Source organism: Pongo pygmaeus, chromosome 16 (genome assembly GCF_028885625.2).
Source record: "Pongo pygmaeus isolate AG05252 chromosome 16, NHGRI_mPonPyg2-v2.0_pri, whole genome shotgun sequence".
NCBI lineage: Eukaryota > Metazoa > Chordata > Mammalia > Primates > Hominidae > Pongo > Pongo pygmaeus.
Window position 1 is genome coordinate 56524422 of NC_072389.2, and position 128722 is coordinate 56653143.

Here is a 128722-nt window from a genome sequence, read left to right on the forward strand (position 1 = left end):
TGCCTGTGTCTCTCCAGGTGACAATCAGGTGCCTGTGTGGGTGCCCACCAAATATCTGAAGATCTATCAAGAGCCACAGCATCTAGTGGACCTACCTGTACAGTGCAAATTGAAGGTTTGAGAAGCCTCCATTTGCTTTCTTTGTGCCTTCTATTAGAAGGGGCCTGTTTCTCATCATCAGTGGAAAGTTTAACCTCATGGAGATGAACGAACCGTGTGGGTGCAATCCCCATAAGATGGGGACAGATCAAGAAAACCGCACAGGAAGCTGAGAAACTGCTGGAGTGCAAGGGTTTTACCTACAGATACTTAACGGACCAATGCTTTCTGACTGAGTGCCTCTCTACCCTGATACAAGAGACCCTAATAGTTAGGCAGGAGTATCATTGCCCCCATTCAGCATGAAGAAGTTATAGAAGACGGACCTTCATCCTGAAACCCCTAGGATTAAGGGTCCTCTTGTAAAAGGGAAAGGGGAGATACGTGGGAAGCATTCAAACCAGAGCAACTCCATTTTGATAAGGGCTATTAAAAATGAAGTTGGATCACCAACTGGCAATTAAGGGCTGCACAGCCTGCAATTGCCTTGCTCAATTAATTTAAAAACAAAAAGAGGCCACCTTTTATGCTAGTAATAATGATAGCTGTGGTGGTTTTACAAAAAAGAGAAGGGGGAAATGTTGGGAAAAAGCTGAGTGTTGGGAAAACAGCTGAGGCAGGGCTTGCATGTCTGACATAATGTCCAGGGCTCAGTGCATAAAACCCCTCGTGGCCTGTGGAATGAGTCTAGACTTGCTGGCTCCTTGCTTCTAGCTTAAACTGGAAGAACATGCTCCGCATTATCTCAAGTAGGAGAATATGTTCCATATGCGTCAAAGGAAATGCTAAACTGTCACAGCTGTAGATCATGCACTTGCCCTTTTGACCCCCACATTCTCACCACCTGTTTCTTTGATCACCAATAAATAGTCTGGGCTTCCAGAGCTCAGGGACTTCACAGCCTCCATACTTGCGTTAGCCCACTTGACCCATTCTCTCTCTCAAACTGTCTTTTCTCATTCCTTTGATTGCGCCAGACTTCATTGCCCCCAAGGCCTGGTGTTGGGTCTGATCACCCCAACATTCTTTTTTTGGCACCAGTCACCACAGTCTCACTCTTAACCACCTTACTTGTCCCCCATCCAGACGGCACCAGCTTGGTCAGGCATCCACGTCTCCACATGCATACCCACCAGTTCTCCAATAACCACCTAAAAGGAAGGCCAGACCCATTCTACCACTTGGGTTCTTGGGAAAGATTTGCCCTCTCACCTGCAATGGGCCTGATCCAACTCTCCAGGAGAAGTTGTCTATAACAACTCTACTCCTCTCTCCTGCTGGATCGCCCCTTCTCTCCCTTGCTCTCCCTTTTTACCCCTGCCACAGAAAACCTGGCTTCCTTCCTCACCCAAATCCCCAGAGTTCTGGTCAACACCTCTTATTTGCATATAAATATTCTCTCTTCTACCTCTCCACACATCATAGCTCAAATCTGGGACAGATGCACATCTTTAGATGAGGGGGGCTAAAATAAAGGCCAGGAAGCACTCAATTAAATTTCTGTCTTCAGGCACTTGTTTGTCTGTTTTGTTTGTTTGTTCTTTTCCCCTGGAAGGTTGATTCCTATCTGACCCACAGTATGGTACCATCAGCCAGTATGGTACAAAGTGCTTATTCCACTTAGCACGTTGCATTTCAAAGCCAAGTGTGCCCTGACTACCAAGCATGTCCAAAGCCCATGGCGTAAGGAAGTCTCCTTGGACAGCAAAAAGGGAATCCTCCCCAAGAAAAATGAAGACCCTCCTACCATGAGTACCCCCTTAAGAAGATACCACCACCTCCTCCATTCTACTCTCACCCCACTCAGGGGTCCCCAGCTGTTTTCATTCTGCAGACCTGTTGCTTTGTACCTGTGCAGCAAGGCAATCAGATGAAAATCACTCAGAAGGAAATAAAAGGCAGGGACCCAAGCATAGGAGGATACATTGGCTGAAGTACAGGTGAGAAGTTGACCCCTGACCCAGGAGATCTTGAGAGAAGTGAGCCACAGCAGATTCAGAATATACCTCCAGATGGCCTCTAGAGGGGACAGGAGGTCACTCAAGTCTTGCTGAGGCTGATTCTAAAAGAAAGAGCTTTTGGCTGAACCTACCCAGCACATTCATCTGTGAGGTGGGTGGCATCAATAGAGAGCAGGGTTGGCAAGAGTGGAGCCGCCACCAGGTGTCCCACCTGGACACGACTTATCCAATGACAACTAGTGCACATAGTGATGAGCTCAAGATCTAAAAATCTAATCTAAAAATAGGACTTTAGGAATGAGCAAGAAAATTTATTAGTCCTTCCCTTTTTGCCTATCTTGTTCTTCCCAGCACCCCTGGACAAACCCAGTCAAAATAGTGGAAAATATATCCTTTAAGAAAAAACAACCGAGGCTCCTCAGTCAAGGGAGAAGAAAGCTAAACATTGCTATGGGGTTCACCCTATTGTCTCCCACAGGCATTGCTAACGCAATGCGAACCTTGATACCTGTGTTCCCTGGCATATCAGGCAGGTCTGTTTGGAATTGGCCCGGAAACAGAGCCCACTTGAATTTGGGGCTTCTTCACACCAGGCTGTCTCACATGCTACAAGGGCCACTTCCGAAGCTGTGTGGGCCTCATCAGCACTCCTGGGCAGCCACAGCTCAGACATACTGCTGTGCAGAAGGCGGCCTCTCCCATGCAGGCTTTGTCTCCTGGGCCCAAACACCTTTCCCCCTCACTCTGCCCTGGCCAGGTCTCCATCCTACCCTCAAATGCCCTCACCTTCCCTCATGCCCTCCAACCAGTTGTTCAGTTAAGACCCCCAAAGTAATTATTCAACTGAGTCCTGGTTTTCTTCAACAGTCTGGGGCTAACACTATAAAATGAAACAGAAGTACCACCTCCTTGGTGTCTGACCTGAAGCAGTCCCAGGTTGCCAGCCAATTTTATTGGCAACTAAAGTCTATGTGCATCTTAGAGCCGAGTTGAAGGTGGAATGTTCAAAAGCTCAATGCCTCAGTGGAAAAATCAATGGGTAAATAAATTTGATATGCATAAGCTAAAGAGTATTACTGGAGTAAAATATGAGACTAGAGAGCTGCTTTTGTCTAATACTTTCAAAGCACCATGAGTTTGACTAAGTTTCTTAAGGCACTGGAGTCTGTATTTTCCCCAGTCTAGATCTCCTACAGCAATCACAAATCTCTCAAGAGTAAGGACCATGTCTTACTCATCTTCCTATCCCTGGCCTGCTGGTGTTGGTAGCACTCAGCAGTTGTGCAGTGATTTTTGAATGAATGAAACCACTTACCCTTTGCCTCCTGTCCCCAGCCCCTACCATCCCTGGCCCTCCTCAGGTCCTGACAGCTGAGTTATCTGTGTGCTCAATCCTGCCATACTCCCAGCCCAATCTGGAGACAGGAATTCTTGTTCAAGCTGCCACCGCTCTGCCCACTGTCCAAAGCAACTCACCGCCCACCCCCCATAGTCCACCCCTGGGTTGGCCACTAGTGCTCCACAGCTGCTACTTGAGTCACATATTCTCCACCATCCCACACCCTTTGGGGGTTGCTGAAACCTGGAGTCTTGCACCTCAGGGTTCACCACCGCGTTCCTCCTTTATCTAAGGGAGTTTCCTCATTTCAGATAAGCAGTCTGGTAAGTGCTCCATCCTGTCACCCTTTGGCATGCTCCTGTGGCCCACTACAGAGAAACTGTCCTCTCAGCCTCCTCCTTTGTTCTTGTCCCCACTCACTCTCCCATCCTGGCTTTTTCCTGAAAATCAGAGCCCAGATCTGACCTTCTGGCCCCACAAGCCTGCTTCTTGTTAAACACAGACTGTTCTCAGGGCATGACAGCTGTGATCTGGGCTCTGCCTTGCTCCTCTGGTGAGACACCCTTCCCCCATATCCTACTGTCCATTACAGAATTGCATGGGGGATGGCTGTGCCCTTTGCCCTCCCAGCCGGCCCCACCCGTAGCGGCTAAACCAACGCCGATGAGAGAGCCCTGCCGTCTCCCAGCCTAACTTGCCAAGCTTCATTATGAGCAAAAGATCTGCAATGTGGCAGTGACCTCCCCACAACACAACTGCATTCTGACCTTCTTCTTGCAGTGCCAAGAGAAATGATGGTGAACTAAGTGCAGGGTGTGGGGTCGTTGTCAAATGCGGTCATTGCTACAGAACTAGGGTTTTTGGTTAGTTACATTCTTTGTGGAAGGACAGGGTGGTGGGTACAAGTCCCTGACAAGCAGACATGCTGAATTGTTTGAGACAATCCTACTCCCTGTTGTACTCTCTCTATGTATATATTTCAATGAAGGTAATTTACCTCATGCTTTCCTAAATACACAAATCTTTACATTTCAAATGACTTGTTAGACTGTACTCAAGATTCCAGAGACATTTTAAAATAATTCATTTTCAAATCATAAATTTGGGAAAAGGGGGCCTGGGATAAGCAAGTTGACTGGGCCACTGCTTACGCCATTCCCAGCACAATTCTGGGCATGGAGCAGCTCTCCTAGAGCCCCGGCCCCTGACTCCTGCTCCAGGCTTCACATTCCTAGAGCCACACTCTCATCCACAGGGACGTGAACTTGGCTCTGCTTGTCATCATTCTGGGTTTCTTCCCATGGGAGGCTTTTAAACCAACCTGTCTCACATTGGCTGGGTCCTTTGGGGCCTTCTGCAATGCTACAATGGCAGGTGTTTGCCTACAGCTTCCCACTGTGCCCGCTTTTCTCCCCACTCTCCAGCCAGCCAGGGTTCCTGGGCATCCTCTCCCCCACCCTTGCCAAATAATTTGAGGCAACCTTGTTAACCTTCCCTAGAGCTATTTGCATGTGAAGCCTGTTTGGAGTGAATCAAGGACTGAAAGCTCACCCCGTGAAGGGAATTTTTAATATTTAACCTTGAAGGGTGGGGAGATGAGAGGGGAATGAGATAGAGAGGGAGGGTCTGCGGAAGAGTCTTCTTCCAGCTCCCCAACATCCTACACAACATTCATGCTACCAGTCCCAGCAGAGGCTAGTGAGGGCCAAGCCTGAACAGCACCCCCAACTTCCCACCATATCTCTGTCCCCCACTAAATGCCAAGCCTACTACTGAGTGAGTGGAAGTGATATAGCAGGCCTGAAACTGAGGTTGAGTTGCAAAACCATCTTTTGAGTGTGGTCTCCCCTGGGGTCGCAGCCCCAGTGAGCCCTCACTCCCCTAACTCCTCAGAGTTTCTATTTAAGGTTCTGTTCAGTTTCCCAGGAACTACCTGGGACTGAGGCATTGTGTTTCCCTTTGCACAGTGCCTGGCATATAGTAAGCACTCAGTAAATGTTAGCTATTAATAATAAAAAGAAGAAACCCTGGATAGCATCCATGGGGTGCTTGCATAGATGCTGCTAGGAGCAGCCATGGTGGTGAACAGCAAAGTTCGCAGCACATGGTGGACCACTCATTTACTGTTTTTGAAATGGAGGAAGTTTTGGTTCTCTAAAGTGGAAAAAGAATGCCTTCTGACCACATGATAACAGTAAGAGCCCTTTTTTATTCCTAAGTCTTCAGAAGAGTGAAAAATGTCTTCCGTGAACTGGCTACACATCCTGTTCAATGTCTAAGATGGAGATTGACAACCCAAACCTCACCTGTTTTCTGCCTTGGCTGTGAAAATTCCAATTGGCCAGGTGATATAGGGAGCTTTCAGAGGACCTGGCACTTTGTATGGAAAGGGGTAAGTGTAGGGAGGTATGTCAAACCAATTAAGCAAGCACTATTTGCAAGATACATGCCTAAAGCCAGGGAAGAGAAAGATGAACAGTTGTGGGGCCACCCTCAGAATTAACCTAGAAGCCCAGGACCACTGCATTGCCTTCTTCCTTCCCTCCGAGTGTCACGTTGCTCTATACATGGGGGTTGAGATTTTGCCTCCTTTTCCCAAGACTCTGGACTTCCAACTGGTCCTCGAGTGCTGCCCTGGCTTTTAAGCAGCTTGGCTGGGGCCCGGTCATTGATCCTCTTGCCTGGGATCTTTGCCCTGAGGACCAGAGCCCAACGCCCAAGTACAGGTGAAGCCCCATTTCACATTGAGCATTATTATGGCCCTAAAGCATTGCCCCAACCTCCAGATTGGAGGCTTTGGGATAGACACTGGCTACCCTGGTTACCCCATCCCCTTGGATTCTGTCACTGAGGTCCCAGCATGCCACGTGATTGAGCCATCCTAAGTTTGGCAGAAAACTAGGTTTGAGGCAGATCATTAAAAACTTTGAAAGTAAAGGTATGGAACTGAGAGTGGGGGCACTGGCAGTTTTTGGGTGGGAATATGATCTGAAACATGCTTCAGGCAGTAGTGGCGGGCAGAGAGGATCGGGTGGGCAGAGCCTAAAGGCAGAGACACTGGTTGCAAGGGCCCAGATGACGTCCCTTAATATTGAAAGGAGAGGACCAACGTGAGAGGTGTTTCCAGAGAAATGGGCTTGTGGAGGTGTAGAGGAGGAGAAAGTACATTATTACAATGAAAAACTAGATGATTCCAAGCCCACTAGAGAGGGGAAATGTTCATACTAATAAAAAATGGGGAAGGAGACCAGCATTTGACAAGTGCTTATTGTATAATGAGCATTGGTAGCATTCACAGTACATGAGAAAAAAGGACTTCATTTCAAAGGCCACACAGAAAAGTGTACAGCTAGGATTCCAACCTAGGTGTATGACTCCAAAGTCTTGATAATTTCTCTAAAGAAGCCGCAGCAGGACCAACATAGAGAGGGAAGATGACAGCCTTGAACATGTTGAAATGTGGGCATTGAGGACTGGACATAAATGAGACTGGCTGAGATGACTCTGGGAGTCTGTTGCAGAGTCATTATCATGGAAACCCTATGAGTGGGTCAAATCTCCAACACAGAAGATAATCAGGGAAAAAAGCTCAGGCTAGAACCATGAGCAATACACTCGGCTTAGGCACTAATGAAGAAGCAGAAAAGCAGCCACGAGGGTCGAGGTAACTTTGAGAGGGTCATTTAACTGGAGTCCAAGGAAGAAAGTAGAAAAAAAGGAAAGAGAAGCCATCAGCTTAGAACACTTTACACTGACAAATAGGGTGGGAAAACAAGAAAAGGCTGGCTACTTTAGCAGTCCAACACACTGTGACCTTTCGTCAGTCAGTCAGTCAGTCAGTCAGATGCAAGGCAGAGAAGCTATTGAGACAGCAAGTTTGGACTCTTCTTTCAAGAAATTTGGCAGTAAAAGAAAGAGGAGAGACCCAATAAAGGTGGATGAAGGTGAAGGAACTCTCCTTTGGACCAGCCTAGCAATCAAATTTGACAGGCAGAGTCACTCGGCTCTCAACCCTGGTGATAGTCAAAGAGAGAAATCATCTCCAACTAGGGTTAATTATTGGCCCTGAACAGACTACACTTTAGTGGCAACCGTTTTATGTTTCTCCTTTCAGCCCCAACTCCTTGCTGGTAGTGAGTTTATAACCACCACCAGCCTGCAGAATAATTTATTTCAACACAGTGCTAGGCTTCTGGACATCATCCAGTCCAATTCTCCACTCCCCACTGCAATGGGATTGACCCAGCATGTGACGACAAGGTGCCTTGTGGATCCCAAATTTATGGAAAGCTTTCAGCATTTTCGCAAACTGGCAATCATCTCTGTCACAGGTTTAGTCTGTCCCTTGGCATATGCTTTTCAATGGTCTTGAGCCTTTGAATTGGGAAGGCAGCTGTCTGGGGAGAACAATGTCAAATAAACCTCAGGGGAAAAATTCCTTCACTTGCACGGGGGCCAAGGGAGTTGAAATCCTGCCCCTGCTTTCCTGCCAAGCTTTGTATCCATCCAGATGGGCCACATTTTCCTCAACTGCACAAAGGAGCACAGGGTAGTGGGGTCCTGCCTATACATTTACACCGGGGGAAGGTCGGGGTCCTTCTTCATGGGCAGAAAGTAGTTTTTTTTTTTTTTTTTTTTTTTTTCAAGAGATGCCATTTCCTTTGACTGGGGCCCTTTAGTGGACACAGGCCTGGTCCCCAAACACCAGGTGCTCTGATTCTCTGCTTGGCATTGAGGGGCATGTCTGGGAGAATATGGATTGAGTGCTCCACTGCCCATGGTGTCTTGGGTAGAAAAGGCCAGCCTCCAGAGGAAGCGACTAAATAAAGCAGGGGAAAGGACCAACACAATTGGCCAAGCTGTGCGAACAAGGAACAAGGCTTAAGAGTTCAGTGCCTCATGTATACATATGTAACTAACTGCACATTGGGCACATGTACCATAAAACCTAAAGTATAATAATAATAATAATAATAATTACAATAAAAGAAAAAAAAAAAAAAAGAGTTCAGTGCCTTATAACGGACTTTGGGGATTTGGGGGGAAAGGGTGGGAGGGGGTGAGGGACAAAATAAAACACATTGGGTACGGTGCACACTGCTTGGGTGATAGGTGTGCCAAAATATCAGAAATCACCACTAAAGAACTTGTTCATGTAACCAAACACCACCTGTTCCCCAAAAACGTATTAAAATATTAATAAGTAAAAGAGTTCAATGCCTGGTGAACAATATTGCCAACTGTAGAATTTGCACAATTGTAAACAAAATATTAGCAAGTGTGAGCTAAGAACTCCCTGGAATGAGCCAGCTGAGACCAGACTACAAGAGGTTAAATCATGTGAAAACTCTTATTTTTAAATGGAACTACATTTAGTCAAGAACCACTTGTGTAGGATATGTCTTCAAATCAAATATTGTTGCCATTTGCCAGAGAAAATGTGCTTTAATTCCTTGACGCCAGAGAATGCCTGATACATTGTATAATGAAACCAGAATAATTGAGCTACTTGTTCGTTACAAAGATCTCTAGCTGAATACTCAAAATTCTTCAGCAGCTGAGTGGGCTTGGAGCGAATTAACAACGTGGTTTTTTTTTTTTTTAATTAATTTGAGGTAGGACACAAAATTTACAATAGAATTTTTTGTGAAGCACTGCTGAAGGCTTTTTACTCCAAGAAGGATCACACATTATTCTTTGTTGACAATGCCAGGGTGATTCAGAAGGACAAGTAAAATGTTAGCCAAGGCAAAGCACAGGAGCGCAGACCAGCCCCACTCCAGCCCCTCTTCTCTCAGTTTCCTTAGGATCCTCTATTACCCGCTCCCCTCCATTCCTAGGCCCAGCCTATCATTCCTCTCTATGGAGTTACTGCCAGATTGCCTTGCCTCACTGTAACTGGAACATCTATTTTCCCCATGAATCTGTGAGTCCTGCAAAGTCAGAGACTATGCCTTGCTAACACCCTAGTCCTCAAAAGCACACAACAGAGTACTTGACACCCAGGAGGCTCTCAGGAGGCATTGCTGTTGAGTATAGAAAGCTAGAGTTAGGTAAGACACTGTGGAATATAATGGAAAATTCTATTGAATGGAATATGATGGAAAAACCAAGTCTAAGCTCAGAAAGACAGATGCGGGACAGCACTGAAGCACGGTCTCGGCATCTTCCCATTTCCTGGGGAGATAAAAGGACATTCAAGTTGAACTGGGTCCCTCGGGTCCAGTTCTGGATGGCTTCTGGGAGCTAGCCAAACCCTTCCGTTAGGAAGTCCTGGCAGCACAGAGGTCTGTGGAGGGCAGAGAAGAGTGAGAAAAGAGAGAAGTGACACAGTCAAATGTGGCCAGACCAGAAAAGGCGGGTAAAAGAATGTTTCTGGAAGCACACGAATGTGCTCAAGAACACAGACAGGTTGAGGATGACCATGACCAAGGACAGACTCTGGATTTCCAGAAGCTGCTTGATGATTCTTCCATAGATTCCAGAGAGGGGAGGCTAAAAGCTGGATGGCAGGGAGGCCAGAGAGGCTGGGGCCTGGGAAAAAGATCACATCTTTCTAGAACCATCATGAAGGGGAATAGGCGGGGACAGCAGCAAGGAGAGGCAGGCAAGTCAGTTGGTGGCCAGGGAAGGGGACGGACACGGGAGCTTTATTTTAGCAGTAACCCTCTGGGCAGGGGTTTTTGTAGAAGAGGGCTTGAGAGAAAGAATCCGAGGAGCAGAGGAAAAGTGTATTCTTCCCCTGAGACCTGAGAGAAAGAGAAAGAAATGGATGTCGATTTGACATGCTTTTGTGAGTGTCCCTCTCCCAAGTCAAGGTGGCACGTGGGGACATGACAGGGTTGGAGACCTTCACAATCACTTCTCTGCAGTGTGGGCCCATCTCTAAAAAGAACAGACAGGCAGTCATGTGGATCCATGGGCCTTTGTCAGAAGGCACTGGCACCTCTAAACTGGTGATCCCCAGCGCCAATCCATGGGGCCAGTGTACGTCCGCGGGAAACTCGCTAAAATTACCGACAATGAGGTACATTTTTCATAGTGCTAAATTCAGTTTAAAAGGTCGTTCCTTTATGCTGAGATTATATTCTCCTCACTTTTTTTGGTATTAAAATGCTTCATGTTTGCTGAACATTAAACAATGATGGTAGATCAGAGTTTGAGTTTTTTCTCTCAATGTCCTTAATTAGCAAAATTTAAAAATGATGTTCTTCGTGGGTCCTTCCTCCCACCACCATTTATTTTTCATATTCCTGTTTGTAACATAAATTATTGGGGAGCAATTGTTCTAAAACTAATGTTTACACACCTTTACAATTTTAAAAAGACAATTTTTAAAAAAATGAAGTATTTTTGAACACCCAAGGGGAGAAGTTTCTGGTTTGCTCTCCCAGATAGGATTTACAACCTCATGCCAGTGTACCAGTTGGATTGCGAACTGTTTTCTGTGAGGCCCTGGTTAAAAATGAGCAGGAGGCCAAGACTTTTTGACTTAACTGTTTCCAAAAGGGCCAAGTGACGACTTTTGTGTCCATCTCTCTCCAGAGACACCAATGAACGGGTTTGAGGTGGGAACAGGTTCGCGCAGCCCTAGGATCCCAGACCTTTAGACCTGGAAGAACTTGAGAATTTATCTTGCCCACATTATTCTGGTGGAACAGATTTACTCAAAGCCATGCCACCAACTAGTAGCAGAACTGAGACAGGCCCAGACTCCAAACAGCCCGGCCAGCCCTCTCTCTCATCTCCACATGCCCCCGTGCTTAGGTTTACACCAGCCTCCTCTTTAACAGATGAGCCTCAAGCCAAACGACAGCTGGGGGAGACAGAGTCCCATGGAGTAAAGCGCATTTTCTCCTTCGTCATAATGGCTGTTTGCCTCAAGTGTTCAATGCCTTCCTGATTGTGTGACTCACAGCTGTTTGCTGCAGCCTCTCATTCCCCTCCAAGAGGGGCTGCTCTTTCAATGACCCAGGGGTCAGTTCTAAGACCCAGGCCCCCATAAGCTACCTCAGCTTCCATGATTTCAATAAGGCTTTCCTGCAGACACCCCCAGTGCTCTGCTCTGGTCCCTCCCGTCTCCCTCCCTGCTCAATGCCTACCGCAGTAGGGGTATCTTGTTTCTAGTAAACTCTACCTGGTGTGGGTCCCAAATCTCCTATATTGGCAATAAAATTCTCATTGTAGTCTCCTTGTAGTCAAACCTGTTCATTGGTGTTTCTGGAGAGATTCACTGTAGGAATGACCAAAAAAAAAAAAAAAAAAAAATCCTAGGCCTGGTGGGGGCCTAACACAGTAACCTTACAATGTGACTGTAGGGGTATTATAAAGAGGGGCATTAGGAGAGGATTTAGGCTACTCTGAGGAATGGGGGAAGATGTAGGAAGGCTTCACAGAGAAAACATTGGAGCTGGGTGTTGAAGCAGGAGTTAGATGTGGGGAGAAGACCTTCCAAGTCTGGCTCCCTGCCCCTGGATATTGAATTAACCCCAGAGAGCAAAGCAGCAGCTGAAGGGGAGTACTGCATCAAGAGGCCAGGAAGACTCACCAGCTGGAATGCTGCCACTGTTCAGGTGGTATAAAAACCAAATGGTCCTTCCTTACTGATTTGGATATGCCACCAGCTGATATTTCAGAGTTATCTGTCCACTGACTATAAACTGAGATTTAGTTCCCTAATGTCATTTAAGTTACTCTGTGTCTGGTGCTTGTTTAATTAACTTATTTAGATTTTGTACAATAATTTAGTTTTATGGAGCCCATGCTACGAAAAATAAAGTGTGATAATCGAAGCTCATTAAAACAAAGAAATCCAGAAACATTCTACTGATCTTTGTGGAAAGAGCATTCAGATAGGAAATAGGAAGAGTTGGCTTCTAGCTCTAGATCAGCCAAGTGCCTCAGCCCTAAACCATCATCCACTTTACTTTCTCATCTGTAGAAATTTTCTAGGGAGGGAAAAAAGCAGACTAGATGGTTTCTAAGGACTCTTCTAGCTTGGCCATTTTTAGGATTAAATTCAAGGGATTCCTTTTGTGAACAGCAGTCCAAAACATTCCCTTCCATGCCCATCAATCATGTTTAGCATTTGCTTCTGAGGCTCCGAATTCCCTGGCTTTCTGAGGAACTCTTAGCATTGGTAGTTTGTTGACTTAAAAATAGCTCAACTGCTGCTGATCATCATCCCACATTAGCTACTGCTGAGGAGAAGCCAGCAGGGCTGAAGGAAGTTAGAAAAAGGAGCTGCATCTGGAGCAAAGAATCACCCCTGGGATAATGGGATCACTGCTTTTCCTTAAATGAGCAAAGCTCATTGCTAATATGAGCTTGCCCACATGGCTGGTGGGAAGTTGGGAGAGGAGTGGCTGGGACCAGGCACCCCATCTGCCACCCCCACGCTCCATGAAGTTTTGCTGGAACCGGTAAGGCCTTTTTCTGCCCCAGAGGGCTTCACAAAGAGGTGAGGGGACTTCCGCCAAGACAGAGGACCCTTCCTTCTGAGGTCCTGTGTACTCGTTTCCATTGTTGATGGGCATCTTCTGTCTGAAGGGCTACTGGGCTTCTTGCCACCACCAGAGCTTCCATCTGATCCATGGTTTACATGGTTTTCTGTTGAGCAAATAAATTCACACTCATCCCCACCTCCAACAAGACAAAGGCGATTCATTCATAGGAACTGCTGCCCAGCTGACAGATGTTTTGGCCTTCTGGTCCTGAAGTCAGACATGCTGCCAACCCCAAAGGTGAAAGGCTCTGTCACCCATTCTCATCCCCCTTGGCCAGTTGCTACCCAGGATCATCCAATAATTTTGACATTTGTCTTTCCTCCTCTACTCCTGCCTCCACAGCTCTTAGTGGCTCTTAGAGCTGTTTCCAACATGGCCTGTGGTCAGGACAGCTGGAGAATGGAAAAGATGGGCCATGTGATCAGGGCTGCTTTGCCACAACTGCTCAAATTCTGTGTTTGCAGACCTAACTGTGCCTTTGCAAATAAAAGGCCATGAGGAGTGTTTTCATGCAGTTCCACACACACAGAATGGGCACCCTCAATGAGAAGTTCCTTTACAGGAATTTAATGGCAGCTGAAAAAACAAGTGCCACCTTTCTGGCTTATCCTAGCTTCAATGCTCAGCAATCTTCTATTCACTTGTTCACAGCCCAGCAGGGGAGATAAGACCTTTGCTAAACACCCTCATTTTTAGAGTGTAGGGGAGCACCCAACCAAATGGTTGTTGAGTCCAGAAGAGGAAACATTGACCTCCCACTGGACACTCATTGAAGGTTCTACAGAGGAGGCGACATTTGAGCTGAGCCAAGAGGAGAGGTAGGATTTCACTGGGCAGAAATGGGGATGGGAGCACTTTCATTCATGCAGTTACATTTGTTCAAAAGCAAGAGAATGCACAGCCAATCTGAGCAACAGGAAGAGTGAAACGGCAACCAGTAGGCAGGACCAAACCATTGTCAGTGTGCTTCCACAGCGTGTCTATCAGCTCCCCTCAGAGTCCTGAGCCACCAGGAAGTACTGACCCCAGTTTGAGTAAAACTCTTATTTAGATGATTTTCTTCATAGAAATCCATTAAAAGGGTTTTGAGGAGGAAGTGACTCCTAAGGAACCTTTAAAAGAGAAGGCAAATCCATGATCTCAACTTCTTGTCTAGGCTCTGTGGAGTCTTTCAACATTTTTCTACACAATTTACTGGGTTCTATGCTCATGACCTAAGCTACAACTAACAAGAGGGCCGCACGCAGCCTATTAGCTTCTCATTGAGGGATAAGATTCTCAAGAAATCACTTTGGTGCATTTCAACTGCTTTCATAGGAGAGATCATCTCTGGGGCAGATAATAGGGTGTGATAGAGGTTTGAGTCACCTATAGGAGAATTGAGTGAAACTGACCCCTTGTTCCCCAATCACTTGTCAAGGCAGAGAGTTTCAAAAAGAAGACCACAAAGGGCCTGCTCCTCCCACCATGCCTGCCAGGCCTGGAGCTCCAGAACCCCCTGTGCCAGCAGCCTGAATGCAGCATGTGAACAGTACCAGCAGCAGCTCCTCCTCCAACCCTATACTGGGAACCAGCAGCTCCTGCTGCCTTTCCCTCGTACAGCGAACACGCTTGCCCCCAAATTACACCCCCATTCTATGCCTTTCTTATTGTATCAAATGCTTGAGGATCCCTATTCATGCAAACTATTTAGTTTAAAAATATATGGTAATGAGGACATTCCTCAAAGAAAACTGTAACCCACAGAGACATAAAACAGTGGTAGGCCCCAAACTGAATTTGGACACCAATATTATTGAAGGCCAGCAAAGTGTTTTTGGAGAAAACAGCAGGAAGGAAAAAGAGGTGAACAGAAGTGAATAGAGGCTAAGAAAGGGAACTACCTTTCCAGGGAAGACAATGGAACCAGTTCACAGAGTGGTGAACTGTCAGAAGGGAAGTCAGATCCAAAGGTGACTGCCACATTAAGCATTAAAGAGGTATTTCGCTGGGGCTTGGAATGATCACAGGAAAACTGGGTTTTTGAGGCAACCTACTGGGGGCAGATAGAAGCTGGAGAGACCAGCTGAAAGAACAGCTATATGAAGACATCCCCAGAAGGCAGGTTTCTCATACTGGACTTGGCTATGTTGCCTCCTCTCTCTGATACCCTGAGATTCTTTTTCTCCTCTATGGCTGTTCTTGCCCCTCAAAGGCAGACATTGAGCATAAAACTGAGATAGCACAAAGCTTCCTTTCCAAGTTAGATCAACTTAGCCTTTCTGGTCCTAACTTGACTAGAGGCAGGCTTCATCTCATTTTGGATGCAGGGGCTACACCTCCAAGACCAAGGCTCCTTCTGCCAAGGCAAGTACATAAAAAGTGAAGTAGAAAATAAATGCTGTTCACCTCCCAAGGGGTCTTAGGATTGGAGGCCAGAGCCCTGCATACCGACCCCTATTTGGGCTGACCCCCCGCATGCCTTCCTTCCCTACTTTTTCTGGCCATCCAAGACATGCTAGTGCTCTCTCTGGCCTGAGTCTTCTGCTCTTCATCCCTTGATTGACTAGACCTGATTTGTCTGTCAGCTTCTATTTTATCAAATATCACTGGTTGCTTTGTCTTTGCAAGGCTAGGGTTACTGCTGGCTAAATTCAGCCCATTGGGAATGATTAGAATCCTGGGAAAATACTGGTTAAGCTGGGATTTAAAAACAAAAGTCCAAAGCATGTGGTGCCACCAAAGATAAAACAAAACCTATTCTTCAAATTTGCACAAATATTATAAAAGTTAAGATTTTGGTAATTATTTCCCTGTCAGAGAAAAAATATTCACAAGATTCCTTCCATAACCTCCACAAAATGTAGAGCTGCAATTCTAAAATAGCAACAGTGGGGAAAAAAAGAACTGGGTACAATAAAGTGTAGGCTTCTTAATCTCCCCCTTTATCACCCAGTTACCCCTTCTTGATCATTTTTGGGGAGTTCTCATCAAGTACCTCACTGTCATGTTCTTGCCATCTAATGTCACCTTCAGTCTTTTTTTTCACCTCTACCTGCCCTCATAGTCTTCAAAGTGTGTGTCCATTCTGGCTCTGCTGACAGGCATGAGCTAGTCAATAATCTGGAACTATTGTAAATTCAATTGAGCAGTCCTGGGCATATTCACTTTTTGGGATTTTTCCATCTGCCATTCTCCTGTGAAGGAGCATTATTCCCCTGAGGGAATTCACTGACCAAGAGGCCTTGCCTAGTCCCAAAGGTGTGTCATTGGCTCCACCTGTGAATCACAGACTCACAGACTCATGGGGCTGAGAGTTGGTTTAACTGCCCTCAGAGGGCCCTTGTCAAATCCAAGTCTGAGTTCTCAACTTTTAGCTAATTCAAAACAGCAGCCTATTTTCATCAGGGCAATGGTAGGCAAGATGTTAAAGCAGGCAAAGCGTGATCCTTGGTGTCCTCTTACTAGAGAAGGTGGCCAGGGTTTCCTCGGCCTTTTACCCTTCTCTGGCTTTCCCCCCTCCCCACTGCCCTCACAGATCACAGCCTCAGACTGAAGGTGTCTGTCTGGCTCCATAACTAGCACCACCTCCAATCTCTGCCTGTGGAAAGTCCCCTGCGGTCTTTTGAGGTCCAGCTCAAATGCGACCTCCTCTGGCAGGCCTTCTTTGATGTCCAGCCCACATCTTTCTCTCTTCTGAAGTCCCACAACCCTTGAAATTGCCCTGGGTTGAAATTGTACTCGGCACTTTTTGCTAGTAGACAGTAAGCTCCTCAAGGGCGGGATCCATGTCTGATTCATCTCTGGGTCCCTTGTAGGGCTATGCCCCGTAAACCCTCAAGGAGGCTTGCAGGCATGGCTTGGGGAGGAGTAGGCTGTGAGGAGCTCAGGCTGGGAGTCTGCTTCTTCCTGAGGCTGGTAATTTCCCTTCCCTCTTGGTCTCCCAACCCTGAAGGACCTCTCTCTCTCTTTCACAGTCTTCAGCCAACTGTCACTGGGGGACAGAATCCTTTGGAAGGCTTCAGCTGTTAACGGTTTAGAATGTCGCTGTTCCCAGGAGCCTTGCACTGAATAGTGGAGATGGGGTGGGCAGGTGTGGAGGGGTGAAAGAGGTGAGGTTGAGAATCTTCACTCCCCAGTGACCTGCACTCTGATTAGAGAATTTAGGCAGGACAGGCTGGGACAGGGAGGCCTTTTGAGTGTGAGAGAGCTAGTTCTTGACACCCTTCCAATCATAGCCCCTTAGTACTCTGAACTGCTTTTCCTCTCCTTCTGCCTATGCCCTTTAAAAAAAAAAGATATATGTCCTGGCACATGCTAGTCCTTAAATAAGTAGTAATTAGTATTGTCATCACTATAAAGTCAAGATTGGAAACAACATAAACATGTGAAAATACACATAGCTCAGGCTAAACACACAAGTGCTTGGAGATGCCAAGTAGGAGATGTAGGTGGGTTTTTTTTTAGGCAGAGCTTCTGAAAGGCAGTGTCCATCTGGGTTTTGAGGCATCTGCCTTCTTAGTGGAAAAAACTGTCTGAGTAAATACAAGGAAGTGAAAACCAGCAGGTTGTGTGTACACAAGAATGGCTAATAACTGAAGAGATGGTCCCTCTAAGGGGCAGATAAGTAGAGCTGATTAGATGGCAGGAGGCAGTGAGAGGGCAGAGAGGAGCCGAGTTGAAGGAACACCTGACAACCAATTCACCTTTGGCTGCAATTGCACGTGTCCATGCATCAGTAAGAGGAAATGTCTTCTAGGAGACTGAAAATCCCAGGCTGAGGATGATACATGGGATCTCATCCAAAGCAGCAAGTATAAAGGAAGAGGCAAGGGGCAGGATGCAGCGGGGTGTTCAAATGCAGAGAGGAGGGTGGTAATAGTGGTGATAATAGTGATTTCAGCCTTTCCATGCTCACCAATTGCAGCAAAAAAGTTCAGAAAGATAAGACCAGGGAGAAAAATAGAGGATAAGGGAGGAGGAAGTCATTAGAAACAACTGTGCTCTCAGGGCAATTTGGTTTAAAATATTGACCTTGTATTTAGTATTTTGCTAGTGATTTCAAAAATTAACATTTTTATTGTTTTTCTGGGTTGGAAGGTATACTGAGGGCTTGACAAATGTTGAGTTGAAGTTCTGGGCTGGCCCCACTCCCTGGTGCTAAATTTGCACAAGTGATACCCCTTATCTTGGGGGTGTTGTGGAAACCATTGCTTCCATCCCACTCATCTCTTTTTAGCCCCTAGCTAGTCAGTAAATCTTGACAAATTAAGTCCTCTTTACATGGCTTGTGCTTCTCCCTACAGTGTCACTAAGCTAATACGTGCTGTAAAGTGTGGAAGGGAGCCAGCAATGCTTTCCAGAGATAAAACTCTCTCCCTATTTTTTTCCAACCCAAGCCCACTCCCATGTCAAGTTAACCATGGTTTTCAGTGGATGGTAAGATTAGGGAATTGTTTATTTCCTTTAAGCTTTCTTCATTTTCCAAATATTAATTCCATAGCTAACTTTGTTTTAATGAAAGAAAAGTAGGTTGCAGATTATTGGAGATTATTGAAGTTATTCTTAGAAAGTCTTCTGAGAGAATCCTCCTGAGCCATGAAATTCCCAGTGACTTGACCATGTCTCTGTGTCTCTTTCACGAGAAAATCTTTAGCCTAATATTCAAGGTTTTTAATTTATTTTTTTAAAAGATGCATGGCAAGAAACCCTACAAGGTGAGCTTTAAAAGTGCGTTTCTAAATAGAACATTTGCCATCCATCCCCCCAGTAATTGTGTCTCTTCCTTTTTTTTTTTTTTTTTTTGAGACAGGGTTTTACTCTTGTCACCCAGGCTGGAGTGCAGTGGCACCATCTTGGCTCACTGGAACCTCCGCCTCCCAGGTTCAAGCAATTCTCCTGCCTCAGCCTCCCGAGAAGCTGGGATTACAGGTGCCGGCCACCACGCCAGGCTAATTTTTGTATTTTTAGTAGAGACAGGGTTTCACCATATTGGCCAGGCTAGTCTCAAACTCCTGACCTCAAGTGATCCGCCCACCTCGGCCTCCCAAAGTGCTGGGATCACAGGCGTGATCCATCGCGCCCAGCCACGTCCCTTCCTTTCAATGTAGGATGTCACTCATGAGCATCAATTCTTCACTGCATTAAGGAATGTGTGATTTTGGAAAGTGCCTGAGTATAGAATTGTGAGGGTGTGGCCTATGTCTTAGGCCTTGGAGAAAGTCAGCTAGCAGAGAAGAATGGAGAAAGTGGTCATAACGTTATGATTGTTTCAAAACCAAATGCAGATAATACGACCTTGAGCTGTGAAGCACAAGGTGCCACAGAGACAGGGATGTGGGATGTTGGCGGTGATAGACAGGGACACAGGATGAAAAGGGCTTTGGGCCTGGTGAGACCCTGAGCAGAGGAGCCAGCTGGTACCATGAGATAATAAATTTGTGTGTGTGTTTTTGTTTGTTTGTTTTGAGACGGAGTCTCGCTCTGTCACCCAGGATGGAGGGCAATGGTGCAATCTCGGCTTACTGCAACCTCTGCCTCCTGGGTTCAAGCAATTCTCCTGCCTCAGCCTCCTGAGTAGCTGGAACTACAGGCATGCATCACCACGCTGGGCTAATTTTTGTATTTTTAGTAGAGACGGGGTTTCACTATGTTGGCCAGGCTGGTCTCGAACTCCTGACCTCAGGTGATCCGCCCACCTTGGTCTCCCAAAGTGTTGGGGTTACAAGCATGAGCCACTGCACGCCACCTTGTATTGCTTTAAATTAATAAGCTTTGGTAATTACATAGCAACAGAAAACTAATACAGTGAGTAAAGAGGGAAGTAAATGTTGAGGACCAAAAGGATGCTACATGTAGGGTGCTATGAGAAGCTGGGAAGCAATAAAGCACCCTGGCTGGCTGGAGTCATTCTGCCAGAGGTGTTGAAATATAGTCAAGCAAAGAAAACCTGCTCTCCTCCTTAGGAGAGCAGCACTTGAATCTCCCTGGCAGGGATTAAATCCAAAGTCTCCTTTATGAGAGGAGTGCTCAGGTGAGTGGTGCTGGCTATAGCTCCTTGACTTCTGCCCAAGAAAAGCTTGGTAGGGAGAGTGGAATCAAGACAGAGGTGAGGTGTACACACTTGGGTACACACAAGCACTGCCATTTTGTGTTGCATTCCCAGTTCTTTCAGAATATTGGAGAAATAAAAGCACAGCCAGTTTATTTTTCCTCCAAAAGAGCCAATATTTGGGTTTTCTTTCTTCTTTTTTACATTTTTGGAAGGGTGACAGCAGGTTTTTTTTTTTTTTTCGAAAAACTAGTGAATCATTTTAATGTTTAAATCATAAAGGATTCAGAGGGACTATTTCTTTAACGTTGGAAATAATTGGAAGTTATGTAATTTGCACAGGAAGAACAAATAGCTTAAAAAAACCCTTTATCTCCTTTTCTTGCACCATCTCAAGGGCCCTAAATCCTCACTGAAAACATTTTTAATGACCAAGTTATCTTTATGAAATTGCAAAGTTCTAGTAAATTGAATAATAGAATATTAAGTACCTATTCTGTGAAAAATCATGGCACTTATGCCATGATGATGTCTATAACACAGGAGCAAGTTACAGACATAGAAAGACAACTAACAATACAGGATAATTGTACATGGCACAAGGAGTCCAGACAATCAAAGGTGGAATTGCTAAGGAGGAGGGAAATTATCTAGAGTCCAGGCAACCAGACTTAAGCCCTTCTTGGAAGGAGGGATGACTGTCCATCAGTGGTGAGGAATGAGAAGAAGAGAACTGAAAAGGCACGGGTAAAGTTGGGAAGATCAGAAGGGTCTAGACATATTGATGTACCAATAATAAGTAAACCAGATAACAGTAAACCAGAGATAATAAGTAAACCAGGTGGTATTCACAACAGGAAGTAGGGGAGATGTTTGGAAAAGCAATCAATGGTGGAAGTTTTGATCAATGAGTCTAGACCTTTCCAATCTGCAATGGAAAGCCACTGGAGGCTTTTGGAGCCCACAAAAGCAAATGTGCCATGAAGATCCATGATTAGTAGTGTTTGGTTTTGTTTGGATTGGTGGCAGGGAGCCTGGTGAGAGTTTATGGCACTGATGAGGACCTAACCAGGGCAGTGGCAGTGGAAAGGAGAGGAGAAGGTGGCATTCAAACTACAATATACAGAAAAATCAAAAGGACATGATGCCACCCTAGAAAATCTATTGATGTCACAAGGCTTCAAAGGTTTTGGCTGAGACCTTGCTTCTTTGAGTGGGGGACAAGTGGTCTCAGGTAATCTTCTTTCTCTTTGCAGAAGAATATAATTTTAGTGTGCTTACTCTAACATTGTTACAGAATTAACTCATGACTAATTGAGAATGTCAGAGATTTAAAAAATTAGTCATGTCTGGCACAGAGCATGGTAGTGGTGTGAAAGAGCTGCCCGGAGCAAGTATGAGGCAACTTTTAAAGATGCTCTTTGGGTGCAGGTTGGTGCCAAAAGTGCTGCTTGAGCTGTGAGATTCCATGGGCTCCCATATATCATCATCTTTGGTTCCCAGCTAAGCTGTCAACTTCTGGGTTTGCCTCAATTTCCTTCTCATGGAAATAGGGCCTCAAAAGAGGAGCACCCTAAGAAATGTATGTGATTAGCCCTAATGCCAGTCTCATTTTCCCCCACCCAACCACTTGACATTGTTCTTGCCTCCTCTCTGCAGCAGTTGTGAAACTGAGCCATCAGCTGTGCCTGGAGATCAGTGAAGTGAAGGACTGGAGACACTAAAGGTAAGGGTTAACATTTATTGAGCATCTACAGTATACCAAGCCCTCTTCTAGAAACCAATGAACACAAAGTTCTTGGCACAGTGCCTGGCACAGTCAGGCTCCATCAAGTTTCATTTCCTTTCTCCCTGCTATTAAATGAGAAAGAGGGCATGAGGAGGTGGGAGTAAAGGAGCCAGAAAGGGAAGGTAGGAGACTGGCAAGAAGAAGCCCTGGCTGCTCTGGGATGCAACATGCAGTTTCCCCTAACCCTCCTGGAGTAGGAGGAGAAGCTGCCCCTCACTGACCACTCAGGAAGGAGAGAAGCCTCCCATGTCAACGCCCCCAGCTCTCGTCTGGATCAGAGCCAGCAATGAGGACAGGTGAGAGAGTAGAAGGAATGACTCTTCTCCCTTGGGCTGCCTCTGATCCCCACCAAGTCGGTCCTCTGTCCCCAACTTACCCTCCTGGTCAGAGGAAAATGTCCTGGGAAATAATCCCTGCCTTCCCTTGTTTTTTCTTCCTTTGTTTCATAATTAGTTTCTGCATCATTTTAGTTTTTTTAAAGAGGGGAATAAGCACTTGATTGAATTATACCCCAGGGAGGTATAGGTCTGAAGAACCTGGGATCTGGCTTCCCAGTGGGCGTCTTCCTCTCTTGTGAGCCCCCAGACTCTGCTGTCGGTGGTAAGGTCTCCTTTCCCCAAACTCCTCCCCAGTATGGCTCACATGTCACTTAGAAGACTGCTGGGGCTCTAGTGGTATGAAGAGGTACATATTCAGACCCCAAAGTCTTAGAGGCTGGTGCAGTAGGTAAACTAGATAAACAGAACCCACACTCAGGAGACCTGGATTCTAGTCTACAATTTGCCAGCTAATACCTTGAGAAAAATCACGTCACTTCTGAGTCTCGGTCTCCTCGTCTACCACACAGGAAACACAACACTGATCACACAGGCCTGCTGGATTGCTGTAAGGGTGGTAAGATAACTCATGCACAGGGTACCCTTGCTGGCACATGGCACCTACTTATGCTGGCTAAATGGCTGAACCCTGATTCTTCCCTCCCACCTTTACCTCCTTTCCCAGATCCAATCCTCTGGCGTTACATCAATGCAGAAAGAGAAGGTAAGTGCTTTCGAAGAGAAAAGGCAGCAGAGGTGGGCTGGGGGAGTGTTATGGACTGAGTGTTTGTGTTCCCCCAAAATTCTGATGTTGAAATTGAATCCCCAGTGTGATGGTATTATGTGGTGGGAACTTTTGAGGTGATTAGGTCATGAGGGTGGAGCCCACATGAATTGGATTGGTGCCTCTATAAGAAGAGGTACCAGACGGCTTTTTAACTCTCTTTCCGCTATGTGAGAATACAGCAAAAGTTGACAAAGACCCTCACCAGAACCTGTCTCTGCTGGCACCCTGATCTCAGATTTCTAGCCCCCAGAAGAACTATGAGAAATAAATGTTTGTTTGTTAAGCTACCCGGTCTATGGTAATTTGTTGTAGTGATTTGACCTAAGACAAAGATATGGTTAATCTGCTTTATGAAGGATTATCTCCTTGGCAGATGGCCCCCAACTCCCCCACTCTTTATTTTTAAATATCAGCTTCTATCTACTAAAAGTGCTATCTGAACACTCTCCATTGTCTTCACTTCCCTTTTGAGTTCCGGAGCCCCAAAACAGACTGTGTTCTCTAAATCTATGTTTAGTAGGCAAGAAGACTGTTACAAACAGGTAATCTAGGCATTTGTAGAGTTCACAAAACAAAAGGAGCATTTTATGTACTGTTTTTTAATATATAGTGCTTTGCTGTTGGTTCTGCTCAGAGGACAGAAACAATGATAGAAGTTTCTAGAAGGGCAAAGCTCCAGAATCAGGCTAGAAATTGCTCTCTGACAATGTGTTGTGGTTCTCAGATCCACAAGATGTCTTGGGAAAGAAGCTTTCAAGCTTGGATCCTAAATTTTTACTGAAAATCCCTTTATTCCACTCGCCCATGAGCTACTTGAGGGTGGGCACTATGTCTTAGTCATTTTTGTGTCTCCAGGATATAGCATATGGTGGGCACCCACTACGTCTTTGTTGAATGAGTATTGTTTTAAGTGTCTACCCAAATAAGGTAGACAACTTGGAGCCATAGACTCCTGGGACCTGCCACCACCAGGCCAGGGAATATAGGATTCCCAAATACAGGTTCTATTTTGGGATTCTGTCTGTGAAAGTCCTGGGGAAGCAGAAACCAAAAAAGATGAATTCCAAGTGTGTTGCTCAACTTCTAGTTCCAACCAAATGGAAGGCATGCATTGCACACTATCTCCCTCACTGATTACAACCAAACACTCTTAACAAAATACAAAAAAAACCAATTAACTGAGGTCTCTGAAAAGTCCTCTAAAAGCAGCTAGATTGCAAAAAGAAGTCAAAATTTGCTGAATGATCAATATGGTGATGGTGAATTTCCTGGAATTTGTTTTCTCCTGGCTTTGACCCAAGGGTGAGCTGAATCATGAGACCTCCCAGCAGTCATAGACAGCAACAACCCCAAGAAATGGCCCATCTTTCTGGACAGATAATCTGGAAAAGGGGCCTCTGCAAGACAAAAAGTGTGGGGAAAATCTTTGTCTTTTTTTCTCTCTCAGCTTGGACACGCAGTCAGATGCAGCCCCCAAACTGCACCACCATCACCTTGGCAGCAGCTTGAGCACTAAAATCTCAAGAGAAAACCTTTCCCTTTGGGTAGAGAAATTCAGAAAAGGGGTCCCTGTTATGTCAAGAGTATCAGGGGAGTCCTCACTTTTTTCCTCTTGCACTTTGCTCTAAGGTCTGGCCAAGTGGCATGAAACTTTGTGGCATCTTCAGCGGCTCCAGCTCTGAGAGAAATCCATCCTTCTAGCCAGAGGACCAGGAAGAGGAGCTGGTCCTTTTCCTGCAAGACAGAAATCTTGCAGAGGAAAGAGGGGGAGAAAGGGATTCCATGTAGGAGCCAACACAAGTCCTGAGCTCACCTCCAAGATGTGCATGTGTGGAACACAAACAGCATAACAAAGGCTTTGAAAACTGAACTGACGTTGAGACCACTGCCTACAGAAAATGAGACAGAGCTTGCTGTTGAACTTAACGGGGTTGATTGCCTGCTAAAACAAAGCAAAACTCAACATGCTTTTTGATTTTAACAGGACCCAGAGTCTCATAATATACTATATGAAATGTCCAGGAAACAATTTAAAACTACCCAAAATGATAAGGACCAGGAAAACATGACCAGTTCTCAAGGGAAAAGATAGACAATGTTGGAACTGGAAAAAAAAAAATTCCGCAGCATCTATTATAATCATCCTGCGTGACATAAAGGTGAATGCTCTTACAATGAATGGAAAAATAGAAATTCTCAGTCAAGCAATAGAAACTATATAAAAGAAGAACCAAATGGCAATATATTAGAACTGAGAAACACAATATCTGAAATAAATTCACTGGATGGGCCCATTAGCAGAATGCAAATGACACAGGTAATGTCAGTAGACTAGAAGGTAGATCAACAGAAATTATCCAATCTGAAAGACAGAAAAGTGTTTGAAAAATAATGAATAAAGCCTCGAGGATCTGTGGGACAATACCAAATGGTCTAATGTTCATGTCATTGGAATCCTTAAAGGCAAGGAGAAAGAGATTGTTATAGAAAAAAATATTTGAAAAAACAATGGCTGAAAACTTCCCAGATTTGATGACTGACATAAATTTAAGATTCAAGTAGCTCATTAAACCTCTAACAGGATAAATGTAAACAGAACTGAACGTCCCACAACTCCCTACCTTCCTACCCGCCAATGCCCTCCTCCTCACTTATCTGGACTCTGAAAGCATCTGAGCTTTTGACCCTGGGGTAAGGGAAGGAGCACGTGAATAGGAGTCAGACCTCTGGGGATTTTAACCCTGGCTCACTGACATGTGTGAGAGCTGGAGAAAACCAGTCTTTCTGCCTGGGCCTCAGTTCCTCACCTGAAAAAAATCTCAGCGTTGAACTAGACAGTCTTCTAAGTCCCTTCAGCTCTAACATACCACCCTTTATGAACTCTTATGTGAACTTTTTCTGTTCAAAAATAATATTATATATCAAACTCTAATGCTATGAAACAAAAAACTGCTTTTCTGCCAAGAGTCTTTTCAATCCTTATAATGGTGCAAGTGACTGAAATGAAGATGGTCACAGAACAGAACCAAAAATGGAGTTCACAGCAACCAGAATGGAAGTCGGCTTTCCCAGCAGCTTCCGGCGGAGCCCTGCAAGCACCATGGGAAGCCTGGAATTTATTGGAAAGGACAGGAAGCTCTGTAGAAAACTTTTCATTTTCAATAAATGCATTTCCAATTTCATCATGTTTTCCAGATGCTAAGGCACAGAATATAATGCCCCATTGCCTTGGACTCTGAGTTTGGCGTCCAGTCTGTCAGACTATGTTAACTCACCCATATGTGTAAACACATTAACAAGCACTGTTTGCATAGCATTTTACAGTTTACAGAGCAGCTCCACATGCATTACATCATTTCATCCTCCCAACCTCTGAGGTTGCAATCATCTGTTTCCTCAGAAAAAACAGTCTGAGAGAAGTGGAGGTTTTCCTCCAGACCATCCAGCCCTAGCTTCTCTGGCTTCCAAATTTGTCCTCTTTCCCATCACCAAGAACCAGAGTCCTGGGTAATGCCGGAGCCACGCTGTGAGCGCCAGCCTTTGGGCCAGGGGCCGATTATCCCACATTTGCAGAACAGGCTGGAGAAGATTCAGATCTTCTCAGCTCATTTCTCCAGATAGAAACATGTTGCTGAGAGCTGGCTCCAAGACCCTTCTCTCCCGCTTCCATTCCCTCCTTCGCCCTGAGGCAGATGGCTTGGCTTGGAGAGGCTCTCTGGTGTTAGACACAGCAAGTTTTTCTTTCCCACACCCCATATATGATGGCTCTTTTGAAAAATCCTTCCTCCCCTCCCTCCAGCTGCTTGTGAGGGTGCAGGGCTTTAACTCAAGCAGACTTGGGGATGGATGGGACTCCTTCAGGTTTCACCATTGACTGGCCTTGAAGAGCTTTGTGGCTTGGCCCCCACTTGCTCTCCTCTCTGCCAAGGCGTTGTGGTTCCCTCCCACTCTTGCACCTTCACTGGCCCCCACTCTGCCCTGGTGTGCTGGAGGTCACTCTTCCCTCCTTTCATGAGCCATTTTCAGCTCATTTTTTTGGCATATTGTCTCTTCATTTTCAAGAAAAAATACAAAGTAGTCTCTGTGAGTGTGATGATTCTGAGTCATTGCATGCTGTCATCATTCTAGAACAAAAAGATGTCAAAAGGTGGGTGGATTGATTTCATCTGCAAGGGAATAGGCCTTCTCTTCTCTGTTTTATTCTCTTCTTTGTTTTACCCTTGATGACTCATTCAACCTGAATCAAAGCTGAGTAGTCTTGGCCTTCAAATAGGAGGCTGGGGTGGTGGGGAGCAGAGTGGAGGCACCACCTAAACTGGGGCCATAGGCCTGAACCTTAGGAGCCATGTTCTTATGGCATGGAGCCTGCAGAAGGGGCTGAGAAAATAGAGAGGTAGCATGCGGAGCCCTTGCTCATGTTTGGACCTCGGTTTTCCCATCTATAAAAAACTTAAGGCCAGGCGCAGTGGCTGATGCCTGTAATCCCAGCACTTGGGAGGCTGAGGTGGGGGGATCACTTGAGGTCAGGAGTTCAAGACCAGCCTGGCCAACATGGTGAAATCCCATCTGTACTAAAATTACAAAAATTAGCTGGGCATGGTGGTGGGCACCTATGATCCCAGCTACTCAGGAGGCTGAGGCAGGAGAATCACTTAAACCTGGGAGGCGGAGGTTGCAGTGAGCTGAGATCATACCACTGCAGTCCAGCCTGGGCAACAGAGTGAGACTCTATCTCAAAACAAACAAAAAACCTCAAAAGGATCACACAAGAGCAGGCTGGGAAAGGGCTGGGGTGCGTGGTCTCAGTGTAAATATTTCCCTGACTCACTGTGCTTTCCTACCTAGGAATTGGAACCCTGATTCAAGAAAGGAGGTTCAACCCTCACCTAGCTTAGGAACCTGGAGAGACGGAGAGAACAGCCTTTGCTGTCAGACAGACTTAGTTTTGGATACTCCCTCTGCTCCTTCCTCGTTGTGTGACCCTAGAATAATTACCCAATGTCTCTGAGTCTCGGTTTTGAGAGGGTAAGTAATTATTCTAGGGTCACACAGCCAGGAAGGAGCAGAGGGAATATCCAAACCTAAGTCTTCCACGGCCTTGGATTCATGTAGTCTCCCCAATGGGTTTGCTGGCCTCACTCACCAGTGTGGCCTATGAGGCAGGACTCTGCAGGAGCCTAGAAGTAGTGAAGCAACACCCTGGGACAGCAGCTCTCAACATGGGGACTGGACCACAGCAGGAGGCCTATGAGAATAAAAGTATTGATTTTGGGAAAGAGGGACCTTTTGTCTTTATCATAGTGGAAGCCAGTATCTGTGGGGTCTCAGGCATGTTGGGCTATTTAGTGGTCCACAGACCCTCTGAGTTTCCTACATAGGTGGCCCGGGGGTCCATGAAGAGCTCTGTGCCATTCTGGGAGAGTGATGAGATTCATCTCTATAGTCCCTCCTTTCAATAAGAGTTTTAGTAACACACCCTGGAGAATCAGTTCTTTGGGACTCTCCCAAGAAAACCATGACCAAATCATGCTAAACAAATCACACACTGTTCTGCCTTAGAACTCTAACTTGCATCATTGTTTAGCCTGGAATGTCCTCTCTACCCACCAAAATCCTACCCATATCAGAGACCCAGCTGCAATTCTAACTCTTCTAGAAAGTCCTTCAAAATCTCCCTAGCCCACTGCAATTTTTCCTTGCTCAAAACACATGGTCATGCCACCATTTTCTTCCTGGAGAATGGCTGTTGCTTTTGTTTGTCAGCCTCTGTCTTTGTTTCTTCATAAATGTTGGTTTCCTCCATCTTCCTCATTTCCTACTTCCGACCCAGTCACCAAACCTGTTGGTTGTACCTCTTAAAGACGTCTCAAATTCCTCAACCTCTCTGCACCTCCCTGGGCTGTTTCCTGGTTCAAGCCACCATCCCTGGCAACAGCTCCTAATTGACCTCTCTGAATCTGATCCTGCTTGCTTTCATCCACTGTCTACCCTGAGGCCAGAGCACTCTAACATACAAATCTGCTGCTTCAAGCCCTTTATCTCACTGGCCTTGAGATAACACAGAAGCTCTCCAACAGGGCTTTCGAAGTCCTTCACTTATGGGCCCCTGCCTACCTTGCTGATTGTGTTTCTCAACACTCCCCACCTTCACCACCACCATCACCCAGGCCTGCCGCGGTCTGGTCAGAAGGTTATGCATGCTCCTGCACATTCTCTCCGTGGGGAGTACACTTTCGTCCCAACTGCCACACCCCTCATGGTGCATGCTTAGCTCACACATACTCAGTCTTCGGGTTTCCACTGTAATGATATCTCACCCACTCAGCCTTGGCCACCCTACCCCAGTCTACACCCAGAGTACCCCTTCCCCTCTCCATCACTGCAATCTTCATTTCATTTTGTAGTTGCTTGTTTACTTGCCTCTGTCCTTCACTAGACTACAAGCAATTTTAGAGCAAGAACCGTATCTGCACAGTTTACTGTTGTACACCCAGTTATATGGTTCTTGCTCTAAACCCAGTGCCAGGCTCAGTGTCTGCTGCTAGTAGAGGCTCAAGAAATAATTCTTGAATAAATGAATGAAAAGTAGGATGAACCTATACATCCAGGCCCTCAAGGGCAGTGACTATTCCTCATGCTTTCCTGGATCTCCCTTCAGTGCCTAATTCAGGGCCCTGCAGATTCTGGGTGCCAAGGAAAGGAAGTGATTGTTTGCTCTTAGCAAAAAGACCTCGTTATTTTAATAGCATGCTCCTCTATTTCTTCATGTTTCCCTCTCTTCAGATGGAAAGTTTTTGAACTACGTGCTGTCAGGAATGTGGCTGACAACACGGTGACCTGGATCTGCCTCCAGGGGTGCTGGCAGAACAGGGTTCTCATGCAGGGTTAGGAGATGCACGGAATTCAAGGCCTCCAAGTGACAGTTAGCAGAACCTGAATGGGCTGCTCATCGAGGAAAAAGCCCTGATGGAGTCCAGGAACTCAAGTCCCAGTTCTGGTTCCCTCGTCATTCAGCTGTGCCATCATGGGCACATCACTTAGCCTCACTGGAGTTCAGTTTCCTCAGTAGTAAAATGTGGTAAGGTAAGGCGAAGGACCAATAATTTATCTTCACTTACAACTCTGAGTTATTATTCTATAAAAAAATATTTTGGCTGGGCATGGTGGCTCATGTCTGTAATCCCAGCACTTTGGGAGTCTGAGACAGGAGGATTGCTTGAGCCAGGAGTTCAAGACCAGCCTGGGCAACATAGCGAGACCCTGTCTCTACAAAAAAGAAAAAAGAAAAAACATGTCACCGTATTTCCACGAGAGGTGAGGAAAAATTGGGCTGTTTTCAACCTAAAAGTCAGGACAATTAATTTATCTAAAATGAGTTAAGTGTTTTGTAATAATAATCTCATGTATTAGATAGGGCTTTAAACTTCTTAGTGAGTTTTTATATTCTTGGTTCTTTCAGTAGCTGTGGCAGAGGCACTGTATGGGTTGCCAATATCTGTTCTCCCAGCCTCCTCTATCAATTTTATTAGAAATGGCAATATGGCCAGGCATGGTGGCTCACCCTTGTAATCCCAACTCTTTGGAAGGCCAAAGTGGGTGCATTGCTTGAGCCCAGGAGTTGGAGAGCAGCCTGGGCACCATGGGGAGACCTCTGTCTCTTAAAAAAAAAAAAGAAGAAAAGAAAGAAAGAAGGAATGGCAATATGCGCAGTTAAAAACTATATTCCTCAGCCTCTCTTACAGCTAGATATGACCATGTGACTAAGTTCTAGCAAAAAGCTATAAGCAGAAGTGTCATGTGCAGCATTTAGGAAGCCTCCCTCAAGGAAGAGAATGCATGCTTTGCCCTCTTCATCCTTTGCTGGCTGAATGAGAATAAGATATCTGAAATCCAGGCAGCCATATGGGACTATGAGGTAAGGTGCCAAGAGTGCTGGTGTGGCAAGACAGAGGGAGCATGGGTCCCCGACACAAGGAGCCACCTTCCCAGTCTTGGGCTACCCTCCTTTTAGGATTCTTTTGGCATAAGAGAAAAATCACTTCTTTTTTTTTTTTTTTTTTTTGACAGAGTCTCGCTCTATCGCCCAGGCTGAAGTGCAATGGTGCATTCTCAGCTCACTGCAAGCTCTGCCTCCTGGGTTCACGCCATTCTCCTGTCTCAACCTCCCAAGTAGCTGGGACTACAGGCCTCCACCACCACGCCCGGCTAATTTTTTTTTTTTTTTTTGTATTTTTAGTACAGACAGTGTTTCACCATGTTAGCTAGGACGGTCTTGATCTCCTGACCTCGTGATCCGCCTGCCTCGGCCTCCCAAAGTGCTGGGATTACAGGCATGAGCCACCACGCCCGGCAAGAGAAAAATCAATTCTAACTTGCTAAATAACTATTATTTTTGTTTTCCTGCCCCAAACCTAATCCCAACTGAGAAAAAAATGATCTGCTTTATGCAAGCCCCTGTGCTAGATGCTGCAGGGGATGCAAAGGCATGTGGGCTTTAGATACACAGAGACTTGGGCAAGAACATTCACCCCCACACAGAATGCAAGAACGTTCTGTCTAGGGGTGAAAGAAGTGCCCAGAAGAGTTTGATATGGCAGAACCATGTGGGCATGAAGAGGACTCATGGGAGATGTGGTGAGGGAATATGATGGAAGGTTCTTGAATGCCAGGCTAATGAGGCTGGAGTTCATCCTGTGACAGAGCAGATAATCTTGTTCCAATGTACAAATTAAGAAGCCCAGACCTCAATAGGTTGAAGGACTTGTCCAAGGTCACCCAGCCAGGGAGTGGCAGAGCCCATCTCAATTCTCCTGACACTTGGTCCAGTGCTATCCTTCAATTCTGTGCTCTTTGAGAGAATCTGGGGCAGACGGAGTATAAAGATTTCACACTTTGACACAGCCAGGGAACAGGACTGTATCTCCCCACCCCATCACACCCCAACATGTTCAAGAGGGGGCTTTGGGTGTTGCTAGAAGTGTAGGATCTGGACCTATCCTTAACTCAGAGCACCCTCCCTGGGCCTCCCGTGTAGCTCCCCTCACAAGGCTGTCATAGCCGGGGTGCTATCCCACTGTGTAATAAGTACCAATGTGTCTAGTACAGTGCTGGGTGCTTTATGTACATGATCTAATTTACTGCCCTCAACAGTCTAAAAATTAAAAAAAAAAAATTTTTACAGGTGAAGATGAAGAAACTGAGGATCTAAGAAATGAAGCCACTTACTCAAAGCCACTCAGTTGATAGCAAAGTGGAGATGCAAAGCCATGTTTGTTCAGCTCCAAAGACAAGTTCCAACACCACATTCTAACATCTTCCTGATCCTTGCCAAAACATAGAACAGTCTCCTGTCCCTACTCAGACTCCCAAGACTTACCTGGTTTGATGGGCTGACCAGTGCCAGGAACCTCCTGTCAGGCTCCAGTTGGTCACGTTCTACCTGGAGCCAGGAGCCAGTTTCCCATCACATCACTCATGCCCCTCCCATGACCCCACATGGGTCAGGGATCTCCTGGAGAGGGGGCAGGCCCCTGCCTTCTGTGACCTCAATCTTCCTGGGACTCTTAGTCTTGGTTGGTCATGGGGCAGGGGTGTCAGAATTTTCCCAATCTAGTTTCTAGAGTTCACAGATTCCAGAGGGCTGTTTCCTGGGATCAAGGACACTTTGTTTTTTGTGTCCTGACTGTGGCTGTCATGGTTAGAATGCATTCATTATGAATCGAGCTGACATTCTTTCAGGAAACAACTGGTCATTAGAACAGAATCTTCTCTCATTACCAGCATTTGGAAAGTTGAGTTTCATTTTGTCGGTCATTCAATGTGCATCTTTCCAATAATGTGGTATGTCCAGCATTCCAGCATGAACCACATATTTCCCCAAGCTGACCATACAACTTTCTTCTGGAACTTTCACAGGAAACACCCTGAGATGTAGCCTGCAGAGCTGAAGGCGACAGACGAACCTCAGCCCCTCTGCATTCATTACGCAACTATGAGGGGACAAGCACTTTGCCCTCGGTTGTCATCAGCCCACACTATTCCTGTCTGGCACAGCCTCCCTTCCCATTGGCCAAACTCTCACCATTCCTTTTCAAGCTCCGCCTAAGTGTCTCACCCCTACACCCTTTCCCTTAATCAGGCTGAAGTTGGAATGTGTTCACCCAATTTTATTATAGCTAAATATATTCAGCTTAGCCTAAGCTTTAGCAGATTTTAATAGTTATTAATGGAATATTCATCTATTTCCCTATACACACTGTAATCAACATTCCCATTCTCAAATGCACTACTTAAAGTGTCTGAAGATCAGACACTTTAAGTAATTTAAATTTATGACAAAGTTTTCTGAAGATATAAGCAGATCCTGTTAGATACGGATGCACATACAATTCTTATGAACACTTTCATGCACTGTAGCATGATCAAAATATCTGACCAGAGCCTGTCACTGGACCTTGTAGACATTCTTACAAACAGCTCTTATCTAATCCTCATAACCCATCACCTGTCACCCATAAGGGACAATTAAACCACAGATCCACATGATTACTGAAGGCTTGCTTCTTCATTGGCTGCAGGAATCTCATGAAAATCATGTCTTCATATATAGCAAAACTTTGGGCTTATGCATCCTTCTAGGAAGAATAAGCAGTTAATGGGCATGAAAGGCCTTTGAACCCTATGTAGCCCTGCATGTGTGCAAGCTGCTCTTTTAAGTGGAAAGCAAAAGACAGTGGCAGAAGTCAGGCTGGGCTCCAGACCCAGCCCTACCTTAATAGTCAGGTGATCCCTATCAGGTCATTTGTATTCTCTGAACCTCAGGTTTCTTGTCTGCCAATGGAAATTATAATAATGCCTGCCCTACTGTGAAGTTCAGATGAACTCATGGATGTGAACACCTTTTGAGGGTCACAGAGCGACACTTGAATGCCAGCCATCATTTGTTCAAGTATATTAACTCTTAGTTTCTACAACACTAGGAGATAGATATCATCCCCTCCTTTCACAGATATGGAGACTCCAGTGAGTAGACCCTTGAGGATATGACCTTCCAACTCAAATCTCCCCATCCAATGCTCTTCCCCTCTGTGCTCAGGCACCATGCTCAGCTCCCATCCCTGCTCACAGCTGCATCATGTGCATACTGTGAGCATCACATTGTATAGTCTTACCTTAAGTCTGGGGTCCAATCAGTTGTCAAGAGCCACACACTGGAAAGAGGGAGATCAAGGAAAACCAGCCAAGCTCCTCCCAATACAAGGATGTTTGCCAAGTTCCAGGGAGCACCTTCTACCCCCAGCCCTGGGTGAAGTAAGCACTGGAGAGAACAGACAGGATACAATGGCATTGCCCTGAGAAGGCTTTTCATCTGGCTGAGGCAAGGACTTAGAGACACAGGTAAGCAACAGTCAAGTACAAAACAGCACATGGTTAGGTGCCAGGTGAGTGAGGAGGCCAGATGGACATTTCACGTGCTCCATGTGAAGACAGTGGCAATTTCTGAAGCTCCTTGTGGCCCCAAGAGGCCCAAAAGCTGCCTCAGTCTGGGAAGACACCAAATGTGTATCATCTCTCCTCTTTCCTTAACTCCACTTCTCAGGTCCTCCTCTCAGCCCTGTTCCTTCCTGTCCCCAAAGCTCTGCCTTATCCTCTTTCCCTCTAACCCCGTGCTGTCCAATGGAGATAGAATGTGAGCCATGTGAGTAATCTTAAATTGTGTAACACACATATTAAAAAGAGAAACAGGTGAAATTAATCTTAATAATATATTTAATTCAACCCAGTATATTCTAAATGAAATTATTTCATCATGTAATCAATATTTTTAAAATGATTGAGAATTGTACATTCTTCACATCAGCCTTCAAAATCTGGTGTGTGTTTTATCCTTAGAGCAAATCTCAATTCAGACCAGCCACACTCCAGTGCTCTACAGCCACCTGTGGCTCATGGCCTGTACTAGACAGTGCAGCTGGAACCCAATGGGTGGGTTCTCTCCACCCTGTACCTTCAACCCATTCCTGTCTCCCCACTCCAGCCCGCTTACTTCATCCAAGGCCTTGCTGTCTCTTGCCCACACCCAAGCTACAGCCTTTGAACTTCCCAACCACCCTGCACACTGCTGGCCAAGCCCCCCATAGAAGTCATCTGTGACCCACCAGTGCCTCTCCATTGCACACATAATTCAGGCCCTTCACAATCATCACTGATGGACCCTGTGAGCACCCCTCCCCATCCACCCACCATGCCCCTAGATCCCCCATGACTGCCTACTGTCGGGGGAGCCCACCACACTTGCCTTCCCAGCCTGTGCTCACCCTGCTCCCTCTGCCACAATCCAATTTCCCTCATGATGCCCTGCCCAGTGGCCACCATCTCCAGGAGCTCCTTCCCCATCTTTCGATTCGAAATCACTTGTGGCATCCTTAGAGTCCTCAAACCAGTTTATCCACCCCCTCTGGCCCTAATTTCGTCTGCACATCTAGGGGTAGATTATCTCTGGGTTCTTTAAGAAAAGACCTTCTAACTTGATCATATCTCTGTCTTGTAGATGATTTTTTAAGGTCCCACTTGTGTCCCTTACTCATCTACAGGCTCCGTGAAGTCAGATATCAAACATTTCCATTGCTACATTCTCCAGGCCTAATCTGGATCCTCCCAGAGTGGCTCTTCAGTGAACATCTACTGAATTGAACAGACATGCACAGAGCAGATGGACAGCACTAGGGACTTGTCCTCTGGCCCCAGAGGCCCATGAAAGAGTATCCAGGCAGGCTGGACTATGCCGGGAAGGGGGAAAGCCTGGGCCCTCATCAAAAGGGAAGGACCCCAAAAGGAAAAGAAACCCATCAACACCCTGTTAACTAAATGGAGAGAAATGCAGTTTAGGAAAAAAGAAAAAAAAAAAACATGATAAATACAATTCCTGAGAGCAGCTGCTAAGTCAGGGAGCACCACACTCATCCCCTTCTGCAAGAGAATGAGAAGATGGAACTACAGCTCCCGTCCCACATCTGCATCAGGTGTGGCCTTCCCGCCGTGGGCCACGGGTCGGACCTGGCTCCACAGACAAAGGGGCTGCTTAGACTGGGCTTGAAATAGGCTGAGTGGAAACCTGCGAGCCCCTGGCTGCCTCCCTGTGCATGGAAAGGAGCTGTCGGTGAGTATGGAGATCTCTGCCCTTGTCAGAGGAAGGCTTCCTCATCACAAGGCAGGGCAGGTGTCTGTGCCCAAGAGCTGAGCAGAGAACAAGCAGCCAGTGGAGGCTTTCGCCTGAACTGTGCAATCCTTACCTGATTGGGAAGTGCAAGTGACAATAAATTAATAGCGAGTCACTTTATGTAAATACCTCTCTCTTTTTGTACGCTATATTTAGAGAAACAAACTGCTTTGGCATTTAGAGATAAATTTTATGTAAGAGTTTGTTGCTGCTTCTGCTGTTCTTACTGTTCATCATCCAGATAATAAAAGCAAACTAGAAATACTCAAATGCCAGTACCACCTCCAAATATATAAAATATATCCTAGGCCCCTTTCAGTCATCACATTCTTAACTTTTAGGAAGAGCCCTTGTCGTAATCTGATGCTTGACAAAATGCTCTCCATCCTTGCATCACCCCCACCCTCCGCTTCCCCACTAGGATTTTGCAAGTGCATTTGACTGTAACAATCTTGAGGGACACTAACTTACTGGGTGGCATTGGGCCAGCCTCTACTGTGCTGGGTCTCACCAGCTGGATTCAGCACCTCTCAGTTTCTCTCCCACTGTGGAGACTTTTTCAGCTCCACGAGTCCATAACCTGTGATCCCATTAGGAAACAATGCAATTGCTAGAATTTTATGTCTGTAGGGAACACATCCACTTCTGGCTGAACTGTCCCTAAAATGCTGCTAACACACAGCTTCCAAACTTTCAAGCCTCAATAATGGCTCCAAGGAATTCAGTGTTTTCTTCTGCACCAAATGAATGCTGGAGCTACAGGAAGGGCCCTGGACAAGCCTTAGTTGGCTTGGTTTGAAGAAGGAACTTGACCTACTGCCTTCTTCCTGTTTTCCCTTGCAGTGGCCTCCAGGGCCACTGTCTCTGGGCCTCTCCCCAAACCCCTACCACTATGTTATCACCACCCTGAGAGTCCAGGCCCTTGGGTGGCCCACAATTGCTCGCCATGCCTGGCCTTTCTCCAGCCCTCTCTCTCCTTGCCTGCTGAGAAGCTCCTTCTTATAGGAAGCTGCTCTCAGGTAGGGAGTAGCCACACTCAGGCATAATACTTCCTAAAGAATTTAAGTGCAGATGTCCTATAGAAGGAAAAAAATCAATTAAGCTTCCGAAGAAAGTAAAGTAAATAGTAGAACTTGTGGGATCAACGATAAACGGAGATGGAAATGTTTTATGGCATGAAAACCTTCCAGCACAAAATTTTTGGATTTGGGTGTGTCTCTACTTTTTTTTTTTTTTTCCAACCATGTGGTCTTGGGAAATTTATTTAACCACTGTGAAATTCAGTGTCTATGCCTATAAAATGGCTATGGAGTCGCTGATCTACCCCCACAAGATAACATGAAAGTGCTTGCAAACTGTAAAGCTCAGCACAGACTTCAATGTCCATGCCCTGCCCCCAGCACCCTGCCTCTTCCTCTGCCAGGGTGTCATCTTCATCTCAGCCCTGACACTCAGAGCCTTGGAGAGAAGAGGGAGGGATGTACACCGGCGCTTTCCCTTCCAACCTTCCCACACTGCATCCCCTCCCCACCTCCCAACTCACCACAGGGATTTCCAAATGTTGCTTTGTGTGTGCGGATTTTTCCCCCCAAGAACACTCCAAATTTCTGGAATCCACAGGCTGAATTTCACCACAGGGTTTCTGACACCGCCTATGAAAGGACAACGGGACTCTGTGCCAGGGCGGAAGGGAGGAGGGTCTGTGTGGAGCTTTTCTACGTCATGGTTAAAATCAGGGGACCTGGGGATCTTGCTTATTTTTCCCCCCTATCCAAAAACGTGTCCCTTCTGACAATATTCACAGAATCTCTCAGCACCCCCCACCCAAAGACTGGGCAGTGTGACGACAGGCTTGGTCCAATTTTACAATCAAGCAGCACTTGGAATGGGGCTATTCCCACACATGAAGGCCAGTCAGAAGACACCCCACCAGCCCCAAAAAGAGTGGACACACTTATTTATGTAAAGGTAGACATTTCTGGTCATTGCCAAAGATGAATATTTTATAAAGCCATAACTTCTTGGGAATTATTCTAGTTATTTCTAGGTACCGTTAGCCTCATATAATAACAATTTGTTCACAAATAAGTTCAGGAATTTTTCCAAAGATGCTAACATAGAAATGAGTGAATAAAACAAAGCCAATTTATAGGCTACTAGAACATTGTAAAGAGAGGGGCCATCACACTGATTGAGCCCCACTCTGATGAATTAAGTAATGTACCCTGTGTGACAACATAACAGACCAATGAGGGGTAGGTTAGAACCCAGTTCTTCTAATCCAGGCCAGCTCCTGGCTGGTTGAGAATGAAATGGCAATAAAATAATATAAACTAAAACATAATTATTAGCCAAAAATAAAAGGCAACTTTAAAACTGGTTAAAAATGAAATATCTACTTAAATCCAACAAACAAACAAACACATAGAAATTAAAATTGAGAAAAAGCAATGGAAGATGCAAATTTCAGACAGAGTAAATGTTAACGGGAAATCCTTTAAGTTGTCCACTGATCTAGAATTTTTACTATCAGTTCTAGGGACCCTAGGGGTTATAATTCTGAGGTGGAAGTGATTTTATGTTGGGAAAACAAAAGTCAGAGGCAAAACAATAACAAAATTCTGGGGTTTGTTACAAGTTAAAGTCAGAAGTAGATCTGTAACCTCATTTTTGGTGAAAATGAGAAAGCAGGATAAATAAAGAAAATATTTCCTTTCCCCTCCTCACAAAGGGAACAAAATACCAGTTACAAGAAAAACAAACTAATTAAGAGAATTCCTGAACCAGATAAAATTTCCAAGTTTAGGGCACACGGTTATGTGCCTGTAGTCCCAGCTGCTTGGGAGGCCAGAAGATTGCTTGAGCCCAGGAGGCTGAGGCCAGCTTGGGCAACAAGCAAGATACCCTATCTCAAAAAACATTCCTTGTTTGCCTAGGGTCAGTGTCCAAGCCAAGCTGCTACAGGGTGAAGCCCTTATAGTGGATCTGAATGGCAAGCTGAAGACAGATGTCCTGTGGGTGTTCTTCGCTGGCAGGGTGTAGGGGTGGTGAGGACTGAGAGTCTGGGAAGAAAGATCCCATTGTAAGGACTTGGAACCCATAGATATTCGCCTCCCCTGCCATCCACTTTCTCTGTTCTAGCCTCTTGGGCTAGCAGAGTATGACACTAACCATGGGGAATGAGCCTCATACTTACCCCACAAGTACAGATGCTCCTCAACTTACCATGGTGCTACATCCCTATATGCCCATTGTACGTTGGAAATATTGAAAAGTTGAAAGTGCAGGCCGGGCGCCGTGGCTCACGCCTGTAATCCCAGCACTTTGGGAGGCCGAGGTGGGCGGATCACGAGGTCAGGAGATCAAGACCATCCTGGTTAACACGGTGAAACCCCGTCTCTACTAAAGATACAAAAATTAGCTGGGCATGGTGGCGCATGCCTCCCAGCTACTTGGGAGGCTGAGGCAGGAGAATCGCTTGAACCCAGGAGTCAAAGGTTGCAGTGAGCCAAGATGGCGCCACTGCACTCCAGCCTGGTGACAGAGTGAGACTCCATCTCAAAAAACAAAAACAAACAAACAAACAAAAAAGGGCATTGAGTCCACCTAACCTACCAAACATCATAGCTTAGCCCAGCCTACCTTAAATGTGCTCAGAACACTTACATTAGTGTACAATTAGGCAAAATCAAAGCCCATTTTATAATAAAGTGTTGAATAGCTCTTGTGATTTGTTCAATATTGTACTGAAAGTGAGAAACAGAATGGTTGTATGGGTACTTGAAGTACAGTTTCTACTGAAAGTGGACTTCACACCATTATAAAACTGAAAAATCGTAAGTTGAATCATTATAAGTCAAAGGTGTCTATAATTAAGATAATTCCTGAGCCTTCCCCAAATGTTCCCAGTTTGATTAGGGTAGGTGTCCAAACCAGATTGCCACAGAGTAAAGATTTGTCTTACTGAGCACTGTCAGCTTAATGTACAGTTTACCCCTGGACCTTCCAAGGCCCAGCTTCCAAGTGGCCAGAGGCGAAGCTCTTCTAGAAAAAGAAAGGAAGAAAATTGCATGGGCTGCATCAGATGTCCAGAACTCCTGAACAACGAAAATGAGACTGAAATGAAACTCATAGTAACCCAACACAGATCTTACAGTTAAAGAATTCTTGCTGTAGAATTTTCAACTACGACAAAGTTGAGAATGTGGCTCAACTTTAAGCATTATAGTAGTAAATCCCAGGGATCTAGACTTTCAATTTTCTTTATCAGATTTGTCCAAAATCATGCTAAGTACCTAAAGAAAAGAACAATGTGTATATGACATAGTGGTGTCCTTGAAACTAAAAAATTACAAGTTATGGAATAGAATGGAGTTGTATAACAGAAAATGTTCTTTTTTAAATTCATTGGCCAGTAACATAGAATTTTGAACCTGGAAGAAACCTTAATATGAGACCCAGGTTTAGGATAATGATACCATCTAACAAAATGAGACACAGGGCTTTGGAAGGGGCCAGGGCAATGAGAGGCCTGAAAGTACAAGTGTTTTTAACATCGTGGTGTATCTACTATAAACACATCGCTGTGTAATTCCTTTGAATCGTTGTTTAGTGCATTTCATTGAACCATAGGCTTTTAAACCTGGAAATATGAACTAGCTTGCCCATGGCCGTACAGCTAGTTTTGGGGAAAGTCTGGGGTCAAGCTCAGTCTTTTGAATCCAAACCCAGAACTGTTTTCCGTACTCCCAGTACATCTCCAATGACTCTGCATGCAGCACTAAATCATCCAAAAGCAGCTCGTATTTTTGGTTTTGGGTAGTCAGGTCTTAATCATCTAGCATCTTGAAAGAATAAACATGAGTAACATTTAGAAGTAAAGTTACCTAGGACTTAGTCCAGCCCTAAGGCCAATGGGTGATCCACGGTGCCATAAGCCAGGCTGGTTACTGCCCAGATCTCTCCTGTTTGTGTTCATCACTGCTCTCCATTTCTTTCAGAATCAAAGCGCCAGGGAAAATTAAACTCCTGAGTAGAGCCCAAGGCACCATTAGGGGCTCAGTTGGTGAGCTGGCTGGTAGAAAGCACAAAGCAGTCTCCTGTGTTTGATTTCCACAGACACTGGGATTAAATGAGTAGAGCCATCTAATGTTCCCACCCCCCAAATCATGCATGCATGCATTCACTCATCAATCCATTAACTAATTCATTTGACATTCTTCTTTTTTTTTTTCCTTTGAGACAGAATCTTGCTCTGTCATACAGTGGCATGATTTCAGCTCACTGCAACCTCTGCCTCCAGGGTTCAAGCGATTCTCAAGGATTCAGTGTCTTCAGGATCCAGTGTCCACAGGCCCCTTGGGGCCAGGCTCAGCCCAACAGACAGATGCATGTTCTTCACAGGCACTAGTTCAGTTGAAATAGTGGCTCTCCGCCACATGAGACTCAGTGTCCCTTCTTATAACACAAGACTCCGTCTCAGAAAAAACAAACAAATGAAAACAAACCAACAACACATAACTTGTAACTCTCCTTTTGTTATGCTCAAATGAAACCCATAGATAATATATCTACCTACACACAAAATTTCCTCCCAAAATTCATAATATAAAAAAAAATGTAATGCACTCACTAGGTTATAATCAAGAAAGAAAGAAAGAAAAGCAATTTTATAGAAAAATAAGTATTTCAGTATCTAAAAAAGCTTGTATATGACTACACTGGAAAACCTACTAAGTAGTTAGATGTCTGCACCTATGTGTAGAGTCGCCATGAATGCAATAGATGTAAATGCACACAGATTCACGTGTGTTTTTAGTATGGCTCAAACACTGTGATTACCATTGCCATTTGTAACATGATTTTCCAAAATGGTGAACAATCTTCATAAAGTCCTGAACAAATATGTACCATCTTCACTCTATGCTGCATTCCTGAAAAATTCAGTGTATTTTAAAACTGCAAAAAAAAAAAAATCCTGTGTGTTTATATATAAAATGGTGTTGGATGCTAGATCCACCTAAGTATAAACAAGTTTTCATGGACATAAACATCGAGTGGGACATTTGAAAGTCATAAGGGACAGTCACTTGTGATGTGGATGGTCCTGACCACTGCAGAGCATCTGACATCCCCCCCCGCACCCATCCACTAAATGTCAATGGCATCCCACATTCATCGTCGTAACAAACTGTGATGGTAACAAATGCCTCTACAAATTTCCAAAGATACCTCTTAATGGGTGGAACCACCCTCACTGGGAATCCTGAGTTACAGGGCAGGGGTGCATGAGTGTGTGTGTGTGTGTGCATGTGTGTGTACGTTAAGTGTGCCTTCCAACAGCTGGAGTTGAGAGTCACCTGATCACCCTATTGCTCCCTGTGATGGTTAATTTTATGTGTCAACTTGACTGGGTCATAGGGTGCCCAGATATTTGGTCTCACATTTTTCTGGATCTGTTGGGGAGGGTGTTTCTGGATGTGATTCACATCTAAATGGAATGAGTTGTAGTAAAGCAGACTGCCCTCACCAATGCAAGTGGGCCTCAAAAAATCAGTTAAGGCCTGAATAGAGCAAAAAGGTTACCGTCCCACAAGTAAGAGAATTGCTGCTGCCTGACTGGCTTCAAGCTAGGACGCTGGCTTCTTCCTGCCTTCAGATACAAACTGAAACATTGGCTCTTCCTGGGTTGTGAGCCTGCTGGTCCTCAGACCGGGCCTACACTCTCGTAGGTCTCCGGCTTGCCAAGTTACCCTGCAGATTTTGGGATTTGTCAGCCTACATAATTGCATGAGCCAATTCCTTATAATAAATCTCTTTCTGTATACACCCTATTGGTTCTGTTTCTCTGAAAAACCCTGACTAATACACTCCCACACGAGTCTGAGCCATGTTCTTGCCCTGGCCTGCCTCCTCCCTCCTCATCACTGACTCTGGGATGCCGAGCTCTTGGCCATAACAGCCCTTGGTTCACACTGAGATGATCTGGAGCACTCTAATAGGAAGCCACTGCTTCACACATAGGGCCCCACTCCAGACTCAGCAGGAGCCAGGCAATGGCAAACCAGAGGGGCAGGAGACACCAGCAAGGCACCCTCTGAGAGCTGACTGCCCCCAGGATTTCCACCCCTTTTCAGTGTCTATTTGGATAGTAAGGCTAGGGGCCTTTTGAGAAACAGCAGAAGACATGGGTATTAGTAGTGCCCCCCAAGAAGTGTAATGGGAAGGCCAGCAAGGCCAGGGCCAATGACGGAGGGAAATTTTACAAGGTAAACATGTACAGAGAACTCCCTTCAAACACCACCGGGGATGAAGAAAGTTTCCCAGTGGAGAACCATCTCTCAGTGGGCAGAGGGTGCTGCTGGTGTGAAACTGATCACTCCCCTTCAGCGAGTGAATCCTGTGGTCAGGAAGGGAGATCTCAGAAAGAAATTGTAAGGGCACTGCCCTCTATCACAGATTCACTCTTTCAAAAATGTATTGAACATCTACTACATGCCAGGTATGCATGAGGTTCTGGGAGTATTAGATGAGCAAGATACAGGCGTATTCCCGAGTTCACAGGCTAGCAGGGAGACAGACAGGGAGTGACAGGCCATTGTGAAATGACCAGATATACACCAGGATGGGTAAATACAATTACAGTGGGAACACACAGTCGGAGCAGCTAGCCCTCCCTGGGAGGTGGGGCTGGAGGGCGCCCCAGAAGGGGCATCAGATGTGTGTTTTAAAGAATAAAGTCAGTCAGTCAGAGAAGGGGAGAAGAGGAAAACAGGCAGAGAAATGAGCATGACAGTGGCAAGGAGCAGGGAGGGAGCAGGCACCTCCCGGAAGCTGGAAGAAGGAACATAAGGCACAAGGGTGGAATGGTGAGAAATAGGGCAGAGATAGAGTAGGCAGGGGTGGGGTTGTGGAGGGCCCTGTGTATGAACATATCACATGCATCGAAGAATCGAGTCTGGGCTCACAAACTAGCAGACTGGGAGTAGAAGGTGCACTTGGAGAAGTGGCACGGCGACATCATTGAGGTGTGTTGTGGACCCAAACTAAGGTGCAGGACAAAAAAGAAGAGGAGGAAGGAAGGGGCATAAGAAATGTCAAGTGAGGAAAGGATTTATACACATACATCTATAAACATGCACAACTGATCAGTAAAATATGAAAAAATCTTGCTATCATTAATAAAGCAATAAAAAATAAAATGATATGGTACCTTCTTCTGTCATACATGGAGTCACACCACTGGTACTTGGCCTTTTGAGTCTAGAGTGCCAAAGAGAGCTCGGGGCAGCAGGCAGCGTTTGGATATGTGGTGGTCAGAAGCCTCGGCAGTGGATAAAATCACCAAGGAAGAGTCAACAGAGTGAGGATGTAGGGCACAACCCTGGAGAACACTAGCAGTTGAGGTGCACAGAAGTTGAAGAACAGTTCAAGGAGGCTGAGAAGGAAAGTCGGAGAAGTAGGAGGAAAACCAAGAGACAGTAATGTCATGGAAGCTCAGAGAGGAAGGAATGTCAAGGAGGAGGAAGTGATGAAGAGCTTTGAAAGTTGCAGAGACTTCAAGTAAGATTGACCTTTAGACTGAAAAGTTTTGATTGTATTTTGCAAATAAGTCATCAGCAACCTTGGCAGGATGGGTTCAATGTTTGGTGGAAGAAGAAGCTACATGGCCATGACTTGGGGAATGAATGAGGGGTGAGGAAGCGCAGATGAGGAGTATAGCCACATTAAAGATGGCTGGTTGACTTTGGGAAGGATAAGGTGGTTTTAGGGTTGTAAGGAGACCCCCAAAATTGAGTTCCTGTTTTCTCCACCACAATTCTAAACCAATCGGGTGGTAGGATGAGAGCAAGGCAGATGGAGATCAAAACGTCAACTTTATTAGGGATAAAGCTGACATTGGAAATGGTGACATTAAATGTTCAGCAACAATTTTTCCAAATGAGAAATACAGACCCACTGATCACGGGCAGCACTGAACACCCGAGGCCTTCCTGCAGAGAGGCTGCCCCTGGAGAGCTGGAACCACGTGAGAGTAGACTAGAATGAGAGCTTGCTGATAAGGCCGGCTACGAAAAGGAAAGAGGAGAGGTGAAGAAGATGAGTCAGCCAAGACATTCCTCCTCTCTGGGGAGAAGAAAAGGGGGAGAAGGGGAAAGAGGACAAGGGGCATTTTAGGGAAATCTCTTCTCATGGAAATAAGGAATGGGGGCAAACCTGTAAATACTGACCCAGAAGGAGATAAGTATAGTTTGCATCTTTTGTTTGCATCTTTGCAAGAGCATATGTATTTGTATGACCCAGAATGGTTATTTATGGGGTAGGACTGGATAGAATGGGGGCAAGTTCAGGGGGGCACGACTTCTTGCTGTCTGTAAAGAAAAAAGGTACTGGAATCACACATGGCTTTACTATTTTTCACATTTGATTTTTAACACATACTGGTTAGTGACTTTTTGCAAATTATTATCATTACATAGCAACTCTATCTTATTCAGTGCTCTTTACATTTCATTTTGTTGGGTATTAACAGAATAATTCTTTCCTGCTTTGTTATTTGCATTTGCCTGGTATTTTTTCTTGACTTTTTACTCTCAACCTTCATCACATTTGTTAAATGTGTTTATTTCTTGTATGTGTACACACACACACACACACACACACACACACACATATACAAGAAAGCATATAACTGTCTGCTTTTTATTTTACCAAATCTAATAGTCTGTTTTAAGAATAATTCTATTCACATTTAATAATACATTGAATTTTATTTCTTCTATTTTACTTAATATTTATTACTCATTTAAGCCCCCTTGATGTTCTTTATATTAATTAGTTATCAAGTTGCTGTTCAATTATTTTCTTTCTCTTCTTAATTTGGGAGCTCTAGTCTAGTTTTTCATTCTACCAGCTCCTTCTCCTTTCTCCTTTTTGTCACTGGTAGTCAAACTCATTCTTTTATTCCATTATACCAACATAAGAGTCCAACTATTTCCCCAGATTCTCTCCTCTTCTGCTGTTCCTCCTCCCCCAGCGTGAGGCCTTTAGGACGCTTTCACTTCCCGCTCTCACACACCAATGTGAGACCTGTGGAAAATTCACTTCCCCTCTTTCTCCTTTAGAACTTTTTGTTCCAGGCTATTGTTAACATTTCCCTTGAAATATGTCTCTTCTATTTTCAGCAATTATATTACACATTCCTGAACTGTCTATTATTATCTGTCTGAATTTAACTGACGATGTGTTGTAAGGCTCCTTGCTCACCACTAATTTTTTTCTCCCTTTTCCTCCTCCTTCCATCCTGCAGCCTTTAAGCTGGTTCATCTATTGTTTGGTTAGATCTTAACACCTTTTTATCTGGTAGAAGATATGGGTGACAGGTCTTTTCCTTGCATAGTCTCAACTATGTTTCCTTGACCCTGACAGAGGAGTGGGGTCTTGCTACAGGATTCTTGGTGTGCAGTGTTTTTCTCTCAGTAATCTTCACATGATTGGCCTCAATCATCCCTACTTCAGGTGTCATAGAAGAGAAAGTTGATGCCCCCATGATCCTTCTTCCCCTATAAGTCATTTGTACTCTCTTTCTGGAATATTGTAAGATTTTCTTCTCATCCTTAGACTTCTGGAATTTCTCAACCTATGAATCATCTGTCCTGCCCATAACTGGCCAAAACCTTCCAATAGGCAGACTCAGGCCCTTTCTTAACTTGGGAAATTTACTTCCTACTTCCTATTAACTACTACCTTTCTTTCCTTCAGCTACTGAATTTGTCTGCAGATCTTGTCATTTGGTTCCGGAAAGTCTTTTTGTGCTCTACTGGAATGTTTATGTCCTAATGTTAATATTTTAAAATGTATTACTGTTCCCTAGTGGCTTGGTTTCATGTGAGCCTCTTCTAAGAGCATTGCTGTGCCCCTTAAGTATAAGGGTAACGTTTTCTTTTGTCTGCTTTCTGGGCTCAGGGTCAGCAGCTGAGGTGCCTTCTCAGAAGGGACAAAAATGGTGGTTATCAAGTCACTGGGGGGAGACTCTCATTTTCCTGTTTTCTCACATCTCCCAGGCTCAGGAGTAGAGATAGACTCAGCACACCTGTACAACTCCCTTACCTCATCCAGCCAGGTTCATCTGCCAGGATGCTCACTGATGCCCGGATACTGGTGCCCTCTTATGATTACAGAATCGGGGGTGGTTTGGAGACCATGTGTTTACTCACACAGCTTTAAGAAAGTAGCATGTGTTTAGGGTCCACAGTTTGACCTAAAAAGTCACATTTTCTAGAACTCAGCACTTCCTTATTTCATTTGGAAAGGTTGTTTTAAAGGCTGAAGTTGACCCTGGTGGAGGTCAGAGATCATATGTGGTTTCCATAGTGACAGAAGCCAATGCAAGTCTTGGCAATAAAAGGTAAGCTTCCCTTAGCCGGGGCCACTCCTCTGGTCTCTGGTTTGAGTCTCCAGGCTCAGCAGATGGGGTGTCATCTTCTCCAGGCTTGATATTGGCAGGAATCCCTTTTGGTCGCTCCCAACCAGTCTCTTTGGAGAGGTAAGGCATATCTATTCTAGCTTGTTACTCTGCCTTTGCAACCCAGGAAGGAAAGGTCTTAGGCTATCAGGCCCCAAATTCACTTTTTTTTTAGGACCTATATGCACCTATTCACCGCAGAGATGACAGTTCCCCTACATGGTTTTTAGGAAATCATGTTCTTACATCATTGCTCTCTTAAAACCCTCCTTAATCTGCTAGACCAGGCTTGGCTTTCTCTCTTGACTAGCTTACACATTCTAGCATTCAGTGTCTGCTCCAGGTTTGTTTTTAAGCCTTGGAGCCAAGTGCCAGTCTGAGCCCTTTTCCACTCCATCACTTTGAATCATTTCCCTGCTCTATTGTTTCTCTTCCTGTCCATCATTTTGAGCATTCCTCAGTGGCCCAAGATGGGGGCCAAAAAGTTCCTACTTTTGATAAACAGGGCGTGGGTGAATGCTGATGAGGTTTCAACAATGTGACCTTGGGCAGATCACTTAACCTCCTGAGCCCTGACTTCCTCATCTGTGAAATGCTTACAAAACCTGCCCTGCCCCGTTCACAGGCTTATTATGGAACTCAAATGACATGAGAAAGCACTTTGAAAACTGAAGTGCTCTACACATGTAAGGCTTTATTTTATCCTTTCAAAAACAGTGGCTTGAGTTCCATAAGTGGAACTTTGCAGTATTAACTTACTTCTCTGGATTTAGCAGTTTCAAATCCATGAGCCATTCTCATGATTTCACAGAATCCACTCTTAGAGTTTCCCTTTACATTTTCATTGTTTCTGAAAACAATCACTTTTTCATTTATTGAAGGGCCATCACTCCAGGTGAAAAACGAAAAGATTTCTTTCTACAGCCTGACACGGTTACAATTTAAAGCCTACTAATGTTGGAATGGCAGATTCAGCGGTTGATGTGGTAGATGTGGAGATGTGCCTCAGGTCCCCCTTCAAGAAAGGACTGACTGCCTGGCTGCAGAGATTAAGATTAAAGCATGCTTCAGCTGCATAGAGCCACCTGGCCCCAGGTCATACCTTCCCAGGGCAGCCCACATCTGTCCTGTGACTGAGTGAGGTAGGTAAAAGCCCAGTCACTCTGGCCTGACACGGGACACTGTGATGAGCAATACACAATCCAGAGCTTCCCAGTGGGTTGGCTGAGGCTTTGCAGGGTTGGACTGTGCTGGATTTCTCCCTCTGCCCAATCCTGCTTCTCCTTCTTTTCTTCATAGGTGCTGATCCCTAATAACCATCTTGTACTCCAAATTCCATCTCAGCACTTGTTTCCAGAGAATCTAACCTGTGACAATCAGGTACACTACACTAGAAGGGTGGAGTATGGTGGGGTGGGAGGGCATGTTTGTTGCAAAGAAGGAGAGAAAACAATGGGAAGCAGGGATTTGAAATGGCATCACCTTCACAACCACAGACAGCTCCACGTGGAACAATGAGTGGGCAACTCAAAGGTCTAAGACACTGCTACTATGATAGGTGGAAATCTGTTGTTACCAGCCCGACTTGGACCAAAATCTCACAACGGAAGCAATATCATCTATTCTTATTCCCAACCCCAGAGATAAGCAGATTTGGTGCTCTTACCTGGAAGCACCAAAGGCTAACTTCCAAGAAAATGCTAACAACACACTGTGTATTATACAAAAACCCCTGCTAGTATCAAGATTGGCTACATGATCTAAATATTAGTCACAGTTCTGTTTTTCAACTACCTTTTTACATACAGATGAAAGAAAAAGTGACATTTTCTAGAACTCAGCACTTCCTTATTTCCAGGTGGTTTTAAAGGCTGAAGATGGCCCTGGTGGAGGTCAGAGATCACATGGTTTCCATAGTGACAGAAGCCACTGCAAGTCTTGGCAATAAAAGGTAATCTTTTAAAATGAAAATCTGTCATCCATCTACCCACTCCTCCCCATCCCACACACACGTAAAACTCCTCATTTGTTTCCCATTGCTTTTACAGTAAAGGCCTCAACCCCACAAGGAAGGTCCCACCCACAGAGTCTGGCCCCTGCCTTGGTTACAGCCTCATTTCACTCCCTCCTCCTTGGTCCTGACACTCCATGCGGCACCGCATTGCCTTCTTATGTTTCCTCAAATAAGCCATGCCATCTCCCGCCATAGAGCCTTGAACCTGTTGTTCCTCCTCTCTGCAATTCTCCTCACCCCCATCTTCGCCTAGTTTACAACTCAGCTTCAGGTGCCAACACAAGCATCCTTTTCTCAGGGAAGCCTACCCTGAACCACACATCCAACTCTAGGACAGGCTCTTCAGTGATATGATCTCAAGGAACTGCGTTCCTCCAGAGCATTTATCTTGTGGCCGCATTTAGAATTTCACCCTCATGTCTAATATTGCTTGGTAAATCTGTCTCCCCACTCTAGGCTTCAGGAATGGTGCCTGGCTTTGCTCTCCATGCTATTCCTGGCTCCTAGCACAGTTCCTGGCAGATAGCAGGCACCCAATTGCCATTTGCTGAGTAAATGAATACATGAAAGAACAAAAGAAAGAAAAAAGGGAGAATTGCTGACTTTGGTTGGATGGTGTGAGGTTTTTTGGGGTTTAACAGTAGGAATGGGGAGTTAAAACCAGAGGAGGCTGAGTGGAAAGTACATGTGGTGACAACTTTTAGGGTGGCTCTCTCCCTAATCACCAGTGGGGTGGAAGGGTGGTGGGGCAGCAAAGCCATCAAAAGTCACAGCGTAGCTGTCAATCTCATCACTGAAGACAAGAACACCCAAGTGCCAGGCCAGGAAAATTATTCACTTCACAATCAGGAAGAAATGCTGTGGAACTAAAGTTGGGGTATATTCTTGAATTTGATTTTATTCTCCAGAGCCCTAAAGTTAACCAGCTGGAATCATTTTTCAGGACCATTCTATTTAACTTTTGGAAATGAAGCATCTGCCTTTTAATGGAAAAACTACTTCTCATTGTAAAGATAGCACACAATGTTCTTGGCTGCTTTGGTCTCCAAAAAAAGGGAATTGAGATATCTCCCTGTGTCCCCATTATATCTTGAGCCTCCTGTGTCAACAAAACAGGCCAGATTGATAGCTGACTTTTTTTTTTTTTTTAATAATAAGTAAAAAGTAGCAGCCCATTCTGTGAAGTATCAGGCAGGGCAGCCTATGCAGGCATATCTGCCTCTCAAGAAATCTCAGGAGGCTTAGGGATCCACACTGAAAGGCTCCATATAACCAACCTCAAAGCCACGGTATTCACACAAGAACCCAAGTTTATCATGCATTCAAAAGTTCTGTTCCTCAAAAAGCATCTACAAAGTGTGATTAGCTAATCAATCGATTAATCAAATATTCCTACTTGACACAAGTCCCTGCTGTGAGAAGACACAGTTAAGAAAGGTCCCTGCCTTAAGAATATTGTAACCCAACTGAAGAAATAGGATGTGGAAGAACTAAGATGTCAATTAACAGCACAAGGCACAGAAGAACTAAAGTGTCAATTAACAGCACAAGGCACAGAAGAACTAAGATGTCAACTAACAGCACAAGGCACACACAGTGTAAGTCTCAGCTGGTTCATATGGCCCATATCCAACAATACCAACCCGTGCTGAACATTTATTATATAACAAGTGCTTTACATGTATTTTCTTATTAAAGCTTCACAACCCTATGAAATAGATACAATTACAGTCTCTTTAAAGAACTTGAGTAGCATATCTAAAGTCATGCAGTTAAAAAACAGTTTCAAGGTCAGGTCTGATTCCAAAGCCCAGGTGCATAACCACAGAGCCCCTGCAGCTTGTAGAGCTCACAGTGCTTGGGGCTGGCCTAGGAAGGCAAGGCTGGATGAGGAAGGGGGCTCTGAGCTAGGCCTTAAAGTGGGCAACACTGAAATAGGCCAGTGATGGAGATAGGTCACTGTGTGGCACTGCGGTGGAAAAAGGGTTGGAAAGAGAAGATAGAGGAGAAGAGGAAAGAGGGCAGATTATGGCAGCTGCTTGGGCACAGCCACTTTAGGGTGAGGGATGAGTGAAGATGTCTACCTTGTAGGCCATATCAACATGTCCCCCTTCTTCTGTGAAAAATGCCATCATCCCACACAGGAAGAGTTGGAGAGGGATCTGACAGTGGAGTCTGGTAGGAAAGGAGTCTGGCTTTTCTTTTGCCCTTCCTTCTGCCCCTCTTGCCCCAGAGCGATATCCCAGGCTTTCCACCCACCCAGCCCACGGGATGGCCATGCCACAAGCCTTTTGAGTCCTGCATCCCAAGAGGGGCAGCTTCTTGGCCTGAGGTTGTCTAATAGAGCCTGCCTGGCTCCAAGCAGGCCTCATCTCCGCTCTGTCTACCGGATCCGGGCTCTGAACTGGGGTGGGAGGTGGGGAAATGGGGAGGCTTGTTCAGGCTACCACTTCCTCTCCTCACCATTGGATAGCCAGCCTTTCAAGGAAAGTTGGGGGCCAGTTCTGTGGCATAGAACAGTATAGTTCTTAGGCCCTCCTATTTCAGAAAAACACTCAAGCCGTGTTTTCCCTCTGCTCTCACACCATGACAACAGTCATCAACATAGAAGACTTCCGCAACCAAATGTGTGGGGATTTTCCCACACACACCAAGCAGCGGGCACCAGCTGGGTGTCCTCCAACTCAGTTCCAACACTATCTACCTGGAAAGAGTGTCTGATCCCACAGGTTGAGGGCTCAGTCAGATGAAGAGATACATACGTGAGGTCTGGAAGATCCCGAGAGCAGGATCTTCTGTCCTGATAGGATAAGTTCTTCTTCACCTTCCTGTTTGCCTCCACGTGTTCAGCCCTCCAGAAACTCCCCGAACCCTGTCCTTTGGGCCTTTTATGGAGGTTTCATTTGTTGTCCATGACTGAAGCATGTGATTGAACAAAATGTGATTGGACAAAAAGGGTATGATCTAATCTCAGCAAGGTGTGCCTGTCCAGATTCTTCTTCCTCTCTTTGTGCAGCATTCCTTCCTCCAGGGTATGGGGCATGACCTCCTCTGGAATGAGGGTCTTATGACCCACAATCAGATTATAGAGTCCCGCCTTGGGTGGTTGAAAGGAGGGCAAAGAAGGCCAGAGAAATATTCTGTTTCCTGAGGCCTAAAGCACCTCTACGTTATAGCAAAAGACCACAACAAGTGTCATGGGAGTTATGGACCAGAACCATGGACAAAAATCTATATACATGTAATCATAAGATCACACCCCCTACCACACGCCACATTGTTCTACAAAGAAGTGCCTTCACTATACAGCTTTTCATTTATTCATTCGTTCATTCACTCACTTATTCAATGGGTAATATTGAATTCCAAACCAGGAACTGTGCTATGTGTTGGGGGTGACATGGACCCTAGCCTCAGGAGCCTTCTATTCCATGGTTAATGGTGAGTATTGCTGAGAGATGATCAGTCAACAGTAACTGTAATGAATGTTAGGATAAAGAGAAGCCCAGAAGGCTCCATGGTGTTCCAGCTGCTCACAGGGTAGTCTGCTCGTCTTGTTTACTCCTGTATCTCCAAGCCCATTATCATACCCGGCACAGGAAGTGCTCAGTTAAGTGTTTACTGAATTAAATGAAGATCTGAATGATGCTGAGTGTCAACCCTCCCTCTCAGTGGCTCCTCCCCATTGGCCCTAAACCTGATACCTGGATGAAAAGAGATAAGGACACATGACAATTCTTCAAGTAGGTCACAGAACTTTTGAGTTGGGAGGAAATGGACAAAGCTTTTTACATCACTGCCATCCCCTCCCAGTCATCATATCCCCACAGTGGGGGTACTGTATGAAACACTTGGACCTTCATGCTTTCCTAATTTCTCCTTATCCTGTATGCTTTTCTAAGAATACTGAAGTTGGTCAATGTTCCTATTAAAACTCAGGAATCTAAACTTTGACCCAGAATTTCTGATTGAGATGTCACTTCAGTTTCCTTGTGCATTCTCAGAGGCTCTACCCTGGCTCACCCTGGAGAGTAGGGGGCAAGAAGTCTGATACTACTCAGCTTTCTCTCCTGTGCCAAAAAATCCTACCTGCAAGAATTGGAATGTGTATTAGTCCATTCTTGCCTTGCTATAAAGAAAAGCCCAAGACTGCATAACTTACAAGAAAAGAAGTTTAATTGGCTCATGGTTCCACAGGCTGAACAGGAAGCATGGCAGCACCTGCATCTGGGGAGGCCTCAGGGAGCTTTTACTCCTGGAAGAAGGCAAAGCAGGAGCAGGAACATCTCACATGGTGGGAGCAGAAGGAAGAGGGGCCAGGAGAGATGCTACACACTTTTAAACAATCAGATCTCATGATAACTCACTATCATGAGAACAGCACTTGAGGGGATGGTGCTAAACCATTCATGAAGGACCACTCCCATGATCCAATCACCTCCCACTGGTCTCCACCACCGACACTGGGAATTGCAATTCAACATGAGATTTGGGTGGGGACACAGATCCAAACCACATCGGAATGTGAATCTTTGGGGAGTAGATGGTTACAGAGCTCCTACCATTAAGTCAAAAGGTGCTTGCTCTCCGATCATTTTACTGGTCTCCCTCAGGTGCTGAAACAGCGTGGTCTTCGCTAGAGGAAGTCCTTTCTCTATAACTGCTCCAACTGGCTCATTGGCGGGGAGCCACCTCTTCCTTGAGTTATTGGGCTATGGAAACAGCAATCCTGCCTTCTTGTTGGGTCTCCCAAATGGGAGACACCCATCCAGAGTGATTTTTTTTTTCTTAAACAACGTCAAACCCGAGGTTCTTAACATGGGACTTGAAGATTGCTATCTATGTTAGTTTCCCATAGGCCCTGGGGCCCCAGGGAAGCAGAGCCATTCTAGGAGAAGCTGAGAAAGATCATGAGTGAAGAGGTTCTCTGAGGAGACTCAAAAGTGACTCTGCATTTGGTTGACAGTGGCCCATGAGGCAGAGCAGGTATTGGGCAACATAAAAGTTGTGAGGAGTAAATGAGAGGCATGGGACAACATGTTTTCCTAGGGCTAGGTAAGAACCTAACCCTGGCCCAACTCTCCAACCCTTAGGCCAGAAAGCACCTCCTCATGGTCTTGGAACATGCTGAAAGCCTCCCAGCTGAGTAGCAACAGAGTGGCTTTAGAACCAGGTCTCCTGATTCCTGGGATTTTTTTCCTCATCATCCTGCAATTTTCCGGATATGGATCTCATCTGAGAGTTCCTGGCTTGTCAAATCCTGGAACTCTCCTTTCAAGGACGAGTCCTGTTGGCCAGGCAGTCCTGGGCTTTTCTGGTTCTGATGGGTGGCCTTTTTTGCCTTCCAGTGCCAAGTGTCTCCCTGCCCCTATCCATCCCCTTCCTGGGAAAGGTCATCTGGGGTCTTCAGTGGCCTCGTGGAGCCTCATGGCCATGGTGGGGAGTGATGGGCAGCCTGGTGCTGGGGCCAGGACCAGACCTCCCATGGACAGTGGGCACGTGCCTTAGCATCTGGGCATGCTGATCTTTTTCTCCAAAGAGGGCAATGTGGGGGTAGAAGGGGGTGGAATCCGGAGACTTCTCTCCATAAGAATTCCTGCTCTCCCCCTCAGTCTGACCCTTGCTTTGCCTGTCTGGGCCACGGCAATGCCCACAGGCAGAGCAGTGGGAAGAGGAGGAGAGGGTTTCCTCAGCTGGCGGGACTCTGGGAGCACGAGCCCTGCCAGCCCCTCCTCCGCAGGCTGTCTCCACTGGCTCCTCTCCTGCTTCTGCCTGCCTGTCCCTCTGGGCTGCTCGGGCGCCACCACTACTGTCCCCATCCCGCCCCGCCAGCTGGGCCAAAGGGTGACTTGACTCACGGCGCTGCCACCAGCCCACGGCTTGCCCGAGGCGTATAAAGGCTGCCAGGGCCGAAGGCTGCCAAGCCCTGCCCGGCCCGAGGCGCACAGAGCATGGCCCGAGGCTCTGAGCGAGGCTGTAGGGACGCGGGTTGGGGCCTGCGTGGCGCCCTGGCGGCCGTGGCTCTGCTCTCGGCGCTCAACGCTGCGGGCACGGTGTTCGCGCTGTGCCAGTGGCGCGGGCTGAGCTCGGCTCTGCGGGCGTTGGAGGCGCAGCAGGGCCGGGAGCAGCGCGAGGACAGTGCCCTGCGCTCCTTCCTGGCCGAGTTGAGCCGCGCGCCGCGCGGGGCGCCCGCACCACCCCAAGACCCGGCCAGCTCAGCTCGCAACAAGCGCAGCCACAGCGGCGAGCCCGCGCCGCATATCCGCGCCGAGAGCCAGGACATGCTGATGATGATGACCTACTCCATGGTGCCGGTAGGCGGGGGCTCGGTTCCCCGTGGCGCCCCGGCCAGGTGGGCGGCTGGGGGTGTGGGGCGAGGACGCCGACGCCCTCTTCTCCCCTGGCCAGGCTGCGAGGTGCTGCGGAGAGGGCTGTGGGCATGAGTAGCTGGGGATGTCACCTTGGCAAGCACCTCAACCCACTGGAGTCTGTTTTCTCATCTGTGAGGTTGGGGACAGGGTGGAGGGAGTCTCTTCTACCTCTGACATTCTTTGAGTCCGCATGTAAATGAAGGGCGAAGGCAGTGTTTCTAAGAGCCTATTTTCCTGCTCAGCTTAGACAAGTTTTCGTCTCCTGGTGTGAATGGAGCCACAGCAGCCTTGGGGCTCTGCCTGTGCCACTGACCTGTGGGTGGGGCCCTCTGAGAGGATGGAGGCGCGTTTCTGAAAGAGCGTAGGCTTTTTCAATAAAGGGATTCTTTCCCTGGCATCAACTAGTGGTCTGGCTTTTCACCTGGCATCGCCTCATTCCTGCGAGATGGCCGGCCTAATTGTTTCCGTTTAAGTGAAAACAGCCCTAGTTTTACTGCCCACCTGGGACCTAGACGCTGGGAAAGTTGCCCCTGGATCTCAAGCAATTCCAAATGAGGGACGTCAATATGGTGCAATTTTTTTCTTAAAATGCAGTGTCAAAGCTGAGGTTCTTAACATGGGACCTGCGGATTGGTCTCCCCATTGGGCTCCAGGGAATACATGGAACTGCAGAAATTGCCAAGTGTGTGTGCCTGTGCCCTCCTGCCCATGTGGATGAGGGTCTGCAGCTTTTCACTAGATCTTCAAGAGGTCCCCCATTGCATGCCTCCCCCAAAAGGTTTAAGAAACACTGCTCTGAAGAAAGTCTTCAAAGCCTCAAAGATTTGTTTTCCAGTGTTAAGTTTCTTTGCTTTTGCCGCTTTTAATTCAGTAAGTATTTAACAAATACTATTAGATCACATTGCAGTTCCCCATCCCATTTCATTATCTATTACAATTGCGACAGTCTTGTTTCACTTTATAATCAGAAAGATTTCGGCTATTACCTCCAGTCAAGTGTGAGCCATACTTCAGAATCCTAGGTATTTGAAAATAAATCGACATAAAGCTTCCGTTCTCACAGAAGCTTTTAAATATCTTACATGAGCTGAAATGCTTTTAAAACTACGTAAAAGTACTACGTATTTCAAATACATCTTTTGAGAGAGATCAAGTTTTCCATTCCTCACTTCATTTGTTTTTTAAATTCATGTTATCATTTAAAAATCTGGACCTAAGCAGAAGTTTCAAAAAAGGACTGCTGTAAGATGAAAAAAACCTCCTTAGGGGAATTCATTCTCACCCTCTCAGCTCTCTACCCTACATTTTAAGGCTTTTTAAAAACCCTCAAAAAGGGGTACATCTGAGCATCATTGTTTTACATTTTTAATCTTGCTTTTAAGGTAGAAGCTTTTGTATCCAAATTGCAGCCTATTCTGTCACTAACAAATTGAATGGAGACACTCATCTCTGTGTCAAATTAACTCTAGGTGACCTAGCAGTGCTACCACTAACTCTGTTACAGGTCAGAGAGCAGAACTATCACATTTGTCAGACTGGAAATTATTAGTAGATTATCATCAACTCATCCCCCAGCTGCAATTGGTGTGTTTTGACCTTTTAGAGTCATGAGGGCCTGTCCCTGAGGCTAGAAGAAGGCAATCATCTTACTACTGACTTTCCTCTTGGGAGCAGTTCTCAAACAGTAGGCTTAGGAATCAGCTGGAAGCATATTACAGTGCAGATTCTAGGGCGTCTCCCTCAGACCTATAGAATCCTCTCCAGAATCTGCTTTATTAGAAGTCCCCTGATCCTCATCCCCCCACCTCCTACGCCATTGGTGAGTTTGATGCAGATGGTCCAGGCACCACACTTTAAGAAACACTACTCAGTCTCTAACACTGAGTCTTTATTGTGCACAGGAATATCTTGGAGATCTTGTTAAGATGCAGATTCTGATTCAGATGGTCTAAGCTGGGGCCTAAGATTCTGCATTTCTACCAAGCTCCCACTGCTACCAATGCTACTGGCCTGAAGACCACATTTTGAGTAGTAAGGTTGCCTACTGGAACTATCTGGGGAGCTTTCAAACTTACTGATGCCTGAATCCCATCCCCAGAGATTCTGAATTAATTTGTTAGGCCTCAGCCTGGGGGTGGAGTGCTCACTCTCCAGCAGGAAGGACCTTGGCATGACTTCGTATCGATAGTAGCTGTGTTAGGCATCACACTCCCACCAGATCCCATCAAGGCCTTTGCTTCAGGCCGAGGAGCCAATTTTATTACTGAAAAGCTTTTAAATTTATGACAGCAATATTCTTTCCATTCAGCTTCACAGTTTTCCTCATCTGTACTCTCTGCTTTTCTCAGAACAGTTATTCATATGAGAAAACAATTTTTAAAAAACATCATTTGGTAGCTCTTGGAGAGAAGTTAAGAGAATGATCTAGTATATATCATGGAGGCAAGTGTACACACTTCTTATAGGTGAAGGCTACACCTTCCCTGGCCCTTTTATACACCACCAGATCTTGAATGAGAGTGAGATCCAAGGTCCTCACCCTGAGGTCTTATGTCCTTAGAGGTCTAGGAACAAAGAAACAAACTCTATGCAGACTAATGTCAACATTTCAAAAAGCCTTCCAGAATGGTTCATTTATCCAAGATGAACCTCAATTTAACTGATACTTTGAGTTTCTGTACTGTTGGCTGAAAATACATCAACTCAGCATGAGGATTCTGTTTAGCTGAGCACATTCTTACCAGAACCTGGTTGGCAGCTGTGAACGACTTCATTAAAAAGGCAAGATAATTATTAAGTACAGTTAATTTGACACAGCCAAGAAGCCCATTAAATCTTTAAAACCATGTGCATACTTTTGGGAGAAAGTAATAAAAGGGGCCCTGGATGGGGCTTGGAAACCACTGAATTAGGCCAATAATGGGAATGGGGATCTGGTGAGCGGGGAGAGAGAAAATTTGACCCATCTGCTACTAACTCCTGCGGGAGATGCTACTTCTGTTTACTCTCTTTTTCTCTGACCTCCTCTCATATTCTTTTTGTTCTCTTCCCATCAGCTACCCTCTCTCATTCCTCTCTTCCTATCTCACACTTGCTGATGTTCTGGTAGCTTTATCATCCTGTCTTTACTTGTCCAAAATCTAGGGTCAAGCACCCAGAGGGAGTTTCATAAATATTTTCATAAATTAAACAAACATAGAGAAGATGTAATACACTGAGACTGGTGATTACGTATCCATGATAATTGTTGTCCTTGAGGGACCGTATGCATTTCTACGCCCAGGATATTGTTCAAAATGTCCTTGGCACCTCTCTAACAAGAAAATCAGCCTGGCTATTTTAAAGCAGGAGTTACAATTCAAATGATTTTTTTAAGGAAGGCAAATATGATTCCATAATTGTCAAATGATGAAAAGGCATTTGATAAAATTTAACATCAATGCTTGATTTTTAAAATATGCAATAAAATGGGAATCAATGGATTCTTTCTTAACACGATAAAATGTAATTGTGTCTCACCCCGAAAACTATAGCTTTCCACTGAACTGTCAAATCCTGGAGACGGTCCTACTAAAATCAGTATTAAGACAGGGATGCCCACTATCACCAATAGTATCTCAAATTGTCTTAGGAGGATCAGCCAGAGCAACAAGACAAGGGAAAATGGTCTAAATATGTTAAGAAGTGAGAGTCTGGCTATATTCAGATCATACGATTATATACCTGGAAAATCTGTTGATAACCTACTACTAACAATAACAGAATTCAGTGGGAAACAAGGTATTAAAATATTACTAAGAAATCAATAGACTTCTTATACCCAAATAATCATCTGTTGAAAGATATAATGGAAGAAAAGATGTTCAAAACCTGTGTGTGTGTCTATATACTTATCTTTTGTGTTAAGAAAGGGCTGGGGGACCACTCTTGTAGAACAGAAAATATTTAAGCCAAATGGCAAAAATAACATGTTTTTGGATAGAAAACTTAGCATCATAATAAGTTAACTGAAAGTTAACTTAGAAATCTGATGCCATCCCGACATAAAACTATCAGTAGGTTTTTTTTTTCTGGGATTAGACAAACTGATTCAAAAGTTCACATGAAAAAATAAGCATTCCTGGCAAGGAAACCGCTGAAAAAGAACAAGGAGGAACACTAGGTTCTACAAAATATTAAAATATAATTAAAGCCTGAGTAATTAAAACAGAGTGGAATATGAATAGATAAACCAATGGGACAGAGTGGAAAGTCCAGAAATAATCTTAAATACATATGGCAATTTAGTACATAATAAAGACAGTATCTCACACCAGGGAGGAAGAATGAATTTAATAAATGATTTTGAGACAACGGGCAAGCCCTCTGGGAAAAGATAAAGCCTGGAAAAGAATAGTTTTATTCTCACAATGTGTACTTTAACAAGCTCTAAATGGGTCAAAGATTTACATTTTTAAAATATGAAACTAAAAGAAAATATGAGTATATCATTTTTAATTTTGGAATTGGGAAGCCTTTTCTTTCAATTTATAACTCAAAAGCCAGATGCAAATAATAAATAAATAAATGTGACTATATTTTAAAAGCACATGAAACAGCAACAAAACTTCGGCATAGCAAACAACAACAAAAATAAAAACACCACAAACAAAAACAAAAGATAAATAACAAACTAGAAGGCCGGGTGTCGTGGCTGAAGCCTGTAATCCCAACACTTTGGGAGGCTGAGGCAGGTGATAACCTGAGATCAGGAGTTCAAGACCAGCCTGGCCAACATGGTGAAACCCCGTCTCTACTAAAAATACAAAAATTAGCCAGGCATGATGGTGAGTGCCTGTAATTCCAGCTACTCGGGAGGCTGAGGCGGGAGAACCGCTTGAACCCAGGAGATGGAGGTTGCAGTGAGCTGAGATGGCACCACTGCACTCCAGCTGGGTGACAGAGCAGGACTCCATCTCAAAAAAAACAAAACAAGCAAAACAAACTGGAAAACTCATATCATATCATAGACACATAATCTTTCTAATATACTTAGCATTCCTAAAAGTTGATAAAAAAAATTTAATAGGAAAACCAGCAACAGAAATGAGAATCCAACAGGAAAATGAGACAGACAGTTCTCAGGCAAAGAAATACAAATGTCTCATAAGCACATGGGAAAAGATCTCCTCATTTAAAAATGTAGATTTCAACTTCCCCAAAATATAATTTTCACCTGACACAAGCTTGTGCAATCTGTGGCCCAGGATGGCTTTGAATGTGGCCCAACTCAAATTCATGAACTTTCTTAAAACATTATAAGATTTTTTTTGTGATTTTTTTTCCTTTTAGCTCATCAGTTATTGCTAGTATTAGTGTATCTTATGTGTGACCCAAGACAACTCTTCTTCTTCCATTGTGGCTCAGGGAAGCCGAAAGATTGGACACCCCTAACCTAACAGAAAAACAAAACTACAAAAGTTTGACAACACACTATATTAGGGAAGCTGAAGAGAAACAGACATGCTCTTGCACTGCTGTTTGGAGTGCAGAATGACGGAACCCGTACAGAAGGCACTTTGACAAAATCTGGAAAAAATTACAAATACTCTTTGACCCAGCAATCTCACCATAGATTTTATCACTTATGAATGACATATGTACATATTCATTGCAGAATATTTGTAAAAGCAAAAGACTGTAAATAATCCATATCTACCAATCCAGTACTAGTTAAATTAATCTATACACCCACTGGAATACTAAGTAGCTGTAGAACAAGAATGAGGAAATTCTCTATATAATAAGAGTTAGAACAATCCCCAGGATATATTCTAAGTGAACAAAGCAAGGCAGAGAAAAAATGTATTGTATTACCTTGTGTAAGCAAGAAAGGGAAAACTAATCGAATAAATTAACAAAAGTGCTTACTTTTGGAGGGTATAAGGGAGGAATGAACCCCTCACTGTATAGCTTTCTGTATCATTTTGACTTTTGAACCATGTGACTGTGTTACTCACTTCTTTATGGGAGTAAAAGGCACCTTGCACCCCAGGTCATTTGGCAGCTGCTCCCGGGCCAGGGAGCAATAGAGCATGGTACGGACTGCACCAACCTGAGGTTCATCTGCTTTGTCTAAAGGGGAGGCTCCCGCTGATGGTGACTGTACAAGAACCAGAGCCTCCTGCTTCCTGTGCCTGATATTTTTTTCTTTTCTGTTCTTTTCTTTTTTATTTTTTTATTTTATTTTATTTTTTATTTTAGAGACAAGGTCTCACAGTGTCGCCCAAGCTGGAGTGCAGTGGAGTGATCATAGCTTATTGCAGCCTTGACTAATTGGGTTCAAATGATCCTCCTGCCTCAGCCTCGTGAGTATCTGGGACAAGTGTGTGCCACCACACCTGGCTAATTAAAAAAATTTTTTTTTCTTTAGTAGAAATCTCACTATGTTGCCTAGGCTGGTCTTGAACTCCTGGGCTCTAGAAATCCTCCTGCCTCAGCCTCCCCAAGTGGTGGAATTATAGGCATGAACCACTGTGTCTAGCCTGATTTTTTTTTTAAGAGAAGTACAAAATCTGTTTTTTTTTTATGTGAAATCTCCTGGCTTTTAAATATTGACAGCAATTCAAAAAAGTTCTTTTTTTTTTGTTTTTTTAGTTGGCTGACAGAATGTTGGCCAAACAACACTCACATTGTTAGCGACCATGTTAGGACTTCCAATCATGCATTTGCAGGAGTCTCATCTCAGAATCATGAGTGGCTTTGAACCCAAAGGGCTTTATTTAGCTTGACCACAATGCCCTTATTTACCAGCCTGATTCTGAAAGTATAGTAGTTACTGTGTCATTGTGATTGTTGCTATTACTGATTGAGGTTGATGTGGTTTTTTGCATTGGGTTTGGTTTCAGTTTTTTGTTGTTTTTTGCTGTTTCTAAAAATCAATTCCATCTTCAGTGGATGGAGATTTCCTGTCACTACGGCTTTTCAAAAGCGTGTGCTCCCGATTCTTAGGGTAGTTCCCAAGCGGGAGATTCCAGCTGGATTAAGCAGTAACACATTATTATAGCAAACAGGTAGCTTTGCCTTATGACTGCTGTAAGCTACACTGATATGAATCTAGAAATTCTGTTGTTTATAGAGAAAAAAAATCACATTACCTACAGTCACAGCTCCTGTTTTCAGTGCTGTATTTCCTTAAATTGGCTGTGCCAGAGTTTATCTCCCTTTCCCACTTCCTTGGATTGGGTTATTTCCAAATGTTGTAAAAGCTGAGGATTTAGACGGGGGTCAGCAAACTATGGCCTGTAGGCCAAGTCCAGCCTGCTATTCTACTTGTTTTTGTATAGGCTATGAAGAATGGTTTTTACATTTATAAATGGGTGGGGAGAAAACAAAAGAATAATAATATTGTGTGACATGTGAACATAATATGATATTCAGATTTCAGTAACCATAAATAAAGTCTTATTGGGATACAATCATGCCCATTTGTTTACAAACTGTCTATTGCTGCTTTGGCACTACAGCAGCAGGGTTGAATAGTTGCAGCAGAGACCATGTGACCCACAAAGCCTAAAATAGTTTTTGTCTCGTTCTTCTCAGAAAAACTTTGCCAGACCTCCACTTACATCGTAATTCCCTGGAACAGCACTAGGGTTGATTCCTTTTTTTTTTTTTTTTTTTTTTTTTTTCAGACAGAGTCTCTCTCTGTCACCCAGGCTGGAGTGCAGCGGTGTGATTTTGGCTCACTGCAACCTCTGCCTCCTGAGTTCAAGCGATTCTCCTGCCTCAGCCTCCCGAGTAGCTGGGATTACAGGTGCTTGCCACCATGCCCAGCTAATTTTTTTTTTGTATTTTTAGTAGAGATGGGGTTTCACCGTGTTAGCCAGGATGGTCCTGATCTCCTGACCTCGTGATTCGCCCGCCTTGGCCTCCCAAAGTGCTGGGATTGCAGGCGTGAGCCACCGCGCCCAGCCTAGGATTGATTCCTAGTAGCTCGGGCTACTAAATCAGGGGTGCTCCAGCCTTGGTTAAATCTGGGGTCTAACACCTCTCCCAAGGAGACAGAATGCAAGACAGAGGCACCCTAAGAGTGCTGTTCCATGTACAGTGAGGCTGTAGGGCTGAGCCAGGCTGCTTGCTGGCTTCCCAAACTGAGAGCAAACAATGTTAGGGGAGCTTTTATCCATCCATTATTCCCAAATCTAGGCCTTGTTTCAAACTCTATCTGTTCTCTTTGATTGAAGGAGAGAGATGCATACCACACTAGGTCCTGCGGGGTGAGGGATTTGGGGAGCTGATGAGAGATTAGAGGCCTGATACAGGAGGATTAAAAAAGACAGGGTGGCCAAAGTCATAAACCCCATGCAGATCCTGGGAAGTGGGTTTCCGTGGCCCTTCTCACTGCAGCGTGTGCACACGTGCACTTAGGACGTCAGGGCTGTGTACTCTGAGCACACCTGACACTGTATGCTTTGTTCCCATGTCAGAAGCCATCTCTAGGTATCAATTAAGGTTTGGGAGAGAGCTTGCAGCCATATCTCTGCTAAGATTGTGTCTAGTGGTGTTGGTGATGGGAACACACCTATAAGCTTAACTCATGTCTCAGGCAATGATGGTGCACAAGGAAGACAGGAAGGAGCTGGCCCCTGAGATCCATTGTACACACATAAATAAAGCATTCCTTGTAAGAAATTATTGGCATGATTCTGTAGGGACATATATAAGAAACAGGTGGGTCAAGGCTGATCATCTGGATCCATGAGAATAGAGCAGTTGTGTTGACCAAAAGAATGGCATGAAACCATCAGGACCTATTCCCATGTCCCAGAACTATTAAAAGTCTCCAGCCTCTTTCTATCCAAAGCAGCAGAGGTGAGGGCAGTAGGAATGAGCCTCCTGAGGCTTTACAGACTGAGCAGGGTAGAACCTTCTGGGGCTTGGTGAGTTGTCGGCTCTTGTCTTTTTTTTTTTTTTTAAGTGAACGTAAACTCAAGATTTTATTGTCTTCATAATAAAACAAAAGATGACACTTAAAACAAGGTATCTTGGCCCTTTCTCTTCTTATCTCCTCCCAGTTCAAAATGCTTGCATCTCTTGATAGCCAGCCTTCTCTTAGATCTGTTTAGAGACAGGGTCTCACTATGTTGCCCACAGTGGTCTGGAACTCCTGGGCTCAAGTGTTCCTCCTGCCTCAGCCTCCCAAAGTACTGGGATTACAGGCATGAGTCACCATGCCCAGCTTCTCTTGTCTTTATCCACACTATTTCCCTGCCTTTCCCTCAATCTTCCCTGCCACTATGCCGGGGATAAAATTGATTTTTGTCTTGGAACTCAGAGTCACATTAAAAGTACCTGAAAACTGTCTCTCCATTCTAGGGAGAGAGCAGTACCCTGTGATCAGCCGATTATTTAGTAGCACTGCCCACTAGACCACAGGCTGAGAGATCCTTTGGCAAAAGTCCCTCCCTGTGTGAGTTCCAGAATAATTTCTCAGATCACAAGTCCTTCAAAGCCAAGGGCTGGTTCATCCTTCCCAAGCTCTCATGCCAGGATCTCCCTATGGCAGTCGCAGGCTCACCTGCCCATGGTACGGCTGCCACCTTCAGCCCTCATGTACCTGTCCTTAGCTCAAGCAACCTGGGATCTTTCTTCATTGTTAAGTTCCCAGCTCCATTCTCTCTCCCTAATTCTTTGAAGTATGTGGTGGTGGTAAGCAGTGTGGACTTGGAAGTCAGATGGATTCATATCCTGGACCCACAGCTTGGTAGCTGGGTGATCTTGGGCAAATCTTTTAACTTCACCAAGCCTCAGTTTCCTCATCTGTATGACTGAGAAAATAGTATCTACCTCATTAGGTTGTTAGGATGTTTAAGGGAGATCATATAGGTGAAGTGCACTACCTGGTATAGTCAGGTTCTCAATAAGTGTTCATTGTTGCTGTTATTAAGATTTATCATATTCTTAGCTGATTCAGGCTGCTATAACTAAATACCATAAGCTAGGTAGCTTATAAATGACTGAAATTTATTTCTTACGGTTCTGGAAGCTGGGGAGTCTAACATCTAGGTGCCAAAAGATTGGGTGTCTGGTGAGGGTCTGTTTTCTGGTTCATAGATGGCACCTTCTCACCTTCCCCCATGGTGGAAGGGCAAGGCAGCTCTCTGGGGCCTCATTTTTATAAGGTTATTAATCATTTTTATGATTTTATAAAATCATTTTTATAAGGTCATTAATCCTATTTATGTAGGCTTTCCCTTCATGACCTAGTTGCCTTCCAATGGCCCCACCTCCTAATACCATCACCTTGATGATTAGGTTTCAATGTAGGAATTTGGGGGTACACAAATATTCAGACCATGGCACTCAATATTGCTTTGCCATTATTTTGCCGTATGCTCCTAGTGTCTTGTTTCTGGGTTTACTCTTTATTTCCATTTCCTTCAGGGTGCCAACTTGTCTGTTCATCTGTGCTTTTATCAGCTGCTGCTTTGGGATAATATTTGGCTTCTTAAAGCCTGGATTGGAATCATAACAACCTAAATCATCTTGGCATTGACAACAAAACAGAGTTCCCCTTGATATGGCAACAGGGCTTCTTCAGAGATTCAGGATTTCCCAGCTCCTACCCCTCTGAAACTGCCTTAGCAAACATTATAATAGTGTGAAAATTATGACAGTGAAAGAAATCTGACCTAACTGGCTCCATCTTGCTTTTAACCTCCAAGCTGCCCTCGTTCATTCCTCAAAATAGGCTGAACTAACTTTGGAAGGAACTTAGTTTATAGTTTAACTTTTTAACAATGGTGATATCAGCCCCTCCCCAAAATGAACTCCCTCCTGGCTTGGGAAGCAGAGCACGTTTGTAAAACAAAAAAATTAGCCACAAGATTAGAAGTTATGGCTCAAGAGTCATGCAGCCAGAGGCCACAACCTCCCCAATTGCTCCTATAGATAACATGACTATTGTAAAACCTAAGATTGGTATTCAAGGTATTTTTTAGACTCTGCATTCTGATGGATCAGCTGGCACCACCAAAACCAATAAACTGGTTCATCTGTCTTGTGGCCCCCATCTAGGAACAGACTTGGCATAAGAGGAGAGCTTCGACTCCGTGATTTCATCCCTGACCCAACCAATCAGCATTTCCCATTCCCTAGCCCCCTCTGCCTGCCAAACTATCTTTTTAAAACCCTGGGCTCTGAACTTTTGGGGAGGCTGATTCAAGTAATAATAAAACTCTGGTCTCCTGTTTAGCCAGCTCTATGTGTATGAAACTCTTCGTTGCAATTCCCCTGCGTTGATAAATTGACTATCTGCACAGCAGGCAAGATGAACCTGTTGGGTAGTTATGACTCTGTGTGGCCACTGATGATGAGGTTTGGCACTCACTGAAAGGCAGTCATCTTCACCACTCTCTGACTGGCTCAGCTATTGTTAACTTCTGTTGATTCCTGTTGGTGGTATTCATGAAAAAAAATTTGTATGCTGGCATTTGGAAAATTGAGAAAATGTGAGTGGAAGGTAGAGCAAAAACAGATCGAGAAAGAACAATTTTACTTCTTAAGGGTCTTGTGTTCTCCAGGATATTGTTGCCAATGTGAGAACTATCAGAACAGTCCTCAGATTTGATTAAAAAAAAAACCACACACACACACACTCAATTAAAAAAAAAAAAAGACACTCTTTTATTCCCTCTACATTCCTCAAACTCACCACCACCACCACCACCACACACAAAAAAGAAATTCTTGGCCAAATCTACTTGACATTCAAGATTAATTTACATGCATTTTATCTACAGACTAAAGGTCATGTTGTTTAAAACAAGCTGAAGCTTTTAGGTTGTAATTAAGCTACAAAGGGAGCATTTTGCAGCCCATCAGTGCTTTTATGTAGATCTTTAACAGCTCTATACTTTAAATAGATATAATCTGCTTCTAGTTTATCTAAAGTTGAAGACACGCTTTTCTTTTCTGAAAGGTAGATTTAAAACAACAAGGCCAACTAAAGATCATTCAAAATGCAATTTGTGGAGTTTGTTCTGGATCCGATAGAGCAACCCCTTCATCTGCCACTCAGAAAAAGTTTGTGCTTGCCAAAGTGCTGGGAAATTTGGAGGTCCTGCCTAGGCTCCATATAAAAACTGTGAAGTTCTTTATAATGAGTTGTGACTAAGTATACTCTAAAATGTTGAGCTAGTGATGGCAAAATAATTCCCCAGTTTTTTTGTTACTCAGTGGGTGAGTGTTGGAGTCTGGTATCCTTTTTACTGGAAGGTGGAAAATGCTTACCCCCACCTAAGCCACATTTGGGGACCTTAGAATCAGTCTCTAAACAGGAAGACCTTTAGAGGAAAATCCTTCACAGTGACTGTGTGGAAAGCATGGGGTCAGTGAAGAAGAGAGAAAGTAAGTCCTCACTAAGGAAATTGAACTCAAAATGGGCAATGGAGAGTTGTTGAGACTGGGGCAGGCAAGGAGGGTGAATCATTCCAAGTACAGGCAATAATTGGAGCCAAGGTCTAGGGACTGAAATGAAAATGGTGCAAGTCAGGAAAAACAAGAAGCCAGACAGGCCTTCCTGTACTGGAGACTTTGGGGCAGGGAGAAGCAAACTAAGGTTGGCTGGGTTAGAGAGAGGCTTGAATTTCTACTTTTGAGAAGTTGAGAATGAACCTAACGAGCAATTGGGAGCCATTGTAGAACCTTTGCCAGGGAGGAGTCATAAAGACAGTGGTTTTATAGGAGGACAGATCTGTTGGTGCAGTGTAGGAAAGACTGGAAATGGGGAAAGACTGAGGCAAGAAGAAGGTCAGAAAGTTATTACATTAATCCAGGCAAGAAACAATTCACGTCTGGCTAAGATAATGGCATTGGAAATGAAGAAAGGTTATATCCTAGAAATATCAAAGAGAAGCATGAATTAATTTTACTAACTAACTGGATATAAGGAAAAGTGTTACCAGAGAGAAGTCCTTATCCAGACCCCAAGAGAGGGTCCTTGGATCATGCACAAGAAAAAATTCAGGGTGAGTCCACAGAATAAAGTGAAAGCAAGCTTATTAGAAAAGTAAAGAAACAAAAGAATGACTACTCCAGAGGCAGAGCAGCCCCAAGGGCTGCTGGTTGGCTATTTTTATGGTTATTTCTTTATTATAGGCTAAATATGGGGTATATTATTCAAGAATTTTCTGGGAAAAGGGGCAGGGATTTCCCAAAACTGAGGGTTCCCCTTCCTTTTAGCCTATATAGAATAACTTCCAGCCATTGCCATGGCATTTGTAAACTGTCATGGTGCTGGTGGGAGTGTCTTTTAGCATGCTAATGCATTATTAATTGGCATATAATGAGCAGTGAAGATGACCAGATGTCATTTTGATTGCCATCTTGGTTTTGGCTGGCTTCTTTACTGCATACTTTTTTCTTTTTCTTTTTCTTTTTTTTTTTTTTTTTTTGAGATGGAGTCTCACTCTGTTGGCCAGGCTGGAGTCCAGTGGCATGATCTCGGCTCACTGCAACCTCCGCCTCCTGGGTTCAAGCAATTCTCCTGCCTCAGCCTCCCGAGTAGCTGGGACCACAGGCACGCACCAGCACACCCGGCTAATCTTTTGTATTTTTAGTAGAGACGGGGTTTCACCATGTTAGCCAGGATGGTCTTGATCTCCTGACCTTGTGATCTGCCCTCCTCGGCCTCCCAAAGTGCTGGGATTACAGGCGTGAGCCACTGCACCCGGCCCTACTGCATGCTGTTTTATCAGCAAGGTCTTTGTCACCTGTATCTTGTGTTGACCTCCTGTCTCATCCTGTGACTTAGAATACCTAACCTCAGCCGAAATCCCGCCACTGCACTATAGCCAGGGAACAGAGCGAGACTCCGTCTCAAAAAAAAAAAAAAAAGAATACCTAACCTCCTGGGAAGGCAGCCCAGCAAGTGTCTCGGCCTTATTTTACCCAGCTCCTATTCAAGACGGAGTCGCTCTGGTTAGAACACCTCTGACAAAAGGAGCCACTTGGTCCAGATCCATTTAACATCAAGGATGGTGGTGCTATGGACAGAAGTGAGGAAACATGGAAGCAGGCTACTTTAGAAGTGAGGATGCTGAGTTTGTTTTGGGACTGAATATGACATTAAAAGAGAGAAGGAAAACTGAGATAAGAAAGAATATTCAGGGAAAGGAGAACATCCTGCTTCCAAGGAGAACTCTGCCTTCTCCATGTAAGAGGGCTTTCCAAATTAAAAAGTAAAAGGCAGACCGCAAAATGATCTAAGGCTTTATAATGGTAAAGAGCGTGGGCATTGGAATCATACTGTGAATTCACTTGTGGCTCCCGATCAGCCGTGTGACCTTCGGCAGGTCACTCAACCCCCTGCATCTCAGTTCCCTCAGCTTTAAAAAGGTGGTGAAAGCAGTATCTAACCTACAAATTATCATAAGAACTCAGTTCAATAATCTATGTAAAGTCCTTAATACAGTGCCTAGAACTCAATATGTGTTCACTCATCAATATTATTTTAGTATTTTTCAAATGCTGCCATTCTGTGCTTCAGGGAATTTGGAAGCCTTGTAATAAAAAGAATTTGGAGATAAATCAAAAGAACTTGCCAGAGAAACAGCAGATTCTAGAATGACCCTAAAATTTGGAATCTTGGGTGACTGGGACAACATACAGACCTCTAGAAAAAATACTGTTTTCCAGATAGGTGTTTTGATATTTAATGGGGACTAAAAAGGAAAAATGTATTTTGGATATTGGATTTAGGGAGATTAACTATACTAAGCATAATTGGAAAATATTTGACTGTAGTCGGGCAACCCTTCCAGGTCCCCTTCCACCACATGGAAGCTTTACTTTAGCTTTTGCTTTACTTTCACTTTCACTTTAATAAATCTTGCCACTGCACACTCTTTGGGTCCATGCATTTCTCTAATCGAGCTGTAACACTTGCAGCTGTGGTCCACGGCTTCATTCCTTGAAGCCTGTAGGACCATGAATCCTTCAATCGAGAAAAACCTTTGATCAAGAGAAGACTTCTCGTCTCATTTCTGGGGGTCTGTCTGGGATTTCTCCAAAGCGGTGAGTAACACTGGACCCCTTTCACTTGCTATTCTGCTCTATCTTCTCACTAGAAATTGGAGGAAAACACCAGGCACCTGTCGGCCATTTAAAAGCGACAAGTGCAGCCACCTGACTTAAGACACAGGTGTGAGGCTTTCTCGGAAAGGGCTCTCTAATAAACCCTGGCCCTCTGGGCTGGGAGCATTGGTTTGCCTGGAACCAGTTCCACCTTTTTCTACCTTTCCTCAGAAAGCTGAGGGCTGACTAGAGGCGGAAAACTGTCATCCCGAACTCCCAGCATTGACCCAGTTGAGATCATGGCACAGCCAGAAGCCTCTACTCTGCAGCTGCCCATGCATGCATTCCATGCCTCCTGGTCCTAATGTCCTCAGAGACCTGTCCCTCGTACCCTGTACCCTAGGTACTATCCAGGACGTCAAAAGGCGTGTCAGTGGCTGATAGAAGGCCTAGGACATTTTTCCTTTTGTTGCCCTAAACTTACTCCAGATTATAGAGGCTACTTTAATTACCACCTTTCCCATCTGGGATCAGCGATTAGAACTGTAGAACTTCTTCACTCAAAGCAGTGAGACGTATGGACTGAAAACAATATAATAGATAATAGGTCCCCCAATTCAAGTCCAAAGGTCAATGAATATTCTTAGGAGGGCAAATAGGTGACAGAAAATTCAGGTACGAAAAGCTCTGTTCCAACCTTGGTCCTCCAATTTGCTGCTACCTACCCTAAAACTGTTGTGTTTCAGTGCCATTTTCAAGGAATTTATCTTGCTGGGACAGCTCCAAGCCCAGAAATATGCTAACTGGTACCTGGTCTCTGAACCCAAAATACACCCCGAACCTAAGACTCACTCGCACATGCAAAGGTAATTGTAGGCACGCTGGTAAGGAGCCACTAAAATCCAGCAGCCCCGGTCCCCTTTTTTGTGTGGCTAAAAAAGGACAGGAAACAAGTGCGGGCAAAACTGCTACGTCGGTAAGCGAAATTAAATTCATTAAGCAGGGTTCCGTGGGTGATTGCACACCCTGGAAAGAAAAGGACACTAGAACCATAGGGGATGCCGTAGGGCTAGTGCTCACTAGGAGATGACTAGTGGCGTGGGCACTTCTGTGTTCTCCTTTCAGATGGGAGACGTCCCTCAAAAGCAAAACCACCCCTGAGGTGTATTCTGGATAATTGGGACCAATTTGACCCTCAAATGCTGAAGAAGTGACATATTTTTCTGCAGCACCACCTGGCCACAATAGCCTCTTCCCGGAGGACAGACATGGCCACCCGAGGGAAGTAACTATAATACCATCCTACACCTAGATGTCTTTTAGTAAACAAGAGGGCAAATGGAGTGAAGTGCCATATATACAGGTTTTTTCTCACTAGGGGATAACCCACAATTATGTAAAAAATGTAATTTACATCCTACCGGGGGTCCTCAAAGCCTACCCCCATACTCAGGTCTCCCCATGGCTCCCCCTCCCACTAGAAAGGACTCTCCTTTGGCCCTAATGGCCCAAAAGGAACCAGACAAAAAGATAGTCAAGGAACCAAAAGGCGCCAATGGCCCTCGATTGTGCTCCCTCCAAGCCGTGGGAGGAGGAGGAGACTTCGGCCCAGCATGAGTGCATGTCCCCTTTTCCCTCTCAGACTTAAAACAGATCAAACTGGACCTAGGAAAATTCTCAGATAATCCTGATGGATACGTAGATGTCTTACAGGGATTAGGACAATCTTTTGATTTAGCATGGAGAGATATTATGTTGTCGTTAGGTCAAACATTAACTCCCAACGAGAAAGAGCCCACAGCTAAGGCTGTGGGATCCCCGGGAGTTTCGGGATCTCTGGTACCTAAGCCAGGTAAATGATAAAATGACATCAGAAGAAAGGGAACAATTCCCCACAGGCCAACAGGTGGTTCCCAGTGTGGATCCCCACTGGGACCTCGATTTGGAGCATGGAGACTGGAGTCACAGGCATTTACTGACTTGTATACTAGAGGGATTAAGAAAGACCAGAAAAAAGCCAATGAAGTACTCAATGATGTCCACCATAACGCAGGGAAAGGAAGAAAACCCTATGGCACTTTTAGAGAGGCTAAGGGAGGCATTAAGAACGCATACCTCAGCCAGGTGAAGTGGCTCATGCCTGTAATCCCAGCATTTTGGGAGGCCGAGGCGGGTGGATCACAAGGTCAGGAGATCGAGACCATCCTGGCTAACACGGTGAAACCCTGTCTCTACTAAAAATGCAAAAAAAATTAGGCAGGCGTGGTGGCAGGCACCTTTAGTCCCAGCTGCTTGGGAGGCTGAGGCAGGAGAATGGTGTGAACCCGGGAGGCAGAGCTTGCAGTGAGCCTAGATTGCGCCACTGCACTCCAGCCTAGGTGACATTGTGAGACTCTGTCTCAAAAAAAAAAAAAAAAGAAGAAGAAAGCATACCTCTTTGTCACCTGACTCTATTGAAGGCCAACTAATTTTAAAGGATAAGTTTATCACTCAGTCAGCTGCAGACATTAGAAAAAAACTTCAAAAGTCTGCCCTGGGCCCCGAGCAAAATTTGGAAACTCTATTGAATTTGGCAACTCCGGTGTTTTTAATAGAGCTCAGGAGGAGCAGGCTGAACGAGACAGATGAGACAAGAAAAAGGCCTCCACCTTAGTCATGGCCCTCAGACAGACGAACTTCAAACTTTGGTGGCTCTGAAAGAGAGAAAGGCTGGGCAGGCAACCCGCCTAACACAGCTTGTTATCAGTGTGGCTTACAGGAGCACTTCAAAAAGGACTGCCCAAACAATAAGCTGCCCCCTGGTCCATGTCCCTTGTGCCAGGGGGATCACTGGAAGGCACACTGCTCCCGAGGGGGAAAGTTCACTGGGCCAGAGGTCACTAACCAGATGATACCACAACAGGACTGAGGGTGCCCGGGGCAGGCACCAACCCATGCCATCACCATCACAGAGAGCCCCAGGTAAGCTTAACCATTGAGGGCCAGGAAACTAACTTCCTCTTGGACACTGGCACAGCCTTCTCAGTTTTACTCTTCTGTCCCAGATAACTATCCTCCAGGTCTGTCACCATCAAAGGGGTCCTAGGACAGCCAATACTAGGTATTTCTCCCACCCCCTAAGTTGTGACTGGGGAACCTTATTTTTCTCACATGCCTTTCTTATCATGCCTGAGAGCCCTACTCCTTTATCAGAGAGGGACATATTAGCTAAAGCAGGGGCCATTATATACTTATTGTTCATGACATAGGTAGATATTCCCTGTGTGGAGGGAGGAGGGGGCTGAGCAGGAAGTAGGTTGAGAAAACACTCTTACAGATGTTTTTGCTCTGCACAAAGGATGCCACAGGGCAGCATTTGGAGATAATGGTCTTAATTCTTTTGTCCATTCCTCCCAACATCAGACGAGTTGGTTAACTATGATTTCTGACTATCGGATGAATGTAAGAATGCATAGATAAAAATCAGAAAGTATCTGAAGTTGTTTTTGAAGGGAACAATGTGAGTACAAAATATTGCCGTTGGCGGTTACTGAAAGATGATTCCGGCAGTACTCCTGCTTAGAAACTCTATTAGAGGCCTGGGGAAGACAAGTGATTCTCAGCTCACTTCAAAACACTCATCCTTTCCTACCCTAACTTCTTCTGCACTTATTTGTGTCATACAACTCAAACTTTGGTTTTCTACAATTTTGGTCTCTAATTTGTCACCTTTAGTCACCTTATCTCTTTAAATATGTCTCACGGTTTTTTACTATGCCTCTACTGAGGTATTTGATGAATACCTCTTGACTATAGACTGATCCACGACTTGAATAGTGCATATATAAATTTGGGTATCTGCCAGTTTCTGAACCTGGTTTCTTGCCATACTAAGAGTTTTAGAGGTGGGTCCTAGAACATTAAAAAAATCCCATCCTAGGAATTCGTGCTACTCACCAAATAGGAGATGACATCAGGTATTGGTAAGACTGACTTAGAGAACTGTTCTACCGATCAAAGATTCATTCATTCAATATGTAGTCACTGAGCACCTATTATATCCAAGGCACTATTGTAGGTACTCAAGAAAGAGTGTGAACAAAACATATATATATCCCTGTTCTCTTGAGGTTTATGTTCTGGGGGGAAGGAGACAAAAACCAAATCAAATAAGTAATTTATCTATAGTGGTAGAAGGTTGATAAGTGCTATGAAGAACAATAAAGTGGTTGGGTGTGGTTGCACATGCCTGTAATTCCAGCTACTCAGGAGGCTGAGATAGGAGAATCGCTTGAACCCCAGGAGGCAGAGGTTGCAGTGAGCCAAGATCATGCCACTGCACTCCAGCCTGGGCAACAGAGCAAGACTCCATCTAAAAAACAAAAAGAACAATAAAGCAGAGAGGAGGATTAGGGAGGGGTAATAGGAAGCTGTAATTATAAGTAGTGTGGCTGGGGAAGCCTGACTGAGGAGGCAACATTTGAGCGGAGACTTGAAGGAGATCAGACATTTGAGCAGAGACTTGAGCCATGTGGATATGTGGGGAAAGGGCCATTTGGGCAGAGGGAATAGCAAGTGCAAAGGCCCCGAGGTGAGAGAGCTCAGGGAAGGAGACTGGAGCAAAGTGAGTGGGAAGAAGAGTAATAACAAAGGAGGTCAGGGCCGGGCATTGTGGCTCATGCCTGTAATCCCAGAACTTTGGGAGTAGCAGGCGGGCGGATCACCTGAGGTCAGGAATTCAAGACCAGACTCACCAACTTGGAGAAACTCCGTCTCTACCAAAAATACACAAATTAGCTGGGCATGGTGGTGCATGCCTATAATCCCAGCTACTTGGGAGGCTGAGGCAGGAGAATCGCTTGAACCAGGGAGGCAGACGTTGCAGTGAGCTGAGATTGTGCCACTGCACTTCAGCCTGGGTGACAGAGCGAGACTCTGTCTCAAAAAAAAAAAGAAAAAAAGAAAGGATGTCAGAAAGATAATTGGGTGGGGTGGGGGAAGGAGCGACAAGAGACCAGTTCATGTAGAGCCTTGAAGGCTATTGTAAGGACATTGGCTTTTATGAGGAATCTTTGGAGGGTTTGGGGCAGAAGAGTGACATGATCTCACCTGAATTCTCCATGAATCACTCTGACTTCTCAATGATGAGAATCTGGCTTCTCATGATGAGAATAGACTTTGTGGGTGGGCAAGTTAGGTAGTGGAAGTAGGGGGGCTATTTATATAGCCATTGCAATAATCCAGGTGAAAGATGATAGTGGCTTAGACCAAGTGAAAGCAGTGGAGATAATAAGTGGATGGTGTATAGATATGTCTGATAGTTGAGCTGATAAAATTTTCTGACAGTTTAAATGTGATGTGAGTTGAGCTGATAAAATTTTCTGACAGTTTAAATGTGATGTGAGAGGAAAAAAAATAGAGGAATTGAAGGACTTCAAGGTTAGTGGCTGAGCAATGGGAAGGAAAGATTTGCCGTTAACTGAGATGGCAAAACTGCAGATACAACAGGTTTAGGGGGAAGATCAAGAGTTCAGTTTTGAATGTTGTTACATTGAGATGTTCATTAGATGTCCAAGGGAAGATGTCATCAAGAAGTAGCTGCATACTTGGGTCTGGGAGGGGGTCCCAGCTGGAGGCATAGTCAGGAAATCATGGAGATGCTAAGCCTGATATTATTCATTACTTGGACTTAGGGAGGCTTCATAAAGAGTCTGTCTATTCCTTATGAAACCCAGACTGTTATTTTTTCAAGTCCTTTATAAACAACAAAATTCAATCAATCAACTGTATTGTGAGCCTTTTGTGCCCACAGATTTTGCCTTATTTTTAAAAGCACAGGGCCCGGCTTATCATGTGTTTGCTGATGAAAACATCGGTACTTCTAAATCAGTCAAAAATATCTTGGAAAGAAGCTTAAAAGAAGCCTTTTCACAAACAAGTAAAATGTAAATCAATATAACAAACACTCAGCGCCTGTTATGGGCATGTGGGTGCACACTGTGGGTGCTGAGGAAGAACAAGAAAGGAACCCTCAAGGAATTCACAGGCAAGTGGGAGGGAAAAGAAAAATCCTCAAACACTTATGACACAAGCAATAGATAATAGGACCCTAAGAGGGATATGAATAAAGCCCAGTGGGCAATCAGGAAGGGTTTCGAGAAGGAGGCAGCATACCAGTCAAATCTTGAAGGATGGGAGAGGGGAATGCCCTTGAAGAGCAGGTGGTTCATTTTAGCTTGAGAACGATACAGGTAGATGCAAAAATGTCCAAAGATTCTTTATTTTACCTTTGCTTTTGAAAATTATTTGGACTATAGAATTCTAGACAGAAAATGTTTTTCTTTCAGCACTTAAAAATGTTACTCTACTATCTTCTCACTTGCATTGTTTCCATTGAAGAAGGCTGCTGTTATCCTTAGCTGTGTTTCTCTCTGTGGAATGTGCCATTTTTCCTTTGGCTGCCTTTAAGATTTTCTCTTCATCATATGTTTTAAACTGTTGTATTATGATATGCCTTGGTGTCATTTTCTTCATGTTTCTTGTCTTTGGAGCTTCTTGAGCTTGTTGAATCTATGGGTTTATAGTTTTTATTGAATTTTGGAATTTTTTTGCCATTGGTACTTCAGAAATGTTTCTGTCCTCCCTGCCAGCACTGGACTCTAATTACACAGGTATTGGGCTACTCGAAGTTGTCCCATAGCTTACTCTACTCATTTTTAAAAAGCATTTCTTCTCCATGTGTTTCATTTTGGATAGTTTCTACTGCTATGTCTTCAAGTTCACTAACCTTTCATCTGCAATGTCTAATTTGCCCTTAGTCCTGTCCAAAATAAGTCCTGTACTTATTTTTTCTTTAGAGACAGGATCTCACTCTGTCACCCAGACTGGAGTGTAATGGTGCAATCATAGCTCACTGCAGCCTTGAACTCCTGGGCTCAAGTGATTCTTCTGCTTTGGCCTCCCAAAGTGCTGGGATTACAGGTGCAAGTCACTGCACCTGGTCTAGTTTACTTTTCGTATCAGACATTGTAGTTTTCATTTTTAGAGTTTGAGTTGGGTGGGTTTTATATCATTTATATTTCTGTCTAGCATGTTCAGTCTTTCCTCTAGCTTCTTGAACATAGGAAAATGGTTAAAATAACCATTTTATTGTCTTTGTCTACTAATTTTTTTGTATCATTTCTGAGTGGGTTTCAATTAATTGATTTTTCTCCCTCATTATTGGTTGTGTTTTCTTGCTTCTTCGAAGATCTGGTAATTTTTATTGGCTGTTAGACATTGTGAATTTTACCTTGTTGGGTGCTGTAGCTCAGTGAGGCACCCTTTAATTACCAAGGGGAAGAAATAGCCTTGAGTAAGTTCCACATGGCTGACCATCCCAGAAACTACACATTCTAGCCTCATGCCAGAAATGTCCTACTGTTTATTTAGCAGTCAAATAAGAAATCAAAGCACAAAAACAACAGAAGATAAATACAAGTGTGAAGCTGGTACTTCAACAAATGGCTATAAAATTGGAGAATCAGCAGCCTGGAATTAAGCCAGACTAGCTGGGAAAAGTATTAGAGTCTTGGTAGTTCAAAGTTTTTTTTTTGAAGAGGAGAGCCCAACTCCTGATGGATTGGACCACTGACACTAAGAAGGGGCTGTAGGTGTTTCATTATGATGACAGTAATTTTTTAAAAATATATTCATTGGTTATTTGAATTTTTTTCATTGTATGAGATTTTTTCATTAATTTTCTTTATTTTTAATTGGAGCTTTTAATCTTTTTTTTACTAATTTGCAAGTGCTCTTTATATAGGAAAGTTATTAATTTTTTGTATAATACACGTTTCCATATTTTTCCTGTAATAACAATTATAATGTTTATTGAGAATGTACAACATGCCAGGTGTTATGGTAACAGCATTAGGTATGTGTTTCAAAAAGGTCTTTATCTTATCCTGATAATAACTCTTTGAGGAAGTCATTATTATTATTATCATCATCATCATTATTCCCATTTTACAGACAGGTCATTGAGGTTTGGAGAGGTTGAACATCCTGTGCAAGGTCACACAGCCAGTGAGAGAAGGAGCTGGAATTCAGAGTATGTCTGACTCCAAAGTCCACGATATTTACACTACACCTTTGGCCTAAGGTGTTGTCTACATTTTGTTTACGGGCATTTTGGGAAGGGATTGGACATTTTTCATTTTCATGTAGTCAAATCTATAAAATCTTTTATTCATGGGTTCTTCTGCTTTTATGTATAGAATGTTCTTTCCTACCTCAAGATCTCAAGATCAGGTAAATATCCATCTGCATTTTCTCATAAATACATACAATTTCAGTTGAAAGCTATCCTGTTACATTTGTATGTGTTTAAAACAGAGATAAAAAGAGCCTGTCCCCTTTAAGAAACAATTGTCCAGAATAAGTTGCAGGACTCACAAATAGGCAATTCACTACCAAACAACTTCTTAAAAATAAAGTAAGGGCAAGGATGTGAGATTAGTAAATGGATTTACAGATGCTTCCTTTTTTATGACTGGGGAAGAACTATCTCAGGGTCAGCTGCAGTAGTTAAGCAGATAGAACGTCAAGTTGTCACTGTGTGTGTGTCTGTTTCTGATCGGGAGGAAGAACAATCCAAACACAGCCATATTGGGAGAACACAGTCGGAGGCCACCTTTGGGAGTGGTCCAGGATTTCTGGTTCTGGAACTGGGTCAGCCAGTTCATGCAAGAAGGCCTTGCTGCTGGCAGATGCCATCTAACCAGGCAACCGAGGGAAAAGCACAAGGACTTGTCATTACTGAGTGGCGGTTGCTTGAACTGAAGACTGGGCAAGTCTGAAAACCTGGGGCTTGATAGAGCCTGTAGGGCTCCAGGTGGGAGAAGGGAAAGGTTTAGGAAGGTGGTTATAACGACCAATGACAACTTACAATTAGTGCATTAAGGCACTTATCCGTTTACACGTGGTTGTCTCTATAAGTCTTAGTAAGATTTATTCAGATTACATTTTGAATTCAGTTGTCAAACTGAGCTGGTGATTAGACTTTCATGAATATCTTTATTAAAATAGCATGAATTCAAATAAGCGAGGTGGCTCACACCTGTAATCCCAGGACTGTGGGAGGCTGACGCAGGATTATTTGAGCCCAGGTGTTTGAGATCAGTCTGGGCATCATAGGCAGACCCCATCTCTACATTAAATTTAAAAACTAGCCAGGCATGGTGGCACGTGACTGTGGTTCCAGCCACTCAGGAGGATTGCTTGAGCCTAGGAGGTCGAGGCTGCCACTGCACTTCAGCCTGGACAACAGAGTAAGACCCTGTCTGAAAAAAAAAAGTATGAATTGAGGATTTTTCAGAAAGCAGAATTAATTGATTGACATTTAAATCTGACCAAATGTGTTTCTATAACAGTACAAACATGCAAAGAGTGTTTTTATAAGGACTTCTTAATTTAATCCTCATAGCCACTCCCTGGGTAAATACTGTCACCTTTCCTATTGCATTTCCCATTTCATCAGAGAGGCTGGGAACCTGCCCAGGATCTTGCTGCAGTTAGTAAGAAGAACCTCCCGGGCCATCTGCTGCCTCTGCTGGCTTATCCAGCCTTCCCCTTGACCTGGGGTTGGATCCTGAAGACGAACACCTGGTGGGGGAAATCCTCCTTCGGGGACTTCAGCCATGCATTTTCAGATGTTCCCAATGTTAATCATTGTCACATGGAGTTTTTCTCCAAAGCCCTGATTTCAACTGAAAGTAATTTTGCCAGAGACATTGGCGTGCAGGCGTTTACTGGAACTGCCCCTTCCAAATGAGATTGCTGAGGAATCCTGAGCAGAGCCCCAGCTCCTGTGACTGCCATAGCCCTTGCGTGCAAGAGGCCTGGCCAGGGCTTGTGGGTGGACTTCAAACCAACACTTGGTAATTATTTGTTTAAGATTTTATTAGAGAATCAGGGCAATGACGGAGGCAGAGTGGGAAGGAGTGCTGCTAGAGGTTCCACCCAGTCTCCACCAATTCAGTGCAGCTTTGCAGACTTGACTCAGCAAAACAAATGACTCGAGAATAAGCCCTACCCCTTGAAAGGCAGGCTGGCCTCCATCCCCATCCTAATCCACTTGGCAAAGCAGGAAGATCTAGTGAATAGTATGGTTTCCCCATTGCATTGCATTTTCAATGATGTCTTAGCCTCCTTTACATGTCAGCACCCCAGTGTCAGCCTGGCTGACCCAGCCCAGACCAGCCCTGGGTGTAGTCACGCAAGTGCCCTGACTCAAGATAGTGTGAAAGGCTTGTGTATTATTGCCCTACAGACCAGGCCACATCAATGGTCTCTGGTTTTGCTGTGATGTTGATAGAGACAGGAAGGGGATAGCCATGTCTCAGGAACCCTAACTAGATAACCCTAGCATCTCCAAGGTCCTGTTTTCTAGGGATTATTGGAGTAGCTGCAAAAATAAAATTATCCTAAACAAGCAGGCACAAAGAGAAGCAGGTATCCCCACGAGAGATTTTCAGTTTCTGTAAACAAAGTGACTGCCTGTCTGAAAGGAATAATGTCATTGCTTGGGGAGCACATTCCCTTCCCAGTTGAGCAAGTAATAAATACTGACATCTTTTTTGAGTACCTACTATGTGCTTGATGCCATTCTGGTGCTGAGAAAGGGAATGGATAAGTGAATGTGACAAACAGAAAAAGGACAAAATAGCCTCTACTATTCAGAGCCTAGTTGAGAAGTCAGCGTAACAGCGAAAAAGTGAGCCAGTGACTGGCCACGCTGCTGGGCTCAGAAGCAGGCAGTCAGTAGGGACTGGGCTCTTTTGAAGGCTGAGAAAGATTCCGCTGGACTCTGCAGATCCCTGGCAGGATGAACTGATAGAACACTCGCCCCCCAGGCCGCTGATGTGGGATGGCAGAAGATGGCTGGACAGGCTCACTTGAGCTGTTAAATGCCTGCGGCCCAACACAAGCTGGGGCCTAGGAGTCACACCCCAGAATTTCACTGTCGTGTTTCCAAGCAGCTGCATACAAGGTATCAAAATTAGGTCAAGTTAGGATTTTAAGAGTTTATTGTGCATACAAAGAAATGTTCGTGAACTAAGAGACCTCAAACTGGAAAGTGGCAAAGTCTCAAATCTGCAGCAGTTACAGCTCAGTTTCAAGAGCATAAAGGAGGAAGCGTTTTGGCCTGTTTCAGGATTGGATGTCATATATTCTTTCTTAAGGCATATGACTATGTAAGCTGATTTGCCTATAGCTGATTGGTTTAATTTCATTGAATCATGCTGATAAGATGAAAAGCTTACTGAGTGTTTTGTTTATGTTGAAGGTTTATGTTTTGGGGGGCAGGGAATCAGTAAGAGCTAAGTTTTGGTTATGTGGCTATGAGTAATTGGCCTTGGGTACTAAACTGTGGCCTCCAGTTTTATTTATTTACATTTAACAAAGACAAGACCCACATTCCCGTTGGTGTTTGCAGAGTGCCCTCACCAAGTCTTGGTCCCTGTGTGAATTCCTGCCTTTCCCAGAAATGAGTCCAGGGTGTCTGACCCCAGCTTCAGATCCCATGAAGGATTCTTCCAACATCTGTGATCTAACCCTCCAGTGACAAGCAGGTGGACCACCACATTCATAGCCCCATCTCTCCAGTCCAAGCAATCTCAGCCAATGGTAAGGTGAATTATCAGCTCCTGGAGGTTTTTCTAACAGGATCATTTGCGTGCATATAATAACAGCAGTTTGCATAATTAAGGAGAGTCATACAAAGTATTCAGTTTTCTAAGAGTTATGGAATTTAAGTTAAAAAATAGATCAGACCTGGAAGATGACTTAGCATTTAAACAGTGTTGCAGCCAGCAAACTGTAACCTGTGCTTGGAGAGCTTCAGAGAAACCATGATGGGCCTCATTGTTTTAGTAACACACAAACCAGAGTAGCTGATGATAATGAGCGGGTTTGCTCTCTTACTTTTGCGTGAATTCATCCTGAGAGTAAAAGGTGAGAGAAAGGGAGTTCAAGAGAGCAGCCAGCCAAACACTGTGAGGTTTCGAGTTCCAATGAGCAGTAGCAGCTTACCACATTTAGCTCTATTCATTCTGATGAGAAAGACATGCTTTTGATTTAAGCCTTTCACCTACACACAGAAATTGGCACATTTTAAATTACACATCTATTAGTAAAAATTTAATATCCTGTTTATATGAAAAGTATACTAAAGCAAAAATCTGTGTTTCAAGTTGAATTCAGACAATTCCTTTTGCAAAGGATGAGCAGTACAAAAAAGTAGCAGTAGCTCACGTCTATAATCCCAGCATTTTGGGAGGCCGACACAGGAGGATTACTTGAACCAAGCAGTTCAAGACCAGCCTAGATAACATAGAAAGATTCTATCACTACAAAAAGTAAATAAATTAGCCAGACATGGTGCCACATGTCTGTAGTCCCAGCTACTTGGGAGGCTGAGGCAGGAGGATCTCCTGAGCCTGGGAGGTTAAAGCTGTAGTGAGCCACATTCACGTCACTGCACTCCAGCCTCAGTGACAGAGCGAGCCACTGTCTCCAAAAAAGAATAAAAAAGAAAAAGTAGATGAAGGGGAAATAGTCTTAGCTCTGGAAGCCAGCTAGGTGAGCCTAAACCAGCTACTCCCTGGCTTCTCTGGGCATCAGCTTTCTCATCCCTCCTCCCCACATCCTCTGAGTGTTTCTCACCACCTCCTACCTAGCATCCTCTGATGGGATCAGAATCTGAAACTCATCTGTCATGTCCAACCCTCTCATTTTACAGACAAGTAACTAAGGTCAACCCCACCTGTTTACCCAGGGCAGCTCCATTTTTATTTGCTTTATATTTTGGGATTTAGTACTTATATAAGAAAAAGAAAAGTCTTATGGCTAATGAACAATTTGAAAATCACTGGACTTTGCAAGAGTTCTAGTTCATTCTGTTCATTTGCCTAGAAACAACAGAGATCTGTCCAAGTAATTTCAAGTGATGGGGGTAATTGTGAGAATATGATGTTTGGGTTCACACAACACTAACATGCTTTCCATTCTCTCTGGATTACTAAAAACAGCAAAGTGAAAAAAAAATCACTTATTATTCCAACATACCTTTATAACCATCTAAATTAAAAAGTGGGGAAAAAAAATCTGCCAGGTACAGTGGCTCACGCCTGTAATCCCAGCACTTTGGGAGGCTGAGGTGGGCAGATCACCTGAGGTCAGGAGTTCCAGACCAGCCTGGCCAACATGGTGAAATCCCGTCTCTACTAAAAATACAAAAATTAGCTGGGTGTGGTGGTGTGCACCTATAGTCCTAGCTACTTGGGAGGCTGAGGCAGGAGAATTGCTTGAACCTGGGAGATAGAGGTTGCAGTGAATCAAGTTGGTGCCACTGCATTCCAGCGTGGGCAACAGAGTGAGACTCCATCTCAAAAAATAAAAAATTAAAAAAAAAAACTATCCCCTTCTTATTCCCTAGTCTCAGTCTCTAGGGGGAAGAATATCAGTTGGTTGGGTTCATGAAACTCCCAGCTTTTTTGTGTACGTATACAGAAACATCTAGGGGTTCTTTTTCAACCAAAAAGTTGTGTTGCATTGTGTGGCTTGGGCTGCACTTTGCTTTTGTCACTTAACACCATGCCAAGGCTGTCTTTCCAATAGTACATATAGATCTACATCATCCTTTAAAATTTGTTCAACAAGACCCTTATTGACGAACCTTTGCATGTTCTGCCACACAATGTTACATTGAGCATTTTTGTCCAGATATCCTTGTATACTCTTCCAAGTGGGATTCCTAATGTGTAGCATTTTCTTTTTAACAGATAATGCCAAATTATGTCCCATCTCTATTTAGTTTGAATTAAAACAAGCTCAAGCCATCTGATGCCAGGTTAGCAAGAAGTCTGTTCTTTTTCTCCTGGGGCCTCTTCCTTGGCCAAGATCCCCAAGAGTTCTGCTAATCCAATGAGAATATTTCCCTTTTCAGAGGAAAAAACTGGAAAAGCTGGTCAGGCTACCAGTACGGCCCATTTGGGCTATCTTTTCCCCTAATGCTATTGTATTAGTCCACTTTCTGTTTATTATAACAGAATACCTGAAACTGGATAATTTATAAGAAAAGGATTTTTTTTTCAAGATGGAGTCTCACTCTGTCGCCCAGGCTTGAGTGCAGTGGCTCGATCTCAGCTCACTGCAACCTCTGCCTCATGGGTTCAAGCGAGTCTCCTGCCTCAGCCTCCCAAGTAGCTGGGATTACAGGAGCGTGGCACCATACCCAGCTAATTTTTTTGTATTTCTAGTAGAGACAAGGTTTCCCCATATTGGCCAGGCTAATCTCGAACTCCTGACCTCAGGTGATCCACCCACCCTGGCCTCCCAAAGTGTTGGGACTACAGGCATGAGCCGCTGCACCTGGCCAGGAATTTATCTTTTACAGTGATAGAGACTGAGAAATCTAGGGTTGATGGGCTGCATCTGGTGACAGCCTTCTTGTTGGTGAGGATTCTCTGAAGAGTCCCAAGTGAGACAGAGCATCACATAGCAAGGGATTGAAGTGTGCTCACGCAGGACTCTCTTCCTCTTCACATGAAGCCACCAGTTCCACTACCATGATAACCCATTAATCCATGAATGGATTAATCCATTCTTGAGAGCAGAGCCCTCATGATCCAATAACCTCTTTAAAGGCCCCATTTCTCAATACTGCCACATTCAGGATTAAGTTTCAACATGAGTTTTGGAAGGGACACTCAAACCATAGCAGCTACCAAACATTCAATGCTGAAAACAAGTCCCCATACATTGTAATGTGTCCCTGTCCGTTGCTGCATTGATCTTCCCACCTGGGAGATGAACCTGATGGGCCCCAGTGTTTCTTCTGGGAGATAATTCTTACTTCTCAGTGATGCTTACAGCCAACAGTGCATTCGTCCTGAGCTCTCGGGGCTACTGCTTATTATCTTGCACTCAGGTTGACAGCCCATCGTTCCCACTAAGTCTGTCCTCCATGCTAGCGTGGCTGGGTTGGATTTTTTCCTGTGCCTCACCCACCCTCTCCCCAGCACCACCAGATTCTCATATCATGAACTGATTAGCAATTTATTGTCATCTTTTCTCAGAGAAACTCTTCCTTAGAGATGGTTGATGTGCTTTCCCACTTGAACCACTTCTCAGCAGAGAAGTTCCAGGCCTGGGACTGGGCACTATTCTAGACACAGGGTACCTTAGTCTCTTTTGTGCTGCTATAATGGAAAACCACAGATTGGGTAATTTATAATGAACAGAAATTTATTTCTCATAATTCTGGAGGCTGGTAAGTCCAAGATTGAGGTACCAGAATCTAGTGAGCGCCTTCTTCCTGCATCATTCCACAGCAGAAGACAAAAGGGCAAGAGAGTGAACTCAAGCCCTCTTATAATCAGCATTAATTCATTCATGATGGTGGAGTTCTGCAGACCTAAATGTCTTCCTTTAGGCCCCACCTCCCAACACTGTTATGTTGGGGATTATGTTTCCAACACATGCATTTGGGAGGACATATTCAAATCATAGTACAGGAGATGCAGACAAAACAAAGAAGTTTTTCTGCTCTCAAAATGCTTCCTTTCTCTGGAGAGCAGGAGGAGGTAATAAATATGTAAGCAAGATAATACAGTCATTCCTCAGTATCTGTGGGGGATTGGGTCCAGGACACCTGTGAATACCAAAATCTGCACACACTCAAGTTCCTGACGCTGATCTTGTGGAACCCACGTATATGAAAAGTCAGCCACCCATTTCTGAGAATTTCACATCCCTCAAATACTGTATTTTCGATCCATGTTTGGTTGCGGATGCAGAACCTGTGTATATGGAGAACTGACTATATTTACTGAGGAAAAGTTCGTGTACAAGTGGACCCACACAGTGCAAACCTATATCATTCAAGGTCAACTATACTGAATAATGATAAGTGCTACAAAGACAAAAGGCCAGATGAGGTGATAGGGAGTGGCTGTCTGGGCTCCCTTCAGTTGAGAGCCAGGAAAGCCTGACTTGAAGCATCAGTGAAGCTCACCATGTAAAGATGTGCGGCACAGCACACTAGGCACGGCCAAGACCAGCGAAGAGGCCGTGCGACTAGAGCAGAGTGACAGTGATGGGCGGGGGGCGGAGAGCACTGGGAGATGCCCTACAAGGTGCGGGGGCAAGGCCACAACATGGACGGGTCATGCCTAGTACCCCCAGGACAATGACCTCTAAGGACTCTTCCAGCTTCAACCTTCTCAAGACCTACCTCAAGACTTAAGAGGCCCTTTATGCCAAATATGACTCCTTAATTTAACCATCTAGATTTTGTGACTTTCAATTGGGAGTTTTCTTATTTTGATTCCAATTTTTAATCATTATGACCAGAAAAAAGTTTCTAACTTTATGGCCACACCTTTTCATATCATATGTTTCATCTCAATACAATCTTATATACACAGCCCAATTTCATTAAAAGACTATTCTTGAGTAAAGATTAACATAATTTACTGGTAAATATCTCAATTGACATTTAGCATACAAATGAAACCAAAAGGTCAGGAAATGAGAACTGCTTCATAGTTTTTACAGAAGCTGCACCTGCCCCAGATCAGTGATTAGTACCAAACAGAAAGGCTAATTTTCCCTATTGATGCTTCTGTTGTTTCCAACCACCCCTTCTGCTGTGATCCCCCAGGCAACAAATGAAGCCATTGTGAAGTCTTTTCTGGTCCTCTCAATGGGCAATTACACATTTTTTAAGACAATAAATTTTGTTCCTAGTGCAGCTGATTACATTCCTTTATGAAAATGACTAAAGGCAGTGAATCAATTTTTTTTCTGTCTGGTGATGTTAAGATAATCACCAGAGCCATAATAGAAAGTAGAGTGGACCTGGAATTAGGAAACCTGGAGGTGAGTCCCATTCTTCTACCAGCAAGATGTGTGATTTTGAGTAAATGATGGCATCTCTCTAAGCCTCTATTTTCTTATCTGAATAAAATGGATAAGTGTACTCCAACTCAGAGAGCTACTGGGGGTGAGGGGACATCCAGAAGTCTTCCAAGGCATTGGTAAACTTCCATTTCATTTCATATATATGTGTTTGTCATATTATTCATCATAATTATCTGTACACATTTTTTTTCTTTCTTTTCCTTTTTTTTTTTTTTTTTTTTGAGACAGAGTCTTGCTCTGTCACCCAGGCTGGAGTGCAGTGGTGGGATCACTGCTCACTGCAGCCTCAGCCTCCAGGGTTCAAACAATCCTCCCACCTCAGCCTCCTAAGTAGCTGGGATTATAGATGCATGCCACTACATCCAGCTAATTTTTAATGTTTTTATGGAGAAAGGGTCTTACTATGTTGCCCAGGCTGGTTGGGCTCAAATCAATCTTCCCACCTTGGCTTACCAAAGCACTGGGATTACAGACACGATCCACCACACCAGGCCCACATTTTCTACATGTGTGATATGTATGAATATTTCACAATAAGTTTCTAAAGCAGGCAATAAATAGCTGTTGACATACTTGACAAAAAGTCAATACAATATAAGTTTTCCTCTGGATCTCCTAACAAACAGAATAAATCTAGATACAATACAAAAATTATTTTCCCCTCACATCAAAACATGGCATTTTGAAAAATAGTTTAATGGAAAGAGTAATCAGTGAAATTTTTGAAAAAGACAAAGATCGTATCATGTTTAGTACAGCTCCCTTCCACCCTGGCCCTCCATTTTCCCCTCACTTGAGGTTTTCTAAATCTACACAAATATTCTGGAAAGATAAAGAGATTCTCTTAAAATCAGCAAGAGACAAACATATAGAAGCATTTCTGTGTGCAGCACTGTTTTACATGAACAAAAGTATGTTATATGTGCTGCTCTATATTTGCATTTTTTCATTTATCTTAGAGATCTTTCAGTATCAGCCTATGAATTTAGCGCAGTCAGATTTGTTTTTTCTGAAGCTCGTTGGAGCAGTGTGGAGAATGGGAAGGGGTATACAGTGGGTGTGAGGCAGCCAGGTGTTTTCCTTATTCCCATTGGTTTTGAAATCATCAGGCTAATGCCATGCTGCAGTGACCACCTGCCACAGGTGGTCATCCAGTGGGGAGTGTCCACATGGCATGAGAATCACTGCCACCCAGGGGCAGTTTCCACGTGCCAGGTACTGAGCAGGTGCAGTCCTCAAGGCCAGGTGCTTATGTTATTCAGAGGAGGAGATCAGAGTTCCAAGAGGTTAAGTACTTCATCTGTGTTCACCCAGTTAGTAGGTGTTTCCTCCCAACCACTAGGCCCCCAACCCCTTTTATTCAGGCCCAAAAATTGAGCCCTTCAGATGCTGTGGGGGCTGGCTCATTATGGTGGTGAAAGTTGGATTTGGCAATTCCCTCGTCATCCTCTGTCAGAATTCCATAGAAATTCAAGGAAATTCTGTTGATGATGTTGATAGATAAGCTGCTGATAGCAAATATTCTTAGATCTTTTAAGGGTTTCTTTCAAGTGTTATGTTAACTACAGTCATATGTCATGTAACCACAGGGATACATTCTAAGAAATACGTCATTTGGCAGTTTCGTTGTGTAAACATCATGGTGTGTACTTGCACGAAACTAGATGCCATAGCCTACAACACACCTCAGCTATGTGGAAAAGCCTATTGCTCCTAGGCTACAAACCTGTACAACATGTTACAGTACCGAATGCTGTAGGCAACTGTAACACAGTGGTAAATATTTGTGTATCTAAACATAGGAAAGATACCATAAAACAGCAGTATAAAAGATTTAAAATGGCTCACCTGTATAGGACACTTACCATGAATGGAGCTACAGGACTGGGGTAGCTCTGGGTGAGTCAGTGAGTGAGTGGTGAGTGAATGTGGAGGCCCAGGACATGACTGTACACCACTGGAGACTCTATAAACACTGTACACTTAGGCTACACCAAATTTATTTTAAAATATTTTCTTTCTTCAACAAATTAACCTTAGCTTACTGTGACATGTTTACTTTATAAAATTTTAATTTCTTTTATGTTTTGACTCGTAATAACACTTATAACACAAACACATTGTACAGATCTACAAAAATACTTTATATCCTTATTATGTAAGCTTTTTTCTATTTTTAAAATTTGGTGTTTTTTGTTTGTTTGCTTGTTTACTTTTTAAGCTTTTTTTGTTAAAAATGAAGACACAAACTCACACATTAGCCTAGGCCTACACAGGGTCAGGATCATCAATATCACTGTGTTCCATCTCCACATCTTGTCTTATTGGAGGGTCTCCAGGGGCAATAACAAGCGTGGAGCTGTGATAACAGTGCCTTCCTCTGGAATACCTCCTGAAGACCTGCCTGAGGCTGTTTTACAGTTAACCTTTTTCTTCTAAGTAGAAGGAGTACAGTCTATAATAACAATACAAAATATGGTGACGTCAAGATGTCAGCTGGAAACTTTTTAAAAAGATTTTTAAAAGTATAACATAGTAAATGCATAAAGCAGTAATAGTCATTTATTATCAAATATTATGTACCATACATAATTGTACATGCTATGCTTTTTACAATCTGCAGTGCGATAGGTTTGTTTATACCAGCATCACCACAAACACAAAGTCATGCATTGCACCAAGACACTACCCCGTGACTGGACAAATGAGGTTTTCAGCTCCATTGTAATCTTATGAAATCACCATTGTGTACGATTCGTTGTTGACTGCAGCATCACTAGGTGGGATATCACTGGGTTTTCCTTGAACTTCCACGAGTTCTCCTAAAGTTACTTGGTGACTTTTTATGATTGCTTTCTGCTCGTATGAATAAAGGGTGAGCCCAGGGCCTGCTGCCCACTGTCTGCTCTGATGACCCTCTCTCCCCTGCAGATCCGAGTGATGGTGGACCTGTGCAACAGCACCAAGGGCATCTGCCTCACAGGTAGGCCGGCCGCTGAGCAGAGCCGCTCACACAACAAGGACTCGTGCCGCCGAAGGCCCGTGGCAGAATGAACACCTAGGGACACTTCATGTTATAAAAATACATGTTGGTTTACTTTTACCAGATGTTTTTAATGAGCTAAAAACCCATTGTAATATGATTATAAAAAATAATATTTTCAGTATTGCCATAGAAATATAGCCATGGAAAATAACTAGGACTTGGGTAATTAGAAACGTGTGGTACCTTGAACCAGAGCCATAGATGTTTTTCTTATTCCCATTAGTTTTTAAAAGGGGAAAAAAAGGAAGGGAAGAGATCTTGCTAATTGATACAGTTCTTTTATCAGAAGTACTTATCGGCCAGATTGGCCAGGTGTGGTGGCCCAAACTATATGTTGTGGAGTGCTAGAGCAGTCCCCTCTGACTCTAAAACATTACCATGAGACCTTGAAGCCACCTGAAGCTTTTGCTGGATCTCTCAGTTGATGGTCCCAGTCTCTGGGGAGGCTGGGCTAGAGCTTCTCAGGGTTAAGAAACCCTGCACAGTTTGCATCAGATTGTAGGAAGCCTAGCCTTTTTCCACAATATTTCCCCCACCTCCCTCTCATTACCTGCCTTGCATTAGGAGTGCAATGTGAGTTTGCTGAGTGAATAAACCTGTGGATATATGAGTATGTGAATGGAGGTAAGATGGTAAGAAAGAAACTCCCCTCAGGAACCCCAAATCCAAGTCTGACTGTCTTTCACTTATTTTGGCCTCAGAGAGAAAAACTGTAATCCTGTGGCTTCTTGGGAAATGTTAATTGAATAACTCAAGTCGTATTCCGGCCCTCACTGAAAATTAAAGATCTTCAGAACAGCTTGGTCCTTTATTCTGAAACTCTTGTAGCTTAAGCATCTTTCTTCCATGTCTTGAAGTCCTTTTTCAGAGTTACATGCAACAGTAATGAGTGCTAGAGAAATGGATGGATGGAATTACAGGCACAAAAGCCTGTTGAGAGGCACAGGAAAAGCCTCTTCCTTTTTTATTTTTTTAATAGTGATAGACCTGAGAGCCAGGCTGTACAGTGAATGCACGGGACGGAGCTATTGAGACCACTTAGGAGAGATTGGCAGAGAGTGGGGAATGACATCCGCGCTGGAAGTGGGTTGAGTAGGTTTTTCTTTAGCACTTCGAAGTGCTTTTCAAAAGACAGCACCGTCTCCTTTCATGCCAGCTTGAAATTGGGCCTCCTTTTGCACAGAAATTTCTTCAATTAAAATTAGATGTGAAAAGTACAAGTTGCAAAGTGAGAGGATCCTTTGGGATAGACCACAAGGCCTGGATTGGGGGCAGGGTAGTGAGCAGGAGGGTGAGTGACAGGACCCAGGAATGAACTGGGTAGCTTCAGAGGGTGGACACAGAGCATTGGTCTCGAGCCCTAAGAAGATGCCTGGCAGGAAGATGTGCCAGAGCAGAACCTGGGCTTGGGGACTGGGAACAGGGTTTAGCTTTCCACTGGATTCATCTTTGAAAAATCAGGCACTCATGACTTGAGGCTAGTCCAGCTGTGGCCAGGTAACCTGGCTCCCATTCCTCTTCTTTGCTCAGCTGTTGCTGCTATGGCAGTCAGGACAGATGCTATGTGATTCTGTGCAACCTTTAACATCTCAGGTGGATTGTGAGGGTAATCCCCTAGCTACAGTAATTAGTTATTTTGCTAGTGCAGAGTTTGTCAAACAACACATGCTTTTCTGAATGCATCTTACTCTGGAGCCCAGATTTCCTTGGGAACCCAGAAGCATATCTTCTGGGAGAGCAGGTGTCTTGAAGAAGCCATGTTATTGGGTTATTCTTCACTCACTGCATCCTCTTCATGTGTATCTGTTAGAAAATATCTAAATCATCATGTTACTGAACTGCGTATTGGGGCAGAAGCACTACACATTCTCCTTGCAGCCAAGTGACCCTAACCCAGTTATGATACGTGTCACTAGTCTCTCATTCTATACCTAGGCAAATATCAATCATGGATCAATGCTGCTGAGCACAGCCTCATAGCATTCTTTTCTGCTATTCCAGAAAGCCAGCACTAATTGACTGGAACTGGCACTTCTCTCTGCAGACTGATTTGTTTTTGGTGTTCATGGCCATACAGACCTCAAGTTTACATAACTAGGGGCATTGTCAGCCAATTTTAGATTTCAAGGGAAAAAAAAAATCTAAGTGGCTCAGCTCTTGTCAAGCATCCACCCAATTTTAATCGATTCTGGTTAGGAGTGTGGGATGGGTACAGTTAGCATGAACTACATAATTTGCAGGGCCCAGTGCAAAATGAAAATGCAGGGTTTCTTGTCCAAAAGAAGCAGGAAAAAGGCTTTCTTCTTTCTTCCGCAGTCTTGACCTGTTTTGGTATGAGTTTTTATCTGCTACCTAATGTCATACTCCGTGAAGCATAGAATACTTATGGGGCAAGTACAGACCCTCACAGGCACCAGGGGTCCTGCCCTATGACTCAGGTACGCAGGGCACCACTCAGCCCCACCTTTCCTGCACTTGTGCCCCAGCCCCTACCAGAGTGGAAGGTGGCAGAAAGTACTGATGGGGCAAGGAGTACAGAGGACATATCATGGGGCAAGGGAGCAGGTGGCAGTTCCTAGGAAGGTGGTGGGAGTTGGGACCCCACTAAGCCCTCTGTGCATACTTTATTGACCCATTGGACTTCACTTACAAAACACAGATTCAAAGACGAGATCACTGGGAATTTCTAGATGGCGACCGCAGAGCATTAAGCCCACACCTGAAGCCCCCTTGTGAGGTGAAACCCTATGCACCTGCATGGGTGGCAGGCCCAGGACACCAGCCCTGCATGCACTATTAGCATGATCATGAATGTCTGCACATATTCCTTGAGGATGTGCTATTCAAGAAAGGGAGAAGGGTCAGGAGCTGAGAAACAGTTTTCTAAATACCCAGTTGGCACACATCATGGCATTTGACATTATTTGACACATGTGGGAGCTCTTCCAGATGTCAGGCCCCTGGAGAGCCGGGCTGGCATTCTGAGAGGACAGGAGGGCATCCCGCCATCACCATAGCTCCCTATGCCTCAGCACATTTTATGTGCTGCTTTGTAGCTGCTGAGCTCTCTGGGGCTGTCTTCCTTTCTCTTCTGAAATTCTCTCCTCATCTAGCTGTGGGGCATTAGACCTGCTGGATTTCCTCCTCCACGTGTCTTCTGACAACTCTGTTTCCTGGTGTCTCTTCTCTCACTTGCCTCTCCCCAGGTGGGGTGTGGCCCTCCCGCTCTTCCATCCCCAATTCTAGCCTAGACTTTTTACTCTTACCTTAAGACTAGCAGCTCTGGAACTTTTTAGGGTCAAGAACCCCTCTAAGGATCTGCTGATGGCGACTGATTCTTTTCCCAGAAAATTTTCACAGCACATCAGAGGGCCCATGACCACCTGCATTCCAGTCATCTATGATGCTTGGATAAAAATGCAGATTATTGGGCCTCACTCTAAATCCAAACTGAATTAGGAACCCCAGATGGGGCCTGGGTATCTGCATTTACTAGGCATTGCAGGCGATTCTATGGATTCATATGAGAGGAACTCTATCCATAGGGCGTCAGTGGAACTCTTGCAGGACACCCTAATCTAATCACCATAGTGAGAGCCTTGGCCACGGCTAACGTGTCCGGAATATACAGCTTCAGCCGGGAGCTCTCACCAACAGTACTGATGCATGGACATGGTTATCAGACTGTCGTGAGAACTCTTGAAACCTACTGTGTACAGGCAAATCTTGTGTCTTACAGTCAAATTACTCCTTCCACCAATCTCTATATCCGAATTTGGCTCCCTCTGTCGTCGGGAACGATGATTAATTGATTTCCTCTGACCTCTGTTAACTGGCCACATCACCCCCTTCCCAGTACGTGTGCGCCATCTGGTGGTAACGTCATGGAGACACAGGCTGTACTGACCCTAGAGAATGTGGTACCATTTTAGCCAGCCATTTTTGCCCAGAGTAGGACTGTTATGTATTGAAAGCATATCTTCAAACACCTATTTCTCCCAAAAGTCCCCACGCCTGTCAAAATAGCCTCTATCCATCTGTATTGCAGGCCCCTTGTTATCTGAAAGTCCTCCTCCTTTGCCTCCTACCCAATCAGATGTGGATTCTTGCTCATTCTGCTGAAATACCTCTTGAATGTCTAGCTTTCTCTACAATTCTACAGTCAGCTCATTTATCCACAAGCTTGTCACCGAGTTGACAGCTACAAAGATCCCCTAGGGTTTTTTTTTCTGCAATGCCCATCCTCCATGTCTCTCTTCCTGTCTCTGTGTCACTGTCTCTCTCGTCCTGTTGCACCTAGTTCTATCCATCTTCCAACTACGAAGAGGCTATCAAACCCACACTGCTTTCACAGCATCATCCCCCTGCCTAAGAACCTCCCATGGCTCCCTCCTGCCTCACAGATACCATCTACACCTCCTGGCTTGACATTCAAGCACTTCTGCCACCCACCATACCCAGGTCCTTCTTCAGCCTCATCTCTACACACTTGGCCAGTCCTCTAACTTCCTCTGACCCTGAATCTTATAAGTCCCCACCTCTGTACCTTTACTCCTGGTGGCCCCTTCATGGAATGCCAGACCTCATCTGCTGCCATCTTAAGCCCCGTTTCTTCAATGTCGTGGCTCCAGGATCATCTTCTTGAGATGCCTTCTCAGACCACTGCATGCCCACGCTTCCCCAGTACCGCTTGTCAGGGGTATGGGAGTGGAGACTTCACTGTAGCTCTCTCATACTGCATTATGGTTTCAAAGAGTCCATCTTTCCCACGTAGACTGTGAACACAACAGATACAGGCACCAAGATTTCTTGGTGGAGTTTGATGCACACAGTAACTGCTTAGCAATGCTTGTTTTGTGAATGGTCACAGGCTTAGATTTATGGAAAGACCTCACCATTCCAATATTGGTAATCATTATATGTGGTCTAAAGAGGCGGGAGATCACGAAGTCAGGAGATCGAGGCCAACTTGGCTAACACAGTGAAACCCTGTCTCTACTAAAAATACAAAAAAAAAAAAAAAAAAAAAAATAGCCGGGCGTGGTGGCGGGTGCCTGTAGTCCCAGCTACTCAGGAGGCTGAGGCAGGAGAATGGCGTGAACCCAGGAGGCAGAGCTTGCAGTGAGCCAAGATGGTGCCACTGCACTCCAGTCTGGGTGACAGAGCGAGACTCTGTCTCCAAAAAAAAAAAAGAAAAGAAACAAAAGGAACTCAAGTGCTCATGTTACAACCTCATTAGCTTGTCTAAGTACTCAAACAGAATAGTCGACAATAAGACACCCCTATTTGTGGGAGCAAAATTCATCTGAACCCCTTAGATCCTTGGGTAATTACATGCTAAGGAAGGTATTTGTTACCTGATCTGGGCTCAATTTTCCTCAGGCTATTTCATGTAACAAAAGAGAAATCTAGCCAGCCAGCTTTCACTCCCGACTCCCCCCAGTGGCTCAGATGAGACAAGCTAGCTAGATTAGAGCACTTGGAGAACTCCTGGGACAGCCAAATCTTAGCCCCACAATGACAGCACCATCATTTGCTAACCCCCTGTACTAGGGCTGCACTCATGGCCACCAGCATTGTTACTGGCCCTCCGTTTATTAGGTTGACTGCTTGAGAGATGACTAATTTATGAATCTACAGTGAGGACAGCTCAGAAATTAATCTTGGTTCATTGAAACAAGCAAAAGTGGTTTGATTGGCAAATGGGTCTTTGTTGAATTGCTTTAAAGGGTCTTTTGGCCAAATATAACGAGTTCTAAATACAAAGTGTCGAATCCATTGCTTAGGGTCAGTAGATAATTAGGAGATTTGAAGGTGGGGGGGTGCTCTTTGTTTTCTGGGTTTGGTGCTGGTTTCTCTTTCTTCCACCCATGGTTTCTCAACTAAATTTTTTTTCTGTTGTAGGACCTTCTGGACCACCAGGTAAGAGCCCATGGATTTTCTAGTTCAAGGGGAGGCTGTGGGTGGCCAGACCCCTAGGATCTCCCTGATGGGACAGATGCAGGGAGGGCAAGAGCCTGGAGGCAGTCCTGGCTGTGTGTCTCCTTCTTTGTGCTCCTCACCTGAGGCTCTGCCATCACCATCCCCCTACTTGGCACTGCTACAGCCAGAGAAGGAAGGGAAGAAGTGGGAAAGGATGTGGAAAAGGAATTGATGTCTGCTCAGTTTCACTGGTAAAGGAAATGACAGTAACTTCAGTGAAGATTTTTTTTTTTTTTTTTTTTTTGGTTAATGTCCCTGTTTCTGTGTTTTGATGCAGGACCTCCGGGAGCTGGCGGGTTGCCAGGACACAATGGATCGGATGGACAGCCTGGTCCTCAGGGCCCAAAAGGAGAAAAAGGAGCAAATGGAAAAAGAGGAAAAATGGGTATTTTTGGCAACTCTTCTAATTAATTTCCCTGTTATTTATCTCTATGATTGCATTTGGGTTGACTAAAGCTGTGTGCAGCAGGGGTAAGGTGTTTCATCTCTGCACAGTTTAAGGCCAGTTTAACTCTTACCTAGAAGCCATTGTGTTCTGGGATACCAAGGGTATTCTTCTTGGTCCCACCTTGACAGATGTTTATTTCAAACTGGAGAAGCCGTCTCCTGGGAACTGACTCCCACCCTTCTGCTGCAGACGGGAGGTGGGAGGAGCAGGAGCCCACAGCCCTGGGAGGGGCACTCTGTGGGCCGTGTGACAGCTGGTGCTGGCGCATGCTCTTTCGAGGCTCAGCTCCTGCCTTGCCCTCTATTGCCTCCTCCTGCCCAGCAAATCTGTGTTTGGTTGAAAATCAATGAACTGATGTTGGCCCCTGGTAAGACGTTTCTTGGCTAGAGGAATAGCTCAAACTGCTTGAGTGGAAAGGCAGCATCCTGGCCTCCCTGAGGCCGGCACTCAGGTCAAAGGATCTCCTCTTCAGGGGCTACAGGATAACTATGAAAATATGGCTGGCATCTCAGAGGAGCTTCCTTTGCCCTGTTATGAGCAGGCCATCACCACTGGAGCAAAGGCCCAGAAGCACCAAGGCATCAGATGTGCCCAGGGAGCAGTAAGAAGCAGGGGCTGGTGCAGGGCCTGGCAGGAGGCTGGGCACAAAGGAGAAGATTCTGAAGGGCTCTGAGCACCAGTCCTGGGGAGCTGGGGCCAGGGCAGATCCACCTGAAGAAAGCTGGCACATGCTGTGGTGGGAGCTGAAAGACAGAGGGTAAGAAACTACTCAGGAGGCTCCTACGAAGGCCTGGCTCTCAGCCACCCATCAAAGCCACTGCTGAGGGCGGAGGGAGGTTGTTTTCAGCCAGAGACTCCACTGCACCGCTTATTTTCAACCTCTTGGCTCTGCTACCCAAACTCACTTGGACTGGCCCTGGACGAGAAGAAATGGTAGAAAATTCTTCCAGACAGCAATTACTCCTTTGGTCACCTCCACTCTTATTCTCATTAGCAACTGAAGTAAGGGCCAGTGGAGAGGGAAAAATTGTCAAGCACCTCTGCCACTTGGCAGTGCCTACCTGCTTGTGTTCCAGAGGGCAGCTTCAGAGAAAACGGGCACACACCGTCCAAGCCAGCTCAATCCTCAGAAGGCCAGTAATTACCATTGGAATTACAGAGCAGCAATGGATCGTTCATATAGGATAATAATTATAATTATACATGAGCATCGCTGTAGAATAATGATGCCTATTGGCTTATCCTGGGAAGACTCCAAAAATGTGATTCAGTCCTGAGGCCTCGGCAATGCGCATGATGAGGGCAGGCTCAGGGGCAGGAGGGCACCCTGCTAGAGCTGGGTGTGGGGCACGTAGGAAAGGGGTGGTTTTCAAAAAGGCTTGAGACAGATCCCTGGCCTTGAGGACGTGCTTCTCATGCAGCCTGCAACCCAGGGAGTGCAGAAAAGAAAAAGTGCATTCGTTTATGGAGCACATATTTGTGTGGCAGGTACCGTTCTAGATGCTGGAGATTCAGAATAAGCCCCCCTCCTCCACCTTCATGAGGCTTACATCCTAGCTGGGAGACATGGATAGTAAATAAGATAAATAAATAGAATATATGGTCTGTTCCATGGTGATAAATGCTAAGGAGAAAAAATATCATAGAAAGGGGTAGGAAATTTATGTGGGGTTAGAGGTGGTACATTTAGATTGGGAGGCCACGTAAGACCTCCCTTAGAAGGGACCGTTGAGCAAACACCAAGAGGAGGTAAAAGAGGGTCTCAGGGTTTCTGGGGCAGAGGGCTCTGGGCAGAGCGTGTAAGCCACCAGGGTACCTGGACAGTTTAAGGATCAGCAAGGAAGCCAGGGCAGCTGGACAGAAGGGATGAGTGGCTAACCCAGTCTAGTTGAGATCAGAGAGGTAACCAGGCCAAATCAGGTCAGCCCTGGGCATTTTAAGAACTGTGATTTGTACTCAGAGAAAAATGGGGAGGATGTGAAGTGGAACAGTGCTATGCCTGACATATGGATGAGAGAATGGCTCGACAGCTATGCTGAGAGGCTATAGGAGGGAAGGGAAGAGGCTGGAGCAGAGGACAGCAGCAGAGAAGGGAGAAGGTGTTGGATTCTGTTTGTCACTGGAGGGTGACCCTAATCCTTGGTTTCTGGGAGATCTCATAGGAACTGCAGCAAAGACACCCTTCTCTACAGCAATCTCCCAGAGAGTAAGGCTTGCGGAGGTCGGCAGCATTAGGCCGCGAAGCCTCCACTCATACTGAGAGTGGAAGTTGAGTCCCCGAGGCCCCCACAAGGAGTTCATTGTCCCAGGCCAGGGGAAGTGGGAGACTAACCACCAAAGGCTATCTGAAGAGCCCAGCTCGATGGGATCGCTCACTTCATGGGCCAGCTCAGGCTGCAGACCAAGAGCCACATTGTCCTGTTCACCCTGCTGAGGCCCTGAGGCTGCACTTTCCCTCCTCACCCACTCCTGAGCCCTGGGACAGAGCTCAGCACTTGCAGGAAAGGGATAGGGAGGAGGGACCAGAGGCAGCAGGGCCACTGAGGGGAAGAGGGTTCCTTCTGAGGGCCATGCGAAGCCCCAGAGGGCCGTCAAGTGGGAGAGAGTGATGGGATCAGATCTGCCTCTCTAAATGCCGCCGTGGCTGCTGCGTGGAGAGTGCACTGGAACCGGCAGGCGAATGAGCCAGAGTAGAGGCAGGGAGACGGCCTCCGTAGGTGGGGCACAGCGGGCGGGGGCGGAAAGACCCACAGGGATAAGTGATATTTAGGGGTGAAGCCAGCAGTTCCCAGTGGACTGTGGATACAGGGAGTTAGGGGGTCAGGGAGGCATCAAGACTGACCCTGAGGTTGCTGTCATGCTCGACTGGATGGATGGGTGAGCTGCTCCTGCCTGAGGTGGGGAGCCCCGCACTCAACTCAGATCTAAAGGGACAATCGTGGACTCCGCATGGGATGTGCTGAATTTCAGATGCCCTAAAGTATACAGGAGGAGGTGGGGCAGTGGCCTTGGAAAACAGGTCTGTAGTCAAAAGAGGCCTGGGGTGAGACGTATATATCAGGGAGTCATTGAGGCACCTGGGCATGTGGGCAGGGGTGAAGTCACTTAGGGAGAGAGCCTGGCAGGAGAGGAGGGGCTGGGTTTCAGCCCCGAGAAGCTCCAACCTCAAGTGACCAAGTAGAAGGGAATGAGTCAACAAAGGAGACTGAGGAGGGGACTGAGCAGCAAGACGAGCACCAGGAGAGGGTGGGGACATTCATCAACAAATACTTATTCAGCAGATGTCGAGTGCTATTGGGGAACTACAAAAGACACAGGCACTGTTCTGGAACTTTCCATTTTTGGTGGAGAGGCCGACATCCACAGTCAACAGTCATATCCACCTACCATCTCAACATGAGACATATGTTTGAAGGGAAGAACGAGGTGCTCCGAGGTACAGTGATAGAGAGGGAGGGCAGGGAGGTTAACAGCTTTGGCCAGACGTGAAGGGAGGGCCTGGCGCACACAGAGGGTGGGGTCACACAGCCAGGCGAGGTTCGAGGCTGGCCCCAGGCCTTTCCAGAGCTTTTGGATGAGCAGCCAGCTCCCAGGATGGCACTGCAGGTCCTCACGTGGGTATGCAACCCTCCAGGCCATTGCTGTGACTGTGGAGAAGGAAGGGCTGTCATTTAAACTGAGAGTTAAAGGATCATTCGTGGTTTGCCAGGCAGGGGTGGGGTAGGAGAGGTGTGGGAGTGCATTCCACAAAAAGGGAACAAGTGTTGTTTCCAAGAAAAGGAAAAAAAGCCTGTGTTCTACAGAGTTAGGGACCCAGTTAGGGTGGGGTGTGCCCTCTAGCAACAACCTTTGGAACCATAATACACAGCCAGCATTTACTGCCGGACATTCCACTAAGGTCTCCATACACTCAGCTCATCTAGTCCTCAGAACAACCCAAGGACATGAATACTTTTGTTAGCCATATTCTTTCCAGATGAAGATACTTCTCTCTTTCTCAAACAGGCCAAGCTCACCCTTGCCCCAGGACCTTTGCACGAGTACTGCTAGGGACCCAGAGTAGATTGGGGTGGGACTAGGGCATAGTGGCCTGTGCCCACTGCCCAGAATGCTCTCTTCCTGATTTCCCCTGTCTTCCTGAGCAGGTCTTAGCTCAGATGTCACCTCGTATACAAGATCATCCTTGGCCTCTGTGTCTAGCCCCTGTCTCACCTACTCTGTCACATCCCCTGCTCTTTTGAAATATTGACCCCTTCCTGAAATCACCCCATGGTGATTATTTGTTGTTGTACTGACAATCTGACTCCCCAAGTGGAATCAATCAAAATATTGATCTTTCCCTGAAATCGACCCATGGTGATTATTTGCTATTGTGCTAATGGTGTGACCTCCCAAGTAGAATTAATCAAAATATTGATCTTTCCCTGAAATCGACCCATGGTGATTATTTGCTATTGCGCTAATGGTGTGACCTCCCAAGTGGGATCAATCAAAATATTGATCCCTCCCTGAAATCACCCCCTGGTGATTATTCGCTGTTGTGCTAATGGTCTGACTCCCCAAGCGCAATCAATCGAAATATCCCTCCCTGAAATCACCCCATAGGGATTATTTGCTGTTGTGCGGATGGGCTGACTCCCCAAGCAGAATGTGAGAGCTTGGCCATGTCTGTTTTGCTTAGTTCCTACCTTCAGTGCCTGGAACACACAGCCAAGGAGCTCAATAAATTCATTGTTGAATGACTGGATATAACTTGTCTAATGTCAAAAGCTAATAAGTGGAGGAGGTAGGACTTGAATCCAGGTTTCTCTGACTTCTGGACCCCTGCCCTTAACCACAGTGACACTCAATTTCCGTGCTCAAGGGGCTTGGGCCTTGTTGTGAGAGCAGGGTTATTGGAGGTGCCGAAGAGCAAGAGCAAACAGGAAAGAAGCCTGGGCCCTGAGCGCTGGTGCAGTTAACGATTGAGAATATAGGGCTTCAGACACCCTCCAACCTGAGCTCCAAGGCTGAGTCTTCCTGGGAGGGCTGGGAGGGTTCCAGCCTTTCAGAAAGGCCTGCGGGACATTGTTGAGAACACACAGTTCAATGAGTATAACCTGCCAGTCAGAGACAGTTGATTTTGTCCCTCTCATTTCCTGCCTTCAAGGCAGAGGGGAACGGTGAAAGGAGTTCTAGTAGCTCTTGCCTTTATCCCTTACTGGCCCTGAGGCCCTGGGCAAGTCACTCCAGGATGAGGCCTTGACCTCCTCATCTGTAGCCAGAAGAAGTTGGGTTATGACAACTCTAATATGGTTTCTGGTTTTAAATACTCCACTATAGTGTTGGTCAATGAAGGCAGGGACTATGTATTATAGATTTTATTATTCATGACATCTCTTAGCTAGGGCCCAGCTAAGGCCCAATAAATAATTGATGAATGAAGAATGAATTAATGAATGCATGCATGAATGAATGAATGAGAAGACTAGAACATTGTGTCTGTATATAAGGGCTTATAATCCAGTTGAAAGAGAAGATATATCATGCAACAGCAAGTACTCAGTAACTATTTATTCTGGTTGGAAGACTGCTTTATATTTCATAGCAGGCAATACTACCAGAAGAAAAAGCCAAACTTCCCTGTGCAGAAGATGAGCAAATAGGACGCTGTGCAGAGGGTCCTGTTTGCAGAGGATGGATTGTGCAGTAGAACTAACCATAAAGGACAAGAGAGATAAGAGTGATCAGCACTTTGGAGATAAGTAGAGGAGCAGTGGGAAAGGCAGGGGAACGGGGCCCAGTCCCAAGACACGAATAAGAAGGAAGGCTTTCATTTCTGTTTTTTATGAGAATTTGATTTTTAGAGAAGATAACTGCAGCAGCATTAACTGCAGGGAGAGAACAGAAAGGCCTAGGCTCACAGGTTATGAGGCCACCCCTGGGTACTAGTGGGGACCCTGGCTAGATTGGGGTAGGACTAGAGGGTAATGGCCTTCAAAGTAAGGTCAGGGGGTTCAGCTCCACATATGCAGGAGGCAACCAGGAGCCATTATAAGACTACCCTGTTGAAGCCAGAGTTTAAGCTCTGTAGCCTAACGGTTGCTTCCAGGAGACTGACACATCAAAGCTTCTCAGGTTCTGACCTTAGAAAAGCTAAGAATGATGGTGGAATAGCTCACAGCCAGAGCTGGAGCCAGATGGTTTGTGTCCCAGCTCTTCCGTTTACTAGCTGTATGCTCCTGGGCAAGTTATCACTTTGTGCCACAATTTCCTTATTTGCAAAATGGGGACAATAATAGTATTAACCTCATAATGTTATTAGGAAGATTAAATGAGTTAATGTATATAAAGTGCTTACAAGAGGGCTTGACACATTGTAAGTGCTATACTGGGGTTAGCTAGTATTGTTGTTGTTTTCAAAAGTGGGGAAGGAGAAACTTTATTTTAGACCAAAAGGAAATCTAAGTGGAAGTGTTCTGTATTCATTTAGAAACACTAACTTAGATCTGAAGAGAAGAGTCAGAACTGAAAGAGACCTAAATGTCAATTGTGCAGCCAGCATCTTCTATGAAGTCTGATGTTCCATTGCCTCAAAAGCAAGCAGTTTCTTTCCTTCCAGCTGCCTCTGATTTTCTCACTTAAGAGTTAATGCTGCAGTATCTTCTCTAAAAGTCACATTCTTATAAAAACAGAAATGAAAGCCCTCCTCCATATTCGTGTCTCAGGACTGGGTTTTGTGTGACACTCTCTGGCCCCTTTCCCCCGCCTTAGCAACAAATGATACTGCTGAAAGTAAAACATCCTCCCTCACCCCATGTTGTGAAGATGAGAGTTGACCTCAACCCCGAGATATCACACAACTCCAAACTCAAATGCTGATGAAACTGTTTGTTTTGAGTGGGCGACACCAGAGAAAAACAGTAGAGAGCCACTCCTAGCACAAGTTACACAGGCAGAGTCTGGCCTTTCTTCTCTGGCAGAATGTGCCGACTCAAAGCCAGCCAGGGGTCCAGATCACATATGGTGTCATAGTGTCACTGTGCACGGCTAGTATCCCTGACCTTCCCTGGGACAGGGCAGGGTAGAAAATGCCACACACAGGTTCCCGATGGTGAATCACGATTAGGTGGTTTTTAATTTCTGACATATCACAGCGAAAGCACAGCCAGGGCAATTTTACCGACAAAGACGAGGGGATGCTTTGTCAGCGCTATGGTGGACAACAGGGCAAAGGCAGACTCTGTGCAGACAAAATGTCCCCCAACCCTTTCTTAATGAAAGCTATAAAATGATCATGCATTTCCCAACTACAGTAAAAATACAGCCTCAAGCAAAGGCCTAGAATAGTGTTAAATGCCTGCCCCTGTGGGGGGCGCATTACAACAGCTGCCTGGCAGCAGGAACATTTCCCTATTTCACATATGGCCTTTCCGAGAAAGAAAATAAAAGACATAAGAGGAAGAAAGAAAAGAAAGGAAGGGGAAATAAGATGATGATGCAGAAGGCTGTTTGTGACTAGAATAAATGCCTGAAAAAGATATCCTTGCAGTAACCAGCAGATACCGTTTCCCTGAGCACTGCTAAAACTGGGTCATGTGAGACCTTTCGAAGGTGTCAGTTACACTTGGTGCACTGTGCGGGCTGGACTCTATGGCAATGCCCTCGTCTTTTGTCTCCTTCAGATAATGTGCCAAATTGCCTATTTAAAACACTGACAAAAAAACGTCTTCTCACAAAGAGGGCCTGGCAGAAGGGCTCTTCTCAAGTGAGTGAACCACTTTCCACCCAGATGGCCTGATGACTGAGGGCCCGGAGGAGTCAGTGCAATGGGATTTTGGTGCTATTGTGAGGGAGGTATTATGAGTCATGACCCCTCAAAGAGGCATGATTTGACCCCTATATCACTGAATCCATGGCAGAGCCAGTGCTGACCGTGGAGGGGCCCCCTGCTCCTCTTCACATCCTCTTCTACGGTACTCCCCCAGTTCCACTGGATGGGCAGCCGCCACCCAAGCTTACTGCTGGTAGTGTTGAGGACCCTGGGGCTTCTGATTCCCAACTGTAGCTGAATTTCATAGTTTTCACTAAGGTTTTTTTTGTTGGTTGGTTGAAATCTAGCAAATTTTTTTTGTTCACTACAGTTTTCTTCCAACAGTGATCAACACTTTGAGGCTTTTTCATGCACTGCTGTCTTCCTTAGAATAATCTGCGGACAGTTCCTTGAATATGGAATAGGAATATGAATATGGAAGAGCAGAAACCATTTTGAATATTTATTACTCCTCTGGGGTAAATGAAAGGTGCTAAGAGCTCCAGGTTTATGTTTTAGGGTAGGGGTCCCCAGCCCCCGGACCCATATCGGTCCATGACCTGTTAGGAACTTGGCCATACAGCAGGAGATGAGCGGCAGATGATTGAGCAAAGCTTCATCTGTATTTACAGCCACTCTCCAGTGCTCACATTACTGCCTGAGCTCCCTTCAGATCAGCAGCAGCATTGGATTCTCATAGGAGTGCAAACCCTATTGAGAATCTAATGCCTGATGATCTGTCACTGTCTCTCATCACCCCCAGATGGAACTGTCTAGTTGCATGAAAACAAGCTCAGGGCTCCCAGTGATTCTACATTATGGTGAGTTGTATAATTATTTTGTTATATATTACAATGTAATAATAGAAATAAAATTCACAATAAATGCAATGCATTTGAATCATCCCCAAAACATCCCTCCCCACACCCCGGTCTATGGAAAAATTGTCTTCCACAAAACTAGTCCCTGGTGCCAAAAAGGTTGGGAACCGCTGTTTTAGGGAATAATTAATCTGATGGCAATGCAGAGCATTTGGGTATGAACTGTGGGGTATTGTGACATGCTAACTTCCCCATCACTGAAATCTCTGCCACTTAGGCAATACCTCTGTTGAGCAATATCTCCAACGGGCTGTTGTTAAAATGAGCACATATTCTCTGAGATAGGGTATCATGTTAATTGATCCATATCTGGCAATAGCTTTGTACAATATTAGAAATAACTTCACCTCTCAAGGACCCTGTATAACTGTATACTCAAGAGTTCTAGTAGCCTTTTTATAGATTCCTTCAGATTTTCTACATAAACAATCATGATATCTGCAAACAGTCTTCATCCTTTCCAATCTGTATGCCTTCTGGTTATTTTTCCTTGCATTATTGTACTGGCTAGGACCTCCAGTAGAATGTTAAATAAAAGTGATAGGATTAGATACCCTTATCTTGTTTCTGATATTAGGGAGAAAACATTCAGTCTTTCACCATTAAGGATGATTAGCTGTAGGTTTTTTTGTAGATGTCCTTTTCCAGACTGAGGAAGTTCTCTTCTATTCCTAGTTTGTTGACAAATTAAAAATGGGTGCTAAATTGTATCAAATGCCTTTTCTATATCGTTGAGATGATCATATAATTTTTCTTGCTTAAATTGCTAATATGCTGAGTTACATGAACTGAATGATTCAAATTTTGGACTCTCAGCAGGCACAGAGTCAGGCAGTTAAATCACTGGCAGATAGGCTTTATCCTTTAGAAACTTGTGTTGAAACTTTGTAATGATGGGTCCACCGCAGCCTTTAACCTGGGGCTAACTTAGCCCCACTACTAAAACTAGACTTTTTCAAGGACTCTACCCAGTATTTCAGTATTTGATGAGATTTCCCCATGGCGGCCATGGGAATGAGAACTTTATCCTGTGTGAGCCCTGAGAATTTTATAGTGAACAGTGTGTGAATTCCTTTCCCAGCCCTCTGGAATTCCTTCATGTGTAGAAGTCATCCTTCAATCACAGGTTCAAGGGAGCCCTCTGCAGATCTGCAGGGCTCTTTCACACAGCTGTCTCCTCTCTGCTCTTCTATCTTGCAAATTCTAGCCATCTCCTTCTCCCCAGACTCTGATTTTTGGCCCCTCAACTTAGTGAGATTGACAGGCTATTTGAGATCCTTCTCCCTGTGCCACTGGGAACTACCTCCCAGCAGTGAACTGGGACAATCCAAGGGTGCTTTCACTGCTCAGGGTCCAAGGCTGACACAAGCTGTTACTTAGACCTTGACTGGTTTCTGGCAATGTGCGGAGGATAGCAATTTCTGTAGTCATAGCTCCCTGTGAACAGAGGCAGAAATTTCACCCACTACCTTTTGTTCACCATCCCTAGTAATGGTTGTCTTAAAGCAACTTTACCTGTTTTGCTATTGTGATTGAAAGTATTTTGCATTGGAATGTCACAGAAAAGGGCATTGAAGATGGAATCAGAGGCGCTTTGCTGCTCTGACTTGGCAGCATCTGTTATAACCACTGTGGGCCTTAGTTTCAATATCTGTAAAGTGAGAGTAAGGATGACTGCCCAGCCTACCACTCCAATATGTTGTGAGGAATAAACTAAATAATGTATTTAACACTCACTATTATGGCAGCAGACACACCCCTCTGAGCATCATGGTTGCAGACTTCTCATTAGGCCTTCCTTACCTTCTTTCCACTGTTGCTGTCATCGCCCCGTCTTGCGGTTCACTCCTCTCTCCAACCTGTTGGCTCAGCCAAATTTCTCTAAAAATAATCCAGCAGGCCGGGAGCAATGGCTCACACCTGTAATCCCAGCACTTTGGGAGGCCGAGGCAGGCGGATCACCTGAGGTCAGGAGTTCAAGACCAGTCTGGTCAACATGGCGAAACCCTGTCTGTATTTAAAATACAAAAATTAGATGGGTGTGGTGGCTCACACCTATAATCCCAGCTACTCTGGAGGCTGAGGCAGGAGAATTGCTTGAACCCGGGAGGCAGATGTTGCAGTGAGCCGAGATCGCGCTACTGCATACCAGCCTGGGTGACAGAGCCAGAGTCCATCTCAAAAAATAAATAAATAAATAAATAATCCAGCAGAGCCACCTGGAAATGCTGTTCTTTAATGAATGTATGGTCACACTGCTGCTCTAAAATGGTTATGAAAAGCTGTGTGTTTGGTATATGAAACTGCTTCCCTGGAAAGTACAATAATATAAAGTGGTATGCCAGAACTGTTTGCACCATAGGCTAATATGTCTTTTGTTTTTTTGGTCAGGGATACCTGGAGCTGCAGGAAATCCAGGGGAAAGGGGAGAAAAGGGAGACCATGGTGAACCGGGCCTGCAGGGAAATGAGGGCCCACCAGGGCAGAAGGGAGAAAAGGGTGACAAAGGAGATGTGTCCAACGATGTGCTCCTGGCAGGTAAGAGGGGTGCGCTGTGGCTCTCTTTGAGGGCTTGTGCGCCCAGAGAACTGCCTGGCTTCCAACACCAGGGCTGCTCCTGTGTCTTCTCTGCTTTATGGCCTTATGTGGCCATCTGTTTTGCAGCATGTTTTGGAGTTCTGTGCTTTCAAAGAGGAGAAACATGAGCATGTTACTGCATGTGGCAAGACCAGATCTGGGATCTAAGTGTAAGTGATTCAGGTAATTGGGTCTAAAAGCCATGGTTGACTTGAATGGAAGGAAGGAAGTTTTCTTTTCCAAGATATATTGAAATCCAGCACAATCCAGAATAAGACAAGTAAGCAGGCAACTTACGACACCTCAGAGGACAACCGACAGGAAGCACAAGCGTTTGCTTCAGTGATGAGGTTGAGCCATCCTCAGACCCTGATCCTAATGGCCTTTTTACATAGAATTGGGGCAAAATATTGTTGTGCCAAGCCCCGGTCAACCTCAGTAGGGATGGCAACGGATTCAAGAAGCCAAAGAAGAGACCCAGGGCCAGCAAATGTGACATGGGGCTTTACTGGGGCCTTCATACAGAGGAAAGAGTCCAGTGGTGGCAGGCTGGACAGGAGAACCACCTTAGGACAAAAACAGCCCAGGGGCATTGGGCTGGATGAGCTAACTCTCTTACCTGCAGCCCAGGGGCAGTGGACTGAGCAGCCACTTGCAAACAGCATGCAATTTACCTGGCATTTTCACTTAACACCTGTACTAGTCTGTTCTCATATTACTATAAATTACCTGAGACTGGGTAATTTATATATTTTAAAAAAGGTTTAATTGGCTCATAGTTCTGTAGGCTGTACAAGAGGCATGATGCTGGCATCTGCTCGGCTTCTGGAGAGGCCTCAGGAAACTTGTAATCATGGCAGAAGGTGAAGGGGGAGCAGGTACATCACATGGCAAGAGCAGGAGTGACAGACAGAGAGCGAGAGTGGGGTGTGATGTGCCACACACTTTTAAATGACCAAATCTCGCAATAACTCACTTATTACCAAGGAGATGACCCAAGCCATTCATGAAGGCTCTGCCTCCATGATCCAAACACCTCCCACAGACCCCACCTCCAACACTGGGGATTACAATTTGACATGAGATTTGGGTGCAATATCCACACCACATCAGCACCCTCCCCTTAACCACCTCCACCTGGCAACCTTCACTTAACCCAAAACTCAGGGCCCCAATTGCCTGCACTGCCCCTGTTCCGTGGGATGGGCCAGGGGCTCAGATGTTCCTCAAAACAAGGAACAAAGCTCTGAGTTGGCAACTCCCAGATTCCCTAGCTCTGAGCACACATTCAGATGCATCTGCCATCCAGGATCATTCTAAGGATACACTTCAGTTATTGCCATCAGGGGCGTTTCTCCTACAAATACAGTGGCTGCTTTTCCAGCCCAGGGGAAAAGCAGATAGTTGGTCTTTGTGGGAGAAGAGGGTAAGGGGCAGAAACCCACAAAGACAATAGCACAGAGGAAAGAGCAGGTGACAGCTGATTCTCATGGAGGAGCAGGAGGCAGAAGAATTTTAAAAGCACAGTACTTTGGAGATCATCTATATGATAAAAATATAACATGTAAATATAACTACGTAGTCAGTAAAGATTTATCAAATGCTGGAGAACACAATTTCTGAATCAGAGACTTTGCTAGTAGCTGGAAATAAGGAAGACATATCTGTCCTCAGGAAGCTAGGATGATGCTAAATGTTCAGAATAATGACCCTGAATCAGTTGCCCATCCAACCATCTATCCATCCATTCAGACTTGATTGAGTGCCTATTGTTTACCAGGCACTGTGCTTAGACCGAAGTATCAAGGAAAGATTGAACTGGGTTTAGCACATTTTGTTTCATGAACAGCAGATGTTGCTATGCAAAACATGTATAATTTAAGACGTGTTTTGACAGGGTAATATACATAAATGTATTTGAAAAATATAAAATTATATTACACTTCCGTCACATAGGAAATCTACACATCCAGAGTACCATGTTCCTCCATGCTGCTGACCAAGTGAGGGGTGATGACAAACCCTTCAGAAAAGCACCATCCCTTATGAACCCCAATTGAAAAGACCAGGTCAGAGCAGAGGGTGTCCCCTGGAGGAGAGTGGAGAGGGCGTAGGAGGTTGGGCCCCATCTGCTCTGCCTGCAGATCTCTGCCCCTTCCTGGTGGACAGAGACCTGCCTCCAGCTTCTGTGGCCCCACTTGTCCACTTGTAGAGAGACTGAAAAGGCTTATTTGGTCTGGCTGTGAGGAGGCAGCTAAAGAGACCTTAGCTGACCACTCTCTTCCCTTCTTCCCACCCTCTCTCCCTTCTTCTCTTCTTCCCTCCCTTTCTCTATTCCTCCCTCCCTCCCTCTCTTCCTCCCTTCCTCCCTCCCCTTTCCTTCCCTCTCTCCTTTCTCTCTTCTTCTCTCCGCTTCTCTGTCCCTCTCTCCCCTTCCCCCTTCTCCCTCTTCCCTCCTTCTCTCCCTTTCTCTCTCTCTCTCTCCAGGTGCCAAAGGTGACCAAGGCCCACCTGGTCCACCTGGGCCCCCAGGCCCTCCAGGTCCTCCAGGGCCCCCTGGAAGCAGAAGAGCCAAAGGTCCTCGGCAGCCAAACATGTTCAACGGCCAGTGCCCAGGTCACCACCTCTCCCCCATGGGGCCCGCCTCTTCTGTCAATTATTCCAAACTCTTGATCTGCACCCCAGGCTCTATGACCAGATTTGTTTTAATAGAGGGAGGAGGGTTTTGTCCAAAATGAGAGTTCCCTTCTTGCAAACTTCTCACAGGAGGTCTTCATAGTCTGCCCCAGGGCTTAGGACCAGGAAGAGTTTTAGAATTAGGCCTCCCACTCCCCTTCCCTCCTCCTGCTTCCTTCATTTACCAGCAGACCAGTCCTTCTCCTTGCTCTGTCCACCATCTCTCCCCCCAAAATGGTCTGGAAAGCTAAACTGCTAATTTTTTGCGCTCTTGGGAAGTGAGAAGCTTGAATGATGCTCAGGAGATGAAGGGGAAGTTTGGTTTGGTTAAGTCCTCACGAATAGTAACAACAGTGCTACATTAAGCCAGGCACAGGGCTATGTGTTTATTTAAATCTCACAACAATCGTATGATATTGGAATCATTATTGTGTCCAACTTACAGATAATAAAACTGATACCCTAAAGAGCTAAGGAACTTGCCCAAGATCCCTCCAGGAGTAAGTAGCGGAGCTAGGATTCAAGCCCAGTTCTGCCTAACTGTAAAGTCCCAGCTCTCAGGGCATCTTCCATTTAGATAGAAATTCACACTTTGAGACCTGACCCAAGGTCAAGCCAACCAAGAGCAAGGAATACTTGACCTCGGGTGGACTTGTTCTTCAGCCAATTTGTGGCACAGTGGCCACAGGGTTGAAAGCTAACTGGAAATCAAGGATTATATTAATGGAAAATACTTCTAGGGTGATGCTAGGACTTCTCTCCCAAAGGAGTGACCTAGGATTTGTCACCTAACTGAAACTATGAGGAGGGCCACTTGCGGCCATCTCCTCAATGGCACTCATAAGGAGGATCCTCACTGGAACTTCTCAGCCTTGCTGTGGCCATTGCTGTCATTTTCCTAAACAGTCTTGGTTCTGTTTGGTGCACTGTTCTTTCTGGAAGACGTTTGGGGGCACACAGTCAGCTGTCAAAGTGGGCGAATCTGTGCTTTCGAAGATGGCACCATCCCCCTCCCCAACTCAGTGGTTCCTGATTATAATTCTGCTATGTGAAACCACAGCTGAGCTTCTCCTCCGCTGGGCTGCCGTGCAGTGCCTCCCCAGCCATTAGCATCAGCCCTTTGCTCAGCTTCCCTTGAAGAACAAACTGAGCAAGACCTCCCCTGAGAGAAGGGGGCTGTGACCTGAGCTTTTGCAGAATTCTAATTTGCCACAGGCTCTGCCAGCCAGTGACAGCCCTTGTCTGGAAAGGCAGTCTCCTGGGCTTAGCCTAATCTACCAGGGGGCTGGATCGGCAGGGGCTGGATGCAGAGTAAGGAAAATGGCTTTAAATGAAAGACATTATCTTCCACTCTCCCTCCTAGAAATGAGTCTTTGGTTGCCAGGCATTTGCGGCTGAACTTGGCCGTCTCTTCTGCTCCAACTCCATGTCTTTAATACCCTGTAGTTCCCTAAGTGGAAACCCCAGTTGAAACTCCGGGGGCAGCAGGATTGCCCATGGGAAGTTGTAACAGATCCCCGACACCACTCTCATCAGGTGACAGAAGGACTTCAGGGAAACACAGGCCTATCCAGCTAGAAGGAAGCTTAGAGGTCATGGAGGGTCGGGTCCCATTATTTTACTGATAAAGAAGCCCTTCAGATTACCCTCAAGATTTCCATCAAGCAACCACAAGGTGATTTGAACCTCTCAGGATTTGAGTGGGCCTGCGGTTCAGTCCATGTCCTGTCCTCTTCACCCTGGCCACATTCATCCTCCTCCCTCCTCTCCCTCAGGTTTGCTTCTGCTGCCCTAAGGCACCTCTTCACCAAAGGTCTAAATTCAGCCCATTCATTAAGGGGGACACTGATAACCTGAGGAGGATGAATCACAGCTCAGCTGTAGCCTCAAGCCAACTTGAACCAGGCCCCCGTCAAGGACCTGTGTTTCTCTAGGCCCTTAGACAGAGACAGTGGGGAAATGGTCATGAGGGGACTCCCATGTCTCTGGGCTGGATGGAATCTAGATTACTTCTTCCAGGAAGATGCTGCATAAAGTGGACCATCCCATTCTCTGGGGCTGCTACTTCACAGCTTCCACCAGCTTCCCTGAAAGTGAAAATCCTTCCAGAACAATGCAATCATGATAGTGATGCCACCTGCCAGACAGGCCAGGAAGGCATCAGTAAGCCTCTCATTTCCCCAAATTGCTGAGGCCTTGAACAGGCTGGCTCAGGCCACTTTGTCGCTTTTACTGACATTCGTTTGGGATTGTATTATCTTAGCAACTGTACTCCTGAAATCTTCCTGGGAGCTCAATAAGCAGGGCGAAGAATTTGGAAGGCTATGACTTGGAGTTGCTTAAAAGCAAGCAACCAAGGAATCTGGTGATCTATTGCAAGGGATGCTTATGAGACTAGAGTCTGGAATGAGGTGGGGAAGAGCAGCAGGTATAAAGTCCAACAAATCTCACTGTGCCAACCGTATTTGCTCTGATGATTATTGTTGTCATTTTAGGTGAGACTTGTGCCATACCAAATGATGATACCTTGGTTGGAAAAGCTGATGAGAAAGCCAGTGAACACCATTCCCCACAAGCAGGTATAGAAACAAAGCATCCTGTCTTGAAATTCAGAAATTGAATGCCTTCAAGGCATAATTGGCAGGTAAGTGACCTTCTTTTTCTCTTCTTTTGGCAGAATCCATGATCACTTCCATTGGAAACCCAGTGCAAGTACTGAAAGTGACAGAGACATTTGGGACTTGGATAAGAGAGTCGGCTAACAAGAGTGACGACCGGATTTGGGTGACAGAGCATTTTTCAGGTACTTGCATTTGGCCGATGACCCATATCTGTGTGGTAACTGTATTTTTCATCTGTTGCCTACCTTTGGGAGTATTCCATTTGTGTGTGTCTGAAATCCCCGGTAGCTAGTGTAATAAATGTCTCTTTATTTTAGAAAGACCAATGAGTGGGCAGAAAACTTTCTTCCTTTGAACATGCTGGTGGCAAGCATTGAAGTTCAGGTCACAGGGGCATGACGAGGGTAACCCAGATATCGCCTGTTTTAGGACAAGTATCCAGAAGGAAACAAATAGCATTATGACTGCAGGCCTCATAAACCTCCACACCATAATGGGAAAAAAATGTCAGAGACGAAATCCTTGTACACCATCCATCTTTCTCTAAGGTTGCCCCCCTCCCAGAAGAGTACTTTTGGCCATCTTTCCCAGCCACCTGTTGGACAGAGAGCCCAGGGAGAAGGTGAAGTTCCACCTTGCAGTTACACTGTATCTGAGCAGGACCCTAGTTGTACTGTCCCAAAGAGACGTGGTCAGGAATTGCTAGTGGTAGTAACAGTTGCCTCATTAAAGGAGGGGTCTGGCCATAATCACTGGTTGGAGAAATAGCTGAGAAGAAATCACTTCTTTATTTCATCAAGGCCAGTTATTCAATTGGGAAGCTGGTAGTAACTGCCCAGATTACCAGGATTTGGGGACTCAAAAAGAAAGTAATATTGTTCATTAGTAGTGGCTGCTGCACAGTGCAGGAAGAGGTGGGAGAAGGCAAGAGGTGACCGCCCAAGTGCCAAGTATCTGCTATTCCCGGTGAAGGCCTATGCCACTCTCATAGAGAGTTTGATAAACAGTATAGAGTGGGGTGGGAGAGGGTGATACATAGTTCTCCCAGGAGGAGCCAGGCCAGCTCGATGTCTACCACATTTGAAAAACATTTCAGAAATCCATATGGAGAACTGAACTTTGAGCTTGGGAGTCTTAGACTCTCACACTGGACAAGGGACCTTAGGGAACATTTCACTCTCAACTTCCCTCCTTTGAAATTCCTCCCAAGGACTCCCTCCCAAGCTGTGATTGCTGGAGGCAGGTAACAGCCTCTCCCTGGCTTCCCTCCTACAGGCATCATGGTGAAGGAATTCAAGAACCAGCCCTCACTTCTGAATGGCAGTTACACATTCATCCACCTTCCGTATTATTTCCATGGCTGTGGGCACGTTGTTTACAACAACTCTCTCTACTACCACAAAGGGGGATCCAACACCATAGTGAGGTGAGTCACACCACGGCACCTTCTCACACCTCTCAGGCAGCACCTGTGCTGTGGTGCTTTTGTGAGCAATTAGGGGTAGGGACTGTGTTTTCATCATCTTTGTGTCCTTAGGGCTGACACACTGAGGTCAATCAGGGTTTGTCGACTGAATGGATCACACGATATGTTAGTGAGCCCCATGGCCCAGCCCCTGCCTGGGGTCTGCATTTGTTGCTGGTCTGGACAGCCCGAGGAAGGTCAGAGCCAGGGAGAGGTAGACCTGGAATGGTGATGGCCATGGCTTCCCCATCGTCTGAGAGAGAAGCAGTCCGAACTCATAGCTCCCCCTGGTGGAACGTGCTGCTGCTCCCTGATAAAGTTTTGTTTTGGAAAACCTTGGGTGTGGGGAATTTCATGTCACAGCTGAGATTATTGAAGACTGGGGAATGAACCCCTAGTCAAGCGTCTCTGCCTTCAGATCCGTCTGTCATCCTGATGGAGTCCTCTCAGGCCACCCTCTGCTCTCCCATGGGGAAGGGAGGAGGGTCACCTGGGTAGACACTGCCCAAGGCAGCTGCTGAGCCTTCCCCACAAGAGTTGCTGACGTTCTGTCTTTAGGGTTCAAGAAGAGGAAATCAAGCTCTGGCCTTTGGAGGCAGAAGCAGGTCGTCTTGGGCAAATCAAGAGAGCAATGAACCGAAAGCCAGGACACCTGGTTTCTGGCTTCAACTCTTCTGCCTCCTCTATGGCCTTGGACAAGAGACAGCACTTCCTGTGTCTCCCTGTCCTCAACTGAAAACAAAAAGATGGACTCCAGCCTCTGAGTCCTGCTAGCTCTTCCACTATCTGAAACAGTAAACCCAGTATTATGAATGCCACAGTCCTACTCATTCAAAACAAGAGACAGTGACTTTGAGGGAGGACTCGGTCCCTTCTCTCTCCCTCATCCTTCTCCTACCCTTAGTGAGGTCCAGCTTTAACAACCTTTGGCATTTGAATGCTCAGGTTAGAATGGAGCGAGTTTCCTAGTGCAATATGTGATATGATCAGACACATCAGACACTGGCATCAGCCGTGGCGGGAAGCATCCCCCCCCTTTGCCTCTCACTTCCATCTACATGACACCCCCATCATCATCTCTACACCTTCCTGGCCGCCCCATTTGGGCAGTCTTGTGCTAGTAGAAAAAGACAACTGACCTACCACCTGCCCGGCAGTCCCCACTCTCAAGACACACTCCTTCCTCCGATGCTTCTCACTGAATCTTGTGGTTCCCTGCTGCCATGTTATATAGGGCTATTGCCACACGGAGGTGGGGTGGGGGGCAGTTCTGTGGTAGATAACCCCCACAGTGAGAATTGGCCTCTTCAAGGAGGTGTATCTTCTAAGGAAGCTAAGTTTGGATGCAGTGGTTAGGAGGCTGTACTGCTCTATGCCAGGCCACGGGCTGGGACCTGATGGAGAAGCAGAGCTGAATTTGACCCTGTAATTGCTGGGAGAGATGGGTCTCACCAAGGAATGCAGCTGTAAGGTGCTAGGACTAGACAGGGCCAAATGGCAGCACTAAACCCCAGGTATTCAGAGGAAGGAGAACTCCTGCGTACTGAGATGTGCAGGGACCTTCCCAAGCCTCACTCTTCTATAGTTTCTTCACGGTTTCTTGATAGACTTCAAGTCTGTTATGCTCAAGTGCATATCCACAGATGCACACAGTTCATGTTTCTTCTGCTGCTCAATGGCACCCTCTGGTGTTTTCTTTTAGCCTAACGTTCCTGAATTTTCATTCCTGGAGTTACGTACCTTTCGAATTATAATTCACTTTTATGATACAGCCTAGAGTTGGAATCTGTCAAATCATACAGCCTCCAGGAGCTAAGGGGCATGAGATTCCATGCCATAGTTTAATGTATCCAGCCACTTACTTGACAAGAAAATAGTTTTCACAGTCATGACTTTGCAACAGCCCTTCTCACCTGGTGACTTTCTTCTTAACTTAGCAGGCTGTGAAACTCTTTTTTTAAAAAATTTCAGCAGGGAGTAAAGGAATAACCCCCACACTTAGAGTTAGAAACCCTAAGTTCAACCTCCGGCTCTGCCTCTTACTTGTATTCATGGGCCAGTTGCTTCCCATCTTTTGCTTATGAAATGAAAAGATTAGACTAGATCCTCTTTTACAGCCCCCTTGCAGCTCTAAGAATCTTTGAGGGGGCATTTCAGGAGGTCAACAAACATCTGGGCACTAGTGAAGTGGGGGTCACATGGCTAGTAAGTGGTCACTCAGATGCAAATTCATTCTGACTTTAGTGATTATTCTCTTTAACACCACACGACTGTCTCCCTGTTGCCTCTGCTAGCACAGCAAGTCATTGTCTCTTACATCCTCACTGCTCACAGCATTGCCCAAGGACCAGCAGAGCAGGCATTACCTGGGAGCTTGTAAGAAATGCAAAATCCCAGCCCTCACCCCAGACCCACTAACTCAGTTTAATAGAGGAGACTAATAAACCCCCTGTGTCCACAGAAACGGTGATTCATGTCTACTTTTCTTTGTTTGGATATTTCAGATTTGAATTTGGCCAGCAAACATCCCAGACTCTGAAGCTTGAAAATGCCTTGTATTTTGATCGAAAATACCTTTTTGCAAATTCCAAAACTTACTTCAATCTAGCTGTAGATGAAAAGGGCCTTTGGATTATCTATGCGTCAAGTGTGGACGGCTCGAGCATTCTTGTAGCACAACTGGATGAGAGGACATTCTCAGTGGTACAACACATCAATACCACGTACCCCAAATCCAAGGCCGGCAACGCCTTCATTGCCCGAGGAATCCTCTATGTCACAGACACCAAAGATATGAGGGTCACATTTGCCTTTGATTTGTTAGGAGGGAAACAGATCAATGCAAACTTTGATTTAAGAACTTCCCAGTCTGTTCTTGCCATGTTAGCATACAACATGAGAGATCAGCATTTATATTCATGGGAAGATGGCCATTTAATGCTTTATCCTGTGCAGTTTTTGTCAACCACCTTAAGTCAGTGATGTGCTGCATTCGGCTCCCTTCAGCAAATTTCAGGGGTTTTCTGGGACCACTTCTCTCCCAACAGGAAATTTGTTTTTTTAACAGCAGCCAGATGTTTAGAAAATAACCTCATAAATGTTTATATGGTCAGTGAGCCCCCCTTAGTGAAATAGCAACAGACTGGAAGTTGAAATGGCTGAGATTTGGTGATCTCCCCACAGCTGGCTCTGCAAGTTACCTCTTTCTCCTTGGGCCTTAGTTTCCCCATTGGTAATCTGAATTGGCTAAGATGATTGGAGAGATTTTCTCTACCTGTAGAAAATTTGGTGATTCTTGGTGGCTGCTCTTCTCACAACTTTTATGTATCTGCTTCTGTCGTTTAGCTTTTTTAGCCACATGCTGACCAAATTTACCTTTGAGTTGATAAGTCCAGTGGCTTGAGTAGTGAATCCCTCAGTGCTGACTTATATCTGGTTCTTTGAAAAAATGCATTGACTCTTTAAGACATCTAAAGTATCACATTATCCATAATTTATTGCTTTTCTTTGCATCTGCACCTGCCACCACAGACTAATCATTACCCTCAGCTGCTGATTGGGCAGCTGTGAGATTAGCAAAAGCCAGGGACAGCTACATGTTCAGGTTTCTTTTTTTTTTTTTTTTCCAATAAGCTATTTTTTTTCTTTTCTTATTTTAAATAGAGAGTCTTGCTATGTTTCCCAGGCTGGTCTTGAACTCCTGGGGCTCAAGTGATCCTCCTGACTTGGCCTCCCAAAATGCTGGGATTACAGGCATGTGTGCCTGGCCCAGGTTTCTTAATCAAACAGAATCACGATCTTCCAGGTTCCCCCCAGTTTCTGATCATGTTGATTTGTAGCTGTGGATCATGAACACTGAATCCTTAGATCACTCTGACTTCTTATGCTTCTCCTGTGGATCCACTATCAAAGTATTAAATGCTGTGTAAGTAGACATTAATCTGGCTGGAACCATGGGAAGCACTTTGCAGTGTTCAGAAGAGAGGCGCCATTTGTGGCTATTATGTAGAACTGGGCCAGAGCCAGTCCATTGCCTGTTTTTTTAAATAAGGTTTTACTGAGCACAGCCACACTCATCTGTTTATGCAGTACGGCCTGACATTGCTTTTGCTCTGCAATAGCAGAGTCGAGTCATTGCAACAAAGGGCATATGGCCCCACAGTGCCTAAAATATTGACTAGCTACCCCTTTATGGAAAAAGGTTGCTGACTCCTGATAAAGAATATAAAGTGAGCCTGATTCTTGAAAATATCAGAATCAGAGCCTGTTTTGTTTTGTTCTAAACTAAGAAGCCGCATAGGATGTGACTTGCATTTTGAGTAGAGGGGAAGGGTGATAACGGTGTAAGATGAAGTGGCCCTCCACAAAGGCCGGTTAGGGGACTGTTCTTTCTCTAACATAGTTTTAAAGGATGTGATCTGGTTCCCTTGGATGCCAGGAGAGAATCCAGTTGAACTTGCTCCTAAATGCTCTTAAATATGCATATTTTCTGCCAACTCACTTCTTTAAACAGCTTTCAGCCCAGCACTGCAGCCCCCGGAAGGGCCACTGCGAATAGAGAGGAAGCTGGAAAAGTTCCTGGGGCTCTGCAGCCAGGAAGGGGAACCAGGGCAAATCTTATGTAAAGATTTTTCAGCAACTTGTCCCAATTTGTGTGTGTTCTGAAACTTTTTCTTTGGGACCAAATTCATTCTCAGTGGCCCTGAGCTCAATACATTATTAACAGCAGTATTTTAAAACTTAGGGGATGAACTGGGCATGGTGGCACATAACTGTAATCCCAGCTACTCTGGAGGCAGGGATGGGAGGATCACTTGAGGCCAGGATCTCAGGACCAGCCTAGAGAGACCCCATCTCTAAAAAATAAAATATAAGTAAATAAAACTTAGGGGATATACAGATTTAAATATTCAAATCTCCCTGCTCCCCTGAAAGTCCCCAGGCAGCTGTTAGTGACTTGTTTGTTGTGTTCTCAATATGATGGCTATTTGAAACTTCACCTACTTTTTCATTAGATTGGTTGTGCCATGTCACCTTAGCTTTTAAAAATACTCTTTTCAGATTCACGTTTTCTAACAAAGAGTCTCATGTTCAAGATCAATATGTCTAATAAGTGCTGGTGTCCTTTTAAAGTATTTAAATATATATGTTGCTGTTGCTGAATACAGGAGACCGGGATAGGAATATAGTTTCATGATAATAGTATATACAATACTAATTGTATATAAGGTAGCAACCAAAGGAGGTTGTTAATTAGCACATATTCCTTTTAGAAAAATGTTTTAGAAACCTCAGTCTTGATATCTGAGCTATCTTGGCTCCCTTACTTGTGAGTAAGGGATCATGCTCACCACTGGAGAAGCTTACACTGGGACTTTTTTTCTTTTTTCTTTTTTTTTTTTTTGCTATGACAGAGTAATGCTAATGTAAGGACAACTGAGTTTGATCAGTGTTTAATGGCAGTGGGTAATCTTATCTGATTGTCTTTAAAAGTGAAAAGGATTAAGATTTTATTCTTTCTCGTAAACATTACTTGATTTTTTAAAAAAGTTTTGGGCTCACTGCTAAAATAGAGTATATAACCGAATGTTTTTAAGTCAAGATACTGTTTTAGGAGTTTACCCTTTCATTTATAACCAAAGTTGCGCTAAAGCACTTTCCAAATATCTGCACTTCTAATGTCAGAATCAAACCAGATAATTCTCTAATTCTTCTTTAATCTAAAGTAGATAGCTTCCCACTGGAAAGTAAATAAAGCCATCCCTCCCAACCTCAAAGCTAGGCCACACTCTATTTCAAAGCATTTTCTTTCCACTGATAAGGTGGCCTCCTGAAGCCAAGCAGGTGGTTCTGGTCTCAAAGTATCGTTAGGCACAGGTGCTATGAAAGAAAAAGTTCTGGGGTGGAAGTTTTAAGATGAGGAGTTCTGATCTTAGGCATCGTAACAGTCACAAGGTGAAAAGTCAAATGAAACAGTACAATTCTTGACGAGTGAGGTGTCATCTTCCAATCACACAGAGGACATTTTGGCTGTGATCATCTGATGGCAAGTGAAGGAGAAATGAGTGATAGGGCTTTTCATTTTCATCCAGGTGCTGTGGCCCTGTGTTTCACAGCATTAAGAGTCATAATTTCCAACCTGCACAGATCCTGAACAACAAATGAATAATGATGAATGTCTTTTTGGTTGTAATTTAACAAGTCAAATAAAATAATCATTGCTGAGCACAATCACATGTTGAAACAAGTGTGTTGTTATTTTTACCTCTTGTTAATTTATATGTAACATTTAAAAGAAAAAATCCAAAACAATATTGTGGTAGAATTATATTAGTTGCTCCTCTGTGGAAACTCAATTTGCTAGCTCCTTCTGAATACGTACTGAAAAATTGTTGATATGGACTGTCTTTATAAGAAAACATGAGCAATGGAAATCTAGTACTAGAACTGGGTTATACGTAGACATAAATGCAGTCAAGATTTGCCAATTCATCAGCATGGGCAAGGCAATTGAGGATATAATATTTGAGGCTAAAAATTAAAAGAAAAATTTAAAACTGGATTTATGTGAATTTGGGCAAGTCTCTTAATCCCTCAGAGCCTCTTTCATCTATAAAACATGTCTAAAAAAAGTAATAGTATTTACTTCCCTTGGCTTTTCTATATGAAATGCTCTGATAATTATACAATTCTTGGCGAATTATAATTGTTACTTTTATTGTTCCTCCCTGCAGGGAACCAGAGTGACCCTGTTGTTCTTTTTTTTTTTCTTTTTTTATACTTTAAGTTCTAGGGTACATGTGCACAACGTGCCGGTTACATATGTATACATGTGCCATGTTGGTGTGCTGCACCCATCAACTCGTCATTTACATTAGGTATATCTCCTAATGCTATCCCTCCCCCCTCACCCCACGACAGGCCTCGGTGTGTGGTGTTCCCCACCCTGTGTCCAAGTGTTCCCATTGTTCAATTCCCACCTATGGGTGAGAACATGTGGTATTTGGTTTTCTGTCCTTGCAATAGTTTGCTCAGAATGATGGTTTCCAGCTTCATCCATGTCCCTACAGAGGACATGAACTCATCCGTTTTTATGGCTGCATAGTATTCCATGGTGTATATGTCCCACATTTTCTTAATCCAGTCTATCACTGATGGACATTTGGGTTGGTTCCAAGTCTTTGCTATTGTGAATAGTGCCGCAATAAACATATGTGTGCTTATTCACATGGTGTCCCTAACCATTTCTGCAGCCCTAGATAAGGCCATAAGAACAACAGGGTCTTTATAGCAGCCCCTGTTGTTCTTATGGCCTTATCTAGGGCTGCAGAAATGGTTAGGGACACCATGTGAATAGTTTCCATGGGCTGAGACCAAGGACCTGGTAGATCAAGTAACACTGTCACAACGCCAATAAATGGTCCCTTAGTTATACAACAAATTTACATAAAACTCCCCAAATAATGAAAAAATGGTTCAAGTACATATTACCTTGACCTATAGAGCTTCTTTCTAACCTTCCCTAGAAGTGCCTGTTACTGGACTATTGTAATTGAAATACTACAAAGTGAAAAAGAAAAGTCCAAGGAGAAAATAATAGTCTCACCCCTTTAAGTGGACCATTCAGACCGTGCATGTGATTTTAAGATCTCTAATCTTCTATTTATTCACTGTAAAGATTTTAAAAAAGGATGAAATTGGTCTTTCAGTCCCACTGCTGTTTCCTCCAAACACTCTGCTACGATTGAGCTCAACAACTGAGTTAAGCTTTAATAAAGAAGTGGTTTAAACTACTTCTAAAATCAGATTCTTGTGTCTAGCAACATGGCATTGTGCTACGTCTAGCATTGTGCTACATGTGCTACATGTCTAGCATTGTGCTACATGTCTAGCAACATGGCATGTGGCCCAGAGGCCACATCCACAATTGCAGGATGATAAAAGGTCAACACTGGATGGGACCCCTACAGAACACTCGATCCCACTCTCATTTTACAGTCTAGGAAAGTGAGACCAGAGGAGATTCATGACTAATTCACCCCACGTGCAGCTTCATGCCAGAGTCAAGAGGAAACACTCTTCCTGACTTTATGTTTTCCACCTCATCCCACCGCTTCCAAAGATGGGATTTGGTTCTTATAACTGGAAAGTGGAAAAATTAACTTTGAATGCTTTTTAGGGCACTCCTTTTTAAAAAGCTATGTCTAGAGAAATATGCCAAACCCAGCCTCATCTTGCAGAGAAGTTCCATCACTTGGTAATGCCCAGCCTCACCTTCTGGAGCAGATACCCACGCCCAAGTCCAGCACTACTTGTTACTCTCAAGATTACCACCACTGGACAGCCCTTCCTGGCCCAGTGCTTTAGAAACATCAAAGTAGCTGCCACTTGGTGCTCATCATCTCTATGCCGTGGTGTCTTCTGGGCAATCTGCACACATGATTTCACTCAATCATGCCCAAGTGGAAAAGTCCTTAGATATCACCCCTTCCCTCTACGTGATGTTTAAATCCTCTCTACAAATGCAGTGAACACTGTGATGCACTCACAACTTGGATTCTGCTTCAGAAAAGACATTTTGCTTTTGGTGCTGGAAGTGCTGTCAGCATATAGCCTTCAGCTGTCAGCCCCTACAGAAATGGTCAGAGCTGCAGAGAGCCGCTTTGCCCAAGGACGCGCCTCATCATCCAATGACTGATCAGTGTGAGAGTGTAAAGGCCTAGACATCTCAGCCCACCTTGGAATTACTCTAAAGAGCAATTCTAGTGCCAGAGTACCCCATGGTTCAGCCAAGTCTGTCACCGTGCCTGTAGATTGACTTTCTCTGTCCTTCCTGCTTCTGGCACCTCCTTTCCACAGGTGTTGATCCTAAGGGCTCTTCTTAATGACATCACGCTGACTAAACTCCATCTCAGAGTTTGCTTCCCAGGGAACCCAACCTGTTGTAGAATTGCCACATAAAATACAGAATGCTAAGCTACATTTTAATTTCAAATTGACAGAAAAATTATAGTAAAAATATGTCCCAGATATTGCATGAAATATACTAAAAAATGTATTTGTTTATTTAAAATTCAAATTTAACTGGGAGCCTTGCATTTATATTTACTGAATCTGGCAATCCTAACCAGGTATGATCCCAGAAAGAAGCCACTGATATGGGGCTTTGGTGCTGGATCACTCACCATCCTTCCTTCAGTGAGGACCCCAGTTGGTAATAGATAAAGCACAAATAGCAACTGGGACAAGGAGCTGGTCTAATTGCTCAAACTTTCATTGGTGATCAACTGGCATGGTATAGCGGTAGAAAGGAAGGCATTAGCTGATGTGGTGTGTCAGATGTTTGAGATTTGGGAGAAATAAGAACTGAAAGGATAATAAAATCAGGTGGCTACTGCTAAGCTTGATTGACCCACTGAAAACAGATAAAAAGCTGAGCGTGACTAATCACCAATAGAAAGCTGAGTGAGAAAGCTAAGAGCCTCCTAACCCGCTCCTTACACCTCCAGCTTACAAAGAGGCTCTTGTCTCCTGCAGAAGGGAAGAAAAATCTCAGGATCAGACCCTGGACTTAAAGGTCAGAGTTACCAACCTCCAAAGAAGGTTAAACTCCCAACAAAAGAAGACCTGCTATGCCAAGGTTAGAACATGAACAGGGACAGACTGGGACTCTGACATATGGGATAAGATGTCTGTGTTGGTCACTTCCAAGTTGCAATTTGTGTAGACTTTGTGGGCATTTGGAAGTAAAGGGGAAATTCAAATATGGGTTAAATCAAGTTTGTTGGCAAACTTTTTCTATAGAAGACCTGATAACAAATATTTTAAGCTTTGTGGGCCACATGGTCACTGTTGGAACTACTCACCTCTGCCATTGTAGTTGAAAGCTATAACATGTAAATAAATGAGCATGGCTCTATTAAAACTTTATGGACACGGAAAGTTGAATTTTATCTAATTTTTACATCTCACAAAATGCTTTTTATTTGACTTTTTCTCTTGTTCTCAAACTTTTGACAAGCATCTTTTACTTTTAAAAAAGATTTACACAGTAAAAACTATTTTTAGTTTGCAGACCATACAAAAACAGGTAGTGGGCCAGATCTAACCTGAAGGTCATAGTCTGCCAACCCCTGGGATAATCATGCTACCTCAAATTGTACTTTCTGTTAAGAACATTGTTTTGGCCATTGCTAGAAGATGGGAGCCACTGTGCCAACTTAAAAATAACTGCACACATAGGGTACAATAGTTTTTACTTTACTTTCTCCAAAGAAGCTAGGAAAGAAATACTATGGTGGTGGCAACATCAATGTTGTTCACGTTATTGAGTGCTGACCATGTGTCAGGCACCATACTAAATGCTTCACGTGTGTTAACTCGTGCAATTCTCATGGGAAGCCTATAAGGTATAGTCTTTTTTAAATCAATTTTCCAGATTGAAAAATTAAGAAGCTCACTCACTGTCGCTCAGTTTGTAAGTGGTGAAGTTGGGATTCAAATTCAGGCAGTCTGACACTAGAGTTCATGCTTTTAGCAACCACTCTTTCTTGCCTCTAAGAATACCTACAATTCCTCTATGCTTTTTGGCTCCCTCTGACCTTTCTACTGTAGTGATAAGGGCTAAAGACATCCACATAGGAGGAGACTCAGCAAGTCCTTTTCTGTTTTTTGTCTTTTGGTCTCTCTTGTCCTTAGGAGTCTGACAAGGTAACGTGAGGTTGGCAAGCTGATTCCTTTGGTAAAAGATGGATCTGTATTTCTATTTTCACACTTGCCATCTCTCTCTCTCCATCCCCCAACTTGCGCTCTGGAATATACTTTGGCTAATACTAACATATGCACTCCAGCTTTCTTTTGGTTCATGTTAGCATAGGATATCTTTTTCTTCCTACTATTAATCTATGGGTGTCATAGTAAAGTGGGCTTTTTTGTAGGCAGCATATAGTTAAGCTTTGCATTTTTTTTCTTTTTTTGCCTAACAACTTCTGCCTTTTAATTGAGATATTTAGACCAGGGATTAGTAAACTACAGCCTGGTGGGCTGCTTTTTTTTGTACTAATATTTTATTAAAATGCAGCTACATCTATTTGTGTATTGTCCATGGCTGCTTTTATGCTTATAACAATAAAGTTATATAGTTGCAACAGAAATTTTATGGTCTATGAGCTTAAAATATTTATGATTGGCCCCTTTAAGAAAAGGTTTGAAGACTCTTGGTCTGGACAATTTACTTTTTTTTTTCTTCCCAGCTCCTTAGTTTAGACCATTTACATTTCATGCAACGGATATGCATTTATTGATATGGTTGGTTTAAATCTACCACCTTGTTATTGCTTTATCTGTTCTTTGTTCCCTTTTTTCTTTTTCTGCTGACTTTTGAATTGACTGAATGTGTTCTAAAATTTCACTTTATTTCCTTTCTTGGCTTTTTAGTTATAATTTGTGTAATTGTTATTTCTGTGTTATTTTACTTTAGGGTTTATAATGTGTATGTTTTTTCAGAGCCTTTTTAAAAACTAATTTTTTGGAAGGAGGTGGAGCAAGACAGTGAAACAAGCCTCCAGCAATCATCCTCCCCACAGGAACATCAAATCTAACTACTATCTACACAAAAAACACCTTAAGAAGCCAAAAAATCAGGTGAGCAATCACAGTACCTGGTTTTAACTTACCACTGAAAGAGGCACTAGAGAGGGTCTGAAAGACAGTCTTGCATTGCCAATGCCACAGTGGCCACATGACACAGAATCTGTCCTTGGGGGAGGGAGAGGACAGTAATTGTGGGACTTCACATTTGAACTTAGTGCTGCCCTGTCACAGTGGAAAGCAACACCAGGCAGAAATCAACTGACCCCATAGAGAGAACATTTAGATGAGCCCTAGCCAGAGGGGAGTCATCCCTTCCAGTGGCCAGAAATTGAGTTCCTCAAGCCTCACTGCTGCAGGCTAAGGTGACTTGGGTTCCAACTAACCTTGAGAAGCAGTCTAGGCCACAAGGACTACAACTCCTAGGTGAGTTCTAGTGCTGTGCTATGCTGCACTTGGAGCCCGTGGGCTCGAGGGGCATACAATCTGGTGAGATACCAGCCGGGGCAGCCAAGGGGGTGCCTGGACCACCTCTCCCCCAGGCTCAGGCCACACAGCTCACAGCTCAGAAACAGACTTACCTTCCAGTCGAGGTGAGGAGAGGGACGAATAGAGAGGACTTTATCTTGCAACTTGGAAACCAGTTCAGCCACAATAGACTAGGGCACTGGACAGTGTCCTAAGCCACTCATTCTAGGGCCTAGTTCCCAGGCAACATTTCTGGACATACTCTGGGTCAGAAAGGAACCCACTGTCTTAAAGGGAAGGACCCAATCTTGGCAGGATTCATTACTTGCTGAGTAAAGGGGCCTTTGGGCCCTGAATAATCAGCAGTGGTCACCAGGTAGTACATGTCCTGGGCCTTGGGTGAACCTCTGAGACTTACTGGCTTCAGGTGAGACCCAGTACATTCCCAGCTGTGGTGGCTGTGGGCAAAGACTTCCTGTTTAAAAAAAAAAAAAGCAGAGGGAAGAATAAAGAGGACTTCGTCTTGCAGCTTAGGTAACAGGTGGGTCATAGTGAGGTAGAGCACCAAGTGGGTGCCAAGTGGGTTTGGGGTCCCTGATTCCAGGCCTTCACTTCCAGATGGTATTTCTGGACCTGTCCTGGGCCAGAGGGGAGCCCACTGCTCTGAAGGGTGAGTCTCAGGTCTGGCAGCATTTACCACAAGCTGAGTGAAGAGCCCTTGGGCCTTGAGTGGACATTGGCAGTAGCCTGGCAGTACTCCCCATTGGCCTGTGGCAGTGGTGGCCATGGGAAGAGACTCTTCTTGTGGAAAAGGGAGAGAAGAGTGAGAAGGCTTGTCTTTTGGCTTGAGTGCCAGCTCAGCCACAGTAGAATAGAGCACCAGGTAGATTCCTAAAGTATCTGACTTTAGGCCCTGGCTGCCAGACAGCACCTCTGGACCCATCCAGGGATGGAGGGAACTCACTGCCCTAAAGCAAAGAACACAAGCCTGGCTGGCATTGCCACCTGCTGATTGTAGAGCTTTGAGCAAACGTAAGTGGTAACCACATAGTCATTACAGTGGGCCTTGGATGAAACTCAGTGCTGTGCTGGCTTCAGGGTCCACCCAGTGCAGTCCCAGTGGTGGTGGCCATAAGGGTGCTTATGTCACCCCCTCCCCCAGCTCCAGGCAGCACAGCATAGAGAGAGTGACTCCATTTGTTTGGGAGAAAGTAAAGGAAGAGAACAAGATTCTCTGCCTGCTAATACAGAGAATTCTTTCGGATCTCATCCAAGTC

At 44.8% G+C, this 128722-nt stretch overlaps 1 protein-coding gene and 1 long non-coding RNA gene across 3 annotated transcripts; both read left to right on the top strand.

Moving 5' to 3' along the window:
- Nucleotides 1–16943: 16943 nt before the first annotated feature.
- Nucleotides 16944–36250, top strand: LOC129014440 (uncharacterized). Its single transcript, XR_008494221.1, has 7 exons — nt 16944–16996; nt 20965–21169; nt 21595–21661; nt 22727–22765; nt 29612–29911; nt 32744–34225; nt 35422–36250. It is a non-coding gene; the product is annotated as an uncharacterized LOC129014440 (long non-coding RNA).
- Nucleotides 36251–55446: 19196 nt separating this feature from the next.
- Nucleotides 55447–121619, top strand: GLDN (gliomedin). Of its 2 annotated transcripts, none has more exons than XM_054451898.2 (10): nt 55447–55839; nt 90832–90883; nt 96851–96868; nt 97206–97313; nt 108441–108587; nt 111114–111242; nt 113798–113881; nt 113980–114105; nt 115199–115349; nt 117893–121619. In XM_054451898.2, exons 1-10 carry the CDS (start codon nt 55477–55479, stop codon nt 118368–118370), a joined length of 1656 nt encoding a protein of 551 aa, XP_054307873.1. In that variant the 5' UTR covers nt 55447–55476; the 3' UTR covers nt 118371–121619. The 2 variants fall into 2 exon arrangements, with proteins under 2 accessions (XP_054307873.1, XP_054307874.1); XM_054451899.2 differs by having other exon boundaries at nt 55689–55877.
- Nucleotides 121620–128722: the final 7103 nt, after the last annotated feature.

Excerpts from the sequence above, each read along its gene's own strand:
- GLDN (XM_054451898.2), top strand. The coding sequence starts at position 55,477 with ATGGCCCGAGGCTCTGAGCGAGGCTGTAGGGACGCGGGTTGGGGCCTG. Across the intron at positions 55,840-90,831 it reads TGACCTACTCCATGGTGCCG|ATCCGAGTGATGGTGGACCT; the intron begins GTAGGCGGGGGC and ends TCTCCCCTGCAG. Across the intron at positions 113,882-113,979 it reads ACACCATTCCCCACAAGCAG|AATCCATGATCACTTCCATT; the intron begins GTATAGAAACAA and ends TTCTTTTGGCAG.